Source organism: Ursus arctos, unplaced genomic scaffold (assembly GCF_023065955.2).
Source record: "Ursus arctos isolate Adak ecotype North America unplaced genomic scaffold, UrsArc2.0 scaffold_17, whole genome shotgun sequence".
NCBI lineage: Eukaryota > Metazoa > Chordata > Mammalia > Carnivora > Ursidae > Ursus > Ursus arctos.
Window position 1 is genome coordinate 27,962,776 of NW_026622841.1, and position 144,179 is coordinate 28,106,954.

The following is a 144,179-nucleotide window of genomic DNA, read 5'->3' on the forward strand; positions in this document are numbered from 1 at the left end:
GTGAGAGTCTGCTTCCTACTCATGGATGGCGTCTTCCCACTGTGTCCTCACATGAAGGGAGAGGCAAGAGAGCTCTCTGGAGTCTCCTAAAAGGGCACTGATTCCATTCATGAGGACTGTACTCTCAAGTTCCAATGGCTTTGTGAAGTCCCCACCTCCTAATACCATCACATTGGGCTTCAATATATGAATTTGTGTGGAGGACACATTCGGTCTGTAACCTTTCATCACTAAACCTCCAGGGGAGGAAAAAGAACTGCAAATGGGGAAGAAAATTCTCTGAAAGATCCCCAGATACCTGCCAATCCCTAAAAGTGATTAACTACCCTGAGGACCTGGGAGAAGACATCTTTCACAGTTTGCCTTCTCAGTTTTGGAGGGGAGGCCATGCATTTAGAATTGTCTCAGACTTGAAAGCGAGAATTGAACCATGCTTATGACAGCATGGCCTAAAGGAAATGAGCTGTAACGTGGTTACCTGGCACTTGGTATTTGTCTCTGTTTGTTCCATGAAAATTTGTGAAAAGTATTTACTAAGATTTGGTCTACTGCTTTAAAGGAAGGGTGTCAAGATCTTCACTGGCTTTGTGGTTTGGTTTTCCATCAGCTCTTAGGAATGTTTCCTTTGGGTGTTGGTAGCATATTCCACCCATTTTTCTATACAATGATTGTAATAAATCTGAATTAGGTTGTATAAAGGAGAGTAGAGATTTAGGCAACTGAACTAATTTTTATCAAATTTGAAATCCATACTGAGAACAGTAAAATGGCAGCCTTAGTTTATAAATAGGCATATCTTTTCTATTTTATTTTTATGGATAAAGGTGAGGATTTTGACATAGAAACTTTTTGAACATCTGCTAATCTCAGGGTTTTTATAAACCATTGATTTCAAAACCTTGATTACATGCCTTACCTATAAAAATTATGACCACAGGCCCCAAATATATGCACATTTATTAATAAACTCTGTACATGTGCAACTGTAGAAATATATTATGGACATTAAATACCCACTGAAGATAAGTCATGGAAGAGCTTGCAGTAATACATAAGTTCAGATTCCAATAGTTCGTTTCTGCACTCCAGTGGGTGGTCTTGCTCACATTCTGGGTCACACTCGAAGGGTCTAACGTAAGTAAGACACTTCATGTAGTATGCTTCAAATGAGAGTGAGTTGTCACTGTAAAACTTTATTTTACAAGAATTCCATCTACATTTTTAGGATGCCGGATGCCACACAGTCATGCCATTGTAATGGCAAGTTGCCAAATAGGTTGCTTTCAGATTCTGGAAGAAAAAAAAACCTCCAGCTTTCTGGGAAGGCTTTGTCTTTGATTCAGCTGTTGTCAATTCATCACATCGCTAAGTCTCTATGATGCAGAGAGAGATTAAGACCAATAATTGCCGCTCCACCAAGGATGATTTAGAAAATCATGAAAACAGTTTTCCCCCTAGTCACCTGAAACAGTGAAAGAATCTGAAACAAAACGATGCAAGTGGCTGGAGAGAATCCAGAAAAAGCAAATCAGAAACACAAGTAGACTAATGAAAATTATAGGATTAAGAGTAATAAGTAAGAACTCACATTTATTGAATATTTACTATGTGCCAGGAATTGTCTTTGCTAAGTACTTCATACACATTATCTATTTTCATCCTTATAAAAACCTATGGAATATATTAATTATTTTCTTGTTATACAATGAGTAAATTGGCTCCCGAGATGAAAGATTAAAGGAAAGCTTTTTGTTTCTGGAAAATAAAGGGTGTTTAAGTGATCGCCAGCTGTTACATATACCCTCTGTCAGAAAGGTTTCCCTAAGTATGTAGGAGGATGGAATTGTTTACTTCTTAGACCCTTTCCAGCCCTGTCTTTCTATATTTTTGAACTTGTGCTCAGCATTATTCTAGATGTTTGCCAAGTATACGAGCTTGAGCAAGTTACTTAGCCTCAGTGAAACTCAGTTTAGCCATCTGTAAATTAGGGCTATCCTATCTGATTGGCCTTTCTGAAGTTCTCATAAAAATAATGAATCATGGAACATTACATCAAAAACTAAGGATATACTGTATGGTGACTAACCTAACATAACAAAAAATTATTATAAAAAAAATCCAACATGATTATGTTTTGAGTACTCTGATGTTCTATCTGCTTAAGGTATCCTAATGATTATGAAAATGCTTCATCATAATAGTCACCTGTACCCCCTTCTCTCCATAAGCATTGAAGGATTTAATGGTATTTCATATGCAGACACTACAGATGGATAATCAAATAGAAACTATCTCAAAGAGTCTTATCAAGGAGGCAAATAAGAAAAGAAGCAGTCACAATATGCTGTGAAGGTGATATAATAGTGGAAAGTGAGCAAAATTTTGAGGGGGGACCAAGGTAGGGGCTGGATCCCAATAGAGAGGGAGAGAGCGTGAGGAGGAGGCCAGGAAAAGCTTCCTAGAGGATGCGCTCCCTGGGATAAGCAGTAGTTAGCCCAACAGAGATCACAGGGATACGCAGAGGATACAGGGTAAAGGATGCCCTGAAAACCTGCTCCCCAGCTGCTCTTGGTTTGACTGAGGGCAAAAGAAAAAGTTGAGTGCTCTTAAGGTAGAATGTTCCTCACCCTAAAATTAGGGATTATTTAAAGTTTTGGCCTGAAAAATCAAGGCTTAGTTCCTGTGAATTCTCAGTGACTGACACTCTGAGCTTTCTAGACCATCCTTCTCCTTCAGGCAGACCTGGGGCACTGATTGAGCCACTGGCCCGCTCTACATCCCAGAGTTTGCCAGTGATTAAGGGCATTTTTGTCTGAATGCCTAAGTACCAGGGCAAGCTGCCCAGCTGAAATGAATCGATGGACTAAAAATTGTCTTCCCAGCAGGCACTGCCAAGCAGGCTCCAGCCAAAGCTCCAGGTAACTGAGAAAAGATCCATTGAGCTCAGCTGGAGGCTCTGTTCTGGCTGACTCAGCACCCGGGAAGCACTTCTCCAGTCATTTCTATCTCTATTTTTCTTGTCCGACCTCTGCTCTGGATCTCTACTCTTGATGAGGTCTGCTTTGTGCCAAGGTGGAAGATGCTGAGGTTTCAAATGACGGTACCTTATGAACATCTCTGTATGCTTCTGACAGGCCCATAAAGTAGACCCAGCTCAATAGTCCATTTTTATTCTCTATTAGTTTAATTCACACTTGGGTTTGGCCCAAGTAATAAAGATTTTAGTTCAAGAGAAACATTTTAAAAAATGATGAATGACATTAATCTTGCAAAGATCACAGAAAATAAAATATTTGCATTTGAATCCGGAGAGTTTAAGAAACTTGTAAAAGGTCATACAACTAGCTTGTGGAGGAACTAGCCCTAGAACTTATGACTTTACACTAATTCCAATATTCTAAAAAAATCACTGTTTTCCTTACTTTTAGAGAACATTTCAAAAATATTTTATTCTATTGTAAGCACAATGAAGGAGGGCATATGCCATTACTTAGTTGTATAGATGAGGGAAATGGAACAGACTTGTCAAAGGTCACCCACCCAAACATAAGCAATAGATCTGGGAAGGGAATTATTTCTCTCTTAGGACTTTTCCTAGTGTGCCACATTGTACAGCGTCCTAGCTCCATAAATCCCAAAGTAGGAGTGGGGAGATTCTAGGTTGGGGCAATTTCTGCCTCTAGTAAGCCATAGGTTTTGAGCAAGAGTCTCTTCTTTTTGTTTGTTTCTTTTGTTACGCTGGATTCCAGGATGTTCCTCATCTGTAAAATGTGCAGATTGTACTGTGGCAGGCTTACAAACCAGAATATCTAGAAGAACCAGGCCAGCGGTGCCAATGAGTAATCAGGCCAGATCGGGCCGCCTTCAGCTGGGGCAAGTATGATTCATCTGCAGCTGACTGCTGCCTGCTGCCATGTCGGTATGCTGGTCCACAAAGGAGGCACTTCTGATTGCTTAAAAGAAATTAGAAATAAAGAATTTAATGTAAAATTTCTTTATTTTTAATTGTTGGTGGAAGGATCAAAATAATAAAAAACAAAACACAATGGTGAGGGAAAGAACAATGCCTGTGGTCTAGAAATAGCTTATAAGCTATCAGTTGGCAATGCCTGGATGACAAAAATCTGTGCAGAACTGGTGAGTGTTAACACTCCATGACTCCATAAGCCTTCTTATAACTCCATTGTATAAATGTATGGTCCGCTTCCGTAGACCTCCTCCTCATCAAAATACGTATCTTAAACACCTTATAAATAGCTTCAAAGGAGCTCAGGTAATAGGCTTTAAAAGAATGTAGAAGTAATAGAAACCTTAAATTGTACCATTTTGTTCATCTCTGCTGTTGGCCCCAATGAATAGATATTTTGCCTTTAAGATGATATTGCTCCTGCATTACTCTTAAATTGTTCTGTGACTATGTTCTATCCTCAGTGGGATGAGAGTTTGTTTTAGACCAGAAATTCTGTTTCTCTGTATTTTCCTTTTCTCCTTGACCACCATGATATATGAATACAATTTGAAACTTAATAGTCAATCCTTTTTTATAATAATTTTTTATTATGTTATGTTAGTCACCATACAGTATATCCTTAGTTTTTGATGTAAAGTTCCATGATTCATTATTTGTGTATAACACTCAGTGCACCATGCAATATGTGCCCTCCTTAATACCCATCACCAGCCTGTCCCAGTCCCCCACCTTCTTCCCCTCCGAAGCCCTCAGTTTGTCCCCCCCCCCCAAAAAAAATAGTCAATCCTTTCCTTCCTTTGGTTTCTATGATCCTGAACTATGATAGTTTTTCCTAGGTGACTGGTTTTCTGTCTCTCCTGATGGGGTCAGTATTTCTCATGCTGTTATATGTATTCTCCTGCGTTCTCTTCTTGACCTTCTCTTTTGCTGCCCCAAATATCACTTGCACGGAGATGACACCCATAGCTTCTTCTGTTATTCCACTACTATAACTACCTACGTGCCCTTCAGAAAAGCCATCATTTTATTTAGCTAAATTACTACCACTTCCTTACTTCCGCTAACTGTCTCACCATGAAAAGAAGCAGGGTGAAGATGGATGAGAGAGAGACTGTTCAGATAAAACGTTTGGGATTTGGAAACTGAGTTAATGATGGAGAGTAAGACAGAGGGAGGAGGCAAAAATAATTCTAAGTTTCAGATCTAGGTGACTTCGAGCAAGTTAATACCAGCAACAGAAATGAATAACACATCTAACTGTGGGTCAGTAAGTGCTAGTGAGTTTGAATCCAAATCATTTATATTTAGGATAAAACTAAAGATACCTTAAAAAAAAAAGATTCATTGAGAGAGAGGAGCATGTGTGTTCTCAAGCGGGGGAAGGGGTAGAGGGAAGGGACTCTTCAAGCTTCAATCTGTGCTGAGCATGGAGCCCAACTGAGGGCTCCATCTCATGACCCATGAGATCATGACCTGAGCTGAAACCAAGAGTCGGAGGCTCAACCAACTGAGCCATCCTGGGGCCCCTAAAACAAAAGATACTTTTAAACTTGGACTAAATCAGCAGATTGAGGCTAGGCCTGGGGAGGTTTCCATTGGAGCTACTATGGGTTATTTTTAATGATCCCTCTGGTACTCCATGGTGTTGTATTTTCAACATCCTCTTCTTCATCAGGAGTAAATTTATCATGCTTTACTCTGGCATTTTTAATAAGAGGAATTTCTTCATCTCCTAATCCCAGTCCAGTCTGTCTGTCATACCCATGGATTCTATCCATTTGTCCCAGCTCCTCAAACTTTTCTCCAAATAAAAGGCTATGGATACGTGCAAAGTGTCAAACAGGTAAATAAGAACCTTGCTTTGTTTAATTTCAGATGGGATTCCTCGGGGTCTCCCATTCCGAGTCTCAAAGGGCTCTGAAGAGGCCCCATTGCAACTATAGAGCAGGTTACCCTTCTGACAGACCAAAGAATAAGGCAAGACATTTTCAGTTTTTGTACTCTATGTCTCAGCAATTCCCCCCTCCACCCCAGCCCAACACAGTGTTCCTTGGCCAAAGGAAATAGCTAAGGCTTCTGTTTATTAAGTGGTTAGGTCCAAGCAACTTAATACAATTTGTGTCCTAACAACTTAATAGCCATTTGAGAAACTACTTATCTATGTATATCTATATATACATACACATACATCCACACAGGAAAGGAAATGATATTTTAATTTCATTCTTAAATAACTATAATCACTTGCTGATGGCATATGTATGCTTACTGGAATTTGCAAAATTCTCAAACCTTGGAATCAGAGGCTGTCACCTTTATTTCCTGTGACACATTGACTTTGTGTGGTACTTGCTATTAATCACAGGAACAGATGAAAATGCAGCTTGGCTAAGATACAGTGCCATCAAGAAGAATAGAACACATGAAACTGAACTGCCTTGAGTCTAGTAGCTTGTGTAGTTTCTGACAGATGTCAACAATTGCTGTTTCCCTTAAGAATTTGAAATGTCTGACAGCAACACGGTGAGGTCACCATGGCACTTTGAATCCCCCCCACTAATATAGTCTGAGAATCATGGAACAGGGCAAAGAGTCAACTGTGAATCCTGGTCCTAGCTCAGTTAACTAGTCATTTGAGCACCCTTCACCACAGTTCCCTTGTTGCAATCAATGGAGTATGTCTGCATTTGTTGAGCTCCCATGGCTCCTTCTAGCTTTCAATGCCTATAATTGAATGCATTCTTATTTTACAAGTGCCGCTAAGGAAGCTTGGAAAGAATTTGCTACCTTAAATAGCAAGTAGTCACTTTTTCTTGCATCCTTGTTTTGAAAGCGAGGACAAAACCGGTCTTAAATTTAGCCGTTTCTCCCCTGCCAACACACTCCCAACCTCTGTTAGTTCTGCAAGCTCAGAATTCTTTCAGAGGAACTATCTAAGGAATTCCATGCATGCCGAGTATCAGGCCTGAGACAGAAAGGGAAGAAATGAGTTTATGTGTTCTGATGCTTTGAAACAAGTAAAATATCTTCATGCACACATTTCTGCTTAATACATCATGAAACTCTCCAAGACTCCCTTTTCTCTTTCGGGGATATTAGTTGGGTTAGATTGAAAAAATAAGGTGTTTCAGTCACTATCTTTAAAACCATGCAAGGAGCATTGGGTGTTATACACAAACAATGAATCATGGAACATCACATCAAAAACTAATGAAGTACAGTATGGTGACCAACATAATAAAAAAAAATATCATGCAGAGCTTGGGGAGCATGAAGGCTGATATGGGTGGATGAGTATTCTTCGGACTTTGGAGTAGGTCAAGTGAAAAGAAGCAATAATGATTTCTTACTACGCAATTTGTAAATTCAAAATTTGTTTTGTCACTTGTGCTTTTCATTGAACAGAAATTTTTAATTCTTTATAAATCACATTTTTTTGTCTTACATTTCCATTTTTGAGGTTTTCTTTTAAAAGGGTTTTCCTCGGTTACAAAGTTACTCATTTCCATATTAGAACTTTATAGTTTCAACCTTTCATAAGGAGGCCTTTAATTGATCTATAGTCCATCTTGAGTGTGCTGTTAAATACCTAGTTATTTCTACCTATCTAGTGAGCAAGGTTTCCCACCATCAGCTATCAACAATCTGCCCTTATCCCATTGTTTACGGTGCACTCCTCATGACATATGACACATCTCTGTATATGTACGCGCTTGTCTCTTGGCTTTCTGTTGATCTATTTGTCTGTTCTTGACCCCTAAATGCACTTTTATATTATTATTATGACTTTGTAGTATGTCTTAATATATGATAGAGCAAGTCACCATTCTTTAGTTTTCTTTTGAAAGGTAGATTCAGTCATTTCTGGTCTTGGGCAACATAGAGCATTTGAGATACAAGAACTGGTAGATAGAAGCACTAGATTACATGTACACAAAATGTCATAAATGGACCTTAAAAATCTAGTGAGAAAAAAGCAGATACGTAATTTAATAACTTTTATATAAAATTTAAGATACATGTATTCATATAAAATATACCTAATTTGAAGAACACATAAAAACTAAAAACAAGCTTATTAAATACATTAGAATAGTATGCTTGTTGGAGAGAGAGAAATGGCTGTGGATTTTGAAAAGAAAATAGTATAAAAATTGCATAAAATAACAATGTATTTATAATGGAACAAACCGCATTTGAGATAATCGTGTAATAATTTTTTTTTAATGCCATCAATTTTCTAACTCTTTAGATTAGAATCAGGGAGAAAGCTGGTTCTCTCTATAACATGGTCTTCTGGTGGGTGGTGAAAATGAAAACTGGGGTCACATGTGGGTTCAACTCTGCAAGTTGATTCCCATAAACCAGCACGTGGGATGGAGAAGTTAGAAATCCTCACCAGGAGGAGGTAGAACCATTTGATCTTGCCCTTAAGGAGTTAAGTTATTGATATTATTTGAAACCAGTTGGTAGGGAAATCTGTCCCAGAAAGCTCCAGTCCTTGACTCTGGTAGGCCCTAAGTGTAAACACGCACAGATCGCTGCCTGAGTCACTCAGCACTCCACCCTGCCTCAAAGAAAAGAGCACTTTGTCCAGGAGCGCAGTGCCCTGACCAAGAGCTAAAAGCGTCCTCTTTTCTAATTGTCAATTATCTCTACACTCCAAGATAAACATTTCCCTTTTAACATCAGACCGGCCTGGAAGGTTCATTTAGGACAGAGCTATTTGAAGGGCTGAAGGAGGGGGGAAGTGGAGGAGGACAGAGAAAGCAAAGAGACAAAGTTTGAAAACAAGACCTACAGCCTGCTTTTTCTGATACATTCGTGCATATTCCGAATTAGAGAATGCATTCGCCTGAGGCTTTAGGGAGGAAGGAGTTAGATGGCACAAGGAAGTAAGTCTTCACTTTCAAAGACTGCAGTGGGGAATTATTTTCTCTAACAAAGCCCCTTTTTATTTGTTGGGGACTGGAAGCATTTTATATCTCTATACACTTATGTGTATATATCTGTACATTTAGGTGTGTATACAGAAGTGTATAATATATGTGCATATGTATGTATATATACATCATACGTGTGGGTATATACACACCTATGTATACTTAAAAAATATGGTAGTGTTCTATTTTTTGCTACAAGTGTAAAACTTAGCTCTGAAACTTTCCAAACAAAGACCAACTTTTTCTAGTTCAACTATGTAATGGATAGGATTGCAATTGATTTGACTGCAGTTGGTAGCAAGGCCAGAGATAATTTAATTCATAACCTACCCAAACCTGTTGTGTTTCCATGATCCAGAAGAAGAAAAAAGGATCTAATAAGAAAGAATGAGAATATTTATTCCTGTGTAACAAATAAGTAAGGATAATAGTGCAGGATTTTCCCTGAAGCTAATCCTCCCTGGGGTATCTGCTTTGGAGAATAAAACGTCACTCAAATTCCTTTTGCCCACGCTCCCTCCTTCCCATTTTCTCCCCTGAGTGACCCTTTCCTCTCCCTTCTCTCTCTACTTTACATCTCCCTTTGCCTGGCATACTTAAAATCCAGAAATCATGTGCTAATTAGCATGGTTATGATTTGCAACCTGTCCAACGATGCCAGGAAGTGAGACGCAACCTTTTCAAGTTCAGTAGCGACCATCTAATGCGAGTCAAAACAGAGAGATGTGTTCTGCTAATTTGGGGGAGGGGATGGTTGGGATTTGTATATTCAAAGTTCAATGATGACAGGCCACATCGGAGGGGGACAGTCTGTGTGTTAAAATGCACCAGTAAAGTCAGAAACTTTCTAGGCCAAGCAGAGAGAAGGGAGATTGTTTTTGCGGAATGAGCTGTTAAACGTGGAAGCCCAAGAGATTCAGGAAACCTGTTTTCAATCAGACACAAAGATTATTTCTATTTCTTTCCAGCTCTAGCAATGAGACTTTTAAAAAGGGTTCGGGGGAGTAGTGAATACTTGGTTGTCCAATTATTAGCCTAGATAGACTGTTTATTTTGGGACAGTTTTTTTGTTGGTAAAGGAAAAAAGAAAATATGTGGATTTTTGTTCTTGGAGCCACTGGGTGAATTTTGTCTCCAGTGCTCCAGCACTTTTGGCTGAAGCCTTTGCCCACCAATGCCCAGCTAGCATTTCATATGACTCTTTGGAGTTTGGACTGTCCTTTTACCCAACATGTGGGTGTAAATAAGGGGAAAGTTCTTTGCTTATTCTGGCTTGGCAAAGAGGGAAGAACAGAGTCACGTGGCTGGCAGGGACTCATTCTAGGGTTAGCACCCAAATGGCAATGGCATTTCAAGAATCAGAATCTTTGACCTTAAAACTCCGGTTATCATTAAGTTTCTGGGCTGTCACAGAGACACTCATCAGACTTACTGATTCTTAATCAAATAGTCCTTTGATGAGTGTTTGAACTATAATTATTCACTAGAAAGAAGTGTTTGGACATATTTTCTGTATAACATATGATGTTTCTGAACAGTCCGTCTATTAGTAAAGAGGTAGTCCAGCTTTCTTGATATTGCCTCTGAATATTGGGTAAGTCATTGAACCTGTCTGATGATATCCACAATGCAGGGTTGTTAAGAAGATAAGATGTCATGTGTAAGGCAGGTAGCTCAGAGTGTGTCTTTAATTTTACCATTCTTCTCAGGTTTCTTTATAGGTTGAAAGTTCTTCAAAGGGGTGGACTATGTCTTAATAGAGTTTCATCATTTATCATAACATCTGGGTTCACAAAATGTTTATAGAATTTGCCATATAAGTCAGCTGGCTTGGAGTTCAGATTTTTCCACAGGGTTTGAATCACTTGCATGCCTCATTCAGTTTTTGTGTTTTCTGTCGTTTTATCTGACACCCAACTTCCTTTTTTCTTCATGGGCTTTGGTTCTATTCATGCTCTCTGTTAAATTAACAACCAACCTCTGAACTGGTCTTGATTTTGTCTTTATTAAACCTTTTTGGTTCTGAGAGTCCATAATGACCACATCTTCTGGTGTTGACTTAACAGGGCAATGACCATTGGTCAACCTGCCAGTGTAATAGTAATGTAATAATAGCGGAAGGCTAAAGGTTCCTTTACTTTGTCTCCAACTTAAGAACAGCCTTCTGTAGGCAGGTCACTGCTCTGTGCTGGTGCGGCTCCATTGTTGGGAGGTCTAGCTCATGCCAGTCAACAAAGGAAGTGTTTGAGGGAGGTAAAAAATTTCGTATTCTTCTCCTTCCTCTGTCTCCAACATGCAAACATGCATGCAAACGGACATGCACTCTCGTAGAGCCGATCTTCATTGCCAATTATGGCATAGTTTTGGTTTGGTGGAACAAAAAATGCCAGCCAGGTGAGTCATTCTGATTTATTACATAAACATTTTCCATGTGAGAAATAGAAAGAAAAATGAAACTATTGCCTGTTCAAGCTGGAAAAGGCTAGTATTTCCATGACACTGGACTGCAGTTCTGGGCTGGGCTGGCGGCTGTAGGATCACCTGGGCAACTTTATGAAGAAAGAAACTGACTTCTGGGTCCACTCTTGAAGTTTTTCAGCCAAAACTCTCTAGATGCTTGAGTTTGACCAGTTTGGGGAGCTACTGCTTTTTCCTAATCCCTTAGTTTTATAGCAGAGAGCATGAGGACTCTGGAAGAAGTGATTTGTCCAAGTTCCTTCAGGGAGTAAGACGAAGAGCTGAGAAGGAGAGGGAAGAAATGAGTATTTAGTGAATGTGAGAGTTTGGGAGTTGTATTCAGCTTTCTATACATTTGTTCTCATGGCCTTTGGAAAGAGGCATTAGCTTCTCCATTACAAAAGAGAATTTAGGAGTGGAGAGGCTAAGAAATTTGCCCACGCTCCCATAGAAAGTGGTAGAGATAAGCAATGGATCTAAATTTGCCTGACTTCAAAGCCTCCCAGTTTAGATCGTATCTCCTGATTCCTAGTCTGTGATAACACAGTAGGAACTTATTGTAAGACAACTGAACAGCTCAAATCTTGTAGATTATTATTATATTGACATGCCACTGTTCAGTCACCTGAGCCTGATTCTCCTCTGTTTAGCATTAGTTCTACTTGACTCCGTAATTCAATATTCTAAATCTTCAGGCTGAATGATAGCAGCAACCCAGCCCCTCTGCAACTAGATTCACTTCAAAATATTTCAACAAATATTTACTGAGGAGCTACTATGTATAGGAACTTAGAGGTGAATGTGAAGGACAAAGTGTTGGTATTTGCAGAGCCCACAGTCATGAGGAAGCCATGAGAAAAGAAGTTATTTCAATAAAATGTGATGAGAGTTATACCAGGAGAAGCGGCTATGTAGCAGGGAAATTTAACCCATACTCAAGGCCAAGATAAACCTTCCTGAAGCTGACACCTAAAAGATGAACAGGAGTTAGCTAAGTGGAAGGTTTTGGAGCAAGAGTGTGTGGTGGAGGGGGAGATATTTCAGATGAAGAACAGTATGCATGAATCCCAGGAGTCTAGACATTGTGTCAAGAGTTTGTATCTGACCAGTTAAACAACTGAAAGCAGCTTATTTCTGGAAAGAGAGGGAGAGAGTCTAGAGGGGAAGTAGGAAGGCTCCAGATAGAGAAGAGCCATGAAAACCCACTAAGTTCTTTGGATTTGATTCTCAAGTGTGGCTAAGCCCCTGAAGTTTCTCAACCCTCTAAGAATGATTTGGGGATTAAAAACAGGGTATAATACCCATCACCAGCCTATCCCATTCCCCCACCCCCCTCCCCTCTGACACCCTCAGTTTGTTTCTCAGAGTCCATAGGCTGGTGGTGGGTATTCACGAGGGCACGTATTGCATGGTGCACTGGGTGTTATACGCAAGTAATGAATCATGGAACTTTACATCAAAAACTAGGGGTGTACTGTATGGTGACTAATATAATAAAAAAATTAAAAAAACAGGGTATAATATAAATGGGTTTATAGTTTGGAGGATACTTTGATGGTAGGGTTAGTGATAGGTTGGGGTGGATTGAACTTGGAGTCAGGGAGGCCAGAGAGAAGCTGTTTCACAGAGAGACCAAAGCTGTGTTTTATTCATGTTGCAGTTTCAACATGTAGCACGCTGCCAGGTACCTAATATGCATCAAGTAAATATTACTTGAATGAACAGTTGTGGAAATAAATGTTTGTAAGGACAACACTACCCCGCCGCACCACCAAACTTTCTTGCTTGTTTTGGCTTCTTAGTCTAAGTTTTCCCCCCTCTCCAGGTATGCATATATTTTTTCTATCTATCTGAACAAATATCTTAAGTTCAGCTTAAGACTAGCTGCTTCTTGAAGTCTTCCCTGACTATTCTTAGTTTCATTGATTTTTTTTTTTCTATCCCCCTCAATTCCAGTATCACTTAGAGTCTGTTTAAAGCTTCATGACATTTTGCCATGAATGATATTGTTCCATGTGGATGAATTTTCAACTACTTTTAAATTTAGCTTAAGATTTTAAAAACCTATATTAAGTCAACAAATATCTGTCTGCCTACCTACCTATTACCAAGGTCAGGAGGCTAGGTTGAGCTAGCCTCTTTCACACAGTTGTAGAAATATAAAATTCCTTCCTGAAAAAAGAATACAAAATTATGGAAATATATATATATATATATAAATTTCTTTAAAATACTCGTACTGTTTGATTCAAAATTTTCTGCTAGAAATCTACGGTAAGCAAATAGGCAGAAATTACAATAAAGATTTATGTTCAAATATATTTCTCTGCCTTTTGGAATTTTAAGAAATTAGAAGCAATCTAATCATTCAAGCACGGGGAGCAGAGGTTAAATAAATAACGTTCTAATCTTAGATAACATATTACATAGAAAAATATTTGGGGAAAAATAACATGGAATGGCAATTGAAAATGTGATGTTATAAGTCAGGATTACAAATATTTTTTTTTATGGATTCTAGATTTTTTCACAATGATAATATGGTTGAACTGACAGTATAAATATTACATTGAAGCACTGCAAAAATATTTCCTGCTTTCTTACTGCAAACTCCCCAAGTTGGCTAGGAAGTCTACCATTCAGCATTCAGAGAACCCCTCACACACATTCCTGGCAGTGATGCAGAAGGAGAAGCAAGCTTCCAAGCTGGGTCTTTCGGAAGGAGGGGAGATAGCTTTCCTTCCCTCTCTCCCTCCCCAGGCCAGCCTTTGGTAGGTTGCCATGGTCACATTTGCATGAACGAAGTCTGCAACCCACCTGTCCAACTTGGACTGATCACTTCTGTTTTGCCTTCTATGGGTGTTCTGAGAAGTGAAATACTGACAAGCTGGGGCCACAGGGCTGGGTGACCCGGCAACCTGGGAGTATATCCTAGCAGGATTCCAGAGCCCAGACCTGCCACACAGTCTGTCTTTTCCATCCCACGATTACTTATGCTCTATTATTGCAGATCAGATTCCCATCATCTCTCCTTCTCTAGAGAAAATTAGTTCTTGTGCTGTTTAACAGTGGCAGGACATTCCCAAGAAGGTCTACCTGGGGACGGCCTAGCCTATGTTGGTGAGGAACAAATGTTAGGAGAGTTGTCATATTCCACAATGTCCCAGATGAGAGACTTTGACATGTAGAATACATCATGTTATCTCTTGAGTGAGTGTGTGTGTGTGTGTGTGTGTGTGTGTGTGGTGGGGGGACCAACTCCAGTGCAAAACAGGAGCAGCATAACAGCCAGGCAGCAGGGATCTGTCAGAAACCAGTTCCCTCATCTTAATGGGAGCCAATAGCCAATTCCAGTTAGCCCTCTTGACATGTTAAAAGCTGCAATGTTTGATGTTAGCTTTTGTGACTTCCATCTGCAACATTTTTTAGGTCCAGGGTATACATTCTGACTGGCTCCCTGCAGTGAAAATAGCTTGCATGTGTCCTGGACAGAGCTTTAAGATCTAGGCAGGTACTACTTGCTTTAAATCCCACGGCGACCTTGTGAGGTAGGTACGATTATGAACATCACCTCATATATGTAACTACTGAGACACAAAGAGGTTGTCTGCCTAAGGTCACACAGTTAGTAATTAAAAAGCAAGGACTCGAGTTCTGGCAGTGTGACCCACCACCATGCTTTACTAAATCAACACATGCAAAATGTTTACAGCCATGCCAGGCACACTGAAAGTACAAAGTAAGTATCAACTACTATCAACTCTTTTTAGTAACCTTAGCAGTGACCAATTTTCTCTTTCAACTTGATATCTGTGGAGAATTGAAAAATCCAGAAAGAAATACTTGCTAAGCATCCTTGGGCTGAAATCTTAGGAGCTGTATAACAGAAGGGAGTTGACAAAGCCCTGGACTTAACAGACAGTAGGTATGTGAGCTATGGCAAAGTGGGGTCACCATCCTCTACTCCATATTTTAGTGGACCTTCAAATGTATTCAGTTTGTCTCCAGTCAAGGAGGTTATAGACAGGGGAGATGAGGTGGCCAGTGGTGAACGAATGAAGAGTAGTCTTTGGGGCTCTTAGGTTTCTCACATCCACACATACTTAATTCTTAAGCTGCACATTTTTTTTTTTTTACTTGTAGTTTTATGAGATTAGCTTTCTTTTCAGCAACTTCACTGGTATTAATTCAACCAAATTCCATCTGGATAAATATACTGGGGTTGGGTGGGACTGGGGGAGAAGCACAGAGAGCAATACTCTTTCCACCCTGAGACATACTAAGGTATATTCAAGTCAGAGAGCTTATGGTGACTGTGGGAGATAGTTATGCACATACACTTGTAGCTTAACAATGTGGGGCAGCCTATCGATTTACATGCCAAATGAGTGCAAATAATTATACATGTTTTTGTGGTTCCTTCGGAGTGGCTACTTAATATGCCACTGTTACCATTCACTGAGAAGCATTTTTCCTTGGTGGAAGTAGAGAGTGCAGAGTACATAATAAAATGGTTTAGTTAAAAAAAAAAAAATCACCCTGTAAAGGATTTTTAGTCCATCCTTGAAGAAGGATAGTGTATTGCTTAGGAAAGATGATAGCAACACAATACAATCTCAAAATCTTAGTGGCTTAAGACAGCGTTTAGTTCTCACTCACTCTGCATTGCTGGAAGATCTGCTCAATCTCTTCCTCACTCTTGGACCCAGGCTGCTGGTACAACCACTATCTGCAGTATAACTAGTTGGCAGGACCAAGAGCAAGCCAGACTTTCAGAAGGTCCAAAAGAGGCAATTAATGCTCTGTTCTGTAACTGACACGAGTGACTTACACTTAAATGTCATCGGCCAGATCCTCACATGATCCTCAGCAAAGCAATTCTGTCTTGCGCTGGAGGAGTAGAGAAGTAGAAATAGGTAGTACTGCTAATGACTAACGCAGGTGGACAGCATTTAGGTAAGAGATATGAGGGAGCAAGGTGGGAAGACCTAAGACCTAATGAGAGAATTAAAGAGAAGGCTCAACTTTAAGAGAAATAAAAATGAGTTATAATTGAACAGTTGTGTGGGGCTAGACTGGGAGAGTCTTAAATGCCAGGATAAGGAATGTTGCCTTTTACACATAGGCCATTGATTCCTAACTTGTTTTTGCCAGTAGATAAAATTTTAAAGCAAACTCATATAGATCCCAACATGTAAAATATAAGAAAAAAATCATCTCTAGTGGAAAAGGGGATAAGGGAGTCCTGGAGACTTTCTACTTGGTGAAATTCCCACTCTGTCTCTCTAAAGCACTGCATGTAAGTACATTTACGTATTAGGGAAAAGGGAAGTCTGCTGTCAAAACCATGGTTGGCAACTATAGATTAAAAAGATTGATTAGAGAAAATGCGGGGGGGGGGGACTGGGAGTAGAGAGTTCAATAAAGAGGCATAAAATAATAAGATCCCTGAATGGGTGTTGACAAAAGTAGATGTGTCTCAAAGAAATATTTGACAAACTGGTGACTGATTGGATTTGAGGGTTCGTGGAAAGGGCAGAGTCAAAGAAAATGACTTGTATGAAGCTTGTGAACTGGGAGAATGAAGCAATACATGTTAATATCAAGATCAAGAGGAAGAGTTTTATGGATTTAGCCAACAAGTATTTGTATAGTGCCTACTGTAAGATATGAGATGATTTGGAAAATAAAATAAAATTTAATATTAAATATATTAGTTTTGGGTGACAACAGATTATCCTCACTGGCTTAATGCATGGTCGGAAATAGGACATGGGCACTCAAGAGAACCCAAGGCTGCAGATGTGGCTTAGGAGACATTCACATAGAAATGAAGTATGGTTCATTGGAACTGATCATTGTAAGCACAGGCTCGTATATGTCTGATTCAGAAAGAAATGCAATGAATGGTATGAATATTATCTTTAGAATCACTGAACCAGATACTAATTTCTGTAAAGCTTTCTATTAATGAGGACAATGAGCAAGACTTCATTAATTCATAAACCAAGGTATACTGAAAAAAAGTATTTTTATCTTTGAGTGGTTTGGATGTCAAGTTCATCTTTATAGTGTTGCATAAGTAATTCAGAATTCAAATGGCTTAATTTTCTTTCCTATTTGAGACCCAAGACAATTCCTTATCTTGAAGCGTGATGTAAAGAGGTTAGTCCTTGTTACATAGAGTCAGTATAGTTATAGGACTTCCATGGGATAATATGTTGACAAACAACCGGGGCCAAAAAACTCCTATGCTCCAATGTATTAAACTATCAAAAATTCTTAGGATGTTGAACCTTTCCTTCCTCTAAGAGTGGAAATCTTCTTCCTCCGCCTGCCCAGCAACCCAGCTTGGCTCAGAGCATAGAGTCCTTAACATTTCAGTCATAAAGTCATAAAGATAGAAGAGATAGGTACCCAACATCCTCAGGCATGCCTCCCATTTAAAATTTCCCATTCTTTGGACATTTACCTGGTGGGCATAACCTATGTGACATTTCCCAACCCATCTCCTATCTCAATAAAAACAAATTTACAGGGCACCTGGGTGGCTCAGTAAGTTAAGCATCTGCCTTCAGCTCAGGTCATGATCCCAGGGTCCTGGGATCGAGCCATGCATTGGGCTCTCTGCTCAGTGGAAAGCCTGCTTCTCCCTATCCATCTGCCTGCTGCTCTGCCTACCTGTGCTCTCTCTCTCAGTCAAATAAATAAATAAATAAATAAATAAATAAATAAATAAATCTTAACAAAAAAAATCACAAGAAAAAGAATTTAAAAACATAAAGTTTCTTATTTAGATTCTAACTCAAGAATCTCTATTGACTCGTCCAAGGTCCTGGATTAATTGATCCACTGATACATGCCCTGGATGTGTGATATGGAGTGTTCAGGGCTATCTTCACATGGTTCTATTATTTCATGATAATAAGCTTGATGGGGCTAGGGATTAAAAGCCTTCATTATTAATACTAGAAAAGATAATATCAATAGATAAATATGAAAGTGCTCACCTAAAGTTATACTGAATGGCCAGTGTTTGTCGATAGGAAATAAGGGAAAGTTTAAGCTAGAACATACACTTTTGAACTTAGGGGTCAAATGATGAAACAGGTTAAGAGATCACAGAGTCTTGGAGAATTAGAACTTACTCTGGACAGAGCCTTATTTTGTAGAGTTGTAGCGGAGTTTGGGAACTTATTCCCTTAGGGAAAGAACAAGCTATGGGAATAGATCAATAGGAAAATAAAGGATGTTTAAGATGTGTAAGTAACCCTAACATATGTGAGGATGGTGCCCAAAAAAGAACACTGGCCCCAAATTAGAAGACTTATAGTCCTGTCTCTGAGAGATTTTTTTAGCTGTGTCATTTTTAAAAATTTGCTTTTTATTGACATATAATTGACATATAATATAGTTTCAGGTATAGAATGATTCAGTATTTATATATATTGAAAAATGACCACAATATATCTAATTAACATCTCTTTCCTTACATAGTTACACATTTTTATGAGAACTTTTAAAATCTACTCTTTAATCAACTTTCAAATATCCAATACGGTATTAACTACAGTCACCAGGCTGTACGTACAACCTATTTACTTTATAACAAAGTTTGTACCTCTTGATGTCCTTCACCCATTTTGCTCACCCCTCACCACCACGCTCCCTCCCCCTGGAAACCACCAATGTGTTCTCTGTATCTATGAGTATGGTTTTGTGGGGGGTTTGTTGTTATTTTTAGATTCCACATATGAGAACATACTGTATTTGTCTTTCTCTGTCTGACTTATTTAGCATAGTGCCCTTGAGTTCCATCCATGCAGTTGTAAATGGCAAGATTTCATTCTTTTTCATGGCTGAATAATATTCCATTACATATATGTATACACATATATATGCATATATATCCATTTCGTGCTTGCACGCACACACACACATATGTACTATATTTTCTTTATCCGTTTATCCACTGATAAGCACCTAGGTTGTGTCTGTATCTTGGCCATTGTACTATTGCAATAAACATAAGGGTGCATATATCTTTTAAAATTGGAGTTTTGTATTCTTTGGGTAAAAACTTAGAAGTGGAATTGCCGGATCATATGGTAATTCTAATTTTTTGAGGAACCTCTTTACTATTTTCCATAATGGCTTTACCAATTACATTCCCATGAACAGGATTCCCTTTTCTACACATCCTCACCAACACTTACATCTTTTTAGTAACAGCCATTCTAACAGGTGTGATATATCTCATTGTGGTTTTGATTTGCATTTCCTTGATGAGTAGTGAGGTTGAACATTTTTTCATGTACCTGTTGGCCATCTGTAGGTCATCTTCGGAAAAATGTCTATTCTGCCCATTTTTAAGTCAGCTTTGTGTGTGTGTGTGTGTGTGTTTAACCATTGAGTTGTGTGAATTCTTTGTATATTTTGGATATTAATCCCTTATCAGATATATATTTGCAAATACATTTGCAAATATTTTCTCCCATTCAGAAGCTGTCTTTTCATTTTGATTCTTTCCTTTGCTGTGTTAGCTATGTCATCTTGAACAAGTTGTCCTCTTTTAATAGTGGTTTATTCATGTATAAGAGGTTTGAATTAAATAAAATTATTTTCTATATTATTATTATTTCAAATTAATGTAAAATCCAGATCTGGATTTGTAATAAGTACCTAAATTTATGCTAAGAGTTCTGCATATATATGGGGCACCTGGGTGGCGCACTCATTAAGCGTCTGCCTTTGGCTCAGGGCGTAATCCCAGCGTTCTGGGATCGAGCCCCACATCAGGCTCCTCCACTGGGAGCCTGCTTCTTCCTCTCCCACTCCCCGTGCTGTGTTCCCTCTCTCGCTGTCTCTCTCTCTCTCTGTCAAATAAATAAATAAAATCTTAAAAAAAAAAAAAGAGTTCTGCATATACAACTTCACTTTATCTTACAACAATATTCTGAGGGATCTATTGCTCTCTTATAAAAATGAGAAAACTAAGCCTCTGAGAGATTCAATGAGACAAGGGCTCACAACTAATAGAAAGTTATGCTGGGATTTTAACTCAGTTTTGATTTCAAGTCTCATGCTCTTAACCTCCATGTAATATGAATTCCCTTAGGAAACTCTATGAGTTGTTCAAAAGCACAATCATAAGCAGTATATTCCTTGGTTCTTGTCCTGGTAGAGATTAGCTGGAGAGATTTTGTTCTTTTGAGCCCAAATATCCTCAATGGTTGCGCGGTATGTCCTTTGAACTTGTGCCTCTTCTTTGGAGCATCAAGATTGAGACTATCTCTTAACGGGCTCTTAGATTGTCATGCCGCTACGCCTTTTTTTAAAGTTTCCTCCAGGGAACATTCTAGTCACAGAAAGGCCATCATCCAGTCAGCGTTAAAACTGTCCCACGTCTTTATTTAGTCTCTGTGCAAGGCCCAAAGAGGTCAGGGGAGGCTGTTGCTGTCTGTCCCTCTCTCATGCCCCCTAACTAGAAGAGTGTGGTGTTCTCTAAGGACCCAATCTTCTCTCAAGGTTTTATCATTAGCTTTCTTGTGATGACTGCCTCTATGTGTTTTGTGTATATCTGTATCCTATAAGTTGAGGCTTAGTGGAGGCTTTGCAGATTTGGGTAAATAGTTTCTTAACCTGCATATCTGTTTGCCTTATAAACCCTTCCCCTGAACTAAAAGACAATACTATTTTATTTTTTGAGCTATATACCAGACCCACCATTGCCTGCTTTACAAAATCTCAAGTTGGAAATGAGAACACCTGGCTTCTGTTCGCAGCCTAGCTAGGACGTCCGTTACATTGCATGAGCCAAAAGTCTCCAAGAATGATGGAATCTGGGATTGGAAAGAGCCTTCATGGTCCTCTACTCCAACTTTCTGTCTTTTGATTGAATACCTTCTACTTCAGAGGTGCTCTCTTTCAGGCTTGCCACAAATAGAACCTAACCCGCCTGGCCCTCCCCAGGGGAGCTGTCCAGTTTGACCGGGGTGGCTGTTGAGCAATGGCGGCAGTGCCCGCTAGTATCCGCTTGGGGAGGAAATGGATGTGATTCAGCTGTGAAAATCACAAATTAGATTTGGCTTTCAGACCACTGCGTATTTTTAGAACCAGAGCAGAATAAAATAAACATTACTTTAGGTCTAGTAAAGATTATTACTATTATGTTCAGGAGGAAAATGCCTTCCTGGTGATTGGTTGGAATAACTTCTCCCAATATACATTTTTCCAATAATTTGACTTTCTGAGATGTGAAGATAATTCTACATATCATTTTTATTCATGAACCACTCCCCTCTTTTAAAAAAGATTTCTCAGATTAGGGAGCTCAATGAGCTCACTTTATTATAGCTGCAGGGCCTAGTTTTGTCAACTGGAAGCTGCTTGAGAGTAGGAACATTATTTCTCTTTGTTATGTCGCTTCCTCCGTAGCCCAGGAGCTGGCACCTGGTAGGAGCACAGAACATGACGGTAGAGTGAGCGGGTAATCAGAAAAGAAGTGTCCTGATAATAGAAGTTAAAACAGCTGCCTTCTTGCTCACATGACCTTTCCTTGGTGTGTATGTATGGAGAGCGAGTGAGCACGAGAGCGCTTGCAAGAGAGCTCTGGTGTCTTTTCCTCTCGTTATGAGGGTACTAGTTCCACAATAAGAGTTCTGCTCTCCTGACTTCACCTAAACCTAATTATCTCCCAAAGACACCACCTTTACCATATTGGAGGGTAGGACTCTAATGTACAGATTTTTGTGGGATATAGACATTCACCGCATAATAGAGGTGGCAAGGCTAGAGAGCTTTTCTAAAGTTACTTGCCTGGTATGTAGAGGTTAAGGATCCAATGCTTCCACTGAAGGTGACTCAGCCTCCCAGCAACACGTTCCAGGTCCTCTTGAGGGGGCGATGGCTGTCGATGTGGTACCTTCTTTTCTGGCTAAGGGATGGCCAGGCAGAGGGGAGGAGCTTGGGGAAGATCCCTTCCTTGTTTCTAGGGAAACTGCCACCTGTTCGCATTCTCTCATTGTCCCAGTTATTTCTCCACGTTCCGGGATTTCAGTGAACGAAACAAAATTTAGAGCGATTCTCAAGTCATTAAACTTTTGTTTCCGGGAAATAGACTCATTATTTTAAAAATTCCTCAATTGATCAAATAATTCCAACCAAGAGACCATTTTTCCCTCTGTAAAAATGCAGGGGGATTTTGTTGACAACTTGTATCTGGTCGATAGTGTTTCCTTGAACATTTAATTACTGAGCTGGGGAATGAGAATGACTGGTATACCCCAAGACAATAATTTCTCATCGAGTTCCCTGGCCATTACCTGCCAATAGGGTCGAAACAGATGTTCTGCTTGCGTCCTCTTTTTTGCAATCACTTCCTGAGTTTTATTTGATGTTTTTTGATGTGTTTTGCCTCATGACCAGACCTGGGTACTGGGTACAAACATTTCTTTTAAACTGAGAAATTCCTCCTTGTATTCTCAGAGTAATTGGTGGTGGGGCAAACAAAACACCAAAAACAAGAGTCGAGTTTGTTCAGACGTTTTTGCCTTGGTCTGATAAGCCACGGCATCTGAGTAGTTCTAGCCAGAAGCAAAATGGGAATGAGGGGAATGTTATTCTTTCTTTCCAAATCACTTCTCCTTTTCTCCTGGCTCCTACATGCTCATTTACACCTTTCCTATTCCAGAAAACTTTACATCCCATCAAAACTTTCCTGTCCCATATCCTGTTCCCTCAGGACCTCATGTCTATTGGGTGACAAAAACTGCCAAAGAACAATGCATTTTGACTTATTTAAGGTTGAAGTATGTAAATTGTTATGCCTATCCATCAATGGATTTTTAATGTTTGTTATTATTTGCACCGAACAGTGCCAGGGAATTGAAATGGAGGCGAGGGTTGGGCAAAAACATGAGGAGAAATAGTCCTCAGTTACTTCTTGTTGAGAAGACACAGCATGCCTTTATGAACTTGACGAGTAGTACGCGTGTACGTCACATGTGTGGCTAATGGCTGGAGGAGAGGAAAAGTCCGTATGATGTTATCAAAAGAGCACAACGTTTTTAAAAGCCCTCAAGAAGCCATGTTCAAGGTGGCTGTCTCTATTCGATGGCTCCTTCAGCCCTTGCCGCAAGTACAAAAAGGTAGGAATGATTTTGGCCAGAGTGGCCTTTTGGTGACCCTCTAATCTCATCATGCAGACTGACAGTTAAATCACCATTCATACACCATCTGCTGAGCTGAGAATGCTGGTGACATTGAGTGAGGTTTATCGGAAAGTCCCCCACACTGTTGTCAACAAGAAGGCAGTGGGGAGGGAAGCAACAGGCAATGAAGTGAACGGCAGCAATTAACGTCAGCGCACAAAGAGAACCCCTAGTGGGCTAAGCCAGTTAATGCATTTTCCTGACTCGCTATTAGTAAAACCTAATTAAATCAGATGCTACTAATTTGAAACTCTTGCTCATTTGGACCGGACTGAGCTAAATGTTGCTTCTACTCTAGCTATGAAAGAAGGGTTTTCTTAGCAAATTACTGGGGTAAACAAGATTGCAGAGAATTAAAATGCTTAATAGAATAGTAGAGAATCAATTTGCAAGAAAACAATCATTGTGCTAATTTTAAACTGTTTTTACCTGTTCATTAAAGCAGCCTATTAAGGACCTCTGCCTCTTAACACTTTGTTATGCTAGTTTGAGTTGTTACGTACCTTGCTAGTAAAGAGAAAATTTAATTTGGACTTCTGTAATTCGTACTAGCCTCTTCATAGCCCGGTTAGTTTGAATTAATGAAATTTGTTGATGGTTAGGGCATCCTCCAAGAGTCAGTTGCGGAGATCATCAGGCTTCATTCCTTTCTTTCTGAAGGCTAAATTTTGAGTTTGCAGAAGTCATATAGCACTTTTAGTTGTACACAGATTTCTACGTTAAGTTGAAAGTTCATGGACACGATCTCTGACTAGGGACAAGAGTCTGTGATTAAGCATCACCTTCATGCATGTGTTTGGCTTCTTGGTCCCTAGGAAGAGAATGAAAGCGAAGAGCAGAGTAGATCTCTGGTGAAGGAGTTTGAGGTTGCTGGGAGAGAACCGCAAGCGTCTATAGCTACCACTTTTTTTTTTTTTAATATTTTTTTATTATATTATGTTAGTCACCATACAGTACATCCCTGGTTTTTGATGTAAGGCTCGATGATTCATTAGTTGCATATAACACCCATTGCACCATGCAATACGTGCCCTCCTTTCTACCCATCACCAGCCTATCCCATTCCCCCACCCCCTCCCCTCTGAAGCCCTCAGTTTGTTTCTCAGAGTCCATAGTCTCTCATGCTTCATTCCCCCTTCTGATTACCCCCCTTTCTTTATCCCTTTCTTCCCCTACTGATCTTCCTAGTTCTTATGTTCCATAGATGAGAGAAACCATATGATAATTGTCTTTCTCTGCTTGACTTATTTCACTTATATAGCTACCACTTTTAGACTCTAAGGAATTAGATCTGCAAACAATCTCAGGTTTGCAAGTTCTTTATTACATTTGTTTACTATATGTGCTATACTATGTATTTACTAAAATAAATATGTATATATTAAAGTATGTATATATTAAACATTCATATATATAGATATAGATATAGATATATAGATATATTTTCTATGCTAGTCTAATGATGATAACCTAAGGAAAAGACAGACACTCTGGATCTTTTCGGTGGCTACTTTGTAATCTACCCACAGTTTTTATAACTGTGTCTATTTGTGTTTATTATTGAATTGATATGAAGGAGAGCTATCTAATGCTTACCAGTAATAAGAACAGAGATATAAGAAATATATAGTGGTGTGTTCCCATTGTAAGAAGGTATATGGCGTCACTGGGAGCTGCGTACATACAGCATTTCTGGAATTCTCATAGAAAAAAAAAAACCAGTGGGAGGATGAGGTCACCTGTGGCATGTTCTAATAGATTTGTGAAAGCACACCAGAACAGAGCATATATGTGCATTGCGAACGGTGATAAAATTGCAGCCAAATAATATCATGTTAAATTAATGTTGTTAATTTTGACTTTATTGGTTTTCTTTGAATTTAGTTTGCGTATTTGTTTGGGTTTTACAGTACTTTAAGAGTCAGAAGCATAAGGGATTTATAGGTAGTTTTATGTTTATTCATATTTAAGTACCATTATCATAAATTTAACTTCAACATAATAGGAATGTAGTTTTTAAAAGGACATTGGAGAAATAGTGATTAATAAAACCACAGATTATTGGAAATTGAAGACTCCTTGGAGATTGTTGTCCAATATTTCTGAGACTGGGTTCCAGGAAAGTCTGGGTTGGGAGGTGTTCATAGGTATGCTAAGAAAAACAAGGGGGGGGGGTAGTTCCTGTGATCAAATAATCCATGGAAAAGCAGAGCTGTGTCTCCTCTTGAAGACTCATGATTCTCATTCCTGAAGGAAAGCCACAGCGAGAGCCAGTGGTAAAGAAACCTGTCCTGTGTTGTTCCTGGCAGCATTTTCCAGCCTTTCTTCCTTGCGTGGAGAACCTGCTTTGAACCTCTAGAAGAATTCTCTGCTTGAACCACAGGCTGGGAAGCTCTGCTCAGGGACCAAGCCCTCCCTTCATGATTGGGACTTGGAGAGGGTATGATGGGCTAAATAAGTGTCTTTCCAAAATTCATGTCCACTTAGAACCTCAGCATGTGATCTTCTTTGCAAATAGGGTATTTGTAAGTATAATTAGTTAAGATGAAGTGTGAGAGTTAATTTTCAGTGTCAACTTGATTGGGCCATGGGATGCACAGGCACTTGGTCAAACATTATTCTGGGTGTTTCTATGAGGGTATTTTTGGATAAATCTAATGTTTAAGTGGGCAAAGTAAAATAGATTGCCCTTCTTAATGTGGGTGGATCTCATCCAATCAATTGAAGGCCTGAACAGAACAAAAAGGCTGACCCTCCCCTGAATAAGGGGGAATTCCTTCTACCTGACAGCTCTGTACCTTTGGCAGCCTTTTTTTCTCTTTCCTGCCTCAGACTTGAACTGAAACTGACTTTTCCTGGATCTGTAGCTTGCTGGCCTTTGGACTAGAACTATAGCAAACGGTTCTACATCTTCAGCTTGCCAGCTACAGATCTTGGAACTTGTGAGTGTCTGTAATCCCATCAACCAATTCCTTATAATAAATCTTTCTATATTTATATACAACCTACTGATCTATTTCTCTGGAGAATCCTGACTAGGATGGAGGTTACAGTGGATTAAGGTGGGCCTTAAATATAATAACTGCTGTCCTAAGAAGGAAAAACAAGAGACACAGAGAAAACAAACCGGGGGGAAGGGCATGTGATGGAAGAGGTGCAGAGACTGAAATGATGCATCAGCAAGCCAAGGAATGCCAAGGATCACTCCCTGGCAACCACCAGAGGCTAGAAAGAGGCATGGAGCAGATGCTCCTCTCAAGATTCCAAGAGGAACTGGTGTTGCTGGCACCTTGATTTTGGACTTGTACTGCCTTGAGTTGTGGGAGAATAAATGTCTATAGTATGAAGCCACCAGTTTATGGCAGTGCTAGGAAATTAATGGGGAGAGAGAGAGCAGTGTGAACTGACCTCCTCTCTAGCAAACGCATTTCTAGAGATCAAATGTCTGACTTTGAAGCCAACTCTCTTTTCTTTTATTCTTTGATTTCCATCTTTGTCTTATCCCAGAAAGAAACATATGCGTATTATTTTCCTCTATATACAAACACAACAAAAAAAGAAGCAAAACAGACAACTTAAAGACATAAGCCTATTTCTAGAAGGAGCATAGCACTCATTATCTATGTAATTGCTAACTATATTACTATAAAAAACAGACCTGGATTTTCCCAAGCGTAAGAAACTATCTATCTGTAAGATGTCAGAATTGAAAAGGACCTTTGAGAACGTCTAATTCAATTATTTTATTTTAGAGATATAAACATTTTTCTAAAGCTAGTATGTTTCCTATTGCCGCAAATTACCATATATTTAGTGGTTTAAAAACTGCATAAGGTTATTTTCATATAGTTCTGGAGGTCAGAAGTCCAAAATTAAGCTCAGTGAGCCAAAATCCAGGTGTCAGCAGGACTGGCTGTATTCCTTCCGGAGGCTCTAGGGGAGATTCTGTCTCTTTGCCTTTTCCAGCTTCCAGAGGCTGTCCACATTCCTTGGCTCATAGCCCTGTGTCCCGCTGACGTCTGCTTCTGTCATCGTTGCCATTACACCTCTGATTCTCCTGCCTCCCTCTTACAAAGATGTTGACGATTACCTTGGGCCTACCTGGAAAATCTAGGATCATCTACCTATCTCAAAATCCTTAATGCAATCACATCTGCAAAATTCTTGCATGGAAGGTAACCTATTCAGAGGTTCTGGAGATTAGAATGTGAACAACTTCAGGTAGTCATTATTAAGCTTACCATAGATAGTGTGATTAGAACTCAGAGTGGCATGACCCCCACCCAATTGGCTCGTCCATGATGCCGCAATGCATAGTATCACAAAATTGACCTTGCAGTTCAGGGCTTTCTCAGATTTCCAGGATGTACAAAGCACACATAGGAAAAATATTAACAAACTACACTTCCAACTGTTCATAGTAATTAAAAATGTAGAAAGCAGAAGTGTATGAGATATATTTTTGCAAATTGGGAAATACTTCATTTTATGACTACTGCTTTCGTTACTCAATAAAACGATGGAGCATGGTCCTACTGCCATCTCTATGATACCCCGGTGACTCAGCAGTCACAGCAGTAATTGTTGTAGAGTCCTTGTGAATTTGGGAAGGAACCCAATCCCAGATTGCTCCTCAACAACAGAATGAGGATGTTTTTGTTTGTCAATGAAGTTGTGCAAGGATAATGGTGCTTTATGCCTATTTAGAAATACAGGTGACTAAGCATGTTCATGTAGGCTAGCTCAGGTAATTTTGCAATAAGCCTGAGAGGTAGGAAAGGGTAATAGTTTCATCCCATTTTAGACAGGAGGAAACTGAGGCTCAGAGAATTGCCCAAGGTCACACCTTCACAAACCCAGATTTCCTGACTCCAGATTCTGGGTGGTTCTTAGATCCATAGCTAGGTAAAGCAAACAGAAATCAACCAATCAGGCCCACCCAAAAGGGATATTGGATAATAAGACCTGTTACTTTCCAAGTTAAAGTAAGAGACTGTTATAGAACGGCCACTTGGTGTTTTGAGTAGGTTAAAATTTTAAAAATAGGCTAATACCATGAACTTTCTTTTAAATGTTACAGAAATTTCTGATTAGACTTAGAACCATACCATGTAAAAACCCAAAGCATAAATAAATTCAGCATCTTACTCAACAGTGGTATATCAAATATTGGAAACTAAGGGGAATTTAAGGTTTAAAAAATATGATTCTTTAAAAATCCTTATGTTTCATGGCTCCATCTTTTCTTATTTTGGCTGAATTTTATGGGATGGTGGTGTGTGTATATACGTATATGGCTACCAGAAATTGAAGCTGTGCTATGTCTAACATTACTATTAGAAAAAAATATATGAAATATAATATACATGACAAATCTCAAACTTTTCTTTCCAGTTAGGAAAATAAGCACTTTTGTGATGGCCTATTCTTCAGATGTAGGATAAATTTTAAGTGGAATTTGGTTGTGAAAGAGTCTCTTTAAAACAGAGGTGGACCAGGTGGTGATTGAGGAAACTTCCTGGAAAAAAGGGCAGATTACGTGGTTTTGATAAGAAAGCCTGATCGATTTAGAGCAGAAGGACCAGCTCCAGCTGTCAGCTAAGAGAACAACTAATGTTTTTCTTCCCTCCCTTCCCTCTTTCCTTCCTTCCTTCATTTCATCATGTACCAAGAGCTATACTAGAACTTGTAGAAATAAGTCATTTCTTCATGAAATCAGTCATTTCACTTGTGTACAGCTCTATTTATTAGAAAGTTCTTTCTCGCATACAGCAAATTGGGCATGTCCACAGTTTCTAACAAGTAAACTTAGTTATGTCCTTTGGAGTCATAGATAATATGCCTCTCTCTTTTTCTTTTAAGAGCCGTTTTATTATTTGTGTCTTTCTTTAACCTTCTATTCTCTAGGCTAGAAATCCCTGTTTGCATCAGGTGGGTCACATTTGAGACAGTATTTGGAACTTTCATTGTTTTGTTTTGGCAGTTAAGGCCTCCTGAATTCTACCCTTATTCCAAATCTGTCTAGTCATCAGAGCAGAGTCAGCTTAGATTATATCACATGATTGGCTTCACAGATGTATAAATGGGACTGACCTAATTTTGTTAGCACTTTAAATGCCTCTAGCTTACATCCACTTGTGGTCACATAACACTGTCTCACATCTTTTGCAGGCGGGTATTACCAAAACAAACACCAGTCTCTATTTGTAAAAATGGGTGTTTTGAACTTAAATGTAGGGCTTTACGCTTGTTTTGCTGAAAAGCATCTTACTGGCTTTAGCCCCAGGGACAAGGTCACGATTGTTAGTTACTTATGCAGAGGAAAGTGTAAGGAATTTAGAGCTACCCCCAAACATTTTCAAATGCAAAGGGTCTTTCTTACTAGTTTACCACCAGCCTAGATTTACCAATTTAATAATGTTTAAGAATATTAAGATTAAATACATTAAGGGTAGGATATCCAGAATTTGGTAGTTAAAAATAAAAATACTACATCACAAAAGCGTGTTCTTTCAAGACATTAGTCTGAAGAGTTATCTTAGCCAAATGCTGGACCCTGAAAGGATGGCAAAGGAGAAAGTTACATTCTAATGGAAGAAGAGGATTAGAAAGGTTCAGGGCTAGAGGCTTTCCTGGGGAAGGTAGGTCTATTTTCCTAGGGGAAAAAATCCAGTGTTATTATTGATTAAAATCTATCAATATTTAGATTAAAATATGTATACACATATGGCCAAAAATGTAAAAAAATATTGCTACTACAATGTACAGAAATGTAGGCATTGTTTTTATAATTTTACAGACGAGAGACACCTAGGGGGCTCAGTCGGTTGAGCATCTGCCTTCGGCTCAGGTCGTGATCCCAGGGTCCTGGTATCGAGTTCTGCGTCAGGCTTCTTGCTCAACGGGGAGCCTGCTTCTCCCTCTGCCTGCAGCTACCCCTGCTTGTGCTCTCTCTCTGTCTCTCTCTCACAAATAAGTAAAATCTTAAAAAAAAAATTTTTTTTTTACAGATGAAGGATCAGACTTAGAAGCAATTTGTCCAAAATTGCAGGGCCGGTAAGTGGCAGGGAAATGTCTGAGATCAGGCCTGTTGGCCAAACCTCTCTCCTTACCCCTTCTTACTCTTCTACGAAACTCAGGTTCAGTCTGTACATCTTCAGAAGGAAACATAATTGATTTAAGGATATTCTAGTCAGGAAAAAGGAACTGAAACATTGTTAATAAACTGATTTGTCAGAGACTGGGTACACTGATAAATTCTCTGATTATGAAGCTTTCCATTTCCTTTCACATCCAAGAACATGACTCAGTCTTGGAAATTGGCTACAGTGTAGCCAGGGAGTGGGGGTTTTGGAATAGCCCTGGAGAGGTGAAACTGATCTAATGATAAATACCCTCCGGAGGGGAAAGTTCATTAAATTTAACTTTGTAGTGCCCAAGTTGGAGAAATGTTCAAGTTATCTTGGATCCTGTACGCGCGAGAGAGGCCAACATTGTGGCTAACACCAGAATGCAGGCAAGGTGCAAAAAATCAATTTGTCTCTGAAATGACTGAAGCAGAGCATGGTTTATTCATTTGCTTATTTATTCTTTACACAACACACAAACACGGAGCTGAGGATATCAAGAATAAGTGGGGAACTATGCTCTCACATGGCTTGCAGTCTAATAAAGAAGCCACAGAAAGTGTTAATGCTACTCAGAACGTTATAAATGTCTCATAGCCAGCCTCCAGTTCTCATCCAGGCTTTCTAGGCTCTTCATAATCTGCGCCCACACTGCTCATTTGTCCTAATACCTACTGCTTAGCGTAGATGCACATCGTTGTCCTGAGTCTGGTCTCTTGACCGTTACACAAACGTGCCTGGCTCACTTTGGCTTCCTTCCTTCCCTCTCTCCTTCCTCTGCCCATCCCTGCTTTCCTTCCTCCTTCCTTCTTCTGATAAATGTTTTTGAGCATCTACAATGTTCCAACAGCCTCCGTGCTAACTGCCAGGGTTCCATCAGATGCTAAGACCTCCACATTTCCACCCCTCCTGGACTGGCGGTCAGTATGTTAGGATTTAGCTCCAACCACATTTTCCTTTCTGAAATTTTGTCTTGATTATCCTTGCTCTGTGTGGTCATTGACTCTTCCGCAATCAGATTACTCCTGTAGTGTGTGCCTTGTAACCAGGAATGTATTGATTGTCAGGGAAGAGTGTATGGTGGGAGTTTAAGGAGTGGGGAGTGTCAAGACCTGAGATGGCCCTGGGAAGCTTTGTGAAGCAGATGAGATTTGAGTTGGGGCGTGGGGAAGGGACACCTGAGTTTGGTAATCTCGAAGATTTCCGATAGGGGATAGCATGATGGCTTTAAGGAAGAGCAAGCCCAAGGGGAACTCATTTCCTCAAGGCTTGAGAATTACTTTGTTTCTAAACTATGGTTTCAGGAAATTGGCTAGGTCGCAATCAGTGTGGAATTACTCATTCAAGGCCATGCTTGACAAAGGATGTTCTCAATTTATTCTTTACTGGGATCTGTTGGTTATCAAACGGTGAAACTTCAGAATAGCCATAACTTGAGGGGCTCCAGGACGGAGAGATCCCTCCCCATGGCAGTGATATACGCCAGATGGGCTCTGATAACCCTGCTTGAACAATAACGTCTGCTTTCCATACTAACAGAATAGCTAGTTTCATTCATTTGACTACTCTAATGAATACTAAATTCTTTCCCGCATTAAGCTGAAATCTGGCTCTTGACGTTTTTCAGCCATTGAGCTTAGGTTTTCCTTCCAAAGCCATACAGAGTAAGCTTGATTTCTCATCAACATGAGAGTTTCTTAAATATTTATAAATACGGTATTGGACACTTGGCAGGTGACTTAAGATTCATTCCCTGGAACATGTGGCCTGAAACTGTAGCTTGAGACAACAAAACAGTGGGCAGAACCCAGGAAGGCAATGTGACCAGGCGTGCAAAGTGCAGAGTCTAGTTCTGACTGTCTTGGTTTCGATCTTTGCTCTTGCACTTACTGCTTCCTCCCTGGGCCTCTGGCTTTTCACCTAGTCAGTGAGGACTACGATAGCATCTTCTTCGTCATGCTTTTGCAAAGGTTAAATGAGATAATACACGAAAAGCACTGGGTGTGGTCTTGGGTTGATTATAAATTTTGATGAAAGCTGAGAGAAAATTAGCTGTATAGTAAATGAGAACATTTGTGCAAAACATGCCATTATTTAAAATGTGTCTCACTGAAGCCATGAGGGATGACCAGCATTATAGGAGCAACTATCCCTAGGCTAAAGAGCAAAGACAAACAAAGGGCGCCTTTGCTGGCTTCCCTTGCCAGGGATAGGTTACCCCTGTGATGCGTTCCTAAATGCTTGGTCTGGTGTGGAAATGATGCAAGCAGTGAAGTCGGAAACCCATCCTTGAGGAGCACAATATTTTGTGGTTTACCAAATGGCTTTCTCAAGTTTTTTTTTTTTTTCTTCCCTCCCACCATCTACTTAAAAGTTCCCATACTTCCATTCCATCCTTCTTTAATTCTAACCCATTGATTGACCTTAAATGATGTGTGGCTATCTTTAAACTCCAGGTCTGTTTCGGGAGATCCTTAGGGCACTCCTGCTGAAGACCGTGGAAGTGGTGACTGAGTGAGAAGGAAAATGTCATATCCCCAAACCCTCAGAGCAGTGGTACTTTCGTGCTCTATACTTCAAACACTTTCCCATCTATTATTTCCTTTGATCTTATTAAATCGTCTATAGTGGGTACTTAGACCATCTGAGGCTATTTGCATTCTACAGGTGAGAAAACCGATACTCAGAAAGGTGGAGGGCTTGCACCTGCAATGGGGTGCAGTGGGAACAGCAGGGAAATCTGGGGATTCAGAAAAGTTGAGCTCTGGTTTGGCTGAACTTCCTTAGGCCTCCGTATTCTCTTCTGTAAAATTGGGAGTTTGAACCAGATGATGATTCCTTTAGCACAAATATTCCATGATCATGACAAGAAATTCAATGTTGCACAGCAGTTTTGAGTCCAAAGTAGGACTAGAGCATGAGCGTTCCCTATCTAAGCCAGTACTAAGCCCATGATGCCCCGCGGTTCTGAGATGCCCTGTCACTCCCAGCCTTCCCACCCATCCGTCCCCCTGTTTCTGCTTCGGCAATCATTATGAAGTAGTCTCCCAGAATGATGAGGGGGTGTTGACAGGATATTATTTCTCTTCTTCTCCCGTGTGCTCTGGCACAGGGATATGTTTGGGCAAGTTGTCCCTGTTGTGATCATTATGCACTTAGTTATTTTTGTTCTAGTGCCCAGAAGCCTGTGGGGCATGGATGCCTGGTAAAAGAATTTACAGCCAATTTAGTCCACCTGAGTTAAGTTACACAATCAGCCTAATTGCAGAAAGCTGGTTTCTGTTTCCCTGATACTGGTCATTCCTGAGGATCGACTTGGGCCATTGTGAGATCGTACGGCAGACTTGGAAAAGAAAACCATGGAGATTGAAACCAAGGTTCAGGGGGCTTCATCCATGACTCAGTGGCATTTAAAGTGTGGGTTTAAGACGGGACTGCTGCTTACCAGCCGTTGAAGCTCGGCTGGGTCATTTGCCTCTCTGTGTTTCATCTGCAAGATGGGTTTCATAATATGACCCATTTCATAGTAAGAGTGAGTGAGATAATACATGTTGATAGTTTAAAACAGTGTGGTACCTTGTGGGTGCTCCATATATGTTAGCTATTATCATTTAAATCATTTAGTATTCTCATTTTAAAATCACAGAGGGTGAGCTCCCAAGAGAACGCTCTTGCCCATGATCACACCAGATTCAATAGTGTAGTCACAGTTAAAATCCGGCCATCCTCACTAATTTTTTTCCATTCAGGTTTCCTTAAATAATGAATTCTTATTTAGGGCTCAGGAATTGTTGATAAACACTGTCACATAGAGACAGAGCTCTCCTACAGTAAGCAGTCCGTCTATTTCTAAAGCATGATTAGTCAGTCACCCCCGTGGTTCTCCAGGAATTTTGTGCCACACTCTGGGTACAACTCTGTTGCTGTTACCCACTGTGATAGCTGTGCCCCCTTTGTCTGAAGAAGTTAAGAGTCGGCACGTAGACCCTGCCTTTCGGAGATCCCATCATACCCACTGAAATAGGGAGCCATGTCCACCATCATCCCTGACCTACAGAGGACAAACATCACAGAGCTTTTCCAGAGTGGCAGTGTCCCCTCCCTTATGCATTCCTCTATGTCTGCTCTGGACCCACCTGGGCAATGAGTTAGCAGAGGACAGGCATTCGTTCAGATAGTACACGATGTAAAACTCGTACTTCCTGGTTCTATAGCTTCAGGCCGGGCTGATTTAGAGGCCTTGTTTCTCAGTGGAGGGATGACTTTGCTCGAGGAAACAATAGTTTGATTGAACTGGAAGGTGAGGCTGACCCCTGGCATTTATGCCTCAGAACCAATAGGCAAAGAAAGAAGGTTATTTTACTGATTAATCTGATTCTGAGTACCAAGGAGGAAAATAATTGCTTCCCTGATGTAGGACAGAGGGGACTATACTGAAACTCAGAGATGGCAGGGGTGCCCCTCAGACCCTTCAGAAATGACTGTTGGTTTACCCTCAAATCAAGAACCCCAATTAACTGAGGTGCTAGTTGAGGTACAGAAAACAGGAATAGGTAGTGAACCATAAAGTTGTGATGCTAAGTATGGCTGCATAGCTAGTTACAGGTAAGCATACTGTCTTTCCTGGTTCTGTACGCATTAAGTATTTTTTTCTTCTCCCTTCCTACTCTTTTGAATAGGATGCATTGATTATGGTTAATTTTTAAATTCAGTCTTTAGACTACAGAATAAGGTAGGATTGTGATTTAACTATAAATAGAATTACCATCACCTGAAGATAAGAAGGATGCCTTCTGGCACTTCGTGTCAAACTTTTTTTTTTTTGAGAAGGTGAGATTATCTTCATTTGCATAAAGAATGGCTGCATCTCATATAGCGTAAATGTTGTTATTGTCACTATTTAGAAGTTTAAGTCTGTGTAAAAGGGGATCATTAGCCAAAAGGATGGACTGCACTGGTTTTTAACTGTTGTTTCTCAGCCAAAGTGTACCTTTCAGTACTCTGCTGTTTACTGTTAGGAATGAGAGTCTGCAAACTACATTTTCTGGTCTCCATGGCCTGCCAGACTCCTTTTAGATTCTCCAGTAGCAGTGATGGTGGGTTGATCCAAACGTAGAGAAAGAGAAGTTGCACACAGGAATGTTGGCATTAATATTTCTGTTTACTCATTTCTGCCTTGGGGCTTACTTTTGTATTAGCTCTTCCCTCTGTTGGGAATGTTACTACCTTCGGTCTTCACATGACTGCTATCTTCTTGTCATTCAGATCTCCATTTCAGTATTATCCCCCCCAGAAAGCCTTTCCCTGACCTCTTAGTCTAAAGGAGTCATTCCCTCATTTTAATTCTCTGCAGAGCAGTTATCATTCTCTGATAACTTCTTACTTGGGTATCAATCTGTTTAAATTTATAGAATGGAAGTTTCATGAGAGCAGCTTTTTTTTCTGCTTAAGGATACCTGGTACAATTTAGGTGCTCAATGAAGATATGGTGAATAAGTTACAAAATTAATTTTCTTTCCTACTATTTTTCCTTTCTCCAGGCTAAATTAACTTCAGATTTTCCCATGGGGTGAGCAGGGCAAAAATTATCATCTCCTTTGTTATAATATTGAAACAACAACCGAAAAGGAAACACTTCTATTTCTGCCTATGATATTGTTAGTGGTATCAGACTAAACCTTCTACTAAGAAATTTATGAGTTAGATTTGGGCATGGGTGTGTGTGTGGGGGGGTGGTGTGCAGAGTAGCCCTTTGAAAGCATTAGAAAAGAACTAAAGCAACTAGGCATTAAGATCCAAGATTATGAAGAAGAATGAATTGCATTGAAGTGAGCTTGACATTTATGGCTGCTTTCCCCCGCCTCAGGGTCCTTGCTCATTCACAGATCAGGCACCAAAGCCAATAGCCTAGAGCTGTTGGCAGCCTCATGGGGTTAGGGAGACAAAACCTGGAGTCCAGAGTTATCAAAACAGCCATAATTTGAGGGGGGGAAATACCATAGAAAAGGAAATTACAGAGAGGTGAACCCGAATCTTTTTGAAAAATTTCCCCTGAAGACACTTGCTTGCTCCAAAGTAGTGCATGTGGGGGTAGTACTTTCAAAAAGCATGCAAAAGCTGCTGCGAAGAGGCCAAAAATTTAGCAGAAATTTGGCAGCTTCCTGACACTGGGGAATCAGAGCCCATCAAGTAAGAGCCACTCTGGTGAACGTTCCAAGATTTATGATAAGATACCTGAAAGGATTATACCCAAGAAGTAAAGGCTAATCTGAAATAGGTGAGCCCTAATTGGGTCAAGCTTATGTGCTAATACTTTACCTGAAGAAAGATAACATCATATAGAGTCACTCTAAGTTTTTTAAGAAATATACAGCATTCAGGGGCGCCTGGGTGGCACAGCGGTTGAGCGGCTGCCTTCGGCTCAGGGTGTGATTCCGGCGTTCTGGGATCGAGCCCCACATCAGGCTCCTCCGCTATGAGCCTGCTTCTTCCTCTCCCACTCCCCCTGCTTGTGTTCCCGCTCTCGCTGGCTGTCTCTCTCTCTGTCAAATAAATAAATAAAATCTTTAAAAAAAAAAAAAAGAAATATACAGCATTCATTTGAAAGTTACCAGCTAAGCCAAGAAACAAGGTTAAATGCCCGAAAACTAAAAGCAAAACAAAACAAAAAAGATAGTAATTAGGGAATCACAGGTTAGAATGATCAGATATAGATTTTAAAATAATAATTATGATTAATGTAAGATAAAAATATAGATATTATAACCAAAAACTGGCATCTACAAAACAGAATGAAATAGAAATGCTAGAACTGAAAAATACAATAAGGAAAATGAATAATTTAATACCTTGATGTATTTTTCCAGCAAGCACAACAGACTAAAAAATTAGTGAACTAGAAATAGATATTAGGAACTATCCAGGCTGAAGCACACAGAGAAGAAAAAAACAAAACAAAACAGAAAAAAGTATAAAAGATAAATGGGTCATGGTGAAGAGATCTACCATATACTTGTATCTCAGAAGAGAAGAAATATGTGAAGAGATGATGTCATTAGCAAATTTGGGGAAATTTTTAGACATTATGTCCTAGATTCCAAAATGCTATAGTCCCCAGGTAAGATAATTAGTTTGTGCTAATGATGCACTGACAGTTTTGGGCAGTGTAATAGGTTGAGAAAAATGTAATGAAAGCCATATCTTGGTGTATTAGTTTCTGTGGGTTGCTGTAACAAAGTACTACAACTTGGATGACTTAAGACAATGGAAATGTATTGTCTTACCTTTCTGGGATCCATAAATCTGAAATCAAGATGTTTATAGGGAAGGATCTATTTCATCGTTCTCTATCTCCTGGTATCTTCAGCTGTTCCTTGGCATGTAGACACAGCATTCCAATCCTCTGTCTTCACATGGAAGACACCTCTGTGTGTTTTAATATCATCTATCTCTTGTGTGTACCCATTTCTGTGTCTAAATTTCCACTTTTTAGAAGGATACGAGTCATACTGGATTAGGGCCTATGTAATGATCTCATTTTAATTTGATTACCTATAAAGACCCTATTTCCAAATGAGGTCATATTCTGAGGTACTAGGGGTTGGGAATTCAACATTTGATATATCATAGTAAGACTGCAGAAAACTAAAGAGAAAAATCTCAAAGCAGACAGAGATTGAACAGATTACCTTCGAAGTGTTAACAGTAAGAGCAGACTTCAGGAAAAAGAAAAGTATAAGACCATCATGAAAAATTATATGCCAACAAATTGTAAAACCTAGAAGAAATAGATAAATTAATGAAAACCTATAATCTTCCAAAACTGAATCAGGAAGAAATAGAAAATTTGAACAGACTAATTACTAGCAGTAAAATTGAATTAGTAATTAAAGAAACTCCCAAAATAAAAAATTCAGGACAAGATACCTTCACAGATGAATTCTACTAAACATTCAAAGAAGAGTTAATACCTATAGCTCTGAAACTATTCCATAAAGTAGAAGAGGAAGGAAAGCTTCACATTCATTCTACGAGGCCAGCATTACCCTGATACTGAAGCTAGATAAAGACACTACAAAAAAAAAAAAAAAAGAAACTACAGATCAATATCTCTGATGAACACAGATACAAAAATTCTCAACAAAATATTTGCAAATCAAATTGAACAATATATTAAAAAAGAACAATTTACCATGAAATCAAGGGATGCAAGGGTGGTTCAATATTTACAAATCAATAAATGTGATACATCAAGAGAAAGATTAAAAACCACATGATCATGTTAATAGATGAAAAAGCATTTGACAAAGTACAACTATTTATAAGAAAAACTGTCAACAAAGTAAGTTTAGAGGGAATAAACCTCAATAACAAAGGCTATATGCGAAAAACCCACAGCTAACATCACACTCAATGGTGAAAAACTGAGAACTTTTCCTATGAGGTCAGAAATAAAATAAGGATGTCCAATTATTATTACTATGTTGAATAAAAGTGGTGATATTCAACATAGTAATTTCAACATAGTAATGGACGCCCTAACCACAGCAATCAGACAAGGAAAAGAAATAAAAGTTATCCATATTGGTAAGGAAGAAGTAAAACTGTCACTTCTTGCAGATAACACGATAACTACGTATAGAAAATCCCAAAGATTCCACCAAGAAACTACTAGAAATGATAAATGAATTCAGTAAAGTTTCAGTTTATAAAATTAATATACAGAAATCTGTTGGATTTCTATACATTAATAACAAAGTACCAGAAAGAGAAATTAAGTCTCATTTATAAATGCACCAAAAATAATAAAATACCTAGGAGTTAATATAGCCAAGGAAGTAAAAGACCCATACTCTGAAAAGACAGAAAACATTGATGAAGAAATTGAGGAGGACACAAATAAATGGGAAGATATTCCATGCTCACCAGGAGAACTGATATTGTTAAAATGTCTATACTACCCAAAGCAATCTACAGATTTAATGCAATCTCTAACAAAATATCAATAGCATTTTTCACAGAACTAGAACAAATGATCCTAAAACTTGTATGAAACCAAAAGTCCCCCCAATAACCAAAGCATCTTGAGAAAGGAGAACAAAGCTGGAGGTTTTCACAATCCCAGGTTTCAAAATACACTACTATACTTTTTTTTTTTTTTTTGAGGAAGTTCCATACTGTTTTCTGCAGTGCCTGTATCAGCTTGCATTCCCACCAACAGTCCATGAGAATTCCTTTTTCTCCATATCCTCACCAACACTTGTTATTTCTTGACTTTTCAATACTAGCCAATCTGACAGTTGTGAGGTGATATTTCATTTTGGATTAGTGATGGTGAACATCTTTTCACGTGTCTGTTGGCCATCTGTTTGTCTTCTTTGGAAAAATATCTATTCATGTTGTCTGACATTTTTTATCTGGATTATTTGGGAGTTTTCTTGGTGTTGAGTTGCATTTTTTTTAATATATTTTGGATATTAACTCTTTATCAGATGTATCACTTGTAAATATCTTCTATTCAATAGGTTGCCTTTTTGTTGATGGTTTCATTCACTGTGCAAAAGCTTTTTATTTTGGTGTAGTCCTCATGGTTTATTTTTGCTCTTGTTTCCTTTGCCTGAGGAGTATCTAGAGATATCGTGAAAAATATTTCAATATCTTAGATAGCTAAAAATTTCTACAACCAATATCAAAATAATTACTGCCTATATCTTCTTCTAGGAGTTTTATGGTTTTAGGGCTCAAATTTAGATCTTTAATCCATTTTGAGTTAATTTTTGTGTATGGTGTAAGAAAGTGGTTCAGTTATCCCAGTACCATTTATTGAAGAGACTATCTTTTCCCCATTGTATATTCTTTCCTCCTTTGGTGTAGATTAACCTAAAAGTGTGGGCTTATTTCTGGGCCCTCTATTCTATTCCATTGATCTAGGTGTCTGTTTTTATGCCAGTACCATCTTGTTTTGATTATTATAGCTTTGTAGTAATCTACAAGTTTTAGGATCATTTGTTCTAGTTCTGTGAAAAATGCTATTGATATTTTGTTAGAGATTACATTAAATCTATACATTGTTTTGGGTAGTATGGACATTTTAAGAATATCAATTATTCCAATCCATGAGCATGGAATATCTTAGCATTTATTTGTGTTCTCTTTAATTTCTTCTTCAATGTTTTCTATCTTTTCAGAGTACAGGTCTTTCACTTCCTTAGTTAAATTAATTCCTAGGTATTTTTTTATTTTTGGTACAATAGTCAGTGGAATGGTTTTCTTAATTTTTCTTTCTACTACTTTGTTAATAGTGTATAGAAACACAAGAAATTTCTGTATATTACTATTAAGGCTCTTCTTTACAGTAGAAAGCCAATTTTTAAATGTAGGGAAACAAATTTAGAAAATCACTGTCAGCCATTATCATAAAATTGTTTGAGGCTAGAAATATGAATTACAATGGATGACTAAGATAGTGGGTTAAACACTGAAGATTAACAGGATTTTTACATAGTCTCAAATTCCACAAGATATTTATTAATTACAAATGGAACTTTACAAGTTCCATTTGTAATTACAAACTTTACAAACTTCACAGTGGAATAACCAGGCAGACAACACCTTAGTCAAATAATTTAAATTGACATTACTTGTAGTATCCTACACCTCCTTATATAATGTAGTGAAGAGAATTCAATATGTTTTCTGGGGTATTTTTGCCAAAAAGCATAACCCAAATTTAATAAAAAAGAGACATCAGACAACCCAAATTGGGGGTGTTTTGTTCTGTAGTAGTCAAAAAATACCAGAAAAATAACTAAGACTCTTGAAATTTCAAGAGATAAGGATGCCTTCTATTAATGTTTTGATTCAATATTTTGCTGACTGTCCTAGCCAGTGTGATAAGGAAAGAAAAAGAAATAAAAGACTGGAAAAGAAGATATAAAACTGTTGTTATTTGCAGATGCTGTGATGTTGCATGAAAAAACAAATCTATCACCTGTTCTTTTGGAACTCTGCTAATGCTATAGCTCTCTGGCTATTGGGAGCTGTGATTAGAAGTCCCCTTCCCAACTCAGAGCTAGAATGGAAATATGCAAGCCAGTATTGACAGACCCAATAAGATGCTCAAACCTTGTTGAATTCAATAAAATCTACCCTCACTAATTATTATGGACAGCACGAATGAAGAAGCAATATTTTAGTGAGGCATCTGAATATGAACAATTTAAATAATAGATTCTCTTATTTACTAGGAAGTTCTTTTGTGTCATTCTAAATGAGTCTCATGGAAACCTTGTAAGGTGGATATGAAATACGCTGCTAATCTTTTCAGATGAAATTGTCACTCAGAGTTTGAGGTGTTTTTCTTAAATCACACAGTTAATAAATTGTGCAATTGGGAGCACAACCATACATCATGGGTCAAGTGCTTTTTTCTCAAATCTCTACTCATTTGCTTCATAAATCAGTACCACTTTCTCCTAACCCCTCCTGAAACATGAAAGTTAGCTAGATAATGAGCACAAAGGAAGATTTTTTTTGCCGATTTTTTTTTAATTTAAGTTACCTTATGCAGCACCCAACAGAATGTTATTAATGGACATGTGAAGTCCTAGAAATAAAATATGAAATTATAAAAGTCATCCAAAGAATGTTTTGTCATATATATACAATATAAATATATATTATAGATAATAAATATAAATAATATATAAAAATCTATTTATATAAATCCAAGATTCAGTATTTTCCATTCCCTTTTAAAAAATAACTTCAGTTTCCTAAAGCTATCTGGGGACTGGGGAGACCTTTCATCATTCCATATACCAAAATTGAGAATTTTATAAGTATTTTAAACGTTATATTAATGTTTTTACATTCCTAAACTTAACAACTGACTTTATATTAAGACATATAAAAATAGAAACAATTCCTTATTTTCCATTTTCTTCACAGCTTTCAAGTTCTTAAATTTTATTTCTTCTACGTCCTTGCAGTTTCAAAAAAATGTATACATATAGGCATATTTTGTATATAAGATGCTCAGCGAATGCTTGAAGATGCTTTTTGATCAAAAGCCCAGCTAGGAGAATCTGGCTCAGGGAAGAAATATTATGATATGTGTTATGAGGACGTAGTGGTCCAGCCCTGGACCACACCTCACATCCCCTCAGAGTCTGTGGCTGTCAGACACAGATATGAGGGTGTGTCTTGTTTGGGCACTGGGGGCAGGGAGGATCTTCCCTTGAGGAATGAGACTGGAACTAGGCTGTTGAAGGAACTTCTGAGCTGCCCCTGAGCAAAGAGCCCAAGGCATGTAGGAGGGATCCTGTGGCTGCTACAGCCACTGTACGGGATTTTAATCTTGTTTTCTGACTGGTGCTTGTCTTGGAGTTTGTGTGATCTGACTTCTATTTTCCACGTGTTTGAGTAATTTTCAATAAGAGTTTTTCAACAGCAATGTCGACAAATGTAAAACCACTTTTCATGCTTTACCCTAAATGACTTAAATACTCATGAAAATTTACACAAAAAGAATTGAGGTATTATCACAACATGTGTGCATTTAGTGAATCTTTGACCAGTCTTAAACCATGCAGATGATAGTTGTTATAGTAACTGGAGAGGCACAGCTGGAGCCAGGAGGCTGACATTAAGTTAAGCAGAATATTTTTTTGTCTTTTATAACTCCTGGATAAAGGGCAAGATATTTTGAGAAATATCCTATTTGCACCTCAGCTGAGAAGATAAATGTTACATTTTCTGGCACCAATGCATACTGTTAAGTCTTGAACGGTAATGGAGAGATGAATTTAATGGCAAAGGAAATACTAAATTGGAATCCAGTGAATCTCTGGATTAATGTAAACTCCGGGGACATGCATGAGTTCAATAAATAAGTGAAATAAAGAACGTTTGGCAAAAGAGTGAGGAACTAACTTGACAGAGAGATTCCCATTCTCAATTACTTTAGGAAGGAAGGAAATAAGGAGCCAAGAAGTAGAGAAAGGTGAATGAATGTTAAAGAAATTTGGGAAAATATCAAGATGACTTTTGCTGGCAATGTGAACTGACAGGATGATACCTGATTATTATTTTGTGCTTCTGATGGAAAGCTCTATAAACAAACGCTTTAATTGTATACACAATTGAGCTAGGGTAATGTTTAAGACTGAGATAAGGTTAAAATGTGGGCAGCTTATGGAGACTAAATAGGTACTATGTCAGACTTTTGGAAGAACAAATATTTTGGAACAAAATATGTCAGAAGAAAATGTAAAGACCATCTAGAAGCTCCTGATTTCCTCTTCTTTCCTCACATGTGTGGATAAACTGGCTTTCAATGAGAAAGATAAAAGAACAGGTTGCCTTCTTTGAAGTGTGAAGGAGATAATTTAGAACAAATTAAAGGGAAGTCCTCAGTATGAGGCACCATCCTTTGTATGCAAAGAACAACATTCACTGGGAACCTCAGTTCATTTTGTTTTTTTTCTTCCAGTAATAGTGTGACATGAAGCCATCCCTTGGCAGACGTTTATTGCTTGACTGGGGTTAGGTATTTAATCTCTAGCAAAATAATCTTTTCTACATGTAGTCACTGATTTCATGATTTTGCTTTATGGGGTCACTGCCTGTCAGGATGAGGAAAAATAAACACTACACTTGTAATACTTTGGAAGACTGGTCTTGGCTACTGAGAGGAGTATAAGGTGAGAAGTTGCCCTCAAGGATCTTAAAGAATGATAAAATGATAAATATACCTGAAATGGGCAGTGTGTTAGTTTTTAGTAAATTAATACTAATTCCAATACTGGGCCAGGCACTGAGGTTACAGATAAGATAAATTTCCCTCCATGCTGCCTAGAATTTGCTAGAGAAAACAACAAAGAACCTGGAAAATCATGATGCTATGGGGGAAAAACATAAGGTTGGGCTTTGGAATCAGGCACACCTTGGGCTGATTCCTGTTCTGTTGGTTATGAAGTTGGCCAAGGAATTACACCTTTTCTGGCCTCATATACCTCACCCATAAACTGTGTTTGACAACCAAAGATACTCCTAGAGAGTGCTTAAGGAAATGGCCAGCACAAAGTAGCTCCTCAAAAAATGGTAGCTCTGAGTCTGTGTGAGGTAAGGTTTCAGTATGTGTGACAACACTCCAGTGATGGGGATTGTGGAGGACTCAGCAGACCTCTTCCTCTAATGCATGTGACAGGTAGGATGTGGAAGAATGAGATGGCAGGATGTTTGGGGCTCTGTAGTGTCCCAGATCTATTCTTTTCACATGGGGCTGTTTAGGAAGGAAGCCTAATTCTTTTGGTTGAACAGGCATTGCCACTGAGAGAGAAACTCACAGGATGGAATTCAAGATTACTGGGCTCTGATACAAGTGCAATGGGAACAGGAATCCCTAGTAAATGACACTGGAAGCAAGTGTGTGGGAAAGAGACAGGATGTCTGGCTCTGTGAGCTCCCTCAAAAGGAAATGTTCATCTCCCCAAAGTTGGTAAAAGCACCACTAAAGAGAGAAAGGAGAAGTAAAAAGAAATCCTATCTCACAAATCTTACCTCACCATTAACAGTACCACTAGTAGAAATAATAATGATAAAATGTAACTTTGGGGCATCTGGGTGGCTCAGTTGGTTGGGTGTCTGACTCTTGATTTCGGCTCAGGTCATGATCTTGGGGTCATGAGGTTGAGCCCCACATCGGTCTCTGTGCTCAGTGGGGAGTCTGCTTGAGATGCTCTGTCTCCCTCTCATTCTGTCCCTCCCTCACCCCTTCTGTCTAAATAAATCTTTAAAAAATAATGATAAAATGTAACCTTGAGTAGTTATCATTGTATGCTTTTTAAAGCATTTTTACTTTTTTGATTGCTTAGGTTTATCACAGATATCTGTTGAGGGGGAAAGGCTGCCCAGAGATCCCTAATCCCATTTTAGAGATGTAGATACTGAGGCAGCCTGTGGTAGTGGAAAAAGCACCAAACTAACACAGAGAAGATCTGAGTGCTCGATTTCAATATGGAAATTAGATAATCTCCTAAAATTCTTCTAGATTGAGGATTTTGTAATCTTTATTAATAGCTGTGATTACCTGCTGTTTAAATGCCCCTAAGTGATCCCCACTTTTTGGTTCTCAAACTCTTCTGTAATCTCTTCCCTGTGTGTAAGTTGGACTTACTGACTTGCTTCTGACAAACAGAATATGGCAAACATGATAGGACACCATTTCTGAGATTAGGTTATAACTACTGTGATTTTCCTTTGCTTCTTCTCCCTTTGGCTCCTCTCATATGCTTGCTATAATAAAGCAAGCTTCAGAGGCCCACATGGCAAAGAATTGGAGGTAGGTTTTGGCCAACAGACAGTGAAAAGCTGAAGTCTTCAGTCCAACAACCCAAAGGAACTCAACTAGGAAGAAATTCTTTCCCAGTCAAGCCTTGAGAGGACTGTACCCCTGACTAACACCTTGATTGCCACTTGTGGGAAACTCAGACCCATACCCTTAGCCTCCAGCTAAGGTACTCTTGGATTTCTGATCCACACAAAAACCAAGAGGTGAGAAATACTGTCTTAAGTCAATACATGTTGGAGTAATTTGTTACTCAGCAATAGATAACTAAGGTCGAATACTGAATAAGTCTTAAAGCCAGAACTGGTTGCAGAATTTCTTTTCCCTGATTTTTGTTTAAGCATTTCCTAAAATATTCATAACACGTTAGTGAAAAGAATGTTCCATGTGAGACGAATTCTATGGTCAAAATACATTTGAGAAGTGCTTCACTTCTTGAAAATATATAATGTATGTTATATAGTGAAGATTCAGTGATAAACTTAATTTTGCTAAACCTAGCACTTCCTAAACTTGTTTGACCACATAACACTATTTACCTGAAGCCTTTTTTTTTTTTTTAAGATTTTATTTATTTATTTTACAGAGAGAGAGGGAGGGAGAGAGCACAAGCAGGGGGAGAGGCAGGCAGAGGGAGAGGGAGAAGCAGGCTTCTCCGCTGAGCAGGGAGCCCAATGTGGGGCTCAATCCCAGGACCCTGGGATCAGGACCTGAACCAAAGACAGACACTTAGCCGACTGAGCCACCCAGGCACCCCAACATGAAGCCTTTTTAAACATTCCATGGAAGTCATAAATCACAAAGCACTATGAAACACTTTAAGAAACACTGACCTGGCTATTTTATTATCTTCTGAGCATCTTTTTACTATCTGTCCCTACCACCAAGAAAATGGAGCAGAATAGAGCAGCTTGCAGGTGGTGTGTATAGTCTATATACTACTAGGAGAAAATACACCTGGAAGATGTGGCATCATATGGATATTTCGTATGCATGGGATTATGAGGTGGAGGTAGATGGTGACACTGGGTGAGGCATAAGGCCAAGATAAATCTGGCTGCAGGTGCTACTTCTGTCTATGTGGGTGTGTGCTTGATTGTCTGTGCTGGATGAGTTTTAAGCTCTTCTAGAAGTTACTCTTTGCACCTACCCACAGGAGCCAAAAAAGCAGGAATAAGCAAGGGAATATTTCCTTGAATGGCATGGCTTTACTGTGGCCGTTTCTTCAGGGGAGGCTGGTCGTTAGGTCTAAGGCATCTATCCCAGCCTCTGCTTGTCCTCTCCCTGCCAGATCGAAGCTATTAGACCAGTGTGTTCATGGGCTCCCTCAGGCCTGAACCAGATCCTTGTTCTTCCTCCTCCGTGTAGCAACAGGAAAGGCTTTTCTGAATCCTGAATCTTCAGTAAAGAGAGGAAGGGATAGATGAGGAATGAATTTATTCCCCTGCCCAAGTACACTGTGCAGCCCTTTTATGAGACACTCTAAACTGTGGGGAAACCAGTTAGGGGAGGTCATATGGCATGGTATCGCAGGAGAGAGGGCCCTGATATCTCTTCTGGGGTGGGGGCTCTGAGGGTACTTTAGAGAAGCTTCTTCAAGGTCAGGACATGGTCTGGATCACTGCTGAGCAAAGTCTGGATTACAAGCCTCTCTGAGCCTACAGCCAAGCTGTGACCACAGGACAACTAATCTTGAGGGCTCTCTGCCTTCCTGTTCAGACTTGCTCCCCTCCCTTCACCCGCTACTTCAACCACTGCTGAACCACTTTGTACTCCTTACCCATCCTGCATCTTTTCAACACTTTAAACTTTTTTCTTTTTAATCAAGGACCTGATAAGGAATGTGATGAAAGGGGAGGCCTTTTCTCCAGAAGAGCATACCTGCATGAGTTTAAATGTCTCTTATCAGTTGCCACAGAGACAAAAATGAGTCTGGTGTAGACACAGAAGTTTTGGGACTGTATCTAGAGTCCACAGTCCCTGGAAGTCCTTCAGCTAATTAAAGTTCCTTGAGTCTCTGAATTACATTCTTTTGCCATAGAGTCCCAGAGGAAGGTTTGGATAGAATATGGTCTATTGAAGATGTGGATCAGAAATAGCTTTGTATTTCACCTGGTTCCTCTTTTTTTTTTTTTTTTCCTTTTAAGATTTCATCTATTTGAGAGAGAGAGAGAGAGAGAGAAAGAGAGGGAGAGAGAGGGAGAGAGAGAACTAGCAGGGGTAGGAGGGAGGGGCAGAAGGAGAAGCACACTCACCCCTGAACAGGGAGCCTGATGCAGGCTGGATTCCAGGACCCTGAGATCATGACCTGAGCCAAAGGTAGCTGCTTAACCGACAGAACCACCTAGGTGCCCCTACCTGCTTCCTCTTAATAGAGAAAGTGAATTTAAAAACTCAAGGGAATGAATCTTGAGTGCTAGGGTTTACAGGCTTTGAGGCATGCAGTTGGTGGAAGATGTCTGAAGTGAAGAGCACCACTGGCTTCCCTTTTCCCCTCTCCATCACAGACTAAACTCCCTGTGTGGGTAAGGCCAGTGGATCTTAGAGTCTTTAGCTTTTTCTACAGAAAGCTAGCTAATAGGTGCCCAAATCCATGGCACCATGTCCTGAGTCTGGCTTAAATGGTGTGGTGCTGAGTTTGAATTCAATGGCCTTTCCTATAGAGCATGGAAGCCTTTGCTTAGCTGGAGTTTTCATTATAAGGAAGTTGACTTATATCAATATTAAGAGCAAATGTCTTAGCTTTTACAAAAATATTTTATAAGACCCTTTTCTTACATGGATATCACACATTTTTTTTAAAAAAAAACCATGCATTCCTTGTGTTTAAAAAGTACAAACCAAAGTTCACAGCGTCTTCTTCCAAATACCTCCCATCCCAGCTGCAATGATGTCTCAATCTCTGCCCCGTCATTCTTTGATTTAAAACTTTGAAGCCTGCTAAGTAAAAAAGTAAATGCTATTGGAAGAGGCTGGCTTTCTGCAGCTCGTATCATTCAGGAACTTCTTAATCTAGGTTAGTTTATTAAATTAACTACAGCCGGGGGTAGAAGACAAGCTGAAAAGCTAGGAGGCCAGAAATAAAAAGGACAAGAACATTCATACTATATCATTTTTCTGAGGTTTTGTAGTGTGGGAGGTTAGGGTTGAAAGAACTTGCCAGGAATATCTAAAGTTAGCCAAGAGTTCTCTATCAATAGTGGATATGCCTGGGAGGGTAGTGGAGAGGTGTAGAGTGACACGTTGAAAGTCTGCAGAGGATGAAGGGAGTATGCTCAGGGGAGATACCACTAATAACCCAAGCAGAGTTTGGGAAATCAGCTTAGCCATTGTTGTCTTATGGGCATGTCAAGGATTCTCCTGGGGCTGGTGATCAGAAGGGGAAGTTTATTTTTACTATTATCTAAAGATTCCTTCTTGATTTAGGCATTATTGTTTTAACTTTCTGGGTGAAACTTCAAGCTGGGGCAAGTTCGATGCCTTTGACTGGTTCTCATATTAATTTTTAGTAGTGTCAGAAATGGAAATAAGGGGACAGACCATTGTGTTATATGTTCTTTTCTATTTAAATTACACTTAAAAAATTCCGAGGTAAGATGAAAAAATAATGCTGATCTAGGATTCTGGGATTTCTGGAAGGACTTGTGGAGAGGGCTTGTGGTCTAGGTGTTTGTAGATCTGAAGAGTCATAATAAGTAGTCTAAAATGAGGTGCTAGGCCTAGATCGTGATTGCCCCTGAGCTATGTGTTTGGTCCTGGCCATATCATGTTGTTCCTTTTATCCTATGTGGTAGATTATTTTCAAAGATGGCTGCAGCAGTTCTTCCCATGCTCCTTTGCAATGTGCCTTTGCCACTTCTCCCACTGAGAGGTAGAATATATTTTCCCTCCCCTTTAAACCCTGGCTGACCTTGTATTTTGCTTTGACCAATAGATAGAACATGGCATGGTAATGTTGTATTGACTTGTGAGGCTAAACCTTAAGAGACCTCACAGTTTCCGGTTTCCCTCTTGGGGCCCTAAGATCCCCATGTTCTGAAGAGATCTAGTCCTTCCTACTGCAGGATGAGAAGTCTGATGGAAGAGGCATGACAGATGGCAGCTGGCACCAACTTGCAGACAAGCCATCAGATATTGTAGCCATATGACTGATTGCAACCGGCAAAAATAAAACCATCTAGATTGCCAACCCACAGATTTGAGAGAGATACTAAATCTTTGTTGGTGTAAGCCTCTAAATTCTGGGGTGGTTTGTTCAGAAACAGAGAACTAAAACATCATGCAGCACTTACATAACAATGCTACAAGTGAGCATGTGTAGAATGTTTTATCGTTGGAATAGGTTTTTCACATGCAATCTTGTTTGCCCAGATCCACAAGAAAACCTTATTTTCCAAATCTGTAGAGTAGTTGTGGGAGCTTCATCCATATTATAGAGGAAGGACCTGAGGTGTAGAAAGATTTCAGGCTTCACCCACCATGATAAGGCTGGTCAGTGAGCGGGAGAGGCTCAAACAGAAGTTGCGTCCCTCCAGATCTCCTCTTTGCTTTGTACCACGTTGAGAAGGTTCTCTTGAGAACACATGTGGATGGTTGGTAAAAGCCAGGGGAACAGTCCCAGCTTGACAGTTCTTGGAACACACAGCTACGATCCGTGCCTGTGTTAACAAGGGAAGCAGTTTGCCGTGGACATAGGCCACTGAGGACTCCACTGTGGGACCAGAGGCCTCCCTTCGGCTGCCATGCCGTCAGATCTCCTATAGCCTCTAATAAAACCTCAGCCCAGCCTGCAGGGGTTCATTAATTGGTGTGCAGCTCTGACATGTTTTTGTAACTGCTAGCTTAAAAAATAAATAACGTAAAATATACCCTAAGTTACCACAATCCTAAATTAGCACAGGCGAACTGTGCCGCCCTGTGGAAAGAGTGGTGGAGGTTCTTGCCCATGATTTCTCAGGTAATGGCTACGCCAAGCAAAATAATCCCTTTTCTGTACCCTCCTCACTGCCTTTCAGTATAGGCCCTCATCATTTCTCACGAGATCCCTATGACAGCTTCCCAACTGGTGTTCCTGCTTTAACACAACCCTCTTTCCCCCTCTAACCACATTGCACATTGGTGCCAATTCTGTGTCCTAGAGCAAACAGGAACTTCTAGGCAGGGGAGCGTAAGATTCTTTGTCATTATTTAAAACAGTCTTGAGAGATAGTAAAACGTATCATTTGTTGACTAAATATGAGAGCCACCATGGGCACTGCCTAATTATCTAATTCTAACGATTGCTGCATCTCTCAGTTTATGCTCAAAATAAGTTGAGCAGTGCCTGCTTCTGTGGAAGCATTGCTATTTCTCTCATCTTTATGCCTTTGCTCATCATTCTGTCTCTGTCTGAAACCTTCCCCTTTTTTCTGCACTTCTTCACCAGTCTAACATCTGCCCAGGGTCTCATATAAAGCTCAGGTGTCAACAGCATTGGGAAGTGTTTCCTGTGCTCTTCACTCCCAGGATCACCTCATAATAGATTGAGTGTATAGTCGAGCCACAAGCAGTTAGATACTTCAAGGCTATAGAAGCAAAGATTTTGTCATGACAAAGGCCAATATGGGTATATCATCAGAAGTTCATTAAACCCAAGTGTAAACATACTGATTGAAGCTTTTTATTCACGAAAGGTAATATTGAGCCTAGAAGTGACAGATGAGTTAGAGTATGGTGATGAGGAGAGGACATGAGGTACGAGGTTGAAATACATTCAAGGTCAAAAAGGTAATGGTAGGTGTAGGACAATGACAGTACAGATTTCTTGCCTGCTAAACCAATGTATTTTTATATCAGCCTAGGCCAATTATTTGTATGAAGGTGGATAAAACATCATTAGTCTTTTCAAGTAAAGAAATATATATTTTCTGTACAAAAATAGTAAAAGAATCTGTCTCCATAGCATTATTGGATCAAGCAATCGAAGTTCATTAACCATTCCATTCCATTAGACAACCAGAAATTCAGTCATGCAACTGATACTTGCCACTGAATCAATGAGTTGTTTGGCTACATAGCCTAAATAGCACAGTCATGTGGGTGTTGTGTAGACAGACACAGCCTGGCTTTCTCTGAGGTGGTAATCCAGCAAACAAACAAACCCGAGGGAACTATGTACACACAGGCTGGTTCCCTCACATTGCCCACCAACTGAAGCAGATTAAATTAATAACTTTGCTCTGTTTATGGACATGCTGGTTATAAGCAATGTAGGCGTCTCGGTGACAATCAGCCAGGCAGAGAAACCAATTAACTAGTGGATCTAAATCACAGGAAAGAGGAGCCATTTCCTAAATGACCTGGATACATTCTTGGTATAAATTACCAAATTAATTAATGAATAAATCTTAAGTCTTTGCTGGTTTGCAACTTCATTCATTCATCAAATTTTATTAAGCAACACTTCTGTGTTAGACATTGAGAAACAATGAAAATTAAAATGTGTTTCTTATATCCGAAAAGAGATACAGAGGGGCTCCAAGTAGATATTTTCAAGTTGATTCTTCTGAGCATTACTTAGATCCCAAGTCCTGGAAGGTGAAAGAGAAAGAAAGGGGGAAGAGAACTATCTTCAGTCATGCCTGATTACACCCACCTGGTGATTTTACATGCAGAAGCTTTGCCCTGGGTGAAGGGGGGTTGAAAACAGCTGACTCACATGGATGTCACACACATCTTCAGAGAGCTATGTCCTCTTCCAATGTAATAGCCAAATTGGTTAATAATTCCTTACATTTGCTCCAGTGCTTTTTTGCAGTATTTCACATATATTGCCTCATCTGACCTTTATCTTCAATTTCATCCTAAGAAAGCACAAAGAGAAGCATCATTATTTCAATTTTAAAGATGAGGAAATTGAGGCCTAGAAAGTTGAACTGATTTTCCAAAGCCATATACTTAGTATCACATTCAGCATTGCTTTTGAGGACCTGGGAATCCTTACATTGGAACACTTTTACAAAATGGAGACCGTTTCTTGATTGTTCATAGACATTACCTGGATTTATTTAGGGTAGTGATGGTGGAATAGACCTCAACCCCTTTGTTAATGTCCAACAGAGGTTGGGTCAGTATCTTTGTTTGAGTGGTCCTCTGTGAAGCTCTCCTCCCGCCTCCCTCCTGCATCTTTCACTTATCCACTGAAGTCTGTGGAAGGTCCCTGGTGAGCCGTGAGGCCTTGTCTGGCTTCTCAAATCCATATTGCTCAGCACCTTCTCTGACTTCCCTTAGCATTGTGAAGGGGTAGGATATGAATGAAGACTGAAGAATCATTCATAGTCTAAGGATCCAATCGAAGTGGGAAATTGACTTGGCATATTGAGGAAAAACTTCATGGAGAAAGTGGAAAGTAGAACCTTGAAGAACAGACTGAATGTGGCCTGTTAGGAAATCAGGAAAAGATCTTAAGGTCCATCCACACCTTCCCGGAAGCACTTGTAAACAAGAACCCCGGGCAGATTCCAGTAGAGCCCTGTGATAGTTTCTTCCCCTTCTGTGACCCTGAATGACACCCTTGTGCTCATTAGCACCACTTGAGCCAGTCAGTCTAGTTATGTGGGACATAGAAGACTCTGTCCCTGCCCTCACAGTATTTACCATATAATTAGCCAGAAAATGTGAGGGTAAGAGAAGGAAAGAAATGCTCCTAAGGACAAAATGATTTGAGGGGTTTAGGGAGAGAGGCCATCAACAGGGATTAACATCATAGGTAATTACCCAATCCCCTCTTCTATTTGTCACAGCAGATGCAGGCCTGGCCTCAAGTTGTAAATTGCCTGAAAGATGCTTCCTGTTGTCCTTCTCTGCGGTTGTGCTCTTGTTCCTCTTTAAGGGCAAGAACAGCTGTTCACTACCCCATCCACGTACTTGGAAAACAGCTGTAATTAATGTAGATAGCTTTAATTGAGAAAAATGTTAGTCCAGACTCAGAGGTTGCCTGGTTTAGGAGAAAGAAGATGGATGGGCAGTATATCTGGAGACCTGATTTGCCAATACCCAGTTGTGTGCTTTTAGGCGAGGTCCTTGAACTTGGAACTTATCTGTGCACGATGGGGATAGTAATACTTGCCTACTTATCTCCTGGGACTACTATAAGGGAAAAATGTGGTCATAGATAAGAAACCATATAGGAACACATAAAACACTATACACGCTTAAGGGAAATTTAACCTCAATTGGACAAAACATGAAACAACTGGAAGCATTTTCTTTCTTGGTCATGTACTTAAGAAAGAAGAATGGTTTAGAGGGTGGGTGGATAGGAGTAAAATAACAAGATTTTTATCTTCCATTCTTAACTACATATATGAGACACAGTAAAGTGCATTTGTTTCCAACCATATATTGATTATTTTCACATTTTCTGTTTGTAAAGTGAGAGTGGATATTAAGAAGCTGTGACCCTTCTTGAGGAAGAAATAATATTGCATTTATAAACTGAAGTAAAGATTCTCCAAAAGCAACAGTGATGAGTACTTATTAAGCACATACTTGGTGACCAGAATTATGCTACAAACTGAAATGTATGTAAAAATAAAAAGTTTTTAAAAATGATAAAGAACAAGAATGAGCTACAAGTTAATCTCTAAACTTGTAATCACTTTTGCAAAACAATAGAAACGGCAACAATAATCTTACAAACTCTGGGCAATGCTTATAATTCTTTTTGTTCCTTGTACTAAATTATGTAAACTAAAATTTTGTAACTTGAGTTTGCTAGCCAAACCCTCCATGAATATTCAACTAGAAAAGAAAAAAGACAATGATTTACTCTCAAAAGTGGCAAATTACTGTTTTTGGAGGGTTCACTGGATGTACACAAACAATGATCATTTGGAGAAAAATATGGTAAAATTGATGTTGAGCATAGAAGGAATATTACTAAATGGTAGTTCTCCAGAAAATTAATCTAGGATGTATAATAAATAAAGGGAGAATAGACTCCACTATACTAGCTTTAGCTCTCACCCATAAACGGCAACTCCCCAATTTCTAATATCACAGAAGTAAAGGCTTACAAGGATTTTTGGTTTCTCTTGTATGCTCCTACCAAGGACTAATGCTCATACACGTGTCTTTGAATAATCACTAATGTTCTTATCTTTTGGTTTTGACTTCCATGACTTTAGATACTACATAAGTTCTCTGTGAATAACATCAAGATACTGGTTAGTCCTACTAGAATGAAAGTTCATTAAGGGCAACTTTGTCTACACCTGTTTTTCCAGAGCTTAAAAGAGACCTTGTGTCACAGATGATAGACATTCAATAAATATTTTTGGACTCTTGCGGGCAAGTGTGTATATGTGTGAATCTGAGGTCTGAGCAGAATGGAGAAAGAAAACTGCAGAGACAGAAAAAGATTTTTGGACAAGGAGATCATGAGGTGATCAAACTTGCTGTATGGGACGTAAGGAAATAGTTATCCATCCATCCGCCCACCCACCACTCACATAGTAAAGTAGTGAAGTTGGGTTGAAATGACTATTTAATGTAGCCAAGGAGATATCTGTGGGGCATGCTAGGGGCAGGTTTGAATTTTGCTGACGAATGAGAACATGTTTCAACACATAGTAGAGAGTTCTTTTGAATTCCCTGAGACTGGAAAGGATGGAATTGAGGGAGAAGTTTTTACTTAAAGACCAACAAGTGGATTGAGGGACTTTTTATTATTATTCTAAAGGCAGTATGATATAATGACCAAAATTTCAGGCTCTAAAGTCAGACAGGTCAAGGTCTGAATTTCGTCCCTACCACTAAAGGCTACAAGGAAAGAGAAATTACTTAATCTCTCTAAGCCTTAGTCTCCTCATTTTTTATGTGGAATGAAAAATAACCCACATAGAGTTGTTGCAGGAATAAAGTAATACATGTACTGTATTTAGTATAGATTCCAGTGCTTAGTGTTCAAGAAAAGATATTTTTTTTAAGTGGGCTCCATACTGGGTGGGGCTTGAACTCATGACCTTTAGATCAAGACTTGAGCTGAAATCAAGAGTCTGACGCTTAACACACTGAGCCACCCAGGTGCCCCTATTCTTACTCCTTTTATATGATACAACAGTATTTTAGCGCACCTGCTTTGGTAGATGGATTAGAGAGAAAATATTTGAGCTAAGAGCAATTAAGACTTTTTTTTTTTTTTAAGGAATTCAGAAATGGAGTTTAAAAAGTTTGGGGTGTCGGATATTGAAAATGGAAGATAAATGATGGAATTCAGAGATAGTGTGGAGCTAGGAACGATTGGCAAGATTCAAGTTGAAATTTTAATCCTGATAGTGATGCCCATTAACTGAAATGGAAATTTCCAGAATGTTTTTTAGACTATGAGCTATCATTGTGTTGCCTGGTAAATTATGATCTTCTAGAAGCATCTGATTATGGAATCCAACATTCATTTATAAATAAGGGTATAAACTGAAACAAAATATTGTCATAATCTTTTTTCATGTACTCACATTCTCTGAAGAACTGAGAATTCTTACTCCCGTGTCAAAGTCTAGTGGCTGTAGAGAATGGTGATGATTTCTTGAAGCATCTATCTGCACAAACTCTTTGATTAGATCTTTGAGGTCTAGTTCTTTCTTTTGGCCTGATTTAAACTAGACAATCAGAATAAAGACTGGAGAAATTCTTATATAATTCCAGCTTAAAATCTGATTTATTCCTGAAGTCATTTTTAAAAAATGAAAGAATTTTATATGCATTACCTGAGACACTTTAGATTTTTTAATGAAGTTTTTAAAATAGTAGTATAGTTAACATAAGACCTTTTAGATGTTTTTTAAAAAGTTCTATACCTATGTATCAGTGTAAGGAGTTTTACAATAATGCAAATATAGAAATATACTGGTATCCTTTTTTTCTTTTGAAAATCATACAAAGTCAGGGTAAAGGACAATTTGTGTAATTTTGACAAATTATCCCCATCCGATCCATATCCTAGTCATATAATTTTCTAAGTAAATTTGTACTTCACATCAATCTTGTAACATGGGAATGATTTTTTATTAGTTAGGTATAGTAAGCTTCAGTAACAAATAGCTCCCCTAAGTTTCAGTGGATTAAATAATAACTGTCTAAAGGCTATGTTTAGGTTGTGAGGGTGGTTCTTTTCTACACATTCAGGGACTCAGGTTAATGTCAACTCTGCCATCTTCAGCCCATAGCTTTTAAGATTGGTCTGGTGTTAGCATCAGTTGGGAGGGGAAGAGTATAGAAGAGAATATGTAAAGCCGTTTTCAATGGCTAGATTTTAGGTAGAAGGTAGCAAAGATTATTTCCATTTCCACTTCACAGGCTTAGAACTCAGTCAAATGACCACAAGTAAATGCAAGGTAGGTTCAGAAATGTAATTTACCTGCCTCTTCAGGAGGAGAGGAGAGGGATAGTGGTGAGTTGCCAATAGGCACAGCCACCATCTTTTCTGTATTTATCAGAAATATAATATTCACTAATAATCATTATATGGCTACCCATCCGACTTGTTTATCTTGAAGCTAGGGTTAGGACTTTGGTACACAGTCTAATTACTTAGCGCTTTTTCCATGAGAATATGCAGTGAGGAGGACAAGACCTCCCATGTCTTTTATGACAGAGTTGTGGTTGTACAAAAACCCGTGTCGGATTCCTGTCTTGAGTGTGATGTGCTACATAAATTTGTACAAGTGATGCATTTTCTTGGACATTTGTAAAAAATGAAGTGCTCGTCCACGCAAATACGAAATTTTGAACATTTTCCAAGTCCAGAGTTAAATGTGATTTCTGCAGCATAATTGGACTTTGATAAAAATAGGTCAATATAGTCAAGATAGCCTAGGATAATCTTTCAGTAGGGGTCAAGGTTTGAGCAGGGTCTTAGGGACTAGGAAAATAAATACCGATAAGGAACAGCACATTTATTTTAGAGAAAAAGCTCACTAGCAAATTTATCGTATCAATAAATATTTACTAAGTGTGTACTAGATACCAGTTACTGAGCTAGGTGTTAGGGATATGGGAGTTAGCAAGACAAACTTGGCTCTTGCCTTGATGGAGATTAAGTCCAGCAAATGAAGGGAGAAGACCGTGAGCATCATGCATATTCAACAGTGAAGCACTTTGCCTTTTTAAACAGTGTTTATACGGAGGCAATAAGAGATGGTGTTGGGTATATGAAAGATGCCTAACGACGAAAGTCTTGAATCCCAAGTGGAGGAAAGTTTTGGTCTTTTAGTATAGCCTGCTATAGAAGATTTCTGAATTGACATGAGATAAGATAACAGGAATACTGAAGGAAAGGCATTATGTGGGATGAATTGGAACATCTTTTCCTGGAATTTTTATTTAGCATAATGACTTGTTCTGGAGTTTACATGTGTAGGGTTACTCAGAGATATATGCAGAGACTCCAAGGGCCTCAAACCTCCCCTGTAGTCTCTCTTTACCCATCGTCACTTAACCACCAAGCCATGACTGATAATTTACAACTTGGTCAGTATTAGGCCTGCTGTTTGCAATCTACAGATATGGCCCAGTAGGCAATTGCAATTGGCTAACACAAGCAGATTGATCTGTTTCACTGAGTGGGGCTGCACGTGTTTCATGGCAAAGATTAGAGAGTGATTCAGCATTCATGAGAAAACATAGCAACAAAAGGTTAGTGGAACAGTCCTAGGAGTGGAGCCATATTGGGAGCAATTGTGGAAGGAAATGGTCTGGATTTATTATCTACATTAAAGATATTGTGGGTCCCATGGATACCAGGAGTGTCATGGAGACCCAGCTAATAGGTTTTTTATTGGATTATTGTCAGGCTGCTGCACCTGCTTTGAAAGAGGGAACGTTTGCTTCGTTTCCTGGCAGAGACTACAAGCTGTGAAGCTGAGAACAATCATTGGGGTTGGAAATGGAACTGATTATTTTTTAGAACTTGTGCAAGGATTGCAGGGCTGATCTCCCAATTGTAGAAGCATATGAGAAACTTAAAAATCCAGAAAATAGAAAATGCAGTTTAGAAGCTCACATTATTTTTTGGATTCATAATATTCACATAGAAGAAGATTGTCTGGATAAGACCCTAAACCCCTAAATTTCGTCAGCTGGACAGTTAATGAGCTCACATGATTCCACTCCATAGGTCTTCTTCTAACCCTCCCAAGCAGTGACCATTTTTATTTTTCTCTAACTGGATTTGGTCATTCTTTTTATGTTTTGTTTATAGTCGAGGTGTGGTATAGATATAAGTCATTCTTGGACTTTTGGGGTTAATATGGATAAAGGGTCTGGAAAACTGCACTGAAGTCTGGAGCTGGTTCAGTAATTCTAGCACTGGTCTAGAAAAATTACAAAAGTAATACTAGCTTTTAGGTTAGTTTTGTAATTCTAGGAGATAATCGCCTAAGTCACCTACCCCTCTAAATGAGGTAATAGCTCAGGTACTGCAATTTTCTCTTTCCTCTTTTCTAAATAACAGCTGTGTTGTTCTAATCTTGTGGTTCAATGGGTGAGTGAATAAACAAGGAAGTTTGTGGCAAGATACAGTGCAACGAAGATTGGCAGCTCCAGGTCATTACAATTTAATGTACGCGTAGATAGTCATGACAAATAGGGGACTGATGACTTTTTAAATCATTTTGATGCCCGGCTACACACCAGTGACTAGTACCTTAAGAGGATACTTTTAAATAAGAGGCACTAATACAGTCATCGTCATGGCCACCACGGGTCGCCATGTAGCAGTAGGTGGCCTCTCTCTCAGATTCCTATCTCTTCTCGACTCTTTTTGCTCCTGGAGAAGGCTTCGTGGGATCCGTGTAGGTTTGCACTCACAGGCTGATTTCGTGCAGTGCTCCGCTGTTGACGTAGGGGATTGATCTGACCTAGCTTTGCTCTTCGGGAACTTCCTCAGACGTTCAGAGTGATGGAGCGTTGGAACTGTATCACAGCACCTTTGCCACAGTCCAGGTTAGAGAACTGATTTCAGGAAGGTTTCTAGTAGTGGCAGAGTCAAGTCTGATTTCAAGGCCTCCGGTTCCTGGTCAAGGGCTCCTTCCACTGTGCAATTTGCTTTGCTACTTTTCTCCCAACACAGGCATCCTTCTTCTCAGGCTCATCTCTAGGGTGACTAACTTATTCTATCTTAGCAGGGACTTTCCTGGTTGTAGCACTAAAATTCTCATTCTCCAAGATTTCCCGCAGTCCAGGGAAAACCAGATTACTCAACACCCTAAAACTGGGTGTCTGCGCTGTTGTCATTATACTCAGAATTGCTTGCTATTCCTGAACACGTGGTATATAGTTCGACTCTGGCCTTTGTGTAGGTTGCTCCTTCAGCCTCAAATGTGCTCTTGGTCTTGTTTCATGGTGCGGTTCTCCCCATTTGTAAAAAACTCAGTTCAAACATCACTTCCTCAGGTAAAAAACTGTTCTTTGGGCATTTTTAGGTGGCACTCATCTGTTCTGAGTAGCACTATGAGCATATAACCATTAAAACATTTTACTACAGAGTATGGTGATGGTTGACAACTTTTCCCTCTGTTTAGCTGTGAGAATTTTAGCCTTGAAAGCAGAAACTATGCCTTATTTATCTTTGTCTTCCCTTCACCTAGCTTGGCGTCTGGTATATAGTAAGCGCTCAATAAAAGTTAGTAACAGTTGAAACCTATGAATGTGGTTTTTGGTACTCCTATATGTCCCTTCGCATTGCTACCTACCCTTTGCCCAGAAGCCTCTACTCTACTAGGTGCACTTATTTCCCTTCTCTGAGGATTTATTGTTCATCAGGTGGTTCTTAAAAGACAAAGACCTTTTAAGAATAAAAGGAATCACATCTCTAATTTGAAATTTGAGACACTTCAGTTTGATACTGGTGGGGTGTGTGTGTTGGGGCAAGAATGTATATTCTTTAAGTCACACCATGATAGGCAATTGCCTACTCAGACTCATTCTAAAGCAGGTCCAGGTGAATAGAAGGGCCATATGTATATATATTAATCAGTGGTGACAGGCAACTACTCTCCGAGGCCCCAGATGAGCTTGACAGCAGCAGGCTTTCTGGTTTATGGTCTGCACTGAGCCTGTCCGTATGTTTGTTTGGCATGGTTCCTACAAATACGAGGAGATGCCCAGGAGGGTCAGCATTGAAGTGTGAGTCATCGGGATGGCTTTGACTCAGAACTTGGGATCACAGCCTCCTAGACTCTCAGACCAGCTTTGGAGTAGTGCCTTGAGGGGCTGTTTCCAATGTGTTATTTGTTAAACCCAAGTTTTCCTGCTGACTTGATTAGTGAGAAATGAATGCAGTGACTTGGTTTATCCTTTGTAGCCATATACCATACGATGTGTGGAAACATTGCTGGTCAGGGAGTCAAGAGGCTTGCATTCTTCTACCAAACCTGCCTCTGTTCAGCTCTGAAGCTTCATTGGCCTAAATCCAAATTTCCTTGCTATAAATTGAAGTGGTTTGCTCCCCCCCTTTCTTTCTCTGCTATCTTCCAATGCAAAACCTCTCTAATTCCATCACTTGCTGTATCTCTGGGTCTCAGATACTTCTAAAAGATGAGTATCGTGAACACAGAACTACAGTACTCTAAGAGGTCAACTCACACCCTTGAACGTGTTACCCCAATCAAATTGAAAAGTTCTCAGAGGGAAGAAAAAGCCTGCACCCGATTATCACTCTGCAAAGCTCTCCAGCCACGTGTCGACTACTGACCTTTGTAATCAGCACTGCCCGACCAGCTCAGTATATTCTCTGGATGAGTGAGCAGGTGGATATTAAGAGCCTCCTCACTGATTGTGCTGCCTGTTAGCAGGGTGTGTGCTCTGATGAGGGTCTGTCCTTCGAGAAGGAAAGGCTCCAACCAAACACAGGGAAGAGAGCTTTGGGAAGGCACACTGCACTAGGAGCCAAGAGCCCCAACGTTCAGTCCCTTCTAACTTGTGCAATCATTCTATGTCCTTGGGCAAATCACTCAGCTGTAACACCCAGTTTCAAATGTAAAATTAGTCAGGAAAAAAGTTAGAATGCACAGGGACACATCAGTTCTATTATAAGAAATCAGAAAATCTTTAAAGCAGGAAAAAAATTTCCCCAGCTGAAATTTAAACAGGCAGATGTTGTATAATCTGAAACACATCGTAAGTTAAAAAAAAAAACAAAACAAAAACAAAAAACAAAAAAACTACTCCTTGGGCTTAGTAACAGTTCCAATCTGGCTCCCCTTCCATTCTTTATGATTCATCACTGTGTGTCGAGCGCTGAGATTGGACATGACTCTATAGGCCACAAAATGATCCAGGTCCTCCTGACTAGTTTTAAGGGAGTTGGAAACTGGAAACTATATTCTAGAAACCCCAGGTGTCCAGGGGGACATGTTTTTAGACATAAAAGATCTCTGAGTTTGTTTGTTTTTGTTTTAATTTCCTCCTCTTTTCCTTTTGGAAAGACTTTATTAGAGACACCATCAGATGGGAGAGTTCCGCAGGAATTTAAATGAAGAGGAGATGGCGTGCCTTGGAAGTGCAGTGTAGTGAAAGGATTTGAGGATAAGGCTAAGCGTGGTTTATATCAGATCAGGTCACATAACTTGGTACCCTCATTGTCAGTTTGAAGTTCTGTGCCCTGTACGATAGCCTCCACCCTGGCCATTCACTTCCCAGGCACACTGGTAGGGGAGGAGGGGGCAGAGCCACACAGGACCACCACCCACGGAAGTTCTCTGCCATCCGAAACCCAAAGCTGGCATAGTTTACCCTCACATGCCAAACCAAGCACGTCTCCTTTCCCTCACCTTTCCCATCTTGGTGAATAATGCCATTATCTACTCAGTCTCCCACCTCAGAACCCTGGAGGGTTTTAGATTCCTTCCCTTCTCATGTCTTGTACTAACTGCTCACCTTAGTCCCTCGTTCTCTTTTCTTCTTTCTATTCTCAGCACACTCACCTCAGGTCATGTGGCTGTTTCCAATCACTGTGACTTAAATCACTGCAAGAATGGAAACCGCAGTAGGGAACAAACAGGAAGCATGACAGCTCCATGTCATCTGCTTCACATCCCTAGCTCCCCGAGTTCTCAGGCAAACCTACGAGGAAGATACTGATATAACCCAGTTTATGGGTTGTAATGATAATGGAACTAATACTTACTAAGCACTAATCACGTGCTCGACGTTGTGCGTCATTTTATGCTTATTTCGTATTTCCCGCCTGCCTTTCACATTGCTGACACACCGAGTCTTATGTTCAATTTTGTGTGGGTTTTTTTCCTCATCTTCCATATACCTGTGCCATTACATCAAAGACAAGGGGTCCCTTCCACAATCTGGTTCCCAACTCTACCCCTCACCCCCTACTGCTTTCTTGTCACTCAGTAAAGAATTCCAGCTTATCCTCAGGGCTTCGTTTGTGCTTTGGTCCCTGCTGTTCAGAGCACCTTCCTTTCTGCTTTTCTCTTACGTCTACCACACTAACTCTTTAAAATTTTGCTCTTGTCCATTTCCTCCCAGGAGTCTCCTCCACCCTCCCAGCCTATTCTAGCTCCTTTTGCGGACATCTGTTATGTCCTCTGTCTGGCAGTGCTTTCTTGCTTTAATGTCAGCCCTATGATTTTTTTTTTTTAATTTTTAAGGAACTGCCTATCCCCTAATGGATGCAATCTGAACAAGAAGCCTGTAAGGCAGTCCGGTCCTCCTGGAAAAGAGGTAGGTATAGAACTGAGGTCCCGCAAACAAGACTGTCTGGAATCTGTGTCTTCAAGAGGAAAGATCCAAGGACCATGACAAACTGAGCAGTCACTCTGAGAACCACTCTTGCTCCTCAAATACCAGGAACAGACGTTGCTCCTAGCTTTCTGAGGCCTGCTTTTGATCTCTCAAGGCTGCCCACAGCCACCCCTCCCTCCTGTGCTTAAATAAGACAATTTACTTCTGCTGTTTGCAGAGAACTCTGATCTACACAAGGTCCTCCTTTGAGTGAAACCCACATGCTCTGCTATTCTCCTAGAGCCCAAATCACATTCTGGTTGGCTTGGCTCAGGCCCACTCAGCCTCCTATTCCATTGTAATTCCGCCCCTAGAGAGTGAACTACTTGAGAACAGATAGTGTTTTGTTTATCTTTGTGTCACCAGAGCTTGGCCAGGGACTTACATAAGGAAAGTATTCAATACCTGATTGGTGAATTAATGAGCCAACAGAATGGAGAGACCAAGTAGCTGTGGTATTGAAGGGTAGTTGACAGAAGGGTACAAATCACAAACTCATTTAGGGGATGGGGAAAAAGGACTTTTTACCAAATCTGGGATACAAGAAATAGAGGGATCACTTTGAGATGGCAAGATGGAATGGTCTAAAGAGGCGATTTTAGAATAAATCAATAGTCATTACGCTTAACATAGTGAAAAGTAAATTTGCTTTGCTTGTTATTCCCAGAGAGGATATGCAATCACACTGTAAAAGATTCTTTGAAAGATTAGATAAATGCCTGGGTGACAAAACCAGAAGGGATTTCCAAGGAAGATGGGGCAGCTGGAGTGCATTCTGACATTTTCAGGTTGTAGTGATGCACTCACTGCCCTTGCAGATCTTGAACTCTGGACTGCTGTCATCAGGAGCCAGGACAGAGCCAGCCCCAGGTGAGAGGCATGATATGTAGCCCAAGAGCCCTGGGGAGACCAAAGCCAGCGGGTCTTCAGTTTATCCATGGAATACTAAAGCCAGAGGGCCCAGAGGAAGCTTCTGTTCCAGTGCTTTTCAACTGTGCGGTGAGTTACGCTATTACTGTCAGTTCACCTCCCATGTTCCCACTCAACTCTGAGTTTATAGAATCCATCTTCTACATTTTCTTGTTGAAGATTAACAGCTAACCTTAAAAAGCAGACCTGGAGAACAGTGCGTATCTGGGTGTTGTATTCTTCCCCTCCCCACCTTCTTTCCCTCAACGTAGGTCGGGCTACCAGTGGTCACAGAACCTTAGAAAATCAGTTCTGAAAACTCATAATTTTAGTCTCTGCTCTTCCATGACCTTTGGATGTAAGCTGGGGGAATGTCCTGTTACTTCCAACCGTTTATTTAAAACAAAAACCTGTTCTACCTTCTTCTTTGACTTGGAGAAAAAACCTTCAAAATGCTGTACAATGATGTTAATGTTATTAGATGTTTATGGTTAGAATTCTTTCCTGGATTGGTTTCCTACCGTTGTCCTAATGAAGTACCACAGACTTGGGGGTTTAAACAACAAAAATGTATTGTGTCACAGTTCTGGAGGTCAGGAGTCTATGCTGCAGGTACCAGCAGGGTTGGTTCTTTCTGAGGGCTACGAGAGAGAAGCTGTTCCATTTTTCTTTCCTAACTTTGGCTGGCTTGCCGGGGATCTTTGGTATTCTTTTAGCTCGTAGGTCTTTGTCTTCATCTTTAGATGATGTTCTCTATGTGCACGTGTGTGTTCATATTTCCTCCTTTGTTAAGGATATGAGTTACATCGGAGTAGGGGCCCACCCTATTCCAGTATGACCTCGTCTTAATTTGACTAATTGTATCTGCAACAATCCTATTTCCAAATAAGGTCACATTATGAGGTACTGGGGGTTAGGCCTCTAACATACGGATTTTAGGGGGTACCATTGAAGCCGTAACATTGCCATCACGGTCATCATCGTTACAAGAAGTGGGTGTGCAGAGCTGCTTTAACCCCTGGAGTCTAGTTTTGATGAGACCCCTCTGGTTCTGACGGGAGAGAATCACAGGCTCTCCACTGTGACATGGACCAGCCCATGATATTTTCTTTGTCATCACTAATATATTTTGAAAGATAAAGCTACTTCATGGAAATGCTGGTGGTGAGCCACCCAAGCAGGAGACGTGGAGATCTGGATTGTTAACACCTTATCAAGTATTTATTGTCCCTTCCAGCGCCAAACTTCTATGGTAAGGTGACCAGCACCTACATGGTATAGAATGCTGTGATGCACAGTGTGGAAGGGTTCACGTGAAGCTTATGGGCTTTGTGTCATCACACCCAAACTGAAAATCTCGTTAGAACTACTGGTTTATTTTTTTAAAAAAGATTTTTACTTATTTATTTTGACAGAGACAGCCAGCGAGAGAGGGAACACAAGCAGGGGGAGTGGGAGAGGAAGAAGCAGGCTCCCAGCGGAGGAGCCTGATGTGGGGCTAGAGCCCAGAACGCTGGGACCACGCCCTGAGCCGAAGGCAGACACTTAACGACTGTGCCACCCAGGTGCCCCAGAACTATTGGGGTTTTATGCCAAGATGCATTGGAAAGCTTTAAGAGTTCATCTCTCTCCCCCCACCCTTGCTTTCTAGAGCATTGTAGTTACCCTCTACTTAGAAGTCCCTGTAGCCCCAAGATGGCAGAGACAGCAACTTTAGAAAGGACAAGTGAAATCAACCCGCCCAATAGATTCAGAGCCTGACAGCCTGACAGCAAATTGTAGCCTGTATTCTGCCTGTGAGTCACTGGAGGTGGGAACATCAACTCTGTGTGTCTGTGTGTGTGTGTGTGTGTGTGTGTGTGTGTGTGCTCTTTTATAATACAATTTATGGAGGTTGTGTGATTGCCACAATGAGCACATTGGAATAGGTGATTTAAATAATTTTCCATATGAGAACGATGCCTATGAGTGTTAATCATGTTGACATTTGCATATTTGTTTGCTTTTATTAGAAGTTCTTTACAAATTCAGCAAAGAGAATGGACAAAGACGTAGGATTGGAGACACAGATTCCACACATTACCAAATAATGATTACCAACACATATTTTAAAAAATAAAAGTAGAAAAAGTACTAAATAGGTCACACACTTCTTTAAGTCCTTTGCAACATGGGTCAGGGTAAAAACACAGCAATAAAAGCATGAACAAATTAATGCAAGGAAAAAACTTAAACACCTGTAAAACACATTCAGATTCATCGTTATATCCATCTCTGCCTTTCTTCTATTCCACATCCATCATATCCTTCCCTGTTGAATCCTTGGTCGAAAGTTGGCAAGAGCAGTCTGGAAACCCAAGACATTGCTAAACCCAGAGTTGCATAACTCTGTACAATCTTTCTGATGTCCCACTGAGAAAACAATTTCCAATTGCTCATTCTGTGGGATTTTCCTAGACCATTCAAATTCTGTTGGGAAGGGATTTTTGTCCTTCTATTATCTAACAGCAGCCTCCAGGATGACCTGTACTTTGTTGGTACCTAGGGTGTGTTTCTGTGCATTTCTGCTGCATTACACCAGCACCAGCCCCTGGGGCCCTGGCTCACAAGCAAGGCAAGCACTGTTTCCAATGGCTCAATCCCACGTTTCCTCTTTGTGACAATATTCAAAACATGTACACAGACCATTTGAATTCGTCTAAACAGTTACGGGCAGGCTTTCCAAAGAGTCTGTTTTCAGCCACCCTGTTGGAAATTCTTGCCCCCTAGCAGGGTGTTACCTGCCTCAGATCTCCTCCTTGATGGTGCGAGCTACTCAGAGCTTCTGTGCTCGGTTCCCAGGACGTTTGTTTGTTCATCCTTGCTTGTTGCTTTGTGGCTGTGCTCAAGGTTTTCTATCCTGTTGTGGCTCAGTTTCCCTCTTGTCATATTGCCTATTTCCACTCCTCCAAGATGAGAGAATGTTTTCCCTCCCCTTTCTATCTCTACCCTCTTCTCTAACTTTTCCTTTCTTGTGTCCCGGGTTCAGATCCAGAAATAGTCATTGTGTTTGTTGAAGTTCGGGTATGGAAAACAGAATCCACTCTGGCTAATTTAAGAAATAAGGGTCTTAATATGAGATTAACTTACAGAATCACTCTGCGGTCTGAAGAGTCTTTTAGGAAGAAGACTGTTTTAGGAAGAGTCCCCAAGGCCATGATACTGTGTCCGCCCACTGAGGGAGCTGGTGATTCCTCACAGTAGGCAATACTACCATAATCTGGATGCTGACATGCCCTGGAAGTGGCCGTCATCAGCAAACCGCTATAATTCAGAGAGCTATTACTCTTTCACCCCTAGGACAACAATTGAACCTGGTATAATGTACATCAGCAGAATGGGAGCCCTGTTCTCTGACTCTAGACACAAATGAAGCTGTTGACTGGACTCTGAGACCTCTCTGCTAAATGTGGACGCAAAACCCTTGAATGCCTCCATGGCTGTGCTTGCCAACAAAATAGCAAACGTGGACAGTGTGGCCTCCAATTCTGCATTCAGATATTATGCAAATGCATCTAATTGGCCAAGTCTATATCACACCCATAATCCTAGCCCCTGGGAAAGGTGGTTTTCAGTTTTCCCATCTCTGTAGACCAGGATAGCAAACTGGACAGGGAATGGAGCAGGGATGTGTAGAACGGATGTGACATCTGATCTGCCATATCCGTTGCAGTCTTCTGCAACTTCTTGTTCAGTTTTATCCTTTATGGTCAGCAGGTCGCCCCCAGTTCTGCTGATGCTCCTCAAAATAGAGGTGGTGTCTTGTCCTCTACTCCGTTTTTGTTTCTTTTCTTGGTTTTGTGCCTTAACTCACCAAATCTGTATTATTGTACAACCTCATTGCCTCAACCCCATATCTCTCCACGAAATCCAACTCATATTTAATACACCCTTCCATCATTTATTCATTCATTGCATTCATTAATCACTTACTGAGAGTCTACTATGTGCTCAGAACTGTTCAAAGTCAGATTAGCACGGTGTCTGCCTTCAAGGTGCTTCTAGTTTTATGTTGATGGTAATGATGGTGATGGGTCCAGATAAGATAAAGTACCTCATGAAGTTTATGTTCTGGTAGAGTAAAATAGGTGATTAACAAGCAAATATATTATTGCTCTACTATCACACTAATCCTGTGGTCAGGTACCTCGATCCTCTCCTTGGGGATTGAATTAATTCTCAAGGCTGGCATTCAGAATTCTGTATTTCATGGTCTCATCTTATAGCAACTCATTACTGTCAAAACACAACTCAAGCCCCTTACTCTTTTGCCTGGTGTACTGCATTTATCTTTTGATAGATCTATCTACATGTATCCTTTGTCCTTAAGTTCATTTTCCCATATAATTGGCAGTGTGATCTTTTAAAAAATATTGTTCATATCATATCATTTTTCTGCCTATAGCACTCTAATAGCTATCCACTTAAAAAAATAGGACAAAACTCAAATCCTTACTATGCCTTTAAATGCTGCAGGACCCTGCTCGACGGCCACTCCGATCTCCTCTCATAGCCCCACCCTCCTCCCACAACCTCTTTTGAACACACTAAGCTCATTCCCTCCTTACGTCTGCTATTCTTTCTTCCTGAGATGCTTTCTCCTGAGACCTTCACCTGACTCGTTCCTTTGCATCACTTAGGTTATAGATGCCTAAGAAGTGCCTAGATTTCAATACCATACCAGTCCCTGCATATCTTAGAGCCCTTTCTCAATTTTCTTTGCAGCACTAATAACTGCCTGAAATTATTTGTCAGCTTGTTTATTGTTTATTTTTCTACACTGGAATAAACTCCATGAGGACATTGTTTTCTTTTTTATTAGATTTCCAATGTCTAGAGCCATATCTAGTATCCCATAAACATTTGTTGGATTAATGAATCAATGAAGACTTTATCAATCATTTCCTTTTATTTATTCTGGTCGTTTTTGTTTTATTATGTAAGTTTCAGGAGTACCTTATAACTTGACATCTGGGTACACTATAATGTGATGACTTCCAAAAGTCTAGTTGCCATCTATCACGGTACAATTGACCCCCATTAGCCCTTTTACTCACCTCCCAACCTGCATCTCCTCTGGTAACTGTAAATCTATTCTCTGTACCCATGAGTTTGTTTGGGGTTTGTTTGTTAATTTGTTTTTGGTTTTTAGGTTCCACATTTAAGGGAAATTATATGGTATTTGTCTTTATCCTTCTGAACCTATTTCCCATAGCATAATATCCTCAAGGTCCATCCCTGTTGTTGCAAATGGCAAGATTTCATTCTTTTTTGTGGCTAAGATTCTACTCTGTGTGTGTGTGTGTGTGTGTGTGTGTGTGTGTGTGTGTGTTTGTGTGTGTGTGTTTGTGTGTATGTATGTATGTGTCTTTATCCATTCATCCATTGATGGACATTTAGGTTGTCAGATCTATAAGTACAGAAAAACAAAACGATGATTGCCAGAGAGAAGAGGAGTGGGGAAATAGGAAAAATGGGTGAGAGGGAGTGGGAGATACGGGCTTCCAGATATGGAGTGAATAAGTCACAGGAATAAAAGGCACAGCTTAGGGAATGTAGTCAATGATATTGTAACAGGGTTTTAGGGTGACAGATGGTAGCTACGCTTGTGTTGAGCATAGCATAACATATAGAGAAGTTAAGTCACTATGTTGTATACCTGCAACTAATGTAACATTGTGTGTCAACTATACTGGAAAAAACAAAAAACAAAAAACGGGTGTTGGAGAGGATGTGGAGGAAAGGGAACTCTAACACTGTTGGTAGGATTATAAATTGGTGCAGCCACTGTGGAAAACAGTATGGAGAGTCCTCAAAAAATTAAGAATAGAACTACCTTATGATCCAGCGATTCCACCATCAGGTATTTATCCACAGATACAGAAATACAAATTTGCAAAGATACATGCACCCCTATGTTCATTGCAACATTATTTACAATAGCCAAGATACAGAAACAATATATCAACACATTTCTTATCTCAAGTCCTGCCTTCTCTCTGAAGACTCTTCTGATCATGCTTACCTGTTCTCCTTCTCTCCAAGCTTCTGAACTTTCCCATTATTGACTAATCGCGTCTCTCATTTTGGATTTGCTTCAGATACTCACTGGTATTATTCCCTAACTGTATTAAGTACTCATGTTTTGTCTCCCCATTGCTAGTGGTTCCTCTTTGGGCACCATCACCAAGAAGTACACTTTCGTATCCCACTGAGTAAGGCCATATTCTCTGCAACCCATGTATCCATTCAAGTGTCTGAAGAGATGGATACTATTCTGAGCATTTGGTTAAGAGTATGCTCTTGCTCCTTCTGAGTTATTCTGCCTCTTCATATGTGAATATTGAGGATGAAGTTGCCTGATTGTGGACCAGGTATGTTAAGTAAGAAGTAAGGGCCTGGCAAGGCAATCTCATTAGTTTGGCTTTTTGTTTTAGGAAGTTACTGAAGAATCAATGGCTCCATGAACCTCTCTTGGCTGCTGTGACATACTGTAGGTTCCACTGAACTCTCCTGCCTTAATCTTTTGTCCTCAGCCCTTGATAGTATTCTCTAGAGTCTGCAGATAGACATTTTGCCCTGTGACTTGGCTTTTTGCTATTCACAACATTGATTACATTTCCTAAAATTTTAACCCTATTTCAGCATTCGTGAGATAGAGTGAATTGACACCAATTGTAGACTGGCTTAGGTCCTATCCCAGAGGAGGCAAATTGGCAGCTAGTAGACAGTACCATCATGCAGATACATTTTGCTTGGCATACACTATATTTTATAAATTTGATCCAACATTTCAAAATTAGATTTCACTTGAAAATGTAGATATCCAGTTTGTGTTGGAAAACTAGAAGTTCTAGCAAATATGGGTTCACATTCCCACATGCCAAAACATAGCTAGAGGTAAGGAGCAATAGCACCCTGTACGATTGTCACATGCACACTAAATCTGAGAGGTCAGTTCAGTCTCGTAACATACATTTAGCACTTATAATTTGGTCCCTCTAGGCTTTTGTGTTGAAGACCGCTGTACACCAATAATCATAGAGCTACACGGTGAGAAGCCACTGGGGAGTTTTACATAGGAGAGTAATACAATCTGAGTTGCATTTTAAAAATACCACTCTGGATGTTTTGTGAATAATAGGGTCTGCTGTGGCAAGAATGAAAACTAGAAACCAATATTTAATACTTATTAACATGAATTAAGATAGTCCAGAATGATTGCCTGAAAGCCCCAGTCTCATACTTGACCTGTAGTGATTGCCTGTTCTATGCTGGGCCCTGGATGATATCAAAGGCTGCAAATTGGACTTCCTGCTTTCCTAAATACTTTCTCTACTTGTGCTTATGAGAAAGCTGTAAATGTGATCACCTCTGCTCCTTGTCCTCCTCCCCTCCAACTATTGACTTCTCTTCACTGCAGTTCCATTATCTAACTTAGATTTGCATTGGGGCGTGGTGCTACTTCTCTGCATTAGAGTTTACTGCTCTCCAAGCTTCTGCTGGTCTGAGTCATAACTGCCCTTTACCTTTGCTCAGCTGAGGTGAGACTCGCCCTTTTCAACCTGAGACAGTCTAGTCATGGACAATCTGCTGGCAAGGATGCTCGGACGTACACGTGTGTTTCTACTCTCCGCCGCAGCCCTGCTGGGTTCATTTGGTCTGGAGCACACTCCCCAGTAGCTGCACTCTCTGGATGATCCACTCCCTGGACACCACGGTCAGGCCAGGAAGCCCACTGAGTCCTGCCACATTTATTAGAAGACCTCTTTCTCATTTTATTTCAGTCTACCATGTGGTAGACTACTCCCTCAGTTCCCAGTTGCTGCCAGGGTATTCCCTGCACTTCCCAATCTCACATGTCCTCTCCAGCACTCACTCAGGTGCTATCTCTCAGTAAGTATTCTTTCAGAATTTCACTGCTTCCATTTTATATAGGCAGTGTCACAAAATCATTCACCAGCAGTGAAAAGAGGATTATTCTCTGATACTGCTATTTACCTCAGGGCTAGAAACTCAGACAACCCATGTGTTTAACAATGAACCAAATTGCGATCTAAGAAATGCTATTTAATGATGATTAAAGCAATAGTAATTAAAGTGAAAAGAGGGCTCTACCCATGCATATGGAACATGAATGCTCTCAATTAATCAACTCGTTATTATTAAATATTTATTGAACACCCACAGTGCAGGAGGCATGAAATTCTGAGAGAACACACCAAAGACATGGTCTTTACCCTTTGGGAACTTGCGATCTAAGGCAATTTAGACTTCAGCTTGTGACAATGCGCTCTGGCTGTGACTCTCTGTAGATAAAACAAAGCCTGTAATTCAAAGCATCTCTGGGCTCCAATTTACTCGACTGCTCACTACACTAGTCCTATTTCAAGTCTTCTGCTTTACTCTCTGCTAGCTAAACTGTGAATGTTCCTCCTATCCTTTAAGACTCAGCAAAGAGCTCACCTCCTCTGTGAAGCCTACCCTGACCCTTCCAGCAGAGTTGATGTCTCCTTTCATGCTTCAACAGCACTCTGTGTGTCTATTAAACTCTTTATAACATTACCTTGTGATTCGTCTTACGCATGTCTTACCATCACCCTGCCACTAGACTCCGAGTTCTTGAGAACTTAGAACATATTTTTTCATCTTTGTATTTGTAACGTCATTACTTTTTCAGACTGGATTTGCAGACTACATTTCATTGTTCAGAGTCTGATAATCATCTGCTCGTTCATTCAGTAACTTGAAAACCTATTCTTGGAGGGCCTGGGTGACTCAGTCGGTTAAGTGTCTGCCTTTGGCTCAGGTCATGATCGCAGACTGGGATTGAGCCCCACATTAGGCTCCCTGCTCAGCAGGGTGTCTGCTTCTCGCTCTGCCCCTCCCCCTGCTCATGCTTGCTCTCCCTTTCTCTCTCTCTCTCTGAAATAAATAAATAAAAATCTTAAAAAAAAAAAAAAGAAGAAGAAGAAGAAGAAGGAAGAGGAAGAAGAAGGAGGAGGGGGAGGGGGAGGAGGAGGAGGAGGAGGAGGCGGCCTGTTCTGTGCTAGGCATTGTTTGGGTTATATACCCGTGGGCACGGCATACCCTTTACCTACTAACACTTAAGATTTAGCAAAGAGGGAAAATGATAAGCAAGTATTGCAGGAGTATATAATGGCTTTTTTGCTAGAACAAAGGAACTTCCTGGCTTAGGTGTCCTGGGAAACCACCGTGCCAAAGTAATGTGAGTATGAGAATGAGAGGAAGAAAGCAAGAGGAGGGGATAGAAGGCTGGGGTCCAGGAACTGGACATTGTACTCTGAAGGGCTGGAAAGAAGAAAAGTCTTGCTACTGCTTACCTCCCACAATGTGAGATTCATTCCATCTTTACAGCCTTGCTGAGGCTGTAAAAATGGTTGCCCTCATAGAGAATGTCCTTCCATGTGCTCTCAGTTTATTCCACTCTTCCCCATTTTTCAGAACTGTATTTTAGTCTTTCCTTTCTTCTACGGAACTTTATCCCAGACCATGTCAATATTGCATTTTTGGGACACCTTGCAGCATGCATTATTTAATCCACTCATTTAACACATTCAAATTATTCTTTCATTCTTACATATAGTCATACATATGTATGTGTGTATGTATAGAAACAAATTAAGGTTAGTGTGTGTATGGGTGGGTGGGTGTATTTACCTTATTTATTTATTTATTTATTTTTGGTTAAGAATGTGAAAAATATAGAAGTCTAAACCAAACATATTTGGTTTCTTTCTCATACCTATCCAGCCTATTCTGGATGGTATTTTGCTCTCACAAGTGGCAGAGTCAAAAGAGACTTGGAGTCTAGATCCTGAAGGCCAATAGGATTGGAAAAATGAGAAAATGAGGCTGTTCTTGTGAATCATAGAGGTTGGGGAAGGAGGACAGTAACTAAAATTGATAGTCTGTCTTTTGAGAGTAGGCCCTTCATAATTTTCTCTCTCTCCTTCTCCTCCTTTTCCTTCATTTCTGGATAAGGCAGCAGCTTCGGTGTGCCATTTGCCATCCCTGCTATGATGCAGAGTGAATGGACTTCGGGATCACTATAGTACCTCTTTGACAGACTTGGTGTAGAGTTACCTAGTGGAGATGAACTCTTTTCACTGCCCCCTGGTACCCGTTTATGATGATCATAGGGACCATCTTAGCATGAGTTGTGCTGTGTCAAAAATATTTGAGTCCTTCACTGATGTAGCAATTCAATTGATACTCCAAACATTTGGGATTGTACCAAGGAGACTTGGCAAATTTCAACACCAGTGAGTAGCTCCCTCTCATCTCTGATGGGGACTTCATAGCAAGGACACTTGTACCTCTCCATATGGCTCAGGGTCAGTAGAGCAAGATTGGAGGCCGGGATTATAGATCAGGCTTTAGTCTGACACTCTTTCCATCATACCTTCCAATGGGTCCTTAAGGAAATACATCTCATGCACTTTCACACATATTTCACCACCTGTACCGACACCCTAAGTGATGCTGTGTGGCAGCCTCGCCCTTAGAATGACACGGAGTGTCACCACCATGGGGGCTATCCTTTCCATCACCTGAGGCCACCCTAGACAGACTCAGAAAAGATGGGTTATAGGCTGCTCTGCCCCAGCAGCTGCAGATGTGGTAGCTCTCAGTGCTTCTTTTAAATTTTCTCTTCTATTTTGATTTTCATATTTTATTTGTGCTTTTTCTCCTCTTCACTATACCTTGACTGTGTTATAAATTCAGAAATTATGTCTAATAGTTTCTAATATTCCATTTGGCATTGAGCATTGAACTCAGCACACTTTAAATGCCCAGTAAATTGGTTTTGGCAGAATAAATTAGTAAGTACAAATTATAACAGGAGACAGATTAAATCCAAATATAGACTCTTTTTAAAGGCCATTTTTTAAAAAAGGGAATCACCTTTGAGATAATACATTTCATGAAGTGTCTGTGTCTTACCAATATGCAGTCATGTGGGTTGCATCATGCATATTGCAACCCCAACGTGAGGCCATTTATGAGACAATATCTGATCCAGTTTCTAGGAGAATGCATATGATACACTTTGTTCAGACAAATGCCTGAAGTCCTCTGGCTCAGATTACAGCACTGTTTTGTTTTTTGTTTTTTTTTTTCTTTAAAAAGGCAGCTCTTATTTGGGTTTGTCTTCATAGTAGGGGGGCTTGAGAAGTTTTAGGCATTCCAAGGGACGTTCTAAGGATTTTTATTTTGTGTGTCTCTAATTACAACATACCTGACAATAGAGGCAACACATACACTTTTAAGTTGAGAAAGACAAGGCTCAGAAAGATTCAATGACTTGCTTAAAGTTACGCAGCAACACATGGCAGGACCATGAACGCTCTGCAGGTTTTATCAACCCTACGTATGGTGCAGACTATTTAAATGGACCTTGCTTTCTGGAAGACTCTAGGAATGAACTATCCTCTTGGCTGGGTCAGGCCCGAAGTTTCGTGCATTGTTCCTTCTTGCTCTGGAAGGTGGTTGTTACTCCAGCCCCTTCCAAGCTATCCCTGTAATAATTTCCATCTTGAATCCCAGAAAAATTGAGAACATGGGGTGGGACTCTGTCCCTCCTGCAAACCTCCTGGCTTGTTGCTATTTACTTAATGATTAATCCTTCAGCACTGCCTTGTTAAATAGAAGGGTAATATTTTCCTTCTGTCTGGACTGGACAGGCTCCCAGTTCCAGTCAGGTACCTTCAGGCCATGGAGCTAAAGATATATAATATGCCTTTTGTGTTGGATTTTGGAAACTGAGCCTGGGTGGAGGGGAGTGAAGGATGCCTCTAGCAGATTTCTTTCTATTTCTCAGCTCTAGGGTCAAGTGGAGGACTTAGTGTAAATTTTAAGCTTTTGAGACAGAGAGAACCGAGAGAAAATTAGAGTATCAACAACCTCGCGTGTGTGTCTGTTTTTCTTAAATACCTTAAATCACTGAAAAAAAATCAAGCCTCCCTAATTATTACTTTTGAGGCTGTTGAATTTGCAAATAACTATTTTAATGTGGTAGTTATAAATGAACTGTCAATGTTTACAGTGTGGTTGAAATTGCTGTAAATAATTCCAATTGGCCACCTAAATATTCCTTTCTAACTTACGGTTAGTTGATTGCCAATAGGAAGGTGAAGGAAGAATAAGAAAAAAAAAATTGATGCCACAAGCAATTTGGGAAACATATTTGAGCTTGGAGCCTGGTGACCTGAGAGAAAGGAAACTTAAGCCAGGCCCAGGTGAGGGAAAAAAAAATTTCTAATAAGGAGCATTAGCTTTTTTACTGGATATTATTGTTTTCCACCTCCCACGAGAGTAGAAAAGTTAAATTGACTTTGGAGTGTTTATATGCATGCATTGACTTGAGGGTGGGAGTTTGTGTGTCTGGATAACATGGGTTTGTGGGATTTCCACAAGAATGTGTGATGAATTTGCTTAGATATTTTGTCCCTAGGGCCTCCCTAATCCAGGTGGTCACCCTCCATTTGACAGACTTTGATGCTATTAAGAATCAAACTTCCTAATCATTTTCCTTTTCTTTTTGTATCTTGATCATGGACTCCGCTGGTATTGTTCCTGGAGGATCTCCATAAGGTCAAAATGCAAATGAACCCACAAATTTACCACCAAACAAGAAATAGATGGAGCTGTGTTTTGTAAAACAATTCTATCTGCTGGGCGCCTGGGTGGCTCAGTCATTATGCCTCTGCCTTGGGCTCAGGGCGTGATCCTGGGGTCCTGGGATCGAGCCCCACGTCAGGCTCCTCCGCTATGAGCCTGCTTCTTCCTCTCCCACTCTTCCCCCTGCTTGTGTTCCCTCTCTCGCTGGCTGTCTTTCTCTCTGTCAAATAAATAAATAAAAATCTTTAAAAAACAAAACAAAACAATTCTACCTGCAATCAGGCCAGGCTTATCACCTCTACCAGGGCATGTATACCTCTGGGATGAAGAGGCCTGATAAGGACTGTGGTTCGAGGACAAATATCCTTTTAGATGAGTCTCAACCATCATCTTTTCAATGACTCCCTGACCACTGTACCATGTGAATCTCTTTGCTTGAACTCCTATAACCTTCATAAGCCATAGCTGTGTTTGTTTTTTTTCATGTTGTATATATGTAAACATTATTTCTTTAACAAGCATACTGAGAGAAAACACTTTATCTAAAAACCTTGTATGTATGTCTGATGGTTGCTAGCACAAAATCATGCACTTGGCCTAGAAATTACTTGTGGTTTTATAATTTGGTTGAGTTCTATGTCATGAAAGGAACAGTGTTCAGAATTCAATATATAGTTAGAACTTACTCTGTTCCAAATATTTGCAGAAGTTTGTGCAACGTGTGGGGATACAGAAAGAAGTAGATGATATGATCCCATTCTTGGAGAGATCTGTAAAGGGGAATATAGTCTGTGTGTTTTACCCATCCTTAGAGAACTAGCTGTAGACTTAGGCAAGGAATGAACACATTTTTGAAATAAAGTTATCTATTATTACTGTTGGGTCAATATTTCTCTTGGTAACCCTTGGGTTTATAGAATATCGTGAAATCAAGTCTGTTCATTTTAGTAGAGGTGAGAATAATAAAAGCATCTTGAAGAAGATAAAGCACTCCATTCTGTTTGGTTTTGATATATTTAAATATTTGCTGTCTAATTGAGTGAGTATGTCATGCCAGGTATTGGGTTAGATGCTGAAAATACAACGATAATTAGGTTACAGTCTCTGACTGCATAGTTACCAAGGTATTCTAGTAGGTAGTGAATTTTCCTGGTTAGTTAAGCTTTGTAGAAGTAGAATCTGAATTTGGTTCATGGAGGCTGTCATAAAACATGGTAGATACCATGGGAAGACTTTGTTAAGTGTCCCTAGACCTCAGTTATCTTATTTATAGAATGGGGCTTATGACACCTATCACTCTCAACCAGTTGGGTTATTGTTAGAAGGAAATGGAATGGATACATGCCAAGGCTCTGTAAGAGGTTATCAGTTTTCTCACTTAAAAGGCATTGTTTTTAATGGTCTCTGATTACCACTAAGTGGTACCACCATTTCAGTAGCTACTCTCTACAGGGGAATGGGTGGTGGCTCTTGGCCTCTGAGACACTGACATTTGGAACAGAATGGATCCCAGGACGTACATTTGGCTTGAATCTAACTTGTGGGCTTGGAGCGGATGAGAGGGAGCAGTACTCCCCCTCTCAAGGCCCATGGCCTGTCTGCTTCTCAGAAGTTCCTTGGCAGAGTTCCCTGGTAGGAAGGGTAAAATCAGAGACAGCCCCAGAGCAGACAAACTGTACATCTGTGTGTAATGTGATGTAATTCTCTAATTTACATACCTATCTTGGATGATGCGTAAATGTTTCCAAACCACACTGGGGGAAGGCTCATAGGTTTTCAACAAAAATTTTAGGAGGCCTCCTCTAGAAAGTAGAGCTAGGTAAATGTGTGCCCAGAATTCACTCCTTACCCTCTCCCTCTGTTAACTACCCTCTATGTACTACACATCTGACAAAAAGGGCAGGTGTCAAAGCATGGCGGCTCATTTTCTGGGCCTGGTGAGTTGGCCTGACTATTGCTTCATGAGCAGGGGAGGAACTAAATACTGAAAGGTGGGTGGTCCGGGAGTGAGATCACCAGCTACGTTTTTCTTACTTGGACTGAGACCAAAGTTGTTACTAAGAATCCCAGTGAAGATTGCCAAAGTCCTTCTATCATCTGTTCATCCCCTAAACAGTCCCCCAGTCTCTGTTGGTAGAGAACAACATACGGATTGCTCAATACGACTTGCTCATCACATCTTTCTCTTTACCCTGGAGTTACGAATATATTCTCTGAGCTGATTTTCTCTCTCTCTCTCTCTCTCTCTCTGAGTCTTAGATAAAAGGTGCCATTTCCATGTGAATGGCCAACCTTATAAATCTAGGCTGCTCTAACATCTCCCTTCTTCATGGATCGAGCTTTGCCATTTTTTTTGTCTTTCCTCTTTTTCATTTTTTATCTTACCTTCTTATTTATGTCTCTTAAAACATGCTTTTGTCTTTCATAATGTTATTCCTTAGAACTAATGTTTACTGATGTCTGTTTTACTGGCTCTCCTGGAAGTGCTTTATATATACAAACTCATTTAATCCTCCCTGTTGAGGTATGTACTATTACCTTCATTTTAGAAGTGAGGAAACTGAGGGACAAAGAAGAGGGAATTCATGGGGATTAACAGTACTGGGATTTTAATCTGGGCAGTCTGGCTGCAATTCTCATAATCACTCCACATGTACAGCTTTCTTCCACTCCTATTTCTCCTTCTGAGTATTGCTTTCTCTTCATTTTCTCAAGAAACTGTATTTCCAGCCCCAACTTTCATACCACCCTCATGAATCAGTTTATCATCTTGTCTCCACTATTGCTATTTTACTGAAATCTCTTTCTTAGAATCATCTATGAAATTTAAGTCATCCATTCTCATGGTCAGTCCTAATCCTTCTTGATATATTTATAATACAAACCTAGTTCTTCTTCCTCATTATTTTTCCTTCTAACTCATTACTGTAGGCATCTCCTCTAGGATGACCTAGAGAAATTAATCCCAGAAGAATAAACTCAGAATTAGCAAGTCAAGGGGACTAATAGTCCAACACAAGTACTAAGTAATAACTTTATGAACAACAGTTTGGTTGGATTTGGTGATGCGTCATGAGGAGGAAAACGGAGTCAAGTGTGACTCTCAGGCTTTGGACCTGGGTCACAATGAAAAGTGTCATAAAGTTAGGAAAAATAGTTAATTAAGAAAAAAATTTAGAATATAAGCTTAACATTTTAATTTATAAGCTTTAAGTATTGACAGTGTACTCAGATGAAGGTGTCCATCAAGCAGCAGAAAAAACGAAGTGAAAATTTATAACAAAGTGAAGTGGAGATAGAGATTATAGTGTCATTTTTATGGGGATGTTTGCTGAAGCCATGGATATAGGTGAGATTGTAAGAGGAGATAGAGCCAAAAAAATTCACAATGGCTCATTCCATGAAAAATAAAATACAGAATGGTCAACCAAAATCTTTAAAGGCCTTCGGAATCTGGCAACAGAACTTCCAATCCAACGGAAGTTGAATTCAGTTCAATAATTGAGTGTTTCTTTTGTCAACAAGAGAGAATGAGAAATAGAGACATCTATTATTCAAGGTCCTTGGTTGCAAACAACAGAGACAACACTTGGGTAAATTAAGCAGAAGAGGAATTTTATTGGAAGGATATCGGATAATTTCAAGAATAACTGGGAAGGCTCAAGAACAAACTTCAGTAAATGGGCAGAGGCTGAAGTAGGTAGGTCTGCCAGAACTACATCCAAGGAGATGCCCCAGAAGGAATCTGACCTCCAATACCAGGACCGGTCATTAGAATTTGCCGCTGACACTGTTGCCAGGAGATACATGCTGTCACCGCTGTTGGAAGGCTTTGCAATTTGCTCCCTGTGTCTTTGCTTTATTTGTTCCTAATTAAAGTCCCAGGGAAAATATCCAATTGATTGAGTTTCAATGAAGTGCCTGTAGTCTAGCTGCCAGGAGCTAGGGAAGATATATCTGTTCTTCTCCAAGGGAGTGAGTTCAAATACTGGGTAAGCTCAAAGGGGCAAACATCTACTGTAGTTATCTTCTTACAATTTACAGATTTGGCAAATGAGATAGGCATATATTAAAATGTACTGAATTAAGTATATTCCATACAGTATAGGCAAAGCAAATATTATTTTTTTTGATAAAACATCTAGTTTCTTTTATGTTTTGAGCATTGGATCACAAAGCTATACTCTCTTCAGTATTTATAAGGCCATTTCCCCCTCATTTCTACTTGTTAGAAACCAATCTCTCCCAGGATGCCTGGGGGGCTCAGTTGGTTAAGCTTCTGCCTTCAGCTCAGGTCATGATCCCAGGGTCCTAGGATCGAGTCCTGCATGGGGCTTCTTGCTCAGCAGGGAACCTGCTTCTCCCTCTGCCTGCTGCTCCCCCTGCTTGTGCTCGCTCGCTCTCTCTTTCACCCTGAGAAATACATAAATAAAAATCTAAAAAAAAAAAAAAAAAAAAGAAAAGAAATCAATCTCCCCCTTTAAATCATGACACATATATCATGTCCTCTATGAAACTTTCCCCAACTATTCCAGCTACCAATAATATCCTCCCTTGTAAGTTTTTTGTGCTAATTTCATGACCCTCCCCCCAAAGAGAACAAGAACTGTACCTCATGCGCTTTAGATCCCGGGGCTACCAAAGTATATGCATAGCACAAGTGTGGGCTAGACAGTAGCTAGGTGGTAGAGGGATGCAGGATTGTCAAATAAATTGTCAAAAACCAATCAGTTACGCAATTCTTAATGCTTCCCTTCACCACAAGATTATAAAAGAGTTGATCATTTGACGGTAAATTTTTTGAGAGAGCTATTGGTGTGCCTTCCCTCACTTTGAGCCAAGTAAAAAGGAATTTAAGGAGATTCCTTGGAAAAGAGCTCTGACCACATCTGCTTCCCCATCTGCAGTCTTCTTGCCTGAAATGGGGTAGGAGAAGTATTTATTTTAAAGCCAGTTTGGAGTTTTATGGGATTGGACATTTTAATTACTAAATCGAGAATTGTGTTGCTAGAAGGGACTAGTAAACAATTTGTATGACATAAGTGTGATAAGTAAAGTTCCTGCCCTGGGCCAGATTTAAAGAGACCAGGTGGCAGTTGGGGGAAAGGAGGTGGGGGTGGGTGGTAGTGAAGAAAACAAGTTAAGTTGACTTTTGATTATACTCAGTCAATCCTGTTTTCTTAAGGTAATGGTTATCTTTTTCAACAATAAATTTTTTTAAGATTTTATTTATTTATTTGACAGAGAGAGACAGCCAGAGAGAGAGGGAACACAAGCAGGGGGAGTGGGAGAGGAAGAAGCAGGCTCCCAGCGGAGGAACCCAACGCGGGGCTCCATCCCAGGACTCCGGGATCACGCCCTGAGCCAAAGGCAGACGCTTAACGACTTAGCCACCCTGGCGCCCCTGTCAACAATAATTTAACAATGTTCATGGTAGCAGAACTCTGTAGAATTTGGGCAGAAAATGGCCTTTCTGAGATTATATACATCATGATTCTTCTCCGTCACCAGCTGTATTCCTTGTAGCTCTCGCTGCCACTGTCCTACTGGTCATGGGTAATACCACAGCTGAGCCTTTTGTTTAAGAGCATATTGCATCATACTTTCAACATGTTGAATGGAGAAAATGAACTTGCCTATTATCCCTACTTCCACTGAGCTATGATTCTAGCTCTACAGGTCCTCTCCACCAAGGGTGACTTCCAGAATTCTGACACCACTTTTTCGTTGCCTTTCTTGATGCTGATTTCTAGTTTTCATTTTGCTACCAGGAAACTCTTCTAAATACCTTCATAAGCTAATAAATACTCAATTCTGCAAAAGTAAGAGAAACCTATCTCAATTATTCTCTGCATAGGCTACTTCCCATAGTATTTCATCTAGTCAATCACCTAAGCAATGTTTGATCAAGGACCTAGGGAATGCTTAAAATGGAAGAATTGTTAGAGGCTATCAGGTCACCTGTTCTTTTTTTTTTTTTTTAAGATTTTATTTATTTATTTGTCAGAGAGAGAAAGGGAGAGAGAGCACAAGTAGGAGAAGCAGCAGGCAGAGGGAGAAGCAGACTCCCTGCTGAGCAAGGAGCTCCATGCAGGACTCAATCCCAGGACCCTGGGATCATGACCTGAGCTGAAGGCAGAAGCTTAGCCAACTGAGCCACCCACGTGTCCCAGGCCACCTATTCCTGACCATAATGTTGAGACCCATGGAGGAAATGTAAGGTATATCACAATTCAATGGTCACTAAAAAGAGTTAAATGCTTAAGTATATAGATGATTTCCTTTTTTAATACAATAGAGCTTTTCAAGTTTATCTTTCTAAAAATAAGTTTAATTTTCTTTCAATTCATTGTGTGCTTTCTTGACTGGGGAAAAAAAAAGGGATGCATGGCAACCCACCTTTCTGGAATACATACATGTTAAACCTCATCTTATCTATGCTTTAGGCATAATGATGACTGCTAAGGATACACTATTGAACGCCATAGTGCCATTTCTATGGTGAAGACTTCCCAGACCACCATAGGCCACATTGCACCTGCCTCCTCTTCATTTCTATCTCTCCCTGCTTAGGTGATACATTCAACTTACTGTACCCTGCTGGCTGATAACTTTTACCTTGTTAACCTTGGCTCTTTAATATCAGTGAGCATGTTTCATGTTTCTGTATCACCTCCATTGAGATGAATAATCTCTTAGTGGTAAGATCTATAATTTATTATATTTATAACCCTATAATTATATAATCCATTCTTGAATAAAATTAAGGATTGACTAAATCTTTGGAAATTTATGGTAAATATGTTTGCCCCCTCTTCAATTATCTTAATAATCCAGCCAGCATTAATGCCTGGAACTAATTATAGAAGCAAATTTCTAAAGAGTGACAAGGGCAGAAAGTAGTCTTGTGCTCTTTGATATGCATGACCTGGCCCAATGGAGAAGCCAGGGATCTCATTCTGTTTTACAAAATTCATCCTTCAAGAGAAGGTTCTGCTTGAACTTATATGCAAACTTATATAGAAAGACTTGTCTTTGTATTTTCTGGTACTTTCCTTTAGATATATCTCTCCCTGTGGCTTCTTGTATCATAACAATAACACTCAAGTCCTATGTTTAAATATGCTGTCCACACAGATGGAATGCCAATGCCAATGCTTGCTTGGTGACCTGGAACCAACTAACTGGATACTTTAATAATATAACACTGGTACTTCCAGAGCTAAGTTTTAAAAGAAAGTGGAAAAGTCCCAATAAAACCTGCTATGAGTGACATTCACATCCTTACATTGACAGAGAGACCTAAATTCCATATATTGATTCTACCAGTTAGATATATAATCCAAGACATTATCAATTCTCTATGCAACAGACTTCACATTTGTCAAATGGTTATAACAGCATTTACCTTATTAGGTTATTATAAGAACTAAATAAGATAATCACGTGTAAAACACTTATATACCAAAATGACAAGTGCCCAGGAAGTACTCAATGTCTATTGATTATAAATAATGATAAAGACACATTATAGTAAAATGAAACTATTTTGCTCATTTTAATAGCACTACCAACTTAGCTTTGACTCCTCTTATACAGTCCATTTACGAATGTTAATGTATTTTCACATTATACCAATTCTATTTGATCTCCTTCTTCAGGAATCATTTTAGACAGAATTCATGTTTAAAATGGTAATCCATGGGGCGCCTGGGTGGCACAGCTGTTAAGCGTCTGCCTTCGGCTCAGGGCGTGATCCCGGCGTTATGGGATCGAGCCCCACATCAGGCTCCTCTGCTATGAGCCTGCTTCTTCCTCTCCCACTCCCCCTGCTTGTGTTCCCTCTCTTGCTGGCTGTCTATCTCTGTCAAATAAATAAATAAATAAAAATCTTAAAAAAAAAAATAAAATGGTAATCCAGAGTTCTGGTTTTGGTGAAGTTGGAATAGCTTATATTGGACTCATCCTTTAAGCAGATGATAATTAGAAACTTTGGGGAATGTATTTTTTTTTTTTTTTTTTGGAATCAGGATAATATTTGACTCAGACAAGAATCATTAATAAATGCTAAAATAATGTGTGAAAATTTGATGAGTAAAAGGATATTTACATAGTCTGAAAATATCTCTCCACAAGACACTTTTTAATTATAAAGGGAAATCTATTTACATAATAGTGGAGCAATCTGGCAAGAAGCCATGTCAACTAAGTAATCAAAATTAACATCACAGGTAATGAAACAAATCAACATCTTTGGCCTGCTGATATGCGCTGAAAACACAGCATCACTTCTGAAGTTTTACCGCCCCAAATTCATCATCTAAATCTAGTCATGAAGAAACATTTGAAAAACCCAAATTAAGGGACCGTCTATGAAATAACTGGTCTTACTAATCAAAAATAACAAGAACTTGAAAGACACAAAAGACTGAGGAATTATTCTAGAAATTTTCACTGTTGAATACAGAAGCCACCAGTTACATGTAGGTAACTAAATTTAAATTTAAAATTTAAATTAAAAAAATCCAATTTCTCAGTCACACTACCTGCGTTTGAAGTGTTCAACAGCTGTATGTGGCTACAGGTTTCTCAACCGGGTAGTGTGAACATAGGACAATTCTATTGCCACAGTAAGTTCCATTTGCTCTGTTCTAGATTAAAAGAGGCCAAGAAGTAACACAACACTCGATCCGGAATTTGATTTTACTACAAAGGATGTAATTGGGAAAATTAGCAAAACTTCTATCATTAATTTTATGATTTTGATAATTATACTTTGGTTATTTATTCTTAGGGCACACATGCTGAATCAAGCATTTAGAGGTAAAGGATCATCATGTCAGCAAATTATTCTCCAAAGGTGTAGAAAAATATGTGTATTTACATATATGAAATATTTATCTTTCATTTTATGTATTTATATAAATATATATAAATTTACATACATTTATATTTATATAAATAATTTTCTTTAGAAAAGAACAAAATGGGACTATTTAAATCAACTGACTTCTCATCTTTCTGCAAAGCTCTTGTAATTAAGGAAGTGTGATATTTGTGTAAAAACAGGCATATAGGTCAAAGAAACAGAATAGAGAATCTAAATCTAGACCCACATATATGCTCTCAATTGAGTTTTGGCAAAGAAGCCCAAGCAACTCAGTAAGGAATCTAGACAATCTCTGTGACAAATGGTGTCAGAACAACTGGATAAACTTCTAGGAAAAAAGATGAACAATGATTCTTACCTCACACCACACACAAAAATTAATTCAGGATGGGTTGTAGATCTACACATAAAAGCTCTGTTTTCTAAAATAAAACAGGGTATTATCTTCATGACCTTGGGGTAGACAATTATTTTTTTTTTTAAGAAATGACACCAAAAGCAATAAGCATAAAAATTGATACATTAAACTTCATCAAAATTAAAAACTTCTGCTCACTATGAATTTAACTTCATTTCAGAGAGAATGCAGAGGGAGAGGTGATTCCTCTGAGACTCTGAGTGTAGAAACAGAAAGAGACGGGTTTGACTCCAGTTGCTCGGTTTTCTATCATTATTGGAAGTGGGAATTGAGATTTAGGTTAATTTCGATGATAAAAGAATAAAGTTATAGTTTTACACATGACTTTTGAATTACTTAGATTTCAAACACATAATGTGAGCTTGCAGAATCTGAGAAATACATGTATTGAAGGAAATATTATCCAAGGGGTACTGCTTTGGGGCTCAGGATGTGTAGTCCATTTTAGGAGGAAAACCTATCCCCCTATAGCCCAGTATTTTAGATATATACAGTCAGAGTACCTAAATCCTTGCTCCTTTCTTAATTGATATAAAATGAGTCCCAATTCTAGTTTTCACCTGACAATGGATTTATGTTAAAATGGCTCTGGAAGCCCATTTTGATGGCTAACATTTCCATGTGAAAAGCCTCAGGCATCTGACAGAACATAGCCAATCAGTTCCTTTAGCTTAATTTTTGTTAAGTTTTTTTTTTTTTTAAGTGTTCATGTTTTTGCAGCAGTGTAATAATCTAAATTTGAGCCTTTTCTGTAGAGCTCAACTGAAGACTATGGTTTAAGAGTTATTTTTAAAATTTTCTCTTTGTAATGTCCCTATGACCTTAGACAATTTAAACTTTTAAAACTGTTCTTTACTCATTCTTAAAGCGGTGTTGTTATTCCCTGAGCTGACACATTCACAGGGTTGACGTTCTCCCACCCATGTTGCCTGACTCTAGTTCTGTGACCTGATTCTTTAGATATGAGTTGTTCATATCTCCTTCTACTAGTTGATAAGGATTTACTAATTCTTAACTTGTATTACCATAATAATAACCATTATTCTGTTCAGAATTGGATAGTACTTGTCTCATAGTCATTGTCCTCCATGGTTTCATCATTTTCATGAGAATTCTTTTCCACCCCCCCCTCTCGGGAATTATATTTTGGGAATATAAGGCTTCCTCTGAAATTCTCCTTTTGGTTATACCCTTTGGGTTATTTTCAGTTCAAGATTGTTTTGTATGGATGTAATGATGCCCTTAAAAGCTAAATATCACAGTGGTTGTAGGACAATTAATTGAGCCAATTATGTGAATTGTTTATGTTTATTTTATATGTTATGTGATGTAGGTCCAGTTCCTGTCTCCTCAAGTCCTGGAATGTATTAGCAGTGAGTCAGGTTTCAGATGAGTTTAGTGATTTTGCTATTGCTGGTGGCAAAACAAAATCCATGCTCCATTTCTGATAGAATGTACGGCTTTTTTTTTTTTAATTTTAAGATTTATTTATTTATTTATTTATTTGAGAGAGTGAGAAAGAGCATGAGAGTGGGATGAGGGGCAGAGGGAGAAGCAGACTCCCTGTTGAGCAGGGAGCCCAATGTGGGACTGATCCCAGGACTCTGGGATTGTGACCTGAGCTGAAGACAGTCACTTAACCGACTGAGCCACCCAGGTGCCCTATACGGCTTTTTTATATCCCCTGTGCCCTGTTCTCCTCTCCCCTTCCACACATCAATGTGATTTCCATAGCCTGGTGTTTATGAGACAATGATAGCCTTGGTAAGGCCAGAACTTAGATTTGCAATGCACTTTCTCATTAATTCTCCTATTCGATATTTATAATCCTTTATGGATTATCAATATAGTATTCTTCCTATTCTTCCTATTTTCCTATTTTCAGATGAGGAAACCAAGACTTCAAAGATTAAAATATTTATCAATGGTAACAAATACGTGAGGAAAATATATGCACTAGTGTCTGTATCTTTGATGCCTGGTCTGCAACCTCTTTTCAGATGAGGAAACCAAGACTTCAAAGATTAAAATATTTATCAATGGTAGGAAAATATATGCACTAGTGTCTGTATCTTTGATGCCTGGTCTGCAACCTATTTTTCCATAATCAACAGAGTCAATCAAATGGTGAAATAGCAAATATAAGTGAATTTTAAGAAGATACCTAAAACAGTAACACCTTAATTTAAATGCAAAGGCAAACAACAACAATTACAACAATAAAGTTAAACTGTTAAAGCTGGTTCAGTAAATTGCCTGATTATATTTGATAACTTCTCTCATAAATAAATCTTAGTTTTACCCTTCTACTTAAGTGCCCTTCTCACTTAGTCTCACAAATAACATATTCTGTTCATATAAATATAGCTAAAAACACTTCTTGTGATTTTCTCCCTCCTTTCTCATGTTTTTTTTTTTTTTTTTATGATTATGGCAACATTGACAGCTGTGTTCATTGCGATCTATGGCTGGCTATACCTTTAAGTACCTAGCTTGGAAATCATTTTGTCCCTTTAGATTTGAAAAATTACACCCCCGTCTCCCAATTCAAGATACTCTGAGACAGAGCCATGCTGTCTGCAAGAATATTAGTTCTGAGAATAGGATTGCTGTTTGCACCACACACTCTGCTCTCTTGCCAGCAATAATCAAAGCGAGCTTGTATTTCTTTAATGACAAAACCTCCCGGTGTGTTAATTTGGTTCTCGGTGACACTACATCTTGTCAGAGGAGTGAGAGAAATGGGAAAACATACATTAATATCACTGTCAGCCAAGTGGTACATTTTTCTGTGTAATCCATATCTGGAAGGTGAGGGTCTTTGCCTCTCCACCTCTTGGAGGCTTTCTGGGTTCTGAGAAAGTTGTGGACTCACACTTTCCATTGTATCCGGGGGGAGAATTTTTCCCACGTGACTGCTCACTCTGGCCCCAAATGTATTGTTTCTCTGCAGCGGGAAATCGGTCCGCCATGGAACATCCTCTCGCCACTGCCCCTGAATCTGTATTACCCATAGCCCAGAGGGAAGAGGTGAAGGTTCCTCATCAGAGAGACCTGACACTGACCAGCTCTCCAGCAGTGGGACACTCATTCCAAACTCAGGACCCTCACTCAAAAAATAATGACATTGACTCTTAGTTCCGTAGAGTCAAAATACCCCTGCCCTGCTCTACTGAGCCCGGGAGCTGGTCTGTGCAACAAAATAACAACTTAGCTCAGAGGGGGCCCTAAAAGGCACTTCTAGGTATTTCAAAATGTGGTTAAGATGGGACCTGAGGCTGGGAGTGTGATTCCAGAATAGCTCCTGAAATGTCTGTTGGCTCATACCAGATACTTCAAAACTGCAGACTCTTTCAGCCCAACCTGTAAACCTTGCAAGTTCCAATGATGATAATTCTTCCAACACAGCCACACGTGCTGCCAACTGGTTTTAAGGTTCTATACCATTCCCTAGGGTTTTGTAGGCATCTTCTTTTGCCTTTTATTCTTAGGCAATTCCTACATCGTCCAAGCTTGTATTTTAGTATTGAGCTTCTTTAGCAGATGGCAGTGCTTAAACTGATGGTGGTTCGTTCGAGAAATCATTTATTCCTTTGAGCAACTGCGTCCCAAATAGCTTGCTAAAGAGGAACTAGCACTTTCCTTTCCTCTTTCCTTTCTCATCAAGAATGCTCTGGGTTCACAGCAACCACTGGAGCCTGTCAGCATGCCCATCACGACTGCAAACCAGCCCAGCTGAGGGGTGCGCTTGCGGGAAGTTCTCAGGGCCTGGGTGTTTGGTTTGCCTCTTCCTGTTTGCCTTGTAGCTTTAAATAATGCGGTTGCTTCACAACCACTTGTTTTTTGAGTAGGGAACAGGGCATATTTTTCTAGCAGATAAAATGACTTCCCACCATTCACTCTTTGTTATTTCCCCTTTCTGAAGGGCGGTCTGATGAATGCAGGGCAATGTGTAATACACGCTTTCCTGTTTTCTGCTCCTTCTCCATTGGGCTTGTCAGTCAGTCATGGGCTTGGTTCTGAGGAGGATGTGGCATTCATGAGCAGGTCGAAGAGAATTTGTGTGTGTTATCCTTCTCAGCACACATTCTAGTTCTGTCCTGGAATCAGGGGCCAGTGGCAGTTAATAATACCCATGATGCTACGTATCCAGGTTATGCATTGGTAAGCCAGACGTTAATAAGGGGGGAATAATAGAAATCCAGTATTATATCACAACTTCTTGCGACATCCTATCATATACCTCTGTAGTAATTCACTGATATAGTTCGGTTGGTGAGACAGCAATCATGGGATTAAATTGACTTTGGGAGAAAATAGAGAAGATGGTGTGTTTAGGATCTAGGCTGTTTTAGACAAATAATCTTTGACCTTTCATCATTCCTGATCCCACATCCTACACAAAAAGCTCTCTTTATATCACTGTTCCCATAGTCTTTGTTGAAGGCTCAGCATCCAGCCAGCTTCCTATCTCACGTTAGCTTTATCCCTCTACCAGCAAATCTGGACTCCCTCCTGCCTCGAGAGATCTGCTACTATCTGGTGTTGCAGGGGAGAAGATTGATGTTGGCCATCTGTCCCACGGCCAGCGGCGTTGAGTGGAAATCGTTGTTTGAGTACCAACCGCAGACATGAATTTTTCTTCAGTGCTGTATTCATAATGACAATTTTCCTCTTAAAAATTTTATCAAAGAAGATTTCTATTTAGCTTTAATTTATTAATCCTAAATGAACTAGGAATAAGGTATGTACAGGTAATGAATTCGGGCAATGGGTATTTCTGTTATGTGATATATGATGTCATTCGGAGCCACCCTGAGAAAGAAAACTTTGTTTATATGGTGGGAGCTTAGAAGGTCCCTTAACTCAATATGTCAAACAAAACCTACCTAGTTTGCCCTCATAGCTTTTATTTAATTTATTCCGAAACCCTTTTGTTCTTTATAATAAAGAATTTCCTGCTGAATATGTAAATATTTTATTAAAATTAGCATCTATTTCAAAACACAGGTGGGAATAAAACTTGATACATACTGGGTAGTAACTAGGAGAAAGGTAGTGACTGTAGAGATGAAGTAGTGTATCATGTATATGGATTTTGTTTACTACATATACTTCCAAGGGTCTGTCCCATTGACATATCTTAGCAAGGGGAGTCAAATCAGGCCTTGTGGTCTGAGGCCCCAGTTGGAGGCTCATGAGTCAGCTACTGACCGTATACCTCATTAAGTCAGTTCTTGACTGCAGTGAACAGTGAAAACTAATCTCCAAACCCCTTCAGAGGCACCAGCTGCTTCTCCTTTTACCATTTCTTGTTCAGAGGAGCCACATTAACCAAGTAGGATCATCTCCTCTTATTTCCCTAATAATCTCTTTGGCTGGGAAGAAAATATTTTGGGCCCTTGGATCAGTCAGAGTAGATCCTGATTTGAGAACCAGGAGTCCACAATTCTGAAGAGGAGTCACTTTGTAGAGCCTCAGATGGTGTCAGGAGAAAGGGAAAGTTCTACAGGAGAAAGAGTAGGAGGTAAGGGTAATATGGGTCAGCCTAATAGCAGTTCTTAGATTAAATGTTCAATAGCTTCCAGAATTTTCTCACTTTCTGCTATAAGAGCCCAAACTGCATTGGGGAGTATACTGTCTCCCACAAAAGCCACAGTAGGTGGTAAGAAGAAGCTACATAAGAGTTTATCTACAGCTGGAAGGGACGTGAACTTCAGCAAAGACCATACTTAGTGTGACTGTAATCTTCCTCCTAATGTGACAACTGTACAGGATGTAGGCCTTCACATATGGGGTGGGGTAGAAATGGGATGATATCACAGAGGGACTCATTGCCAGAACATAAAAAGACGACAACACTCACTTAACAAACCAAACAATCTTTAAGGCATAGTATGCATTCTCATGTGGGACTGGGCATGGGGAGAGCTGATGAAGAAATTAAAGATACCTCCCTGACTGACAGCCTAACTGGGAATTTGAAACCTATATCTAAGAAGTAGCTTGTGGAATAGTAACAAGCAAAGTATTAAAAAGTAAGATGATTAACACTTCGAATAACAGCAACAAAAGAGTATGAGAAGGCAAACGTGGTTTCGGTTATTTATTTATTTAGGCATTACCCAAAATAGCAAAGGAACAGGAAGGAGGAAAGGAGTAAAACAGAATATAAGATGAATAGATGAAAGGCAAATTTTAATTCCTGTCTAGAATTGAAATTTGGACCATTAAAAGGACATGTTTCTGATGTCATGGGGCCCAGAGTGCCCTTACTTCCCTTCCATGGTCGTCAAAGAGTCAAAGATTCTATACAATCTCCAGCAAGTCTTACCTTTCCCATGAGATCTGAGCTTATCGTTCCAACCACAGAGATAGTCTCCTTTTCTGAATCCTTTATCATTTACCATTTTCCCTGTTCTGATTCCCAGTTCCCAATGGTGTGTATTAGACTCAAAGTGGAGGAATGTGGAGGTGTGTCTCAGGCAAGAAAGGGGCTGAAAGACTTAGAAACCATCAGTGAAGCCATGGGGTTTGATATCTTTGTGAAGACACAGCCAGGAGGGAACATAATCATTTCTTTCAAAGAGTTGGTGGGTTGACATGTAGAAAAAGAAGTAGGTTTCTCCTCTACTTTCCCAGAGCACTAGGAAGTAGGCTAATAAGTAGATAGTATTGGGAAAAGATTTCAGTTTGACAGAAGAAAAAAAAATAAAATTAATAGTTGAAGATCCCAAAATAGAACATAGAATAGCGGCTTCCTCTTCATCTGCAATACTCAAGAGAAGCACAGTTATCCTCCGTCAGGGATGCTATGTACGGAGGGTCCTAGAGCAGGTCTCCAGGATGAACTAGATGAGATTATTTTAATGATGCCTTCTAAATTTAAGACTATATTAAGCAAAACCTGAAGCATAAATTATGTATATTTTACAAAAGTAATCCACATTTATGCTAAAAATTAAAATACTGATAAGAAAAAAGAAAACACTTCTATGAATCAGCCTTAAGCTCACTTGTGTTTTATATTAATCTTTCAATAATTTTATTTATACACAAACCTCCTCAAGAATTCATGTTCTACATATTAGTTTCCAGTCTGCAATTCCACCTCGTCAGTGCATCTTGAGCATCTTCCTATTTTAAAAGATGTAGATCTAAGCCATTTTAATAGTTGTGTCATATACTTATCGTTACACATTATGGTTATCCTCAGTTTTTTCACTATTCATAAAGGCACAGTGAAAGTCCCTATACATATATCATCTTAAATTTGTCTAATTATTTCCATAGAATATGTTTTTATAAGTAAAGCTAATAGACCAACTTTATGAACATTCTCCATATTTTTAAGGCAATAACACCCTCAAGAAAAGTGGAACTAATTCCGACTCTCAGTAGCTGTATATGAAAAGCCTGTTTACCCAAAGCCTCGCCAAAGCTGAACACTGTCTTCTTTGATCCTTACCAATTTGACAGGTGAAAAATTATATCTTGTTTTAATTTTGTTATTACTAGTGAAATTAAATATTTTTTCACACATTTACAAGTCCTTTATAATTGCTCCTCTGTGAATTGCCTGTTTATATCCTTTGTTCACTTTTCTCCTGGAGAATTCTTATTGATTTGTGACAACTGTTTGTATATTAATGATATTAACCATTTTTATTTATGTTGCTAGTATTATTTTCCATTTTGATATTTGTCTTTTACTTATACATTGCCTTTTTTACCTAGAGAAGTTTTACATTAAAAAAAATGTAATTCTAATACAGTTAACAGTACAGTGTTATGTTAGTTTCAGGTGTACAATGTAATGATTCAGCAATTCTATACATTACTCGGTGCTCATCATGATAAGTATACTATTAATCCCCATCACTTATTTCACCGCCACCCCACCAGCCTCCCCTCTGATAACATCACATCAGTTTGTTCTCCATAGTTAAGAGTCTGTTTCTTAGTTTGTCTCCTTTTTTGAGAAGTTTTACATTTTTATTTGGCTTATTTTCTCAGTATATTCTTTTATAATTTCTCATTTTTACACCATGAGTGGGAAGTTCTTTTCACCTCAAGTGTGAATATCAACTTTTAAAAGCAGGGTCTGTATAATTTAATTGGTATAATATACTTCTTTGTATGCCCTAAAAGACCCCATGGACTTCTACACTTATGTTTCTTGATTGAGGAGTCACTGGTAAAATACATATATAGTTTAAATAGACAAAAAGACCTCTTTCTTTTGCTCTTTCTGATAAGAACCCTTTTTATTATATATAGTTCCTTTATATTTACCTTCTACGATATGGCTTTAGGTAGGCTTTGAAGTAAATCTCCCTAAGAAATTTGCATTGTTGGGAGAAATGTTCTGGTATAGAGCAGTTTTATTATTATAGGATGGATTTAGTTGATGTGTGTGCGTGTGTGTGTGCGTGTGTGTGCCCATGCGTGCGTACGTGCACGCACACACACCCCTATATAAGTACATGCACATGATACACACAGCTTATATGTAATTATTTTCTCAGTGTTAACATCCAGGATCTTTGGATTTCTAAAAACATTGCCATTCATCTGTGGTGACCATCTTCAGGATTCCTCTATAATATGGAGGCTTTATAAGTACATGTGGATAGTCATTTACATTCATTAATAGATCTTTGTCATTATAATTGTCAATAACGAAGTAATTTATTAAGTATCCTTTCCCTATAAGTCACTATGTAGGATGTCGTGGAGATAAAAAGGAAGAAATACCTGTCTGGAAGCAAAGGTGGAATATATTGAAGAGGAAGTGGCTAGAGATTGTGAAGCCACTGCAATGGTCAGGATAGGGAGGTGATGAGGACCGGACCACGCTGGGGGCCACACCAGAGGGAAAGGGGGTAGGTAATCTGCATGAGCTGTGCTACAGAAAGAGCACTGCCAGAACCAGTAGGAAGTCAATTTGAAGGCAGAGGGAGTCAGGCCTCTATGTTAGGGAAAAGAAAATCATGCCATCCATAGATAATCAGTCATAAAAGAAGGGTATAGAGAAAAAAATGAGTTTTATTTTTGATGTATTCAGTGAAATCAGAACAATGCACATTTGAGTAGAAAATGGTATGTTTTTGCCTGACTATAAGCCTGGCTTTTAGCATTTAGCATCACACAAGGAGGAACAAGTTCCCTATAGTCCTTGCAAATTTATACAATGTTTTAAAAAAAAATCTTTGCAAAAATATTACCTATAGAAGTAGAATTAGAAATTTTCTAAGAGGAATTAAGGGAAAATTGTATTCAGATTGAAGGAAGAACATGTGCAAAAGAAAAAGATGAATGGAATAGTATGCCTGTTCAAAGAGCTACGAGTAATTCTGTAATTTCCTTGTGAAAGGAAAAGTGGGACTTACGAAAATTTTGAGAGATGGAACGTGGTTTTTTCTGTCTTCTCTGCAAGAACGTGGAGGTCATATGCTTAAGATGGCAGCCCCACAAGATGAAAGGAACCTGAATCTTGAGTCACCAGTTGGCAGAAAACTATAATAAAGAGCCTTTCACCTTAACTGAGAGATAACCATTTATTATGTTATGCTATGAAAATTTGGGGTTGGTGTGTTTCAACAGCCTGACTTAAATACCAAACATAAGTACTCACCTCATAAACTTATTTTAAGTTTCAAAGTAACACATGATAAATGCTAGTACATTGTCTAGCACCAGCACAGAGTAAGTTCTCAATGACTGTATAACAATTAACAATTATAATTATATATTATCATAATAAATTATATGTTATGTATATGACATGACTATTAGTTATCCTTTCTTAGACAAATGAGACATGGAAAAGTAAATAAAATACAGCGTTCACTATTCACTTTCTCCCCACAGTCTTCTTCCTTTGCTACCAAACCTCACCAAGAATCTTGATTACAGCACTCATCATCATGTATTGTACCTATTTATTGGCTTGTATGGGATTCCAATAATATTATAATGCTTTGAGGGTGGACACTGTATATTATATATATCTTTATAAGTCTAGAGTCCAGCATAAAGTCTGAGACAAAGGAGCAGGCAACAGATACTTAGATGGATTAGTAAATGATTTATAAACATAGGGTGGTAGACTTGGACGAAAGCATAGAGATTGGCAGTCAAGTCAACCATTTTTTCTTAAAAAAAAAAGATTAAGAAATTCAGTAAGTACAGAGATGTTAAATAATTTGCCTAATGTCATACAGCTGGTTAGTGGAAGAGCTTAGAATCAAATCCAGTTTTCTTGAAAGGCAATTCCCGCTATATTACACACTTCCTTCACTGAATTGGACAACAAAGAATATTTCAACGAAATAGTCAGTGAGATTTTTCTCATTCTGAAGGTTTCTTTGGACCAGTGAGTTTTCCCAGTAATAACCTTTAAAGTTCACAAATTCTCTAGAAGAGGAAGGGGAAGCTTACACAAAACCACCGACAGGATTTGAGCCATGGAGCTTATCTTGAAGCTCGGCAGCCTCGTATATGCACCTGCAATGGGGCATCAAAGAGACACTTACAAAACCACAATAAGATTCTCTCTTCTTTCCCTTTTTTTGAGAGTGTTAGCTTCTGCCTAGGGTTATAAGGAGTGAAATAGCTTCCAGGAGAGACTGCTTGGGTTAATGAAATTTTAGAACCCAAAACTGAAATTTGCCACTGGGGGAGGGGCTGAGATAGTTTTGTTAGTGCACAGCTGTGGCAGGAGGCTTCAAAGGAAAGAAACAAAATTAAGAAACAACAATCCCCCTCCCTTTACCACCAAGCCCTACTGATTTCAAATCTGCTGAATGAGAGGGCAATTTAAGAAACATCTGGCACATTGGGGAGCTAGAAGGCAACCAGAACACCAGAGAAGTGAACCTGGGAACACACCTGGTGGGGCCCACAGTAATTAGGTCATGATGCATATGTGTCCAAATAAACACAGCCTCCAAATCCCTTAATCTCAACACATGCTCAAGGGCTCTTATTCTCAAAGCCAGACTTCTGAATATGAAAGTAAGAAATGTATCCACCCTTCTTCACACACACATACACACGTGTGTGCATGTATGCACAAGCACACATATCTACGTACACTGGCCAACAATTCAAGGGAAAAAGAAAAAAGAAAAAGACTATAAACTGATCCTATTATGCTAAAAATATGAAGGACCTTACAGTTGAGTGAATTATGTTCCGAATTAAAGCGAATAGGGGGATTTTGAGAGGAAAAAGAATGACAGTTATGTAGCACTAATGCATTGTAAATTTTGTTTTTTAAGAAGTCCAAGTGAAAAACATATCCTGTGTTGTCGATAGCAAAATCTAAAGCTTGTTGCTTAACACGGAGATGAGGGGTCAGATGAATGACAATGAACTCTTTGAGGGAAATACACATGCCAATGATGTAGGCCCCCCGGCAAGAGAGAATTTCAATATGGGTAGCCTCAGCTTTAAGCAATTGTTTTCTGTAAATACTTGGTTTTACAAGAAAATCAAATGTGTATTCGGTCTTGTCTACACTGTCTTGTCTACCACAATGGCTTGGTATGAGGATCAACTCATACCAACATACCTACCCGCCTTGGAATCTCGACTGTATAGATGGAAGGCTTAAGGCTAAACTTGAACTATCTAAATCGTCATCATCTCACTTCCCTGTTCTTATTTCACTCTTTCTCTCATATCCAATTAATTCATTGTAGACTTAGAACTGTAATTCAAAACAAAGGACGTACGATTTTTCTCAGCTTTGTGATGGTCAAAACCATAACTGAAGCCTTGACTCAGGTTCCTAGAGTGTCATTTTATCTTTTTTTAGAAAGAGAGATGGTGCACCCACACACGGGAGAGAAGGGTAGGGAGAGAGAATCTTTAGTAGGCTCCGTGCCCATTGCAGAGCCTGACACGAGGCTCAGTCTCATGACCCGAAGATCATGACCTGAGCAGAAATCCAGAGTCAGACACTTAACCAACTGAGCCACCCAAGCACCCCTAGAGTGTCATTTTAAAGTGCACTGCTACTCCTAGCAACCAAAGTGGTGGGTAATGTAACCATTCTGAATAAGAAGGCTATCCTCAATTATTTAAATGACTTACATGAAAGAGAATTTGGGGGGTGGGGAGCCAATGTTTAAGAAGGAGAATCAGTGTCTTGGTGTCTGACTGGCATGATTCTAAAGGATGCCCTCACCCCATCTGCCCTCCCTCATCCCGACTCCCTATTAGGTTTCAGCAGTTTTTGAATGTTACTCTTATTTGCAGTTATGGTATCTGTCTATGCAGAAAGCTTTATTGAGTAGCTTGCAATCAGACTGATTTAAACTCATGGTGAATCAACAGTCTGGTCCTTGGAGAAGACCACGTTGTAAGAGTGAAGAATCAAATCCAGTTTTCTTGAAAGGCAGGAGGATGACAAAAGTGGAGATGCACCATGTCAGTGTACATAAAGTGGAGCTTGGGTGCGTCCTAGAAGCCTCTATCTGAAGCAGCAGGGAATCTTAGTCAAGACAGTGTCTCCCCACTAATGGCTTCTAGGCTATTTCTGTGAAATCCAAAGTAGTAGTAGCAGCAGTAGTAGTGATAATAGGACAAACCAATGAAAAGAAGCCCGTGACCTCAAATTCAGAGCCCGTACTCTAGTTCTGCAGCTGCTTTAAATCTAGCTGAATTATCGAAGGATGGACTTTTTGAGCTTCAAATTCCACTGAGTTATGTGACCCTTCCTAGAGACACATATCTGAAATGTTTTCCAGGCTGCTAGATTCTTTCCTTTCTCAAAAGATTAATCATTTATCTATGTTTTACTTTGTCTAGGTCTTATAATGTCTATGTAGGGCATAGACAAATTGAAATAGACTGATCATGGTTCCTTTAAAACTAGACTACTCTGATCTAGAGTTTAGAACCACCTGGAGAGTTTTGAAGGTAGGAACTCTAAAATTGGAGGCCTTCATGGAAGTAATTAGGAATTCTTCTTGGCTCTGACGAGACTCTGAGTACGTGTGTGTGTGCGCGCACACACGTGTTATGCGCATAACACAATCCTCATTCTTGGACTCCTTTTTGATGCGCTCTCTGTGTATTTGGATTTACTGCTATTTCAGAACTGGTAATTGTTTTTTTCTATTTTATTTTTTGTTTCAGTCGTTGGTTCTGCTCACCTCCAACTCTGAATTTTGGTCTTTCTTAAAAGATTTATGATACGAGCTGTCAGTTGGTGCCCACTGTTCTCTCTTTGGTACAGATTACTCTTGGTTGTATTTGCAAAGAGGGAAGAGACAGTAAGAAAGTCATGAACTAAGAGTCCCGCATCCAAGCACTCAACCTCGTCTAGTCACCTGACATCACAGGCAGGTTTGAGAGAGAGAATGTTGAAAGAAAATGGAACAAATCCATAGCTTATTACTATGTGACGTTGCTCCTAGACTACATGAGCTGGGATGCACTGTGTCTGGGGACTCAGGAGCAAGGACTGAGGGCAACCATCCTGCTTGCCTTTTATGAAACTTCATAATTTAATGCTCCGATAAAGAAAAAAAGCAGCAAACAATCTCCAGTGGAAAGCTCAGCAAGGCATGTCAGTGTTTCTTCCCGAAGTGTCAGCAGCTGGTTTAGCCATCCACTGCCTGCCCTTTCTACCTTGGTCCTCTTCCTGGTCTGGTTAGATATTGCAAGTACCAGGAGCCCTCACTACTGAGAGGTATCTCAGGCCAGTTTTAGGTCAACCTCCAGTATATTTCTGAGAAACGGATTTCCAAAAAATGACCAAATGGCAGATTCCAAAGAGGGCACAGCACCTAATAATGTAAGGGTTTATACCCTTCATGATGTCATAAGCTTCAGGGCCTGGCTGGCACCTAGGTGGAAAAATATCCTTGGCCTTCAACTATACTGGCATTTCTCCTTTCCGGAGCTGAGCCTGGAATGGGGTCTTGAACTCCTGCTAGTGAGTGGATTGAACTGGTGCCATTCACTAAGACCAGATTCGTTTAACTGCAGTAGTTTAAAGATCCTATCTACTGAGGACGTTGGACCATATTAGTCTTGTTCCTCTTTTTTTTTTTTTTTTGCTGGCCATATATTGTGAATATATTTGAGTTTGACCAGAGAGCAAGGGAAATTTCAGATGAGGAGTGTGTCACAAAAAAGAGTCAATATCTAAATTAATGTTTTTGCAATCTGTAAAAACAATTTCTTTTGGAAAAAGAAACAAATAACTAAACCTCAAAATGTGCAAGTGGGTGATTCATATATTCCATAGAGTGAAAACGTTAAATTCTGAAAGCCTTTAGGCTGTGATTTTCTTGTCTCTCCCCTGTAACTTAAAATAGATGGAGGAAAAAGACAGCAGAGAGAAGGAGGGGGGATTAAATGAATCAAGAGGGGGACTGTCAAAGCTGCTATAAAGTCTGCGGGAAGGCAATAGCAGTAAGGGAAAGTAAAAGGCTACAGTCATAAAGATGATGGCATTTGTGAAGCAGCGGAAAGAAATGTCAGAAGGGGTGCTTTCTAACTCTGAATAACGTAGGACTTAGACATTTCACATTCTAGATTATTTTATTGGTTCAACCAATCCACCTTGTACTAAATTTTGCACGTGCAAATAATTGGGTGCTTCAATAGAAAGGCCTTAAAGGCTTAGATAATCCATTTATTCTATTACTCTATATCCATCATGAAAGGTTTTTTTTGTTGTTGTTGTTTTTTAGATTGGGGTAGGTATGTTTCATAAGATTAGCTTTAGAGTTTATCAAAATTTGATAATCCTCTAAGACAGTGGTTTCCTAGCCTAGCTGTGCTTTGGATTGCTTAGACCTTTTTTTTTTATTTTTAAAGATTTTTTATTTTATTTATTTGACAGAGACAGCCAGCGAGAGAGGGAACACAAGCAGGGGGAGTGGGAGAGGAAGAAGCAGGCTTCCAGCGGAGAAGCCTGATGTGGGGCTCGATCCCAGAACACTGGGATCACGCCCTGAGCCGAAGGCAAACGCTTAATGACTATGCCACCCAGGCGCCCCTGCTTAGAACTTTTTTTGAAAATTTTATTATTTTTTATTGTGACTTCCCGGAGGCTATCCAAAATCTGCATTCAGAATTCAGAATATTGGAGGTGATATATTTGGGAAGCTGTTAACTAAAAGATTTGCAATATTTGGGAACCATAATTCTGAAACACTGGTAAGGAAATTGATCTAGTTAGTTAATAATTTTCTAATAGTCTAGAAAGATAAAAGTTATATACTAATTTCCACTTTATTTAAGGAAAAAATGAGCACATAAAGAATAATTATTTTGTGTAGTATTCGCCTGATGGTAAGGTGTAAACTATCATGAGACCAGGTTTGGCTAACAAGCAATATTCTTTGACAAAAGAATATTAGAAATGGATTAGAAGAAATGGATTACTAGAGGATAAAAATGGGACCTGTACGTTAAAATAAAGAGGGAAGAATAACAGCACCGCTAGACTAGAAATCAGAAGAAATATGCTCAGTGTCATCTTTAAACTGGAAACTAGCTCTACCTCCTTTCCTGTAGAATAAGTCAGTTGGATTTTTTTTTTAATCTGTCTCTTCAAATTCTAACATTCCATAATTCCATGATCCTAGAGACTATTGGATTTAGAGATAGCACAAGGTAAAATAATAACTTAATTTGAGATGCCAGTGTACTTGAAATATCTTTAATTGTCTTAGCATTTATCAATAATTAAAATCACTTTGTTTCAGTTATAAAAGGTGGCATTTCTTTACATTCTATCAACCTTTGAATTAAAAGCCCACCAGAGAGGCTAATGTGTTTTGTTTTGGGTTTTGTTTTTAACTGAAAGATCTTTAAAGATTCTGCCCTCAGTTTTCTGGACTATCATGCTTTTTCCACACTTTCTTCACGTGTGTTATTTACTGCTACACCATAATAAATACAACGAGCCACGTATTTTGTTTATTCATTTATTCACTTGGTGATTGGACAATGTTGAATGGGTACCTAAAATTTGCTGGAACTGTGCTGGGAGCTAAGGATACAACAGGGAGAAAATCAAGTGTGGTCTCCACTCACTCAGAGCTTTCTGGGCTAGCAGATGAAGAGACATTCATTACATGATTTCATAACCAATATTAAATTCCATTTGTGATGGGCATTCTGACAGAAAAGGAAAGTTTAGGCCAGAACTAAGAGTCAGTGTGTCTTCAGACGAGTAGAATGGAACTAGGCAAAGCTAGAGAAGAAAAGTTAAGGCAGAGGAAACTGCAGGTATAAAAGTCCAGTAGTTGGAAGTAATATGAAAAGTATGGAGGGTCAAAGAAAGCAAGAGGGAGCTGTTTTAGAATTGGATTTTAGTGGTAGTTAAGAGAAGTGACCGTGTCGACTTTGAAGGCTGTCTGTGGTAGTCAGTGTTGTTCACCAAATATTTCCGGCATTCCTTCTGGGAACATGGTAGGATGCCACCTTGGAGTGATGCATTTGGAGTTAGGCGAGGTCCTTTGACTTCTTTTGATTGTAGACCTTTTAACAGATGTGTAGTGGTATGATGCTGTGGTTTTAATTTTTGTTTCACTAATAAGTAATGATGTTAAACATTTTCATGTTCTTATTTTTTATCCTTAATCTTACATTTTCATTGGTGAAATGTCCAAGTATTTTACCTGTTTTTTTTTTCTTTGTTTTGTTTGATTTTTTAGTATTGAGTTGTGAAAATTCTGTAGTCTGGATACTAGTCCTTTATGAGATAGGCTTTACAAATATTGTCTCCTAATCTATGGTTCATCTTTTTAGTTTCTAAATAGTGTCTTTTGACAACCCAAAGTTAATAATTTTGATAAAGTCTACTTTATCAAGCTATTGTTTTAAGACTCCATTTATAATAGAACTGAAAAGGTAAAATACCCAGGTATATATATTTAATAAGAAATGCATAATATCTGTATGAGGAAATATTTAAAGATTTCCAAAAGAGACACAAGTAGACTTGAATAGAAAAAACGCCATGTTGGATAAATTTTTTTTATGTTAGATATGTTGACTCTAAAGTTCATAAAGAAAAATAAATAAGGCTAGCCAGGAACATCTTGAAGAAGTACAGTGATGAATTAGTCCCTCTATATATGAAAATACACTATAAAAATCTTTGTGTAAAACACTGTTGTATCAGAACCAGCAACAACAAACTAGCTATCATTAGTGAAATGGAATAGAAGACTGGAAAAATGAACCATGTATATATGGAAATTAGGTATATGATAAAGGTGACATTTCAAATAACTATAGAACAAATGGATTTTTTAATAAATGGTTTTAAAAATATAGGCTAGCAATAAAAATTTTGTTATACACTTATACCCACACCTGAATAAATTCCACATAGATCTCAAATATAAATATAAAAAATAAGACTAAGCAAGTGCAATATAAAAAGTGAATTCTGTAATAATCAAGTGTAAAAGATTTTTCTTACATGATTCAAACCTGGACGCAATAAAAAATAACACAAAAAATAAATAAGAACTTACATGACAAAATCACCATAAGCAAAGTCAAAATACAAATAACAAATTAGAAAGTATCTTAAAATTAAAGAAAGTCTCCCTAAAATATAAAATGTCTTAGAAAAATAGAGATGACAAAACCCAAAAACCTAGTAGGAAAAAAATAGACAAAAAACACATGCATGGAGTTCATTTTCACAGAAAAGAAAACGAAAAAGTCCTTAAATTCATAAAAACATTTTTTCTCTATTTTACTTAAGTAAGAGAGATTGCGAAGACTACTTGGAAATACTACTGCTCATCTCTTAGATGAGCTAAGTCAGTATTTTTTATCTGGCTTTCTCCATCTCCACTCCCACAAGGAAATAAAGTGCTTTGAGGAAGCTGTTATGAGACAGGCACTCTCACACGATGCTGGAGGGAATGGAAAATGATACAAATATCATCACGAGGAATTTCACAATACACAACAAAATCACACACGTACTTTTCCTTTTACTCAGCAACCCCATTTTAAGGAATATATCCTAAAGATATACCTCAATAAGCACAAAAGGACGTATGCACAAATTTATTCTCTGTTCAGCAGTAGGGGGTGCCATAGGGGGTGTTTGAAGGATCTCTGGATGCTGCTGCACCAGAGAGTACCATAAGATCTTAAAACGTAACAGGGATTATCTCTGTACTGATTTGATCTCCAGTGTACATTATTAAAGGAACAAATCAAGTTTCTGAAGAGTATTCATACAATACTCTCATTCGTATAAACCAGTGGTTCTCAACTGGTAGTGATTTTGCCCTCCGGGAAATACTGGGCAGCGCTTAAAGACTTTTTGATTGTTCTAACTGGAAAGGTGCTACTGGTATCTAGTGGGTACAGGTCAGTGACGTTCAGAATAAACTAATATAACAAAGAATTAATAAAACTTGCAATCAGATCTTGGTTCATCACTAAAAGGAATCAGAGATTTTGGAGGAAAAAGACTGATACTAGATCTGAAATAGGGAAAATACAAGCTGACTTTGGAATATCTTCTTGTACCAGAAAGCAAAGGTGGACCCAGAATCTAGTGAGAGCATGTCAAGAGGATTGAGGAGTCAGCTTGTAGGGGCTTCCATTGGCCAATATGGGCAAATTTGAGCATAAAGAGTTGCATAACAACCATGTCTATAATTGACTATATAAATTGAATATGTATTTCATTTAGTGATAAGTCAAAGGTAGAGATGAGAGAAGGAAAGGGAGAGAGATTGTAAAGGGAAAAAGCACATTTTGTTACCATTGGCAGTGATTATTATACCAAGTCCTTGCTGAAGAAAGAGGAGAAGAAGGTGGTGGTAATTAAAGAGAATTAAGCATTTATCGAGTCTATTTAAGAGAAATGATAATTCATCCTTAATTGATGTATTAGCTCAGACTGCTATAAAAAATACCATAGACTAGGTGGCATAAACAAAAGAAATTTATCTTCTCACACTCCTGGAGACTGGAAAGTCCCTCATCAGGATCCCAACATGGTTGGTGTCTGGTGAGAGCTCTCTTAGATTGCAGACAGCTACCCTCTTGTTGTGTGTTTACATGACCTCCACACAAGTGTTGCCTCTTCTGATGGACACTAATCCCATCATGAGGGCCCCACCCTCATGACCATATCTAACCCTAAGTAACTCCCACACACCCTGTCTCCAAATACCATCATGTTGGAGGGTTAGGACTTTACCATACGAATTAGGGGGGATGGGTACACATTCACAACAGTTGATAGCGCAACAGTTGATAAAGAAAGGTTTTCTTTGCAGAATGATACCCTGCAAGACATGTTGAATAAATAATAAAACTGGAAAATCACCTTTCAGCGAACTCCAAAGAAATAATTGGTTCGGCAAGAATCATCAGTAGATGCTAAAATAATTAGGTGAAAGTTTTTGGGAAACAAGACATTTTAAAAATCTCAAAGCTTCACCCCAACAATTCTTTATTATAAAAAACAAAATATATATCTTTAAGACAGATATGGTGATTTTTCCGTTAACCAAATGATCAAACTTAGTATCACTAATAATTGGCAATCTGATATATGCATCCTGATGTGATATAAAATTTTGTTCACAGCATCCCCTCTCAAGTCAAAAACGTTTTTTGTTTGTTTGTTTTAGTGTTCAACAATTCATTAGTGGCATATAACACCCAGGGCTTATCACATCACATGCCCTCCTTATCACCCATCAGCCTGTTACCCAATCCCGCCTCCCCTCTCCCTTTATAACCCTCAGTTTGTTTCCTGGAGTCCAGAGTCTCTCATGGTTTGTCTTCCTCTGATTTCTTCCCAGTCAGTTTTCCCTCCCTTCCCCTATGGTCCTCTATTCCTTATGTTCCACATATGAGTAAAACCATATGATAATTTCTCTGCTTGACTTATTTCACTTAGCAGAAATGTCTTATCTGAAATTAGTCAAGCCTTTAGGCTTAACTGCAATTGTAAAGAAATACAGATAGTAAAAAGTTGTCAGTAAGATGAGGAAACAAGCCGATGACTCTGGAAGGTAGAACTGTTTGTAAAACAAAACAAAACAAACTGACCTGCTTCAGTAAGGGGGAAAAAGAGTATGCTGGTTTTTTTAAAAAAGTAATCAAATTTGGGGGACAACTGGGAAAATTTGAATGTGGACAAGATATTGGCTTACTGGGAAATGTTGCTTTAAGTGTGATATTGCTATTGTAATTATGTAAAAAATGTTCTTAATTTTAGGAAATGCACACTGAAGTATTTGGGAAGTATAGTATCTTCAGTTTTTTTCAAATGGTTTAATCTATAAACAAATGTGCACACACAGGTAAAGCAAATACGGTAAAATGTTTTTATATATAGGTTTTAAATTAATCATATCATTAAATTCTCTATATGCTTGAAGAAAATTTAAATACAGGCATACCTTGTTTTATTGTACTTTGCTTTAGTGAACTTCGCAGATACTGTGTTTTTGTGCAAAATGAAAGTTTGTGGCAACCCTGTGTCAAGGAAGTCGATTGGTGCAATTTTTCTAATATTTGCTCCTTTTGTATCTGTGTCAAATTTTGGTAATTCACACAATATTTCTAACTCTTCCATTATTATTATATTAGTTATGGTGATCTGTGACCAGTGATCTTTGATGTTACTGTTGTAATTGTTTTCAGGTATCACAAACTATGCCCAAATAAGATAGCAAGTTTAATTGATATGTGTTGTAAATGTTCTTTTTAAAAAAATGTCTACTTATTTTAGAGAGAGAGAGAGAAGGAGAGCGCAAGAATAGGGAGAGGGGCAAAGGGAGAGGGAGAGAAAGTATCCATAAGCGGACTCCCCACTGAGCAAGCAGCCTGACTCAGAGCTCGATCCCAGGACCCTGAGATCATGATCTGAGCTGAAACCTAGAGTTGGCTGCTAAATTGAATAAGCTACTCAGGCACCCCAAATGCTGTGTATGCTCTGACTACTCTACTGACGACTGTTCTACTGCCTTTCTCCCTCTCCTTGGGCCTCCCTAATCCCTGACACACAACAATATTGAAATTAGACCAGTTAATAACCTTATGATAAATAACTTATAACTGTTAAAGTGAAAGGAAGAGTCATGCATCCCCTCACTTTAATTCAAAAATTAGAAATAATTAAGCTTAGTGAGGAAGGCATGTCAAAAGTCCAGATAGGCTAAAATCTCGGCCTTCTGCACCAAATACCCAGTTGTGAATACAAAGAAAAAGTTCTTGAAAGAAACTAAAAGTGCAACTCCAGTGAACACACAAATAATAAGAAAGAGACACAGCCTTATTGCTGATTTGGAGAAAATTTTAGTGGTCTGGAGAGAAGATCAAACTAGATACAACATTCCCTTAAGCCAAAACTTAATCCAGAGCAAGGCCCTAACTCTCTTCAACTCTGTGAAGGCTAACTGAAGTGAGGAAGCTGCAGAAGAAAAATTGGAAGCTAGCAAAGGTTGGTTCTTGAGGTTTAAGGAAAGAATCCACAATATACAAGTGCAAGGTGAAGCCTCAAGTTATCCAGAAAATCTAGGTAAGATGATTAATGAAGGTGGCTACCCTAGACAAAAATATTTTCAGTGCAAATGAAGCAGCCTTATACTGGACAAGGATGTTATCTAGGACTTTCATAGCTAGAGAGGAGAAGTCAAAGTTTGGCTTCAAAACTTCAAAGGACAGACTGACTCTCTTGTTAGGGGCTAATACAGATAAATGGTGACTTTAAATTGAAGCCAATGGTTATTTAGCTTTCTGAAAAACCACAGAACCCTTAAGGATTATGCTAAATCTACTTTGCCTGTACTCTATAAATGGAACAAAACCTGGATGACAGCATATCTGTTTACAACATCGTTTACTGAATATGTTAAGCCCACCATTGAGAGCTCTGATGCAGATGTGTGAGATTAGTTTTGTTTTCATGCCAGATAACATCTATTCTGTGGCCCAAGGATCAAGGAGTAATTTCAACTTTCAAGTTTTATGATTTAAGAAATACATTTTGTAATGCTATTGCTGCCGTAAATAGTGGTTCCTCTGATGCATCTGGGCAAAGTCAATTGAAAACCTCTAGGAAAGATTCACCGTTCTAGATGCCATTAAGAACATTTGTGGAAAGAGGTCAAAATATCAGCATTAACAGGAGTTTGGGAGAAGTTAATTCTAAACCTCATGGATGACTTTGAGGGATTCAAGACTTCAGTCTTGGAGTAAGTCTTGGAGGAAGTAACTGCTGATGTGGTAGAAATAGCAAAAGAACTAGAATTAGTTCTTCGTGGTGCATGAAGATATGACTGTATCGCTACCATCTCATAATAAAACTCAAACAGATGAGGAGTTGTTTCTTATGGATGAGCAAAGTGGTTTCTCAAGATAAAATCTCCTGATAAAGATACTGTGAAAATTATTGAAATGACAACAAAGAATTTAAAATATTGCATAAACTTAGTTGATAAAGCAGTGGCAGGGTTTGAGAGAATTGACTCCAATTTGAAAGTTCTACTCTGGGTAAAATGGTATCAAACTGTATGGCACGCTACAGAGAAATCATTTGTGAAGATTCAGTAGATGAGGGAATGGAAGGGTCAATCGATGCAGCAAACTTCATTCTTGTCTTATTTTAAGAAATTGCCGCAGCTTCTCCAACCTTCAGCAACCACCAATCAGCAGCCATCAATATGGAGGCAAGACCCTCCACCAGTGGAATGATTAAGACTTGCCGAAAGCTCAGATGAGTTAACATTCTTTAGCAATAACATGTTTAAATTAAGAAACGCATTTTTTAGACACAATGCTATTGTACACTTAATAGGCTATAGTATAGTATAAACATAAGTTTTATATGCACTGGGAAAAGAAAAAATTCATTTGACTTACTTTATTGCAATATTCCCTTTATTGCTGTAGTCTGGAATGAACCTACAGTATCTCCAAGGTACCAGAAAGTTGATAAAATGGTGGAGGGGACTTCTGGTCAAGATAGAAGTTTGTTGTTGTCTGTTTCTTGTGCTGCATCCATTTTTTCCCAAGCCTGACCCATGACAGTTGTAAGAATTATTTCAACTGAAATTCACTAAGGCTTAGCCCACAGCTTTGACATCCAGACTTCTGTGACTTACACATGGTCTTACAAGTCCTGACACACACTGTCTGCTTTTGCATCCACCTTCTTGGTATCCCTGTTTTTTATCCTTCTCACTCTGTAGGGTTTTCTCTTCTTACCTACACAGAGATTTTATTACTATGTATTTTACGTGTACACACACACACACACAGACACACACACACACATATTCCTATGTGTTTGAAGTTGAGTAATAAAAAGATCATTCCTTTTCATTTTGCTGGTGATTTCCTTCATCGTGCAAAAGCTCTTTATTATGGTAGAGTCCCAATTGTTTATATTTGCTTATGTTGCCCTTACCTGAGGAGACAGATTCAGAAAAATATTGCTAAGGCCAATGTCCAAGAGATTACTGCCTATATTTTCCTTAGGAGTTTTATGGCTTCATGTGTTGTATTTAAGTCTTTAATTCATTTTGAGTTTATTTTTTGTGTATCGTGTAAGAAAGTTGTCCACTTTCATTCTTTTGCATGTAGCTCTCTAGTTTTCCCAACAATATTTATTGAAGAGAATGTCCTTTCTCTATTGCACATTTTTGTCTACTTTATCATAGATTAATTGGTCATGTAAGCATTGATTTATTTCTGGGGTCTCCATTCTTTTCCATTGTTGTAGTTACGTGTTTTGTGCCAGTGCTCTATTGTTTTGGTTACTATAGCTTTGTGGTATAGTTTGAAATCTGGGGTTGTGATACCTATAGGTTTGTTGTTTTTTCTCAAGATTGGTTTGGTTATTCAGGGTCTTTTGTGGTTGCATACAAATTTTAGGATTTTTTTTCTAGTTCCTAAAAAATACTGTTGATATTTTGATAGGGATTTCATTCCTTGAGCATGGTAGACCTTTCCATTTATTTGAATTCAATTTCTTTCATCAATGTCTTCTAGTTTTCAGAGTACAGTTTTTTCCTCCTTGGTGAAATTTATTCCTAGGTATTTTATTCTTCTTGAAACAATTGCAAGTAGGATTGTTTCCTTAATTTCTCTTTCTGCTGCTTTATTATTAGTGTATAAAAAAACAAATTTCTATATATTGCTTTTTATCATGCATCTTTATCAAATTCACTTATTAGTTCAAATAGTTTTTGTTTGATGAAGACTTCAGTATTTTCTATATTTAATATCATGTCATTCGCAAATAGTGACAACTTTACTTCTTCCTTACCAATTTGGATAACTTTGATTTCTTCTCCTTTTTGTTCTTTTTGTCCGATTGTTGTAGCTAGAACTTCCAGTAGTATGTTGAGTAAAAGTAGTGAGAGTGAGCATCTTTGTCTTGTTCCTGATCTTAGAGGAAAAGCTTTCAGTTTTTCACTTTGAGTATGATGTTAACTATGGATTTGTCATATATGGCCTCCATTATGTTGATGTGTGCTCCCTCTATATTTGCTCTGTTGAGAATTTTTGTCATGAACAGATGTTGAATTTTATCGAATGCTTTTTCTTCATCTATTGAGATAATTATGATTTTCATTCTTCATTTTGTTAGTGTGCATCATGTTGATTGGTTTGCAGATATTGAACTATCCTTCCATCCCTGCAATAAGTCATGCTTGATTACGGTGAATGATAATTTTAATATATTATTGAATTTGGTTTGTTCATGTTTTGTTGAGGATTTTTGCGTCTCTGTTCATCGGAGATACTGGTCTATAACCCCCCCCCCCCTTTTTTTGGATAATATCTTTGGTTTTTCCATCTGGGTAATGCTGGCCTCCTAGAGTAAATTTGGAATCATTCCTTCTTCTTCTAGTTTTTGGAATAGTTTAACAAATATATGTACTAACAATTAAATGCTCATTCAGATTAACCTGTGAAGACATCTAATCCTGAATTTCTGTGTGTTGATTGTGTTTTGATTATTGATTCAGTTTTTCACAAATAATTGGTCTTTTCAGATTTTCTATTTCTTTCTGATTGACCCTTGGAAAATTATATGTATGTAGGAATTTATTCATTTGTTCTATATTGTCCAATTTGCTGGCATATAAATTTTCATCAATATCTTAGTTTCCAGAGTATAGGTCTTTGACTTCCTTGGTTAAATTTATTCCTAGATTTTAATTTTTTTGGTCTAGTTATAAATGGGATTATGTTTTTAATTTCTCTTTCTGCTACTTTGTTATTAGTTTATAGAAACAGATTTCTGTATATTGTATCCTGCAACTTTACTGAATTTATTTCTTTATTCTAATAGTTTTTTTGGTGGAGTCCTTAGGGTTTTCTATATATAGTATCATGTTATCTTCAAATAGTGATAATTTTATTTCTTTCTTACAACTTTTGAAGCCTTTTACTATTATGTCAAGATCCTCAACTTAATCACCTCTGCAAAATCTCTTTGCCACGTAAGGAAACATATTCACAGGTTTGGGGGATGAGAATATGGACATCTTTAGGAGGCCATTATTTTGCCAGGAGCTTTTCAAACTGCCACTTCCTGCTGTGTCTCTAACTGAGCGATACCGCTTGCTGGTCCTGTAAGAGTGGAATTTCAGTTTCCTGTAGTCCTCGGACTCTCCCAGAGATGAGCCCTGCTGATTTTCAAAGCCGACACATATGGGAGCTCGTCTTCCTGATGTAAGTCCCCAGGGCAGGGCGTGCCCAATGCGGGGCTTGATCCTCTTACTCCGCAGGGGGAGGATCTCTGGGCCTGTGATCTCTTGCCCATCTGTGGGTCACTGTGCTAGGATCTGCTTCCCAACCACGTCTCTGCCCCTTCTGTCCTTCTCATTGTGGCTTCTTTATGTCTTTATGGAAGATCTAGTCCACTGATCTTCAGGATGTTTTCAGAGTCTGTTACATCATATGCAGCTGTTGCCTTCATGTGTCTGAGAGGTGAGCTCAGCTTCCTCATAGTCTGCTATTTTCTCCAATGGCTTTTGAGATATGCTTATAAATGGTTTCCACCTCTGACATTATTAAGAAAAAAAAGTCCGGTACTTTTAATCATTTTCTTTCTTTATATTTAAATCTTTGATTTTATGGATACTTAGCTTATGGGAGGCATAAAGTAGGGAACTATATAGAGAAGTATAGTTTTCTATAGATGGGTTCTACAGCTTGTCAGCTGGACCCACATTAATGGGGAGAAATTAATACATAAACAAAGAAGCACACACAATATTTTCAGAAGATAGGTGGCTTCCCAGGTCAGGAGAAGGCATACTGCAGCATGCAAGATTTCACTTGGCCTTCAGAGTCTTGAATGATGCCAAGGAGCTATGGGTGATTTATTCCTCATATCAGCAGGGCCTGCTGGATCTGGAATGCTTAGAGACTTCCATGCCACAGCCCTTTACGACTTGCTGCTTTATGATCCCCCCAGAAAAATACATGTGTACACACACACACACACACACACACACACACACACACACACAATTAGGCATTTCTATTTGTGAAAATATATAAAAGCATCTAGTTCCTCTGGATAAGCTCAACATCAGCAGGCCTATATTATCACCTGGGAGGAAAAAGTGAGATCAGTGCCCTGGGGTTCCTAAATAAAACACCTCAGTTTCCCATTTGCTATCATTCTATCATTTTCCCAAAGCTGCCCATTTGTCTCAACCAAATATATTAACTACAAATTATTCCCAATTATTTGAAGCACCTCTGTATTAAGGACAAAATTCCTATAGGCATTTAAACTAATTTCTGAACTCTATTCTGTTTCATTTATTTTTCTGTTGTTTTTTTTTTTCCTCTGTATTGGTACCAAACTACTTTACTATTGCGATTTATTATGTTTTTCCACCCCAATGGGGTCGTTTCTCTTCTAACCCTTCTTTTTAAGGTATCTTCTTCTTATGGCCGCATGAATCTTCATCCTACAAAAACTAGTTTGGGTGCCCATGGCCAATGCTGATTCATGGAAGTGAGGGGACTTGAGGAAATCAAAGTAAAGAAATTATACAGTGCGTGATTTGTATAGTTTACAATCTTATGAATAAAGCCATCGGTATTCAAACTCTGCAGTAGGCCGTCTGTACGTGGAAAGATGAGATACCTGTACCTACATATCTAAATGTGTGTGTGTGTGTGTGTGTTAAAACCTAATCAATTATTTTTTTAAATTTTTTTATTATGTTAGTCACCATACAGTACATCCCTGGTTTCCGATGTAAAGTTTGATGATTCATTAGTTGCGTATAACACCCAGTGCACCATGCAATACGTGCCCTCCTTACTACCCAACACCAGTCTATCCCATTCCCCCACCCCCCTCCCCTCTGAAGCCCTCAGTTTGTTTCTCAGAGTCCGTAGTCTCTCATGCTTCATTCCCCCTTCTGATTACCCCCCCTTTCTTTATCCCTTTCTTCTCCTACCGATCTTCCTAGTTCTTATGTTCCATAGATGAGAGAAACCATATGATAATTGTCTTTCTCTGCTTGACTTATTTCACTTAGCATTATCTCCTCCAGTACCGTCCATGTTGCAGCAAATGTTGAGAATTCGTTCTTTCTGATAGCTGAGTGATATTCCATCGTATATATGGACCACAACTTCTTCTTTTTTTTTTTTTTTTAAAGATTTTATTTATTTATTTGACAGATAGAGACAGCCAGCGAGAGAGGGAACACAAGCAGGGGGAGTGGGAGAGGAAGAAGCAGGCTCATAGCGGAGGAGCCTGACGTGGGGCTCGATCCCAGAACACTGAGATCACGCCCTGAGCCAAAGGCAGACGCTTAACCGCTGTGCCACCCAGGCGCCCCTGGACCACAACTTCTTAATCCTTCTTAATCTTCAGTCATCTGTTGAAGGGCATCTCGGCTCCTTCCACGATTTAGCTATTGTGGACAATGCTGCTATGAACATTGGGGTGCAAATGGCCCTTCTCTTCACTACGTCTGTATCTTTGGGGTAAATACCCAGTAGTGCAATGGCTGGGTCATAGGGTAGCTCAATTTTTAACTTTTTAAGGGACCTCCACACTGTTTTCCAGAGTGGTTGTACCGACTTGCATTCCCACCAACAATGTAGGAGGGATCCCCCTTCTCCACATCCTCTCCAGCAATTGTTGTTTCTTGCGTTGTCAATTTTTGCCATTCTAACTGGCATAAGGTGGTATCTTAGTGTGGTTTTGATTTGAATTTCCCTGATGGCTAGTGATTTTCAACATTTTTTCATGTGTCTGTTAGCCATTTGTATGTCATCATTGGAAAAGTGTCTGTTCATATCTTCTGCCCATTTTATGATTTGTTTATCTGTTTCTCGCGTATTGAGTTTGAGAAGTTCTTTGTAGATCTTGGGTACCAGTCTTTTATCCGTAGTGTCATTTGCAAATATATTCTCCCATTCCATGGGCTGCCTCTTAGTTTTTTTGACTGTGTTCTTGGCTGTGCAGAAGCTTTTTATCTTGATGAAGTCCCACAAGTTCATTTTATCTTTTGTTTCTCTTGCCTTTGGAGATGTGTCATGAAAATGTTGCTTTGGCCAATGTCGTAGAGGTTGCTGCCTATGCTCTCCTCTAGGATTTTGATGGATTCCTGTCTCACATCGAGGTCTTTCATCCATTTGGAGTTTATCTTTGTGTACGGTGTGAGAGAGTGGTCAAGTTTCATTCTTTTGCATGTAGCTGTCCAATTTTCCCAGCACCATTTATTGAAGAGACTGTCTTTTTTCCACCGGATGTTTTTTCCTGCTTTATCAAAGATGAGTTGCCCAAAGAGCCGAGGGTCCATTTCTGGGTTCTCTATTCTGTTCCATTGGTCTATGTGTCTGTTTTTGTGCCAGTACCATGCTGTCTTTGTGATCACAGCTTTGTAGTACAGCTCGAAATCCGGCATTGTGATGCCCCCAGCTTTCTTTTTCCTTTTCAATAGTACCTTGGCGATTCGGGGCCTTTTCTGGTTCCATACAAATTTAAGGACTATTTGTTCCAGCGTTTTGAAAAATGTCATTGGTATTTTAATTGGGATGGCATTGAAAGTGTAGATTGCTCCGGGTAGCATAGACATTTTAACTGTATTAATTCTTCCGATCCATGAGCATGGAATATTTTTCCATCTTTTTGTCTTCTTCAATGTCTTTCAAGAGTGATTTATAGTTTCTAGAATATAGATCCTTTACGTCTCTGGTTAAGTTAATTCCAAGGTAACGTATGGTTTTTGGTGCTATTGTAAATGGGATGGATTCCCTAATTTCTCTTTCTTCAGTATCATTGTTCATGTATAGAAAAGCAACTGATTTCTGAGCATTGATTTTGTATCCCGCCACATTACTGAATTGCTCTATAACTTCTAATAGTTTGGGAATAGATTCTTTTGGGTTTTCCATATAGAGTATCATGTCATCTGCGAAGAGAGACATTTTGACTTCTTCTTTGCTGATTTGTATACCTTTTATCCCTTTTTGTTGTCTGATTGCTGTTGCAAGGACTTCTAGTACTATGTTGAATAATAGTGGTGAGAGTGGGCATCCTTGTTGTGTTCCTGATCTTAAGGGAAAGGCTTCCAGCTTTTCCCCATTGAGAATGATATTTGCTGTAGGCTTTTCATAGATGGTTTTTACGAGATTGAGGAATGTACCCTCTATCCCTACACTCGGAAGGGTTTTAATCAGGAAAGGATGCTGTATTTTGTCAAATGCTTTTTCTGCATCTATTGAGAGAATCATATGATTTTTGAATTTTTCTTTCTGGATAAAATCTAAGACACTGATAAATTTGTGAATGTTGATCCACCCTTGCATCCCAGGGATGAATCCCACTTGGTCATGATGGATAATCCTTTTAATGTACTGTTGGATTCTATTATCCAGGATCTTGTTGAGGATTTTGGCGTCCATATTCATTAGGGAAATCGGTCTGTAATTCTCCTTTTTGAGGGGGTCTTTGCCTGGTTTGGGGATCAAGGTAATATTGGCCTCATAGAATGAGTTTGGTAGCTTTCCTTCTGTTTCTATTTTTTGAAATAGCTTTAGGAGAATAGGTATTATTTCTTCTTTGACTGTTTGGTAGAATTCCCCAGGAAAACTGTCTGGGCCTGGAGTTTTGTTTTTTGGAAGGTTGTTTATCACTGACTCAATCTCTTCATAATTAATTGGCCTGTTTAAAAAATCAATTTCTTTCTGTTTCAGTCTTGGTAGTTTATAGGTTTCCAGGATGGCCTCCATCTCTTCCAGATTGCTTAATTTATTGGTGTATAGTTGTTGATAGAAGTTTCTAATAATCCTTCCAATTTCATTGGTGTTGGTTGTGACCTCTCCTTTTTCATTCATAATTTTATTAATTTGGGTCCTTTCTCTGTTCTTTTGGATAAGTCTTGCCAGTGGTCTGTCAATTTTATTGATTCTCTCAAAGAACCAGCTTCTTGTCCTGTTGATCTGCTCTACTGTACTTCTGGTTTCTGCTTGATTGATTTCAGCTCTAATTTTGGTCAACTGCTTCCTCGTGCGTGGATTAGGCCTGTCCCTCTGTTGCTGTTCCAGCTTCTTGAGGTGAGAATATAAAAACTGCATTTTAGATTTTTCTATTCTTTTGAGTGAGGCTTGGATGGCTATGTATTTCCCCCTTAGGACTGCCTTTGCAGTATCCCATAGGTTTTGGGCTGTTGTATTTTCATTCTCATTGGTCTCCATAAATTGTTTAATTTGATTTTTGATTTCCTGGTTTATCGAGTCATTCCTGAGCAGGATGGTTCTTAGTCTCCAAGTGTTTGAGTTTCTTCCAAATTTTTCCTTGTGGTTGAGTTCCAATTTCAGAGTGTTGTGGTCTGAGAATATGCAGGGAATAATTTCAGTCTTTTGGTGTCGGTTGAGACCTGTTTTGTGTCCCAGAACATGGTCTATTCTTGAGAATTTTCCATGGGCATTAGAATAGAATGAGTATTCTTTGGTTCTGGGGTGTAGTGTTCTATATATATCTATGAGATCCAACTCGTTGAGTATGGCATTCAAAGCCCTTGTTTCTTTGTCAATATTTGCATGGGTGTTCTGTCTATTTCTGATAGTGGAGTGCTGAGGTCCCCTACTATTAATGTATTTTTATTTATATGTCTCTTTATTCTGGTTAAGAGTTGGCTTGTGTATCTTGCTGCTCCCCTGTTGGGGGCGTATATATTTATAATTGTCATATCCACTTGTTGGATACATCCTTTAAGAATAATATAATGCCCTTCTGTGTCTCTAACTATAGTATTTAGTTTAAAATCCAATCTGTCTGATATGAGAATTACTACCCCAGCTTTCTTCTGAGGTCCATTGGCATGAAAGATGGTATTCCATCTTTACTTTCTTTACTTTCAGTCTGAATGTATCTTTAGGTTCAAAATGAGTCTCTTGTAGACAGCAAATGGATGGGTCATGCCTTTTTATCCAATCTGCAACCCTGTGGCGTTTTATGGGAGCATTTAGGCCATTTACATTGAGAGTGAATATTGAGAGATATGATTTTAATGATGCCATGTTGCCAGTAAAGTCTTTTTTTCTGTTGATTGTGACTTTCTGTTCTGTATCACTCTTGGGGCCTTTTTACTTTTATAGAAGCCCCCTTAATATCTCCTGTAGGACTGGTTTCGTGGTTACGAAATTGGTCAGTGACTGGCGATTCTGAAAGGTCTTTATTTCTCCATCAATTCTGAATGACAGCCTTGCTGGATAAAGAATCCTTGGCTGCATGTTTTTCTCTGAAAGAGGTTTAAAAATGCCCCCCCAACCCTCTCTCTCATTCCAGGTCTGTGTAGACAGGTCTGATGTAATTCTGATAACTTTGGCTTGGTATGTGAGAAATTTCTTTGCCCTGGCCACTTTCAATACTGTATCCTTGGATCTAATATTTGCAAAATGCACTATGATGTGACGTGGCATAGGTTTGTTGTGGTTTAGCTTGGGAGGGGTCCTCTCTGCCTCTTGGACATGGATGTTTGTTTCCCTTGCTAGATTAGGGAAATTTTCAGCTGCAATTTGTTCAAATATCTCTTCTAGACCTCTGTTTTTCTCCACCCCCTCGGGGATGCCGATGATTCTGACATTGGAACGTTTCATTGAGTCAGTAATCTCCCATAACCTACATTCTTGAGAATGGATTTTTGTTAGCCCAGATTCTATTTTAGCTTTCTCTTCTACTAACCCATCCTCCAATTCACTGATACGTTCTTCTGCCTCATTCATCCTGGCCATCAGAGCCTCTGGTTTTGACTGCATTTGGCTCATAGACTCTAATTTCTGCGAGATTCGCTCTCATTTCCGCCCTTAGAGATTCTATATTATCATTAACATTTTCGTTAATACTTTTTTCAAGTCTACACATCATCTTGACCATTGTTACTCTGAATTCCATTTCTGATAATTTGGTTATATCCATATCCATTAGTTCTTTGGCAGAAGCCACAGACTCATTGTCTTTTCTTTGCTGGGGGGGGGGGGGATTTCTCCTTCTCGTCATTCTGATGAGGAGAGGTTGCAGGGTTGTCCAGAGCCCAAATTATTGCCCGGGACCCAGGCAGTGCGCACTTGTTTTATAGGGATCTTAGGGATGTGGGCTTCTTGATTTTTCAGCCTGCCTTCTGGGGGAGGGGCCTGCCGCACCGATACTCAGGCAACCCTTTTTGGGTAGAGTCTCCATGTCCCCTGCGAGGGGGGATGGGGATGGGCACACTGTGAGCCAGTATTTCTAGGCTTTTGTTCTCTGGCGTCTTTCCCTGGTGGTTTGCTATGCCTCTTCTGAGAGTCAGAGTAGCAGTGGCTGAATCTCAGCCTCTGTCTCAGAACAGAGGGATCACAAACCGTTCTCCACTGATGTTCTGGCTACTTTAACTCTGTTTCTGTTGGTGCTGCTCAACCCTGCAGCGTCCCGGGATGTGTGCCCCACACCCAGAGTCCCAGCCCTCACTTCCAGGGCCAGCGCATCTCTGTCCTTTGTGTTTCTAACACCGCCAGCCACCCCCACACTCCCCGGAGTTCCCGGTCTCAGTCTGGTTCCAGTGAGCGCACCGGAGCTCCGTTTCAGTCTGGTCGCGCACGCTCCCCGGGCTCACGGTCTCAGTCTGCTCTCTCGCGGGTGCCCGTCCGCGAGTTGCCCGCCCGCTCCCCCGTGCAGGTGGCTACCGCTTCCCGGGCCGAACTCGGTGGCTCCCTCCCCCGTCCGTTTATCTTCCAATATCTGTGCGCGGTTTCACGGCTCCCCGCTTCATACCTCAATACTCAGTGCTGGAGATGTTCATTTGTAGAGATCCAGATGTATCTTCCTGTGTCTCAGGCTGATTCCGTAGATGTTCAGGCTGGTCTGGTACCTATCCAGCTCGACTCAGGGAACCGGCTGAAAAAGGGGTCCCCTACTCCTCCGCCATCTTAACTCCTTCCTCCAATTATTTTTAGGAGTTATTGAGAGACCTATAGGTATTTCGGTGAAAACTTGGAATTGTAAGGCAAAAATCAGAAAACTCTTTACAGATTAATAACCTCAAGTTAATTCTAAATAAATAAATAAATAAATGTATTGCTTTTTAGAATCCCAACTACTGTTAAAGAAAAGGCCACTTCAAGACTGCAAATCCAGCTGGATTTGGGTGGTCAGGTTGGGGGAGGCATTTGAGGAAGCTAAATTGCTCTATAATTATGGGTGAAATTATGTTGGAGGATGGGGACCTGTCTCCTATGTTGGAGACAGGGACCAACAAGTGGGGCATTGCATAGGCATGGAAGAGTTTTGAGATGCCTTGTGAACAGAACAGCCTTAAAGAGACTTAAATAGACAAATATTATTAAATTTAAATTATTAGATTATCAATATTATGACATCATTTTCCATGGAGTGTGCTAGCACTTCCCTCCCACTTTCTCACTCTCAACGTAGCTTTATTAAAGGTTATGTTGCTCACTCACTTTGTTTTTGTGAAAGTGGATTCATTTGCACAAACTGGAAGTGGGTAGCTGAGTTCTGTGTTTGGGTTGATAATGCAAACTGAATTATGTTGGGATACTGGAGCTGAGGACAGAGGAAATCCTGGAAGTATAAAGTCATGGGAATTAGTAAAAATTCTTGGGAAAACTTCAAACTTGAAATTGATGCTGTCAAATCTAAGAATGCCAAGGGGTAAAACTAGACTTGATTTGTATCTGGATTTGGGAGTAAATAGAGAAGTGTGTGTGTGTGTGTGTGTGTGTGTGTGTACATGCACACACGCATATATGCTACACATGCTATAAATTTGGAGTTGGAAAATAAAAAGACCCAAAGGAGGGTGGAGGGACTTAGTAGTCCAGGATGTACAGTTGGATCTGGGTGGTGGGGGGCGGCTGAAAGTTCACCTTCTGCTTCCTGTCCCCTCCTTCACCCTTGAGAGTCATTTGTGACCATCCGTTGGCTCTGTGACAAAGGCCTGGACCTCTAGGCTGGAGCATACAGGCTCAATGTGCAGCTTTCATTGCTGCTTGAGGAAACAGTGCCCTGCAAAAGTTGGAGACAGATTTCTATCTCCTGAACAGCCACAGAGACCCAAGCTCAAATTCTTGGGTCGTTTTTACTAATATATTCCTTTTGTGTCTATGAGGAAATCCCTTGTTTTTCTGTACTCCCTACAGATGAGCCCATTTGTGGAAAAAATAGGCAGAAATAAAGGAAGAGGACCCTGAATCCAATGCCCAGTGTGGATGGACTCATGTTTTCCCTATTCCTCTAAGCACTTTATCAAATCAATTATGTTTACATAAGCAGATATCTGAAATGGCCCCTCTCAAGAAACCATTTTCGTTTTAGGAGAACAGGGTGAGTAGGGCAGATAGTCCAAAGTTCATAAATAAAACTGTCTGGATGTGCTAGAGAACTCTAGGGTAAAGTCTAAAATATTATGATTCTCTGTCCTTGAAATGGATTATGAAGAGGGTACAGGATGTGTCAGGGGATGGAGTCATACCGTTAACAAGTTCCTCATTCCCCCTTCCATGCCTCATGTCTCAGGGATGATCCTCATCCTTAGGAATGATTCTTCGAGCAAGTCCGAACCTCCAAAAGCCTCTCGTCAGATGCTAAAGCTGAGCTCTGGTGTCAAGGAGCAGAATCCTATCTAATAAAGCATACACTCATCTAAGGTCAGAGATTTTGTAGGTGTCCTCAGCGGACAGCTACTGACTGGGAAATATTTGGAAGACCACAAACAGGAAGCCCTTCTTTTTGAGTTTTTTGAAAAAATAAATGATAGAAAATGCTTTTACCTTCTTTAAAAGAATAACATGTAAGGAACACAGAGTCCCATGAATTCAAGGTAGAAAGTCACATTATTGATGAATAATTATAGCTTGCAGTTTGCCTAAAGAGATTAGAGTGAGAGCTAGGTCCCAGAATCTCATTCTTTCAGGATCATGGTAGATATGGAAAGGGAGGGATGTCCTCACCTGACCTCACAGCCTCTTACCATACGAGACCCAATTATGGACCCCACTAAATCATTTGCCTGCCAGTCCCTGCTACCTATCTCTCCACTTCACCATGACATATACCACTTTAATGCTTGTTCAATCTGAATTGTTCCCTTTTTGTTCTATCCCAGAGAGCTCATCTCCAGAGTGTCCCTGTGGGTTGGCCTCTTCTCTTCCAACACTCTAAATTCTGGGAAACTCATGCCTGTTACTTCAGCTTTTTAATGGAAGCAGTTATCTGACAAGAGATTGTCCATTTCACCATCTCACACTGTGTTCTCCATAAAGTGTGTCTTTCCCTCAACTGTTTGCAGCCCTTTCTCTGAGGATACTTTACAGCTATGTATGTGAAGACTAGTCATTTCTTCATGCTTTTACTGTCTGAGAGCACCTACAGATATGAATCATAAGAAGAGTGGACATCCAGATGTGGTTGGAGAAACAAGAGGAGGGATCATTTCTAAGACAATTGAACCAGAGCTATGAACTGAATTCTGGAAAAGGCTTAAAATCACTTGCTGGAGGGAATGACACTTGAGCCCTCCATACCTTCTGGAGCACTGAAGATAAACCAGAACAGTTGTTCAAGATAACCATCAATAGGAGTCTACTGCTTGCAAACACAAATAAAGAGACATTCTGAGAGCCAGTGATCTTGGAAGTTCCTGAACTCAAGACGGAGAATTGAATAGTCTAGGGGACCCAGGCACTAAGGAATGCTCTGTACCACCGAAAATGCTGGAAGAGTAAGATCTAGGGGAATCATGTCTGAAAGACTATCTCGGTAGAGAGTCAAAACTCTAATTTGTGGAAGAAATAGAGAGACGGGCTGATGGTGATGGTGCTGAAGAGTCCCTTGATGCAGACAGTTTGTCTCTTGAGGACTTAGAGCCCAAGGCCCAGAGCATGTGCAGAGGAGCTAGGACAGCTTCCCAGGGGTACTGTATCTACCTGGATGACAGAGGAAGCAACAGGGGTGGCAGGAGTATAGGACCTAAGGTTCAATCCCATTGAGGAGGCAGGACGCAAACTTAGTTCCAAAAAAAGAGGACGTTGAGAAACTCCAATCCAGAAGAGAATGCAGGGTTAGGGACCTTTCTCACTAGAGAAAAGATGAGCCATTCTTCCTAGGATGGGTGAACCAAGACATTCATGTTTCTGCCCCCAGAAGAGACTAGCTATCCAAATAACAAAAAGGAAACTAAGACAAAGGATGAGTGGTTTGTTATGGTGTATTTGTGTCAAGGGAAAAGGGAAAAGTCAGCAAGTTCCCCTGAAACAAACTAGATCAGTGTCTGTCTCCTAGCAACTGTCATCCTCCTTCCTTGCCTCCCTGTGAACCTGTGTCTTCTATCAGGCCCCACTAGCAAGTGCCAAGTATTCCATATCCCACAGATCACCATCAGCACGGTCTTCTGCTCTGTATCACAGAGTGTGTATCTTCCACTCAGCCAGAAAGTCTTCCTTTGTGCATGTAGTATGGTTTCTTCTACTGCCCAAATTTTCTTTAAAAGTGTATTTGTTTTGTCTAATAGAAGAGTTGTGTCTTCTCTCTTAGGGGCATCTGGGGCCAGGGTTTAGGTATCTCAGTGGCTTGGACTTAAACAAAAGAGAGTTGTAACTTCAGTTCCTATTGAGTACCTGCTTTGCCTCTAAAAGAAGATTCTCTTTGGCAAGGATGGTTTTTTAGGAAACTTGTTTTTTGCCGATGCTGTTACTTTTGTTTCTATTTTCATACAAAGTGCCACAGTGACAGAAGTCTTGTTTTAAAATTATTTTTTGGACATTCTTTATGGGAAACAACTGATTTCTTTGAACCTAGAAGATTGTTATGTCTAGAGCTGTCAAGAGGGATTAATAGTAGTACCATTCCAAACTATACTAGAAGCATCTCCAGATGTTCCACAGGGATATGCTAGCTGCTTCCCACTCGTATACCTTTCCCTACATAGTTCTGGAGACCATAAGTTCAATATCAGGTTGTTCGCAGTGTTGCATTCCTTCCAGAGGCTCTGGGGTGGGAGTGGGGCAGAATCCTTCCTTGCCTCTTCCAGCTTCTAGTGACTCTGGGTGTTCCTTGGCTTACAGCTATATCATTCCAATCTTCGCCCTCATCTTTGTGGGGTCTTATCCTCTTCTCTCTCATCTAGTCTTTAGGAAGTATATGTCTATATCTTTTGGGACGGCTCTATCTGGGAGTCTCAGCAAGCAGCTGCAGTCACCCTGGAGCAGAGAAGCACCAGTGGGGACACCATCACAGTGATAGAAGGTTTCAGAAATTGCCTACTACAGCCCAGTGAGTGATCTCAAATCTTGAGTCATGAAATTCAGAGAATTTACTGCCTATTTGGAAAGAAGTCAGCTTCGGCTAAAAACATGGATAAAACTGATTTATTATTAGCTCGAGTCTTTACTTCTCATTCCAAGAATATACACATAGTCAAGATGTTTGTAGTACAGCTGGCAAAGTCACATCTGTAATAAGTCATCTTCCTCCAGGGTTGTAGGGCTGGTCTACACAAATGAATTTTGTTTCCCGCCTACATTCTAGAATTGCAGTTCCTGTTCCTTCTTTCATTCACTGTTTTGTCTTTTCTCTTTCTTCTTACTAACCACAGTGATACAGTAGTTGGTCAGTAAATATTTGAAGATGGATGGAATGAATAAGCCACAAACCTAGCTCTGGCACTTATTACGGGTTTCTCTCGGTCCTCTATTGTTTCCCAGAAGCACTCACCAAAGAGCCTCTGTTTGGGATATGAAGCCCTGGGTCTGGCAGATGGTGGAGCTATTTCTTGATGAAGGGAAACAATCACCGGTCCCTCAAAGGGAAGGTGGCTGCCTGGGCTGGTGTGCATCTAAACAAGGCTGGCCTGGCTGTTCTGCTTTGACTGTTTCATGCACTTCAATCTGTGCTAAGCAGTCATGGACCAAAGGATTCTTGACAACAAGAAGAACAGCAGACGAAGGAGAAGATGACAGCATTTTGTCATCCTCCTTCTCAGCTCACCCTCATGAAGGTGGCTCATTAATATAAGAAATGAGAAAGGAGCCAGAACAAGCCAGGACTGGGCTAGATGGTTGAGGGGCAACTATTAAGCCACTCTCTGGTGCTCTTTCTCTCACCGTTCCCCCACTGACCTGCTGCTGCCTTAAATTCTGCCATTGAGGAATCAGCCAGTCCTTTATGTCCCTAGGTAAGTAGGGACATAAGTAGTAGTTCCTTAAGAAAAAACAGTGGCCCTTAGGAAGTTAGTAACTTATTGTCATTCACATTTTACTATGGATTATGTTGTCAGATTTTTTCAAGATGACAACTGGATAGCACAGAAGTAATCCTGGAGAATGAAAGCATGGATCCGTGCCCTTTCCAAATAGGGTGAGGATGAATGGAGTACCACACGGCTTCTGGAGACACAGGAAGGCAGTGGGGGAGGGACCCTGGGAGTAACACACAAGGCAAGAGGCAAATCAGATGTCTTGACAAACTAAATATGCATGCTGGAGGGTTGGGGGAGGCAAAAGAAAGCAAAAGGAGGACAAGGGCACATGAGAGGACACAGGAAGAGAGGGGATGGGAACAGCGGGAAAGGGAGGTCAATTACTACATAGAGTGCCGTCTGTGCTTCCACTATCATGGGAATCTTATTTCATTTACTCTTCAAAGCACAGTGTCAGGACTTCATTATCTTCCTACCATACAGATGAAGAACCTAGACTGATAGGAGATGAGGGACTTGCCCAAGCTAGGGTGTGGAATAAGTAGGGCAGGGTGAAAGGTCAAACAGGGCCCTTCCATATCAGGCACAAGAGATCCTGTTTGTAGGTTGTGCTGTATGTGTGTGGGGGAGGCTTGGAGCATAACATCCTTCCTAAAAAAAATAGTTAACCGATTTCTAGATTAATATGTAAATATTTCTCTGGATTTAAATGCAAATGTTAATAGCTAGCAGTAACACTCTGCTCAGATTATTTGATCAGACTAGCTTACTTTAGTATAAAGGACTGTATGAAACTAGAGGTGGGGAATAAAAGAAAATGTAAATTTTGATAGAGGAGTGGAGATGGAATGGTCTGGACCAAGATGTGTGGGTGAAGGCAGGCCCAGGAAGTCACCCCATGAGGGTAGCAGAGAACTGGGAAGGGAATCATGGCAAAGTGACTTTGTCTACATAGTGTCATCATATAGATGCATATTTTTCAAGGTGTGAGTTGTGATTTAAAATATACAAAAAGAAACCTCATGAAATAGAACATAAAATGGTAAATGACATGTGGTAAGGAAAGTATTTCATGAAATTTCAGTTTCAGGTAAGGATACCTGTATGAATGTGTACACTGTATCATGATGTTAGACACATTTCATGGTCAGATTTTAGTGTGTGTGAGATGTTTTGGGGAAACTCATTAAGAATTTATGCATGAGCCCCACTTTTGCTGACTCAGGAGTTGTCACTGATTTCCAGGAATCTGCATTTTTTAAAAAGCCTCTTAGGACCCATACTTAGAGAGGTGCTGGTCTTGGAGGAAGGAATTTCCTTGAGGGTTCATTGCAACTTAGACCCAGGAGTGGAAATAACCAGAAATACACCCATCTGGCATTTAGTTTTAAAGAATTTGCTTGTTAACGACTAACACATTGAATTTTGCTAAATACTCTCACAGACATGAGCTTGGCAAAGCTTTTTCAAAGGTAAAATGAGGGGCAATTTGAGAGCCACCAGAAGACTCCTAACCAAAGTATTTCTCCCTATATTATATCTGCTGGCCAAAACACTGTACTTCAGACCGTTAGAGTCAAAGATTCAAGTGGAAGCAAGAGGCCCAAAGTCTAGTATAAGGTCTGGACAAAATCAAGAGGTCAGGAGCTAAATATTTACAGAAATTGAGTGGGAAGTAAACAACAGAGGCTAAAAAGAATGGAAAGACCTCACAATGCTTTCTAAAGGAACCATCCAGCCACCCTCACAATTGACCTATGGTAAGTTCATTTATCAAATTTGAATGTTATTAATAGTTAAGAATACAGACTCTGGACTCATCCATCCTGGGTTCCAATCCAGACTGTTCCTTACAAACTCTGAATTTAAATTACTTAGCCTTTTTTTCCTGCAAAGAAAAGCAGATAGTACTAGCACCTTCCTGTGAAGTGATGAGAAGACGTGGTAAAATTGTATATACAAAGGGCTTGGAGAATTGCTGGGCACATGGCAGGCATTCAGGAAGTGTTGCTATTATGATGAGGGGGGCATTCATTCACTGTTTCTCGTGGGATGAGCCCCGGATTGGTTGAGTCAGCATAGCCTGCAGTCATGTGGTTTCAGCAGGCATTCAGTGCCTCCCTCTTCCTTAGGGTAAACATCCCAGCTCCTCAGCCTGCTTTGCTACCCTTCAGAATCTAATGACCCTTCCTTTTCGGCTTCATCTGCTCTAGCCATATAGAAAGACTGTGTGTCCCAAAATATACCAGCCAGTTTCTGGAGAAGTAAACTTTACTTGTTGCGGCATGTGAAATCCTATTCTGTCTTCAAGGGTTTGCTGAAATGACTTCTTGAATAAGATTTTCCTAACTTTCCCTTCATTCTTTCCATGGAGACCTGTTAATCACCCTTCCCAAAGCATTTCCTTTATTATTGTAAAACTCTCCAAACTATTATGTTTTGCTTACCTTTCAGGCTCCTTCTCTATTTTTCCTGTAAAAGACACAATCAATCACCATTCAGACCTGGGCACACATGACACTTCTTATCATGACTGCAGTTTTTCATTTACCTCTGAAACCTCAGTTTACTTGGCTCAGGTAACTTATTCTGTTCTTTCTTGGGACGTCCATTCAATTCAGGGATTCTGCAGACTAATGTGGTTTACTGGTATCTTAGTAACTGTCAAATTTCAAACTTCTGTCCATATCTGTCTTTCTTTTCTCTTTCTCTCCTCTCGGGCACACTTCTATCGTCACAGGGCTTTGTTTGTTTGTTTTTGTTTTTTTGTTCGTTTTGGTTTTTTTTGGTACAATCTGATGTGGCTTTTGACAGTGGGGAAAGAAAGAATTACAGTGGTTGTGGTTTGTTCAGGCAATACTCAATTTTATTCCAGCTCCCCAACAAAAATGAAAAATGACACAGAGGTGGTGGCTGAATTTCTCTTTGTCCTCAGCAGCCCCATGATTCCTTTACCTCCTCTGCTTGAGCTAGCCTCTGTGCTCCTTCCCTTGGGCTTCTAAGAACCAGGCTGGTCTTCTTCAAAAAACTTCCTGAGATCTGTGGGGAACTGGTCCATGGCTATCCTCCCCTCTCCATGCTAGCAGCTGCATCACAGTTCTATCATGCTCCACTGATGCAAGGGGCTTCCGTGAGCTTCACACTCCCAGGAGCCTCCAGAGAAGAGAACGTATTGGTTCCTATGCTTACCTACACCCCCTGATTTCAAGGGATGTGTCTATCTCTCTTTTACTCCCATGGGGACAAATAGGTCCCTCACACTTTCTAAAACTTGATATCCTGGTTGCAAAAGCTACTAAACCAATTTAGATTTCCTTGGCACTTTGAACAGATTAAGGTTTGGCATTCCTTTTCTCTAAAACAATTCCTTAAGAGCTGGTCACTTGGAATTGGACGTCTTTTTTTTTTTTTTTTTTTTTTTCCCAGCCATAGAGTCCCATCATAGTGATCTATATATCTTCTTCTTAGTGCTTGGGTGTGGCCAACAGGGAGCTAGGGAGGGAGGAGAAAGGGGCACTAGTTAATATTTTATATTATGTGAAATTCTAAGCACGTCTAAGATAGGAAACAGCATATTTATCTTTGAACGTAGCTCTAGTTTGACCAGAATACCTGGCAGACAATTGGAATACAATAATTGTTTATGGAATGAAGGAATGCCCTGAAGTTTTATAAAAGACTTTCTAATACACTATGTCCAGACTTTAAGAGGATCTCAGTCAGCTCTAGGAATTTTGCCATTAGTGGTTGAGGCCAGAGGTTCATGCAAAAGAGCAGATCCCAGAGTTGGTGGTTTCTGGAATAATAATGTCAGACTAGAAGCTGGAAGTACTGTGGCCACTGATTAAGGAATGTAGGGAAAACATTACCAGTTTTTCTTCTTCTTAGTTTCCTTTATAAAATGAATGGTGACATGGGATAAATCTTAGTGTCTCTTCAACTCTAAATACTTTATGAGTATATGACTCCATTTTTATTAGTTCTTTGGCTTTAAATGAGTCACTTAATGACCCACAACCTCAGATACTCAAATAATGAAGGAGCTGACCTGTGTATTTACATATCCATTCTTCCATCCACTTATTAAACAACAATATTTTGCATGCCTAGTAGGGCTTCTGCTTTAGAACCCTGCAAAAAAAAAAAAAAATGCTGCGTAGAGATGGTGAATTTTAAGGACTGCAACTGTAAATTTGTCATTAATCACCCACTTGGGTGGTACAACTATCATCCTGGTGTTTCAACTAGGCTTTCTGATGAAGGCAATGTATGCTACTCCTCACTTGTTCCAGGGATTTAGAGACCAAAAGAACTGTTTCAGAAGCAGAGCTTTTACAAGATGAAAGGCTGGGTCTAGACTCGAGATTCTGTGCCATAAGCCAGTCAAAATTGTTCCACTTTCTGCTGGCAGACCTTCTGTGCTTGGAGTCATCCCAGGAATAACATAGTTGGCAAGTTAGAGAGGGACTGTCAGTAACAAAGATATTAGCTCAAGACCTTCTTGGTACAGCTCTCCTAGGTCAAGGAGTCAATTTCTCTTCCCACAGACTCTAGGGGTCTGTGGGAGCTATCTTTCTGGGAACTCCTCCTTTGAGGTCACGAGAAAGTGTGTCCCCTTCTCCCAGGCACTGGGAGGCAACCTCCTTTATACCACCTTCTCATAATACTTGGTTAGCAGCAATTTTGGAGCTAGGTACGGTGTGATCTGTCTTGATCAAATACTTATTGAGCCCTATTATGCACCGGCTACGGCATACCATGCTGACAGTTGTAGAACTAAAGATTAGGAAAGGCATAATTCATTTCTTTAAGAAGCTCACAATCAGAAATAGAGAAAAATGTAAACAACTATATTACAATAGGAGAGGTGCTGTAGTAAAAGCGTCTTTTGAGGGTTATAATGAAGCAGAAGGCAAGCTTGACAGAAAAGGTGACAGCTGAGTGCTGGGTTTTATATAAGTAGGAGCTTTCAAAAAAGAAGATATGTGAGGATGCATTCTGGATAAGGTGTAAAGTCAGGAGCCAAGCACCTGGGCGGGGTAACCTCAGCATATGATGGCCAATGTCAGGAACCTGAACCCAGGTCTATGGTTTGCAGTCCCTTAGTTTCATTAGTAATGATGCCACGTTAATTTTCCACATTAATAAGCTACCACATGAATGCGTTGTGGTTTTATATGCACCATTTTAATGGAATCCTGTGATAATTACTAACTGGGGTAAGTATCAATAGCCATATTTTGTTTCTACAGAATAAGACTTGGAAAAATATAGCAGACTGAAATTCCAGGTAATAGTGAAATGTTACTGTCAACAGAGGTTTTAAACAATAGTCTTCATTAACTCTTTGATTTTATAAATAAGAGACCTAATTAGGTCAAGTAACTTTTAAGAAACAGGACTCATGTAAAATGTTCAAGGTTAAACTGTGAACCCAGTGCACAGAATCCAGGTCACCTGATCCTAAGGTTTGAGCGAGTTTCACTGAACAACCTCCCTCTCTAGGCTCAGGGCTAAACTGCTTCTAAAATAAGGCAGACGCTCTTCAAGGACATATGATAGCAGGTGAACAAATTAAATGCTGCCAAGTGTCTTAGCATAGGTTCTGATTTGGAGGAAAGAAGAGGGCAGAGCCTCGGGGAGGAGGGAGAGCATAGAAACCAGCTCCGGCATTACCTCTGCAGAGCAATGCCTGTTGATATGCCAGCTTTCAAAATCAGCTCTTCATCTCCCACCCTGGCCAATAGAGTAGCCAGACAGTCAACTACTTAATCTAAATTATGTTCTCATCTCACCAAGTATGGGACACAATTCTCTTGTATTTTCTGATAAGACTGATAATGAAGCGATCAGTCTATAGGATTCCCGAGTGGCAGTGAACCTGCATTTGCATAATGATATTATAGCGTCTGTCGAACCCGCTAGCGGTGATCCATCCATATGCGAGAAATATAGGTCAGCAAAGATGCAGCAGCAATGAGAGAGGCAGGGCTATTCACTTATTAGAGTAAGAAAGGTCTTCTCTATCCTTTAGCTCAGCACGACAGAAATAAATGTAATGGAATGGATCAGGGGATTCTATTGGCTTTTGAACAATCAAAGAAGATGCATCAATTCTGTCTCCTGGTATAAATTCAGTTCAAAGTCTACTTAACCCTTTCATTACCAGTGGCAAAGTATTCCTCCTATACTTCTCTCAGAAAAAGTACTGTGTTCTAACAGTATTATGAGAGATCAGGAGTCCTAGTGGCCCATTTGGTTGTGTGGACGGGTAGGTGGGTTAAGGAAATTAGCCACTGTGGTTGTCCCTTGTGTTCCCTGATCTGTAAGATCTATGAAATTTCCAGCCCACACATGTTATTCAGTTTGGGGCGCTTTTTTTTTTTTTTTCTATTTGTTGGCTTTATTCTCATTTTGGCACCTCATTTATTTACCATACTTTTCCTGTGTTCTTCTTTCCACCACGTCTCTAGATCTTGTACGCAAGATAAAGCTTACTTTCTTTTCAAGAATGGTACATTTGCCAGTGGCAAATACCTCACTTTGTGTTTCCCCTGGAAAGCACTTACCACGGCACCTACTAAGGCTGGACACACACGGAAGGCCTACTAAGACTCCACTGAATTGATTTGGAGTTCTAGTATCACCATAGAATTAATTTCAAGGAGGCAAAGAAACCTTAAGAAATCAGTTAGGTCACCTTGGAGCATGGCAACAGTACAACTACACATTTGGGCAAAATGGTAAGATACTTTATCCTTAAGTTTCTAAAATGATATGCACATTATCTCAACTAAAAATGAACTTTTCTAACAGTTATTTTAACTTGTCTTACCATATTGTTTTTACCAATTAAAAATATGTGCTTCATCACTATGCCAAGAAACTATAATTATTCTCTCATGGCATCAATGGTTATTAACAAATGGAAATTGATTTTTACATTTTGGTATGTATATAGATGAGGTGAGAAAAAGGATCCTTTGTATAAGAAAACATCTAGTTATCGGCATGCTCTCTATGTGACTATTAAATTGATATGTTAAATTACTCTGAAGGAAAATACACATGAAATGTACACATATAGAATGCACACGCACACTCATATTCCTACATCTCTCACACCAGTTAGGCTGGGGTTACCTTGATTGTGAGGACGTTTTGGGATAACAGGAAGGGAACACTTATTGCCTGAGAGTAAATTCAGTGTGATGATTTTACAGCCAGAAGATTTTCAGAATGTTGATTACCAGAGGGTTGATTTCAAAAGTAAAATGCTACTCTCCACCCCTACGCACACGCGCACGCATGCGTGCGCACCCCCCCCCCCCAAACAACCCAGTTCTTGGCTCAAACTAGCAGGACTGTTCAGCTTTAGTTAGCTCAACTTGTGGCAAGGGAAGGAACTTGAGGTTTGACCAGTTCCCAGGAACTCTGGAAGCTGGATTACCCCAAATGAAAGAGTTGGACTAGAATGGAATACAAAAGTTTATTTTTCTTCTGGTTTAGACCTCAGTCTTTGTTCTTGATCTCTGATCTCTGGGCTGCCTTCCATCATCTCCAGGCTCTGCAGCTCTTGCCAGTCTGGATTTTGGCCACAGACTGGAGTCAATAAAGAAAATGCCTGAATCTAAGAACATCCAAAGCCAAAATACAATAAATCACTGCCACCAAAGGAGAAAGAAATTCTATTTCCCCTTTCTTAACTGTGACTGAAAATTTTATGTTGCCTGCCCATCATATTGAACTATGAGATCATACCTTGGAGTTAGGCATTTTGGCATGCCCTGCAGCCATTGTTTCCATGGTGGTGGTCAAAGAATTCCTGCTGCCCTTAATTCACCTTGCTGACCTAGGTCTCGGGTCACGATCTGCTGATACAGAGCCTTCTATGAGGCATTTTGTCAATGTAATTGTAAATGTGATGTTTTTGTCTGGAATAAGAAACATGCTACCCCTTCCCCCAAACCCCGCAGTCTTCAAGAACAATACATGTCAGATTATCATGCACACAACAAACAGGCAAAACTGCAATGTCTGATTGCCTTGTTTTAGATAGAAAATGGGGGAAAATGGGATTTGAATGCTAGTGAAACCATCTGTTTATCAATTGCCTAAAAGACTTAAGCACTTGCCCCAGAATCTTGGACAGAAATGAAACTTGGAACTTCCTTGTTGTTATCTATTGTGTGTCAGGATTTTTGTAGCAACTGAAATGTCACCATTTTTTCTTGGAACAGCATTCTTCTGGCATCACTTGGTCTCTTTATTTTCACTGATGATTTTCATTTCTCATTTTGTATCCAACTACTCCTGACAGTGTTTCTTAATCCATCAGATAAGAACTTTGTGGGAAATTATTTGGTTTACAGGACTTTCTCTTATATAATATGTTTAGTTTATTTAGCAGTAGTGGAATGTGGGAGAAGAGGATGGAAGTTTGGCTTGTTTTCACTAATCATTGTCTTGGTATTTTGCAAGATTGATGGCTTTCTTTCTTCAAAGACATTGCTGGCCCACTTTCCACAAAGGCAGTTGAAGTCTGACTCAAGGCTTAAAGAAATCTCAGTGACCTCATGACTCATTCCATCTCCTTCTTGATCTTTTTGCTATTATGTTGATGTGGGTATTGCACACTAACATGGGACAGGAATTTTGTGACTGTTGTAAATTTAACCCGTGCTAACTCCATAATTTATTCCATTATGGTGCAACATTGCCCCTCTGGATATTTTCATTCTCTATTTTCACTTTGATTTGGTATTACGAAGATTACGAAGTTTAAAACATTTTCAAACTAAACTTCTAGAGCAGAAAATATATTTTATATTTGATACTAAAACACATTTTTGATTTATTTTTTGTTGTCATTGCTCTTTTTGGGGAGTGTCTGGACGGGGAGTGGGAGGAACCTGTTAAATTTGAAATATCAAGTGTTTGAGTACAACTTATTATGATATTTATGATAACATTCAATTAAGTAGTTTGTTTACAGTTAAGCAATTTCCAAACCAGTTTGCATGTGTAGACACTGTGGTGGTTTTTTGTGGTAGTTCTATCATGTGTCTTTTTTTATGAAAAAACCCTGCAAACTGAGGAGTATGATAAGTTCTTTTAAGAACAATTTTTCAAAAAGCAAACTATTCCTTTGTAACACTTAAAATAAATGGATGATAAGTACAAAATAGAAAACATGGGTCAAATATTTAGGCATGATAATGTCTACAGCATAAGACAGAGGTTGGCAATCTTTTCCTTTAGCTGTTGTGGGTCAAGAGGCAAAATCAAGGCTATCATATAGTTATTTATATAACGAGAGAGAAAACAACCTTCTACACACTTTTAGGATGAAATTTGAAGTAATTATAATAACTATTTAACACAAAATAAGTATATGGTAATGCAAAACATGCTATGCCCAAGTCCTAACCCCAGGTACCTGTAAATGTGCCCTTCTTTGAAAATGGGGTTTTGTAGATATAATTAAATTAAGGATCTCAAGATAACACCATCTGGATTTAGAGGTGGGGGAATGCATGCTAGATTCAATAATTACTTTCCTTATAAGAAAAAGGACACAGAAATTCAGACCTAGGGGAGATGGAGTCAGATGGGAGTGATGCAGGCACCGGCCAAGGAATGCAAGGAGCTCCCAGAAGCTGGAAGAGACAAGGGAGGATTCTTCTCTAGAAATTTTGGAGAGAATGTGGCCCTGCAAACACCTTGCTTCTGGTCTTCTGGTCTTCCCAACTGCAAGAATATACATTTCTTATTTTCAGCCACCCGGTTTATGATTTTTCATTATAGCAGCCCCTAAAACTAATGCATACTAACGAAGAGAATGAAGGTTTTTGTTTTGGTTTTGCTTTTTGTTTTTTGTTTGAAGAGTGAAGTTATTTTTATATGTCAGGATAACATTTCACAGAGTGGATTTCAAAGTTAGTGTTTCCTATCATCAAATTATTCACAAATGTTCATCTGTAAACACCATTCTTAACTAGCAGGCCTTGCAAAAATAGGCAGCAAGCCAGATTTAGCCCACAGGCCTTAACTTACCTGTTATAAAAAATCACTTGCCTAATTTATGATTTGTTTATATTCTTTGTCCAAATCTAAATCTTTGTCCGTTTCCAAATATAACCTCGCCTTTAAGCGCTATTTTTCATCAATATTTCTTTTTCTCTTATGAGGGTAAAACAATATTTGTTAAAATGGTTGGAAAAGAAAAATCTGTGATGCTTGGGGAACAGCTTAGGGATGGGTACACGTTGGGAAGGAAGAACATGGATGGCCAGGGGGAAAATGAAATTCCTGGAGACTGGAATGTGACAGCGAAGGTAGTGAAAAGAAACTGTCATCTGAAGTTAGAGAGGCCCATGCTCCAGACAACTGTCGCCCAGAAGTTTGGTGTGTTGAACAACCACCAACTTCACCTTCATATCGTTTTCTTCTCTCTTCCTCAACTTTGGAAGTCCCTGCTAACGTTTGGGGAATCTTTCTTACCAAGAAACACCTGAGCTGAAGAAAAGTCTGTCTTCCCAGTCTGTGCAGGGACCACCAGCCTGTGGCAGTTCACCTGGTGCCATTACATCGTCGCTGAGATTATCCTGTCCTGAAACCTAGCACACTTTTATTGTCAAATTACTGTAATAAATGATCTGTTAATTGCTTTCTGAATACCACAAAGAGCTAGTTTTTAGGCAGTTTGTAAAATCCACTGTTCCCGATATTCTTTAATTGAACATTCCACAGTCTTCCCTCCCCTTTTTAGGTGTCTACTTGCTCCAGCTATTTGTCAATTATCCCCAACAAGGTGAAGTGGTTGGGGCAATTATAAAACCCAAAACAGGTCACAATGGCCATATATTTGGAACAGGGGAGACAGTTTCTGGGAAGCAGCAATGTAAAGAACACAGGAATTATTCTAGGAAGCCATTATTTAATCTTAGAGCTGGATGCCAGAGAACTCAGAAGTCTAGCAAAATAAAATATTAGGGGCAGAGTGTCAGGGAGATTAATTTTTCAGCTAAGAGCAAATGCAGAAGGTTAGACAGACTTGCTAGAATATTGCTTTGATCATGGGATAGGGGCAACAGTTAAACTTGAATCCTTAGTTTAGGTCTCCTGGATTTTTCTTTTTTAGGGACTTAAAGAGAGTGAAGAAAATGTAGAAATGCTTGTTAGAGGAGACCAGCTGACAGGCCAATAACCAAGTATACACTACTGGCTCACTGGGGAGTCCAGGAAGGGGTGGATTAGCAGCCCTCCATCAGCGAGGGCTGAAAGTTCTCCTTGCTAAGGATCCCTACGTGTCTCAAGGTTTTAGTTTATTGTCTTACTCAGGGAATCTCTCTCCATGTATAAGTCCATTACCTAGGCAGACTTGTACAGTCAATAAGAACACACACAAAGATGTCAGTAAAGGTGAGAGGTTATTCCACGAAAATTCAGAATAATAATTGCAAGGAGAAAACGTGGAGATAAAACTTGTACCGAGTGCTCATGTCTTTAGATTCTCTGAATCAAATACGTGAACAAAGTTATGGTGCATCTGTATTCACTGTCAGACCCCTTTATATCAGCCTTGCCTCTACTTTACCTTCTTTCTTCTCTAAGATCAGGGGTAAATGAATGAAGGAAAAAAGTCTGCCCTTCAGAGGTGGGTCTGCAGAGAAATGATTGAACAACATCAAGATCAAACCATGGTCGTATCTGGAGATACTGTCAGTTATGAGTTACGGCTTCTAGTGTTTATTAAATGCTTTTATTAAATTTTTAAAAGCATTTATTAAATGCTTTCAAGCTATTTTTGGATTCACATAAAAGAAATTTAATTTAGATACCTTGTTCATTTTTTATGTTTTTTAAATTTTTTATTTTATTTAATTATTTTTATTATGATATGTTGGTCACCATACTGTTCACTTTTTAATCTAAGAGTCAGAAATTCAGGATAAGGCAGACTAAGTTTTCTAAGCCACTAGAAGCCGAGTAAATTATGAGCAAAACTGCACCTTGAGATCCTACATTAAAATACTTTAAATTATCTTTTCAAAATATTATACTTTTACAGAGCAATTGAATAAACTTAAGTGATTACACATGAAATTAGTTCTAGACAACTACTTGGTAACTAATCAAATGTTTTTAAATATGAACATGTATGGAGTCTAAAATCTTTATTTTCCAGATGAGGCAACTGAGACCAAAAGCTTTAAATGCTTTCCAGATGCAGTTTTGGCCTTATAAAAGCAGAACTGGAACTCAGGGATTCTCAATTCCATGTCTGTGCTTTTTTTCTGCAGCTAGTGATGACAGAGTTGGGATTTAGACACAGGTAGTCGAGGTTCCAGAACCCTTGCCTTTGACTACCACCTCTACTACCCCTCTGAATCCAGCCCACTTCTCTCCAGTACCAGGTTTCCTTTCACTTCACTGCAGACTACTTTCTTCTCAATTGTGGAGTAGAGTTTCAGCTTGTCTTTTTAAATAAAAAAATCATCAAAAAAAGCACAAATGTGAATTCTCTGTAGATACATAAATTGAATCTGCCATCAAAAATAGAGACAGCTACTTGGAAGGTTTAGGATATGGGACAAAAATCCCAGATTTGCAATGCTCTCTTATTTGAAATTAAATTTTTGGATGGTCTAATGAGCTCTTACACCAGTGCATGGAGGAGTTTCAAAAGTGCATGACACATGTCATTACAACAAATGACTCTGGCTCAGACACTGAACAAGTTCACTGGCTTCAATAAATCCTAATGTTTCGCATCTCTCACCTACATTGGCCACACATCATCGCAGAATTCATGGAAGATAGGTGATTGACATCTCAGAATAAGATTTATTTTTAAGTTGAATAGCTTTTTTTTCCCCTTTCACAAAGAATACAGATTAATTTTTCATTAAGTACATATGGAGATATCTTGCAATGATACTTTAGAAAGCCCCATAGACATAGCATAATTTGCTTCCACTCCATCATCAAATGAAAATGAAATGCTAGTGTGGGGACCAAGGAAGATAGACTAAGACAGTTGAATTATTCACTTTTGAAGGCTTCCAGTTCAAATGTTTTGCAAGCTCATTTGCAGCTGGGTTGTAGCAGGCTCCATCCATGTCTGTCTAATGAAACTCATGCTGAAAATCTCAGTTGGAATTTCAGGGAATCAGGGCCATTCATCAAACCTCGTCATAATTATTTAATAAGCAACATTAAACGTTCAGTCAAGTCTTTAACTCATCAGTTCAGTTATCACAGTTTAGTGCATGCAAACATCATTTACAAGGTTTCCTGCTGAACGATAGAGGATACAAATAAACCCCATAAATTAAACCAACCCTCAAAATAACCTTCCCCTGCCTGTCTGCCCCTTGCCTCACCTTTTCTATGCTTGAAAGGGCTTCTCAAATGCTCTCCCTTACCAGAAGTGTAGGTAGCTGGGGAGTTTATTTAGCTGGTGTCTGTTTCTGTGTGTGTGTGTGTGTGTGTGTGTGTGTGTGTGTGTGTGTACATGCATACACACACACACACACACACACACACACACACACACACTGTTGGGCCGGTGAAGGTTCACATTTTTCCAAGGCTGCTGATGGCTTGCTCCTCTTGGTGTGTCTAGCTGATACTTGTATGCCCATCTAGAAGAGAAAAGTAAGCATTTTTGTGAACACCTGGTTCTTCTTTCTCTTTCCTATGATAATGAGGACACACAGAATCATCTTCAGAGGCAGGACATGAGAGGGAAGAAAACAAGGAAATTGAGGAGTTGAGGGGAGAGGAAAAGTGAGAAGTGGTCTTTAAAGTAGAAATTCTCAACTGAGCTCTCAGCACACACTGACGTGCTGTTACATCCTGTGAGATGCGTCACAGGTAACTTGCTTAAAACGTTAGAGTAGATTCAAGATTATTCTTACTTTAACATTTATTCATATGAATTCTGTCATGCTTTCTTAGGAAAGAGAATGCTTTTGATCACATTAGTGGAGGAATTTTCATAAAACTCTGTGTATCTGAACTTCAGCCCTTGGTACGTTGGGTGTACAGCCCTCTTACTCCTGCGTATTTGTGTGTATGCAGATAATTGTTGCCTTAGGAGACTTACAAAGAAGAAGTTAGGTGTTCAAACTTTGCTTGTCTCCCTCACTCCAGTGGTTCCAGTGGAGGGGCCGTAGCATTTCTTGACTGTCATTTCAAAGATCAGGGGTCAGCAAGCTTCGACAGCTTTCCTGGGCAATGAAATAAGCAGTTGTTGAGGAGCCATGAGATCTAGGTTTTCCCTCTACTTTTGCTATTTACTAGCTGTGTACCCATCTGCAAGCCTTGTTTTCTTAATTATATTGGGATGCCAAATTTCTGGTAAAATTTTATTAAATGAGTTCTTAAATCAGGAATTGATTTAAAAACATATATGCCTCTCAGATCTTAGTTTTTAGTGTGTATAGTAAATTAATTTCTAGTATATATAGTAGTAGGAAGTAGAGCGATATATATAATATTAAATATATATAGACTATGTATATAGACCAACTACATATATGTATTCTCTCTATATAGTTGACTTCTGAGCAACATAAGTTTGAACTGCACGGGTCCACTTACATGTACATTTGTTTAGATAAATACAGCACTATAAATGTGTTTTCCCATGCTTTTCTTAATGACATTTTCTTTTCTCTAGCTTACTTTGTTGCAAGAATTCAACATATAATACATATACAAAATATGCGTTAATTGTTTATGTTATCAGTAAGTTTAAGATCAACAATAGGCTATTAGTAGTTCTGGGAGAGTCAAAAGTTATATGCAGATTTTTGACTGTGTGGGGAGTCAGCACCCCTAGCCCCTACATGTTCAATGGGTCAGCTGTATATATGTGTGTATATACAGGTATATATGTGTATATGTGTATGTATAGAGAGAAAGAGAGTAGATACCTTTATGGATATATAGAAAGAATAGACTGTGTGTGTACCTTCATGCTAGAGGTAGAAATTAGAACCTTTAAGATTTATATATTGCAAGAAATTCTAATAAGGAATGATCAATATTTTAAAACTACACCTGTTATGATTACTGACTTTTGGAGAGATGTTCCACCCAAATGATGCCACTGAATATTCATGATCCCTCCATGGATAGTCATAGAGAATTGAAATAAATATTGATATCTTGCATATAATAGTGACATTGATGGATATGTTATATTCAAATGTGCTTTTGGAATTACTATTCAAATCACTTTAAGGCTTTATTAAGCATGTCATATTTCCCTTTGCTTTCTGTGCCCCCGTTTCACCAGGTCCCACTGAGTTTCTTTTAACTGTTCCTCAGAACAAAGTCTTTCCGTTCATAGGGTCTTGTAACTATGTTGTTTCCTTCACCTATTGTTTTCCTTCCTGTACTCTCTTTTCTATCCCTTCCAACACACGCACATTTGATTACCTTGCAGTTGTGTTTCAGATCTCACACGCACTGACCTCCCTGGGCAACTCAAATCTACTCCCTTCTCCAGTTTTCTGCTGTTACAACACTGTATTTTTTTCTTTCTCGCACTTACCACACTTGTAAACATAGATTAGTTTTGTTACAGCCATTGATTGCCTGCCCTATTTGTCTATTATAACTGCCATAAGATCAGAGAGTAAGTTTGCTTTTACTCAGCGCTGTGTTCCCAGAGCCTCACTTGGTGCTTGGTCTATTATAGGAGATCAGTAAGTGTTTGTAGAAAAGATGGCTTGCTCTTGCTTCCCTGCTGGCTCAACTAGGTTATCCAAAGTTTCAAAACAGTGCAATAGTTAAGGTGATATTCATCATCCAGCTCATTAGTGCACGTGCACCTATTATGTCCCTGTCTAGGTCAGACTATGGGATATAGTCATTCAGTGAGACATGGAATATTGTGTTGACTTGAGATCAGTAGGATTTAAATCATCAGAGAGAAAAATCAGAGGGCATTCTAGGTAGAAGAGGAAGAACACATCAGAGAGGCAGAAGATTAGAAAATATAGTCAAGTGATAATGCTTTAATCACTTTGACATAACTCAAGGAAATTGATGTAAGATCATCTGCAGGAAAAGTATGTAAAAATCATATTTCGGATAATATTCTACACAATCTAAGGTGGTTGTAGGCAGCTGACATTGCTGAAACTTTGGTCTTAGCCTAATCCAGTTACTTGGAGTTCTTTATAACCGTATTTGTGAAATCTTTCTATCCACCTTCTCACATACTTGATATGTGATATCTTATTTTGCCCTCACACCAGCCCTTTGGGTCTTAAAGATGAGGAATCTGAAACTTAAAGAAGTGAACTAGCATCACCAAGTTCCCTGTAGTAAAGGGTAGAGCTAGAAGTTGAACTCATGGAGTCTGACTCCAGAACCCATGCCCTTAGGTTGAACATAGAGCTAGTAAACATCATTTCCACAGGGGGACCTGAGGCCTCATCACTTCATCTTACACTACAGAGCAGATTATGGCCCCTGTACACTACCTGGTATCTGGTCACGGACTCATAACGAGGTTTTGCTCATCTCCAGAGGAATTATAAATTTAGTTTAAAAAATTTACATCTAAAAAGAACATAGTTAAAACAAATTTGTGAATTTTTTTTTTTTTCCAGCAAGGAGAAAAGGGACAGCAGACATCACTGGCTTAGGAGTTACTGACACTGTCTTAGCTCTGTTGCCATTGTTAACTATGTATGAGATGTTGGGCAAATCACTGCTCGTTGGCCTGCAGTTTCTTCACCTATAGAAAGGTCAAGTTCAGCTAGAATATCTCTAAGATCCTATATCACACTTCTCTTGTGCTCCACTACAAATCGTCTTGGTCCTAATTCTAACATCAGCCTCTGCTACAGGGGCATGTAGGCTTTGCTCAACTTCAAGTAGGCTTTGCTCAGCTTCAAGTAGGTATAATTCCTTGGGGCTGTTCTGAGTACCTCTTCCTTCCTGCTCTGGGACTTCTCTTACATTAGAATATGCTTTCAGGACCCTGCCTGGCTCTCAGTGTATACACCCGGGGAGTCCCCTTTTGTCTTCTGGAAGATGATTCTGAAAGAAATTTATGAGACTCCCTCAAAGCTCCTGCAGGTTTGAGAGTGGGTGCCCCTGTGATGCCAACTCAATACATCCTTTATTGACTCCCCCCCTTTGATGTTCATTCCTATCTGCTTTATTCCCTACACACTATCCTCATGCAAGCCTTTGTCTTGAGCTATGGTTTGGGGATCACACAGGCTAAGGGAGGCCTCTCCCACAGTCAGGCTTGTTGACTCTGTGAGCATCTGTCTGGTGAGACTGACATGGCTAGATGAATTCCTGAGAGCCTTTCCAGACATTCCAGTCAAACTTTTTGAAAGTTGCTAAAATAATTATTGGGTACTTTTTAAGTAAGATTTATATTTATAGGAAAATCAGGAAGGATCCAAAATAGTTAAAGGATTATTATAATAACCATCAACAACTACATTGTCACTTTGTAAAATCAGTTGGGAACAGATTCTGAACTGAATTACCCTATTTCTAAGGGTTTGTAATTTAGCATAATTTTTCAAAATATCTAAGAAATTAAACACTCAATTATTTTTATTAAAGATCATTTCCCAGTAAGTGTACATTAGTATAGATTTCAGAAGGAAATATCCAAAATCTGGTGACAGGTTTGGTGAGGTGGTGATGAAGTTAATGTGCAGAACATGTGGAGGGTCATGGAATGGGGGTGGCTAAGGAGAAGGTGGGAAGAAGACAGAAGAGATGTGCTGCTATTCAGCGTTCTGAAATCCCTCAAGACAAATCTTTTTTTTTTCTTTTTTTTTTTTTGAAGGCTTCATTGACTTCATTAAATTACTATTATCTCCAAATACCAGATAAAACGATCTTCATGAATGAATCCTCAAATACATTCCACAGCAAAGCAGGGGAGTGGAAAGAACATTTGCCTTGCATGACATTAAGTTCATGAACTTGTGTTTACTCATCCATAAAATGAAGGTGTCGAATGGCTAAGAGTTCTTATGACTCTGCAATCGAAGGACCACATACTAGAAAATAAAGTCTGTGAGATCAGACACCACTGCTCTCTCTGCTGCTAGAGTTTTCAGATAACACAGATCTTTCTTGTTACTTGCACAGCTTTTGGTTACTAGATCAAACCTGATTATCCATTCTTGCAGTTTGTGAGGTTGTTGTGAAGATCACATGAAACACATATAGAACAATGCCTGACACATGGAAAACATTTGTAAGTTTTAGCTTTACATATCCATTGTTAGACAAAATATAAATGGTTACTGTCCAGGGCATTCTTTTATAATGAAGATGGGCGGTAAAGTAGAATTATCCAATTATCAAAATTATTGGCTCCATAAACGAAGATGCTCCAAGTTATTTGAAAAATACAGAATGTTTTAGTTGACAATAAACTCAGCAAGACTTTAGAGTATGATAAAGAGGACAAAATAGTCATTTCATTGCCAATATTTCCCCTCTGGCATAACATCGGCATGGTATTAACCAAAATTCATCAAGGATCCACAGCGTAGCCAGGCATTATTACAGTTATGTTATATGCAATCCCCACAACAACATTACAAGGTCGCTCTTACTGTTATCCAGCTCTTAGAGACAGTGACCTAAGACACAGAGAGGCTAAGTAACTTGCCGAAAGCAACACAACTACCAAATGTGGGAGCTTGGATTTAAACCTTGGC

The 144,179-nt window shown here is 39.4% G+C and overlaps 1 long non-coding RNA gene across 1 annotated transcript; it reads left to right on the forward strand.

The window, feature by feature from the left end:
- The first annotated feature begins 11,040 nt into the window (after positions 1 to 11,040).
- LOC125282718 (uncharacterized) lies at positions 11,041 to 104,299 on the forward strand. The gene is made up of 3 exons (XR_007189889.2): positions 11,041 to 11,307; positions 63,707 to 63,779; positions 64,658 to 104,299. It is a non-coding gene; the product is annotated as an uncharacterized LOC125282718 (long non-coding RNA).
- Positions 104,300 to 144,179: the final 39,880 nt, after the last annotated feature.